The sequence below is a fragment of the Paroedura picta genome, unplaced genomic scaffold, assembly GCF_049243985.1.
Source record: "Paroedura picta isolate Pp20150507F unplaced genomic scaffold, Ppicta_v3.0 Ppicta_v3_sca21, whole genome shotgun sequence".
Classification (NCBI taxonomy): Eukaryota; Metazoa; Chordata; class Lepidosauria; order Squamata; family Gekkonidae; genus Paroedura; species Paroedura picta.
The window spans coordinates 2,962,850-3,095,660 of record NW_027518618.1 but is presented as its reverse complement, the minus strand read 5'-3'; the positions used below and the strand labels follow the sequence as shown (position 1 = coordinate 3,095,660).

The following is a 132,811-nucleotide window of genomic DNA, read 5'->3' as shown; positions in this document are numbered from 1 at the left end:
CATTTCTTACTAGCCTGAGCTCATACTAAGCGCTAGCTTTTCTAGCACTCTCCCTACAAGCCTTGGTTATTTGTTTATATTCCTCCTTGGTCATAAGGGCCTCCTTCCATTTCCTAAATGAGTCTTTTTTATTATTCAGTTCTTTTGTAAGCTGTTTATGGAGCCCCCCTGGTTTCTTTAGGTCCCTCCCAGTTTTCATCTCAAGGGAATTGTCTGCCATTGTGTTCTTTGGACTCAGGAAGAAAACTACCTTATCTATAGACTGTATCGCTTAGCTCTACATAGCATGACTCAGACTGTGGAAATGAGTTGCTGCTATAAAATATTTTTACAGAATCTTTGATTTTTGCTACTTGGGAAAAAAAATTGTTACTGCATCTTTACCGTGAACACAACCAGGTCGAAGCCGTCTGGCTGCATTAGCTTTAACTTAAAGAGTTTGTAAGGAAAGGCAACTACCAGGAGGTGCAAGAAACCATTAGCAGCCTAAACTGGTTAGCCTTGGTAAGTTTTTGGTTGGGCCTGCTATTTAGTTTAATAAGACAAGAGAATTATTAATGTTATTCTCTTTGGAACCAACTTTGAACCTTTGCAGCCTGTGTGAGCTCTGGTGTCAGGATTGTAGAATCTCTGTCATAAATTAGCCTGAGTTCCTCCATGTCAGTTATATTGTTTAATTGGACCTGGCGCCTGCTAGCCCCGGCCTTGTAGTTTGTAAGCAATAAAATAGAATAGTGATGTTATTTTAACCTTATCTTGTTATGGGCTCACAGGGTTGTTGTCACTTCTCTCAAGGATGGGAGTTTGGAATCCTGTTGTTGTTTCACATATGTCTTTCCTCACTAACCCCCCTCCTTGGGAACTGTCAAGTTTTGGGCGGGAGAAATGTATTGATAAGCTGAGGCAAATCTGGCTTCGAGTCAGATTTGACTTTCAGTCCAATGCGTATAGTGCTAATCAATAAAACTATTTCCTTTTGAATAAGTTTTGTTGTGAGTTTCCTGTGCGTCTGACATCAAGTCAAATCTCACAACTCCTTTCACCTGCAAAATGCAGGGCGAGGGACATACTTTTTCTGAGCAGGGAGAGGGCCTGGATTGGGACCTCTCCCAGGGCGACGGCGCGGGTGCCGGCCCGCACAGCTCGGGCATGATGCGGGCAATCTCGGGGACAACCCCGGGGCCCGAGGAATTTTTGGAACGACACGTCACCCAGCGCAGGCGATTGTCTAGATACGACCGCCCTACTGGGGATGAGAGGTGGCCGGAGCACCTGGGACTGCCTAGCTACGCGCTGGAGCCTGTGGGTGAGACACAGGACTTGCAGTACAAGCTGGACAGGGTGACTAACTGGCTGCAGGATCTTTCGGGTCGGCTGGATCCGGAGGAGAAGCGCCGAACGCAACGCCTGCTGAAGGAAGTGCTTGGTGGTGGTGCGCACGATACCAGCCTGCGAAGAGCGAGTGGTGGGCTTGCACTGCGGGAACACGGCATGGCGGACACGCAAGCAGCAGCGGATGCTGAGGCGTTGGCCAGGGCCAGGGCGCAGCTGGAAATCGAGGCGGAGGCAGAGGCTCGAGCGAGAGCGCAGAGGGAACGAGAAGGCGAGGACGAGGAGCGAGAGGACGAAGGCGGCGCGGGCGGCGATGGAGCCGGAGGGGACGGCGCGGACGGAGGCGAGGATGCAGCAGCGGCGGCGGCCGCGGCGGCGGCGGACGTTGCGGGAGCCGCGGCGGCGGCAGCAGCAGCGCGCGAAGCGGCGCGAGCGGCAGCGCGAGCAGCAGAGGCGGCACGGGCAGCGGAACGAGCAAGAGTGGCGGCGGGGAGAGGACGAGGCATCGGCCGTGGTGCAAGACCCCTAGTACCGGCCCCGGCACCGGCGGATTGGGGCCCAGGGCGCCTACCTGCCCACCTCCGTGGTGTGGAGATGCGGAGCACCTATAAATTCAAGGCTAAGTTTTCCGGGGACCCCTCCGATTTTCCTACGTTTCTGGTGCACCTCCAGGCCTACATGATGGAAATGGGGTTCACTTTCCAGGACGACGCTGAGAAAGTGCGTTTCGTGGGTCAAGCCCTAGAAGGTAAAGCAGCCAAATGGTTCGTGGACTTGTACCGTTATCACCCCCAAGCCATCCGTGACTACAACCATTTTATGAGAGCCCTGCGCCAGATGTACGTGGAACCGTTCGAACGAGAGACTGCGGAGAAAAAACTCAGGGCTCACCGGCAAGGGAAGTTGTCAGTGGTCGAGTACGCCCGGGAGTTTAAAGAGCTGGCTTCCTCGGTGCCGGACTGGACGGAACCCCAACGCGTGCTGTCGTTTGTGGGGGGCCTCAATCCTACCCTGGCTGACAAATGCCTCCTCCTGGAAGACCCGCTTACAGTTGAAGGGTGGGTCCAATTGGCTGGGGAGATGGAGAATCGATTGGAGCGAGCTTCGATGGTGCAGGTCCTGGCAGGCAAAACCGTGGCGAAAACTTCCACCCCGGCGAAAGTCAAGCCCCGAGCCAAGTTGGAGCCGTCTGAGCGCACCCGGCGCATGGAAAAGGGGCTGTGCTTGGGTTGCGGCCAAGCGGGGCACTTTCTCGCACACTGCCCGACAAAAGCAACAGCGGCCCCGAGGGCCGTGAGCAACGCCCCACCGAAAGCCCAGCCCGCCAAGAAAACCACTCCAAAGAAAAGTGCCAAGTCTCTCCTGGTGCCAGTGGCTGCCGTGCCAGCAGTGGACGACTCGGAGGAGGGAAGCGGGCTGGAGGACGAGGATCAAGCCGAGGAGCAGTCGGGAAACGAGGACGGTCTGCTGTAAAGGCGCCCCGCCAGCAGGCCGCCAACAGGGGCAAACGCGTGGTGAGTGATTCCCCCTTGCTACTCCTACCTGCCAAGCTCTCCAACCCCAAGTCGGGGAAAACAGTGGGAGTCCGGTGTATCGTGGACTCGGGGTGCACCCAATCCCTAGTGAGCCCGGCACTGGCCGAGACTTTGGGGGTGGGAAAGGTGCCGCTGAGGGAACCCTTGCCAATCACCCAATTAGATGGGAAATGTGCTCCCGGAGGGGAGGCCACGGCGAAAACGCGCCCAATGGACTTGGACATAAAAAAACATTGGGAGCAAGTCCAGCCTTTGGTAGCCCCTCATTCTGCCTTCCCTTGTGTGTTGGGGTTGGATTGGCTGAAGGAACATGACCCCCTAGTGAAGTGGAAAGAAGGGACTGTGGACTTTACCTCTCCCGCCTGCGAGCAGCACGCTCGACCGCGGGATCCCCCACGCACGGGGATTGTGGCCGCTTTGGGATCGGGGGGGGCAGCGCTCCCTCCTGAGTATCGGGACTTTCGGGATGTGTTCGCGGAGGTGGAGTGCAACCAACTTCCTCCCCACCGTAAAACTGACTGTGCCATTGAATTGAAGAAAGGGGAACCACTCCCCAAAGCCAAACTTTATTCCATGAGCCCCCGGGAAATGGCGGAGCTTAGGGAGTTTTTGGATAAGAACCTGGCGAGGGGTTTTATTAGACCGGCCACATCTTCATTGGCGGCCCCGGTCCTTTTTGTGAAAAAGAAGGACGGTTCGCTACGTTTGTGTACTGACTACCGTGGGTTGAACGCGGTCTCCACCTGCAATGCCTACCCGCTCCCCCTGATAAAAGACTTGTTGGGCCACTTGGGGAAGGCACGAATTTTTACGAAATTGGATTTGAGGGAAGCCTATTACCGAGTTCGGATCAAGAAGGGGCACGAATATCTAACGGCTTTTAATACCCCCCTGGGGCAGTTTGAGTACACTGTAATGCCGTTCGGCCTCGCCGGCGCTCCGGGCGTGTTCATGAATATGATTAATGAAATTATGCATGATTTATTGTACCAGGGGGTGTTGGTTTACATTGATGATATTCTTGTGTATTCAGAGAATGTTGAGAGTCATGCTGATCTGGTACGCGAAGTGCTCAACCGCTTGCGGAAGCACCAATTGTTTGCTAAACTGTCTAAATGTGAGTTCCACCGCGATGCGGTGGAGTTTTTGGGGTTCCGTGTCTCCCAGGCTGGGATTGAGATGGACCCTGGCAAGGTGCGCGACTTGCTGGCTTGGGAACCTCCCCGCACCAGGAGGCAACTGCAAAGTTTCTTAGGATTCGCTAATTTTTACAGGACTTTCATTCCCAATTTTGCCAAAGTGGCGTTGCCCCTCACTGACTTGTTGAAAACCAAACAAGGGGGAAAAACGGCGGGCCGCCCGGGGACGCCCCTTCTGTGGACTCCCCCCTGTCAAGACGCATTTGACAAACTAAAGTTGTTGTTTACGTCCGAACCAGTACTGGCCCATGCTGACCCTTCTAAGCAATTTACTGTACAAGTAGACTCCTCGGACGTAGCAATGGGGGCCGTGATCCTCCAAGAGGGGGAGGACGGGAAATTACACCCGCTGGCCTATCTGTCAAAGAAATTCTCGGGGGCAGAGCGAAATTGGGCGATTTGGGAAAAGGAGGCGGCCGCAGTAAAATTGGCCCTTTCCACCTGGAGGCATTGGCTAGAGGGGTCCGCGATCCCATTTGTAGTCTGGACGGATCATAAAAACCTTCAGGCACTCAAGCAGCCCCGATCGCTTTCCGCCAAGCAAATGCGATGGGCGGAGTTTTTCGCCCGTTTCAACTTCTCCCTGAAGCATCTGCCGGGTAAAATGAACTTTTTGGCAGATGCATTATCACGCCTGCCCCAGTACAACAGCAAACGAGACCCATTGGTGGACACCGTTTTCACCCCCACCCAACTAGGGATGGCCGCCGTGACGCGCAGCCACGTAAAGACTGTTACGCCCATCCCAGGGGGCTGGGTCCAGAAGGAGATGTCACAAGATCCGGAGTTTGGCTCCCTCCGCCCTGATCTGACTGAGAAGGGGGGGCTCTTTTTTAAGGGCGAGAGACTCTTTGTTCCTGTTGCGGCCAGGGGAAAAGTTTTGAAACTTTGCCACGACGCAAAAACTGCTGGACACTTTGGTTTCGTGAAAACTCTGCACCTAGTCAGGAGACAGTATTGGTGGCCGTCCCTGCGCAAAGATGTGGAGAAATATGTGCAGGGATGCCCTATTTGTATTGCCTCAAAACCGGTTGGGGGCAAGAAAAAGGGGCTATTGCAACCACAGCCCACCCCCTCTCGTCCATGGACAGATGTCACTATGGACTTTATTACGGACCTCCCTCCCAGCCACGGGAACACCGTCATATGGGTGGTAGTGGATGCTTTTTCTAAACAGGCTCACTTCATTCCCTGCACGGGAGTGCCTTCAGCACCAAAATTGGCTTCTCTTTTCATTGAACACGTGGTACGTCTGCACGGGATCCCGACACGTGTCCTGACGGATCGGGGCCCCCAGTTCGTTTCCAAGTTTTGGAGGGAACTCCTGAGACTATTGGGGGTGGAGCAAGCCCTCACTTCGGGCTATCACCCTGAATCAAATGGCCAGACCGAAAGGGTAAACCAAATCCTGGAACAGTACTTGCGTTGTTTCATCAATCACCAGCAGGACAATTGGGTCTCTTTATTACCGCTGGCCGAATTTGCCTACAACAATGGGGTTCATGCCTCAACGGGGGTATCACCCTTCAAAGTAGTGTATGGGACTGATTTGGCAACAGCTCCCACCTGGGAACTCAGCTCCACTGAGACTCCTGACATAAATAAATGGGCATCGACCATCAGTTCAGGTTGGCCAGAAATTGTTGCTAGCCTCAAGGAGGCAAAGCAAGCCTATAAAGCCCAAGCAGATAAGAAAAGAGTACCTGCACCTGATTGGAAAGTGGGAGACCTGGCCTATTTGTCTACTAAGAACCTGAGGTGCCAGCAGAAATCAAAGAAACTTGGCCCTAAATACGTAGGGCCATTTAAGGTGGTAAAACTGATTAATACTGTGACTGTTGAGCTAGCTTTACCAAAGACTTATAGGAATGTGCATCCGGTTTTTCATTCCAGCCTGCTGCGAAGAGCTCCGGTCCCAGACGAGTGGCACCCTCCTCCAGACCAGCCTGTGCCAATTTACATCGACAAAGACACCCACTATGAAGTCAACCAAATTTTAGACTCTCGTTTGCACAAGGGTCGCCTTCAATATCTGGTCGATTGGAAAGATTTCCCCTCGGGGGACAAAGAGTGGGTGGAGGCAGGGTATGTGAAGGCACCCCGCCTTCTCCGAGCTTTCCATCGAGCATTTCCTGATTGTCCTCGCCCGGTAGATGCCGGCTAGGTGGGGGAGTGAAGTTAGTTTTAATGCGGAGGGATGTCAGGATTGTAGAATCTCTGTCATAAATTAGCCTGAGTTCCTCCATGTCAGTTATATTGTTTAATTGGACCTGGCGCCTGCTAGCCCCGGCCTTGTAGTTTGTAAGCAATAAAATAGAATAGTGATGTTATTTTAACCTTATCTTGTTATGGGCTCACAGGGTTGTTGTCACTTCTCTCAAGGATGGGAGTTTGGAATCCTGTTGTTGTTTCACATATGTCTTTCCTCACTAACCCCCCTCCTTGGGAACTGTCAAGTTTTGGGCGGGAGAAATGTATTGATAAGCTGAGGCAAATCTGGCTTCGAGTCAGATTTGACTTTCAGTCCAATGCGTATAGTGCTAATCAATAAAACTATTTCCTTTTGAATAAGTTTTGTTGTGAGTTTCCTGTGCGTCTGACATCTGGTCTGTTTTGGTCTCGGGTGTGCCTGGCCTCGACCAGGGCCAGGGCCTTCTTGGTCCTGGCCCCAACCTGGTGGAATGAGCTCCCAGAAGCGCCAAGAGTCCAGACAGAGCTGGTGCAGTTCTGCAGGGCCTGCAAGATGGAGCTCTTCCACCAGGCATTTGGTTCAGGCCAGGCGTGGAAGATCTGGGGTCCCTCCTCAGGACGCCAGTACATCTAGGGCAGGAAGTGCCCCTCCATCCCAAGGCCAGCTTGGCATGGAATGCAGGAAACGGCCCCTCTCTGGGCCTCAGTGCTCCCTTCCCACATCCATGTACCGGGTACTGGCCAACCTCACAGGGCAGTTGTGACTAGGGATGCTCCAGCCGCATCAAACTTTGCATAAAACATAGTGTGGTTGACCCTGGCAAGAAGTCATCAGCTGATGCCTGGGACAACTTGATCCCACGCCAAACCGGTCTCCGTGTCCCACCTGCCTAATCTGTGCACATGCAGAATTGCTGCTGATCCAAACTGACAGCCGTCCATTAACAGCACTCAGGAGTACTTAGCATTTACCCGAGCACGCAGCATTCATTTATGACGGGCCGCTACAAATTGTGATTGATAAAACTGTTCGTTTGAATGGAAGATCTGGAGAGGTTTGCTTGCACACGAAAGATGAGACCTTGATTAAAACTGGTTTGGTCTAAACACTTGGTTGGACTCAAACTTGGTTCTCTGGCTTCAGACTAACACAGCTGCCCCTCTGAAGCCCTCTGTTTAAAGGGTTGCCTTCCACGGGTGCAGGGATAGTGGGGAAGAAGAACTCCCATCGAGCTAGATCAAGACGGGTGGCCAGGTTAGTCTGTCTGTAGCAGTAGGAAAGAGCCAACGCCCAGGAGCACCTTCAAAATGAACAAAATTGGTGGCAGGGGAGGAGCTTTTGGGAGTCCTGGCTCCCTTCTTCGGATAGATCAAGACGGGTGGCCAAGTTAGTCTGTCCGTAGCAGGAGCACCCAGCAGCACCCAAAAGACCAACAAAAATTGTGACTGGCGGGGAGCTTTTGTGAGTTGCTGAAGAAGAGTGTGAGCTGCAGTGTCCCTCTAATTTTTCCCCTACTGAGTGGAGCAGATTGCGTCCTGAGCAGAATATATCTGCTACAATCTTCAAATGTACCATGAGCAGTGTTAGAAAGATACAGAAGGAAGGGACCTGTCAGGCAGCTGTAAACCGGTGGCTAAACTGTGCATCACAAAACCGGCTTCCTGAAGGTGACCGGCGGAAAGAAGGCGGGCTGAACCAGCTGGTCCCCAAACATTCCCTGCCATCGGGACAACCTCTTCCAGCTCACTGAGTGCTAGAAACATGGCTACTGAAACAACAAATCCTTTGTAACCTTTTCTTTCTCCAGGGGCACCAGGGCACGTCCCCGAACTAGAACTGAGCTCCAAACTCCAGAGGTCAGTTCTCCTGGGGGGGGGGGGGGAGGACAGCTGCTTTGGAGGATGGGGTCCTTGCTGTGGGGTCCTTCCCCTTACCCAATTTCAACCTCTTCCCCTGCAATCCCCATGAAATTCACAGCCTGGAGTTGGCAACTCCTATGTAGGAGGTAGGAGCGGCAACAAGCACAAAAGCAGTGGAGAACAGCCCTTGTTTGTTCAGTGGACTCGCCGTCTTCTCTCCCCCGGCCGGCCCGGCCTGCTAATTGAAGAGTGCTTTCGTGTGCCAGGTTGCGATGAAAGGGATGATGCATCTCTATTTAAATGGAAACAACAGCGGCAGCGGCAGGAGTAAAGCCGGAGAGAAGAATTGCAGGAGGCTGATATTGTGCAGCTCTCTGGGCAAGGGGAGGGAGGGGGAAGAGGGCCAGAGCGGACAGGGGAAGGCTCTAGGACCCAGGGATGCCTGCGTGTCCTGCTGCCGATTCACCTGCTCAGAAAGAAGCTCTTCCAGAGAGGGAGAGAGGGAGAGCGGACCAGAGAGTCGGGCTGGGAAGAACTTCTGGTGCGTCTTCACCCTCCGGGCTTCCAGCTCAGCAGGTGGCTAAGGGGGATTCTCTCTTCCTGGCAGAGGACCCACTTCCACGGGTGAGCAGACGTGGCTTGCAGAGTGGAGGAGGCAAGGGGGCACCGGCCAGCTGGGGGTGGCGTGGCACTTTGGTTCTGATGGAAGAACTCAAGGACTGTCTCGGGGAGTTTGCTCGCTTGCTCGCTTGCTCGCTTGCTTCATGGGCATCTTGCCTTTGGCCCGGTGGGAATGCATAGCCGCATCCACCGTTCTCCTCTCCTCTGTTGCATGCCTCACCACGGCCCTGCGAGGTAGGTCAGGCTGAGTGAGGGTGGCAGCCTCAAGGTCACCCAGCGAGCTTCTGCCGCACAAGTCAGCATTTGAACCTGGATCCTGGTCACACCAGGCTGAGTATCAGGCTGCCAAAGGCATAGAGAAAGGGGCCAAGGAAGCTGCCATGGAAGCTCCGATTGGGGCTGAAGGGGAGCTAAGCAGCCGGCTTGCTGAAGCTTCCTGAAGCCAGGCAGGGCTGGGGATGTGCGGGATCTGGGTGCGAGCCTGGGAGCCAGGAGCAAAACGGAGTCTTCAAAAGAGCCCTCGCAGGCCGTCCCCCAGGAAGGCTTGCTGCCTGTTGTGGCACAGGCAAGCAGGAGACGCGTGGCCCCCCTCCAAGGCAACCCCCTCCCAGCATGTTGGCTTGAGGACTAGAGCCTTAGTCTAGCATGTGGCAGCGTCTGCCAGGAGACCATTAGGTTCCTCCAAACTGGTGTTGTGTTTAAGACAACCAGCATGGTGTGGCCGTTAAAGAGCATACTGACAGGGGCTCATGGGAATTGTAGTCGATGGGCATCTGGAGAGCCACACTTTGCCCCCCCCTAGAGCAGGGGTAGTCAAACTGCGGCCCTCCAGATGTCCATGGACTACAATTCCCATGAGCCCCTGCCAGCATTCGCTGGCAGGGGCTCATGGGAATTGTAGTCCATGGACATCTGGAGGGCCGCAGTTTGACTACCCCTGCCCCTAGAGTGTCCCTCCCTGTCTCTGGAGAAAGTTCTCCTTGCCACACCTTCTGTTTGCCTTAACAGGGACCTGATCCTTTTAACTGCAATGCTGTTAGCTCTCCAGGCCCCACCTGGAGGTTGGCACCCTGGGGAGGAGGATCCCTATGAGACACCATGAGCGCCTTCACGGAGCAGCAACTGCTACAATTGGAGGGGGCAGCCCCCCCTTTCTCAGTCCCCCAAATGCCATGCAGCCTGTCTTGAGCTTCGGTTCCAACTTTGCTGGCTGCACAGTGGATTCCACATGCTCTAGGCAAGGGCTGCGCCATTCCTGCATCAATGCGATGCGGGAGACTCTTGTTTGCTCTTTGCACGCCGGCAGGCTTCGGGGAGCGGGAAATGCCTGCCAGGGCCAGGAAGCACAAGGAGACGGGCGTCAGGTGGTGCTGGGAAGGGCACCGCACTGCGTTTCCAAAGCAAGAGCTGTCCCGGGGGGTCTGGCCATTGAGCTGCCTTGGGAGCCTTCCTTCCAAAGGCCAGCCAGGGCGGGCCCAGCCTAGCTTCCAAAAGCCGGTGAGGTCGGGTCAGCCTGGGCCACCCAAATCAGGATCTTGGCCAGCTGGGGACAGGATTTCTCCAACCCAAGTGGTTGCATAGAAAGAAACTGCACCTTCCACGGCTGGGTCTGCAGAGATCGGCCGAAGCAAAGGGCCTCTCGGGTGGCTTTTCTCACAACTCTGCATTTGTCACAGTTCAGTCTTTGACCCCCTGCGATGGTGTTTTCCAACTAGCCTTGGCTTTCTCCTCTTTCAAAAGCGATGATTTGCCGCTGCTGAGTGTGTGCCGTTAGATCAGGGGTGGGCAAACTGTGGCCCTCCAGATGTCCATGGACTACAATTCCCATGAGCCCCTGCCAGCGAATGCTGGCAGGGGATCATGGGAATTGTAGTCCATGGACATCTGGAGGGCCACAGTTTGCCCACCCCTGAGTTAGATACTGGCCTGCCTGTGAATCAAAGGAAAGATGTGTTAAGTAAAAGCAGGAAGCCCTGGTTTAGCAAAACAAACCGTGGTTAGACATTTGGCTTGAAAATGGGCAGCTCCATTGTTGAGGTCTTCTCAAACCCAGAGCACAACCCAGAACACAAAGCAGGCAGTTGATTTATGCACATTGACTGTATTATTGGGCTGCATATTGCTTTCTTAAAGCGTTTTGGTTCTTGATTCAATTTGGCCTGGAGGGGTTAAGTTTTTCTTTTCTTTTTTTAGTTGATTTGTGTACCACAGTTACACGGTTACAGAGTTGTAGAGATACCGGCCTCCTGAGCATCCACAGAAGAATTTTCGCTCTCAATAAGTTCACGGACAATGATAATACAATCATAGAAACAGAGCTGGAAGGGACCTCCAGGGTCATCTAGTCCAACCTCCCACAGAAAGCAGGAAATTTACCACTACATGATTAGGTTCTGAGGAAGAATCATTTTTGAAAACAGCATACACCAGACGCTGTTTGACAACTCACTATAGCTGTTAAATAACAAATTAGTTATTTGTGTCTCTTGGGAAGACATACCCATGAGAATAATTATTTCTGTTCACTATCGAATTTCATATATTTTTGGAAGAGCAGTGACATCTCTACAACTGAGATTCTACCAGTTGTTTGAAACCATGCTGCTCATCTATGTGGAAATAAGATTATTATTTGAAATAATATTCAGCTATTTTTGCCTTTTGTGGTTGATAATAGTTTTCTACGCATACCGTGTGGCCCGTTCCTTTTGGGCCTCCAGGTAGGACCTGGGATCTGAGATGGCCCAAGCACCACAAAACCAGCCGCTACCTTTCACGCAATGTACAGTGGGACGAAGAGGAAAAGAGCAGGCCTGCATTGCACATTTGCCTACATCTGTTTGTCGGTTTGCTTATTTACTTATATTTCAATTTCGACACCACCACTCCCAAAAGGCTGATTTAAGCATGAAAAATGGCTGCCTTGGGGGGTGGGCTCTACGCTGTTATACCCCATTGCAGTCCCGCCCACCCTCCCTGGATATTAAATGTTGGTAGACTTGGGGTAAAAATATCCTGAAAGTTAGCAGAGGGCCTGATATGGCTGGTCAGGGCAGCGTGTTCTCCAAGGGTGTACTTAACTAATATAGTAACTATGTATTAGAGAACGTAATTCGACATACTTAGGGGTGAAGAGAAGGTTCCTATTCTAATCTAAATAGCTGGATGGCGGGAGATGCTTGGGAAATCTCCGCTCCATGGTGGTGCAGGCTTGAGGAATGGAGGAGAAGGAAGGGCGAAGACTCAGGGAATAGGAAATTACCTTCTAGGGAAGGAGTAATCAAACTGCGGCCCTCCCAATGTCCATGGACTACAATTCCCATGAGCCCCTGCCAGCAAATGCTGGCAGGGACTCATGGGAATTGTAGTCCATGGACATCGGGAGGGCTGCAGTTTGACTACCCCTGCTCTAAGGACTGGTCAGTGAGTGGTCAGTGTTCCTGTCCACTAACTCTATGGTGAAGAGAGTTCCTGTTTAGAGTCTCACGTCAGGAGACATGGCACAGAGAGCTTTTTCCAACACTCCCCAGGCTCCACCCCCCCCAGATTTCCAGGAATTTTCAGAGCTGGTATCCTTAAGAATGGGGCACCTCTCTTTCCCACCTCTGTAAGATGTAAGCGGGATGCTGGAGGGACAATTCCCACCCCAAATGACTAATGTCTTCCACCTGTTTTTAGCTGGCGAGGCAGGAGAGAAAGGCCACGAGCACCCAGCCTAAGGAAAGACATGGGATGCGCCGTCTCAGGCCCGAACGTCAATCCAGATTCGGCCATCACCGAAGAGAAGAGGAGTCCGTCTCTGGAAGGCGCGCCGGATTTGAAAACAGATCTGGGGTGCGGGGGCAGCGAGGAGCCCCAAGAACCGCTCCTGCTCTCTGAGGCGCAGAAGGAGCTGATCCGGGCCTCCTGGGTGATCCTGCACAAAGACATTGCCCGCGTCGGAGTGATCGTCTTCATCAGGTGAGGAAAGGGTTCCCACCCAGGGAGCTGGAGGCTGGACTCCCGCGGCTTTGTAAGGGCCAACAGGCATGCAGCTGTCTCAGGCATGCAACTTGAAAACCTTTCTCACCCCAGAAATTAGGGTTGACAACCTCCAGGTGGGGTCTGGAGATCTCCCGGCGTTATAACCGACCCCTAGGCAATAGAGATCAGTTCCTCGGAAGAAAATGGCTGCTCCGGAGGGTGGACTCCCCCCAGAGAGACCCTACTCTCCTATGGCTCCATCCTGGTCCCAGAGCTGGGGACAGAGGGAGGCGTGAACACCACACCTTATGTAGGGGGTTGGAGTAGATCAGGGGCAGGCAAACTGTGGCCCTCCAGAAGTCCATGGACTACAATTCCCATGAGCCCCTGCCAGCGTTCGCTGGCAGGGGCTCATGGGAATTGTAGACCATGGACATCTGGAGGGCCACAGCTTGCCTACCCCTGGACTAGATGAACCTTGAGGTCCCTTCTAGCTGTGCTTCCCTACCTCAGCCTGGCAGAGAGAGGGGCACGTGGCCACATGGGCAGACGTACAGAGCTGATCTGATGGCAGCTTTCCGCAGGCCCCGCCACCATCGGCCAGCGTAAGCTGCTCTGTCCACAGACAGAACTGTTGGTAGAGTTTAAATACGCAAAGATGTGCCGCACTGTTAGAAAATCAAACAGATGTACTGAGAAGAGAAACAGCTTTATAAGTGAGAGGGGAGAGAGTATGTCCTAACTGTCTAACGGACTAATTGTTGTGGAGGGAATGCAGAGAGGAAGTATGCTCAAAGGAGCAAGAAGTCTCCCATGGAGTCAATCTTCACATGCTCTTGAATTAGGCACATGGCAGATCTTGCGTTTTCCAGCGATAACCAGCTTATAGCTGGAGACCCCCAGTTTCTGGGAAGGAGGAAGGGCCCTTTTTGGCCAACAGCCGTCAAGGCCTCAATTTTCATGCTCCTCAGCATCCCTAATCCCTTTTTTGGCTCCGTCCTTCGAAAGATCGATCCCGGCAGAGGCAGGCTTTGGCGGCTGTCTCTCAGGAAGGCCAGCTATTGATTCCCGGGCTCTGGGGTGCCTCCGGGTCGGCCAGGAAAGCCGGGAGCCTGCTGGTCTCCCCACCAAAGCCACAAGACGTCTGAAAGCAAAAGAAGAAGCGAGTGAGCGAGCGGTGGCTGAAGGGGCTTTGCCATTTGCTCGGCATCCTGCAGAGGCGAAATCCTTGCATGCTGTCCTGGGTTAGCCGTCTAAGGGGGGACCATCCGCCAGCTGAATCACTCGAGCCACGCCGGCCACCAGAGAAGGGATAGTCGACCCCTGAACTTTTTCCCGGAGGGCGCACGCCGCGGCATGGCTACCTTGGGACAGATTGAGCCATTCGACTCCAGCCGCCCGACCCGGTGGCAAGGCTAGGAGAGACGCTTCCGCCATTTCCTCACGGCCAACAGCATCACCGATGCAGCGAGGAGACGGGCGGTGTTCCGGAGCTCCTGTGGGGCTGTCACCTGCGACCTGGCCCAAGACCTCTTTGTGCCCGACGACGTGGACGCTGGGGACCTGGAGGAAATACTTTTTGACAGACCCTGCAAGGAGAATTTATTTCTTGCAGGGCTGGCCGAAGTGTGGCTCTCCAGATGTCCATGGACTACAACTCCCATGAGCCCCTGCCAGCGGCACGCTGGCAGGGGCTCATGGGAATTGTAGTCCATGGACATCTGGAGAGCCACACTTTGGCCAGCCCTGTAGGCGCGGGCCGTTCGGAGGTGGTTTGCCATTGGGTACCTCTGCCTGGTTTCTAAAACACCAGCTCCGTCATCATTGCGTTTAAATTCGTGCCTACATTGCGTTTAAATTCGTGGATAGAGCAGAGTTGCAAATCTACCGTATAGAATTCCCTCCCCTGGAAGGAAAGATCTGGGGGCTGGCTATTGTCCTTTTGGTTTGAACTGAGAATCACTCTTAACGATTATCGTGATATCGTGAGCTGCCTTGGAACGTGAGGAAAGGGGAGACAAGAATGTGGCCTTTCCCAATGCAAGAAATTCTTCCGAGTGGCTTCATGTGCAGAGGGAGGGGAAGGCTTCTTCGCTAGGGAAGCATTTCCGCTGACGGAACAGATGGGTGCAATCTGAACCACAGCTCTGAACGCCAGGTCTTCCCCCTTGAGATTTCCATTTCAGGCACCCAGGAAAAGCTCCACGTTTTACGGAACAGGAGCTGCGTGGCCCTTAAACTCTCCCGGCCTGCTGGCTTGAACTGCGCTTGCACATGGAAGCTTATGCTAGAGCAAAACTTTGTTGGTCTTCAGGGTGCCCCTGGACTCAGATTTTGTTCTGCTTAAGCCAGAAATCCATTCCTGCACCCCTAATGGACAATCCCTGGCAACCTGCCACTTTCCTGTGGTTTCCCTTGCGTCCTCCTGTGGGTTTTGTATGTGATCTGTGGTGATTTTTGTTTGAAACGTAATTGTAGCGACAGGCTTTGGTGGAAGTTTTTGTGACTTCAAGTGTCCTTTCTACTCTCGGCTTGGTTTCTTCCTTCCTCTCTAGCCTCTGCTGCATACATGAAGCCTCAGCTCTCCTTCTGCTTAATGGCAGACAGACTGGCTGTCACAGGATCCACCTTAAAGATCTCAGACAGCTTTGAGAGAGTAAGTGGCAGGACTGGGACCCAGGGCTCCCAGCTCTCTTCTGAGCGGGGCTACCCCATACCCATGCTTCATTTCTCTCTGCAAACGGCACCGGTTTCAAATTTGGAACAAAGAATGTGTTAGCGCACTCCCTGACCTGTTATCGAGAGCCATTGCTTGGGAACGGGTGTAGTGCAATGCGGCAGCCTCTCATCTGGTGAGCCGGGTTTGATTCCCCACTCCTCCTCCACGTGCAGCCAGCTGGGTGACCTTGAACCAGCCAGTCCTGATAGAGCAGTTCTCTCAGAGTTCTATCAGCCCCACCTCCCTCCCAGGGTCTCTGTGGTGGGGAGAGGAAGGGAAAGGGAACGTAAGCCGCTTTGAGACTCCTTCGGGTAGTGAAAAGTGGGTATGCAAACTCACTTCCTTCAAGCCTCTTAGGCAGGGGTAGTCAAACTGCGGCCCTCCAGATGTCCATGGACTAAAATTCCCATGAGCCCCTGCCAGCGAATGCTGGCAGGGGCTCATGGGAATTGTAGTCCATGGACATCTGGAGGGCCGCAGTTTGACTACCTCTGCTTAGGCATGGGAGGGACAAGCAGGGGTGAAGGAAATGCTCATGGGCACAGCTTGAGGCGTGTTTTCTTACTCAAGTTCCGTTTGGCAAAGGGAGTCTGGAGACTTTTCGGCCAGCGAGTTGCTCTCCTGGCCGGCGGCTTGAATCACCCCATGCAGCGCGCATCACGTTACTGTGGGGGTCTGGTTTGTGTCTGGCTCTTCCCCGGTGGCCTTGAGGAAGAAGGAGGAGGAGGAGGAGGGCAGCAGCTGCAGCCTGAGCAGCGCTAGGGAGGCCGGTCCTCTTCTGGAACGCAAGCAGGCCTCTCTTGGAGGGGGCGGGCAGAGTCATCCCAGTCCATGGCTGGAGAAGGCTTGTTTATTTGCACAGGGGGAAACCAACAGCAGGGCGCTCTAAGAAATCCTTACGCAAGCCAGAGACTCTGGTGAGCAGCTTTCTTCTGCGCTGAGACACCAGCAGGGCTCAGCACTGAATGCAAAAGGGGTTAGCAGCCCCACCCTCCAGCTGGTCCAGCATCAGGCCTTCTGTGGCACCTCCGGCCACCCTGGCCCCCTGCTCCCCTCCAGTGGCCGGCAGGGGAATGACATCCTTAACTGCAGGGTGGGAGACCACCAGGGGCAGCAGGGAATAAATTGTTAGGAACCAAACTTTGTTAAGCTTCTGTGTGCGTTCGCCTGGGGAGCAATCATTGTGTGCCACACATGACTACAGCCCCCCACGCCCACCCACACGTCCCAAAACAGACCAGAGAACCAGCATATAGATAAGCAATTCAATTGCTAGTACGTGGGAACTGGAAGTTTGATCTCTTCTTTCCTTGCACGGGAATTTGAGGGAGCAGGGAGGGAGAGATGAGAATTTTGTTTTTTTTTGTTTTGGTGTTTTTTTTTTGTTGCTGCAATCCATTGTTACAAAAGCCAGGCTTCTTATGGAGCGGGAGAGAACGAAATTTTTAGGAGCAAGCTCATGGCCCGTTTCGAAGTAACAAAAGCCAGGCGTCTTTGGGTGGGTGGTTGGCTGGAAGAATTGCTCCCAAATGGAGCATAACCGTGGAAGAAGGAGTGGGTGACGGATGAGCCCTATGAATCTGCTCTGAAACGTCCAGGAAGCATTTCCCAGCCCAGTCACAGGGCTAGGAATGTCCTTCTGCATTTTCTTCTGAAAACGAAGCCACAATGTTTGGGCTGACGGATCTCGACATCCATTATGGGGGACCAACCCCAAGTGCAGGAAAGAAAGCAAAAAGAAATATTTTTTTGGGGGGGGGTAGAAATGTCAGGGGTGACTCTCTTCTGCCCCCTGCTGTTACTCCCTCCAAGCCACAGGGGGGCACCTGTGCAGCTTGCTTGATGCCCTTAGCAGTTTCCGGGGTGTCCAGAATCGTTTGCATCCTCGGCTAATGAATATTTGCGGCTGCAGGAAGTTCTAGGGAGGCACAGGTGGCATTTGAGAATTTGCTCCAGGGTTTCCCAGGGACACAGCTGTGTCCTTTAACTGGCCCTTCTATATCCCGCTTTGCTCAGACTTCTCCCCTTCCCCATCAAGCTCTTTTGCACTCTGGGGAATAATCAACAAAAGCAACTGCAGAGATTCACACCCTCTTGCCCATCTTTGATTGCGCATTATGCCATGACGGATCAGCAGTGCCCTTTCACCCTCTCCATTGGACAGCCAGGTCTTTCGGCAAAGGATGAACGGACATAAGTCTGACATTAGGAGCCACAGAAAGAAATTTGGAGGAACATTTTAACCTTCCAGGACAGTCAGTGGCCAGTCTAAAAGACCGACAGAGCAGTTCTCTTACAAAGGAACTTCAAAGGGAGATTAGAAAGAGAGACTGCCAAATTAAGGCAGAGTACAAGGGCATCTTGAAGACCAACAAAGTTTTATTCAGGGTAGAAGCTTTTGTGTGCATACATGCTTCATAAGGATGTACGATGCATCCTCCTGGACTGAATCAAGACCTAGGTTTCCTGTCTCATTACCGATCCTGACTTCTCCACACCTGCGACCCCTCTGCATATCACGCCCAATCCAATAATGCCATCCATTGCCACTGACGTCCTCTTGTCTTACAACAGCTAATGTCATTCGGCATCTGAAATCGCTCCGCTCTCCAAGATAGAAGGACAGATGAACCCACATTCTAGTAGTATCTGATGAAGGGAGCGTGACTCAGGAAAGCTTATCTCCTGCCACAAATTTTGTTAGTCTGGATCAGGGGTAGTCAAACTGCGGCCCTCCAGATGTCCATGGACTACAATTCCCACGAGCCCCCTGCCAGCATTCGCTGGCAGGGGGCTCCTGGGAATTGTAGTCCATGGACATCTGGAGGGCCGCAGTTTGACTACCCCTGGTCTGGATTCTCCTGGATTCTGCTGCAGAGGTCTGTAGAAAGAGTTCTGCAAATCAATCCAGATGTGAGCTCCGATGCGCCCTCTGGTGGACAGCCGGGGGATTGCCAGGCTGCATTTCCGGGGGGGGGGGACCGCTTGGCCCAGGCAAAATTATTGTTCATTTCAGAACAGGAGGCGGAAAATCCAGAGGGCACAAAATGCGTTAAAATCTGACTAGGTTGCCCGATGCCTTCACCCTCCTGCCAAAGCAGCCATGTTCTCTGGAGAAAACGAGGTCTGTCAAGAAGGAGATCAGCTGTCATTCCAGGAGATGCCCAGGCGACCCCTGGAGGGTGGCAACCCCAGTCCAGTCAGGTTCACCATGGTAGGCAGAGAGGGGGACAACCCAGTTTCGGCTCTGAAACTCCTGGAGGTTACCAAAGGGGCCCAAAGTGGGGGTTTTGCTTGTGTTTAATTGAGGTGGGTTTGGGGAGGTTAAAGGTCGTGCAGGGAGAAATCTGCTGCTCCGGGGCAGCTCCTAAATAAAATTGGTTTCCAAAAGTGAGCAGAAGTCAGGGAGATGCCCGTGTTTCTAGTGCTGGGGATTGTCACGGTCCAAATTGCCTGAAGCCCCTTCCAGGTGGGGTAGCCTAATCGCTCATCAAAAACTGCACCACTTGTACCACAGACTGAGGGATGCCAGCCTCCAGGTGGGCCCTGGGGATCCCCCGGAATTCCAGCTCTCTCCAGACTATAGAGATCTGTTCCCCAGGAGAAAATGGGTGCTTGAGTGGGGTGGACTCCGAGGCCTTGTTCTCCCCTGTGGACCCTGCCCTCTCCTGGCTCCATCCCCAAATCTCGAGGGGCTTCCCAACCTGGATGTGGCAACCGTGCCCTCCCTTCGCCTGCCAGTGGACAGGAAAGACCGAGCAAGCCTGTGCTGGCCGCACGTGCCCCCCCCCCCGTTGGTTGACCTGCGGATCAGGGCCAGTTGGCCACTGGCAGGCGATGGAAGGGTAAGGCTGGGGATGCACCTCCACTTGGGACCAACAAAATTGGAAGCCTCTTTGTTCTTATTTAGTTTGCTGGATGCTATTATTCCAATGGCAATTGTTGTTATTGTTTTAGTGTTTTTTGTATTGTATTTTTAACAATGTGGTTAGCCACCCTGAGATGCAAGCGAGGGGAAAGATATAAATTTAATAACAAATAAAATTTTGGGATGGAGCCTGGGGAGGACAGGGGTCACGTTGGGTGCAATGCCCCTAGAGCCCCCCCCACAAAGCAGCCTTATACCCCGGGAAGGGGGGGGGTGACTGATCTCTGCGGTCTGGAGAGGAACTGTCATGCCAGGGGATCCCCAGGCCCCACCTGGAGGCTGGCATCCCTGAACCTCCATGGGGCACAAGGCAACAGAGTCTCCCCCCCCCCCAAGCATCCCTTTTCTCCAAGGGGGGTGGATGGGCAGACTGATCTCTGTAGTCTGGAGAGGAGCTGCAATTCTGCAGGATCCCCAGGTTCCACCTGGAGGCTGGCACCCTTGCTGTTTTGGGAAACCCCACCCAGAAGTGGGGCAATCATGCAGAATAGGGTTAGGAAGCAGAGGTGCGGACACGCCCACACGAGGCCCCTCCCCTCCCCACCTTCTCCAGGCCCATCCTTGGCCAGCTGGGGAGGTCAACATGACCAGATATGGTCATACCACCCAATAAATGTTTAGCAAATTTAAAATATATGTCTAAAAGATGAACTATCACCCAAGGTTCTCAAGGAACTGCAGATTTTCACGAGAACCTGGCCAAGAAAGCTTGCTCTAGCTATACTGATCAACTGATAATGATGATGATGATGATGATGATGATGATTTATTAAATTTCTAGCCCTCCACTCCCAAAAGGCTCGTGGCAGGTTACAAAACGTGCATGAAAACCCCAATAAAATTACCCCCTAAAACAATCCCATGATCTATAAAGTGTACAGCAGTCCATATACAAAGAGTCCAAGATATAATGGAGCAAAAAACCATAACCAGATCCCCCCACATTATCACCCCAGGGGTGGACAGGGATTGCTGATCTTAATCCGCCAATAGAGTAACCCGGGGGGGGGGGTGTCTAGATCTTCTTCCGTGTGCCAGTCTCAACCATAGACCTGGCGGAAGAGCTCCATTTTGCAGGCCCTGTGGAAGGCCACCAGGCAGGGGCCAGGACCAAGAAGGCCCTGGCCCTGGTCGAGGCCAGACATGCTTCCCGGGGGCCAGGGATGACCAACAAATTTGCACCCGCAGAGCGTAAAACCCTGCGGGGGGCATAGGGCGGAAGGCGGTCCCTTAAGTATGTGGGTCCCAGACCATGCAGGGCCTTAAAGGTAAGTACCAAAACCTTGAACCGAATCCAGGCAGCAACCTTTAACCAGTAATGAACAGCTAACTTGCAGAGGAAGATAATTCTATTTCTCATCCAGGGGCGAAGTTCTATTATATGGCCGGCAGAGGGTGGAAATCCATGGCTTGTTGTTAGTTTAATGTCACTGTACTTTTACCTGATGCTGATCAGTCACCGTAAATAAATAAACCAAAGAATGCTGGGAGCGTGTCAATGCATGGGCAACTCCAAGAGTGGTTCATCAGCAACACCCCCCCCCCCCAAGAAGCCCCCGGCCTAAGCAGCTACCCCACATAATAGGATGCTGGTGGAGAACCGTGCCTGGAGCCTTCTTTTCTCCCCTTTCAGGCTCTTTGAGACGCACCCGGAATGCAAGGACGCCTTCTTCCTCTTCCGCGACATCGACGACCTCCAGCAACTGAAGATGAGCAAAGAGCTGCAGGCTCACGGACTCCGGTAGGCGCAGGTTTCCAAAGCAGGAGTTGGGATGCCAACCTCCAGGCGGGGCCCGGGGACTCCCCAGAATTCCAGCTCCTCTCCAGATGGCAGAGACCAGTTCCCCGGGAGAAAAAGGATGCTGTGGAGGGGGAGGGAGCTCTACGGCACTGCACCCCCATTGAGGCCCCTGTCCTCTGTGGGCTTCATTCCCAACTATCCAGGAATTTCTCACCCCCAATTACTAGCCAGAGGTAGGGATGCCAGTCTGCAGGTGGGACCTGGAAATCCACTGGAATTACTGCTCCGCTGAAGGCTGAAGAGATCAGTTCCCCAGGAGAAAATGGCCACTTTGGAGGGGGGGGCTCCCCGTAGCATTGTACTCCACTGTGGCCCCTCCCTGACCCAAATCCCACCCACTCCCGGCTCCACCCTCCAAGTCTCCAGGGATTTCCCACTGGTCTGCATTCTCCCTGCTCCATAGGGAATGCAGTACCAGGGTGCGAACACAACTAGGGAGTTTGGATCTGGGCCCATAGCAGAGACAGGCAGTTGGATGGTCTTGGGCAGGGATAGTCAAACTGCGGCCCTCCAGATGTCCATGGGCTAAAATATAAGTATAAATATGAGTATAAAAACCAACTCTTCATTTTCTGAAGCCTCCCTCTTACCCCAAGAGACAAATTTCCTGAAAACAGCGTGAACTGATAGCTACTCAGAGCTTATTTGGAAGGATTTGTCAGTCTGAAAACAGTTGAAGTATTTCTGGAATACTTGGGTCAAATTAAACCTTCTCACAATTGGCATGTTTTCCCTTCCTTTGTCTCTTGCGGGGTGTCCTCAGGCCTCACCACCACATGGCCAATCTAGTTCCCCTTGTAATGTTTAACAATTGTTCTCCAGATGAGGAAAATGGCTGCCTTGCTGGGTGGGGTAGTCAACCTGTGGTCCTCCAGATGTCCATGGACTACAATTCCCATGAGCTCCTGCCAGCACGCTGGCAGGGGCTCATGGGAATTGTAGTCCATGGACATCTGGAGGGACGCAGTTTGACTACCCCTGGTCTTAGGTGACTTTGGGTCGTAAGAGTTCTTTGTCCCTGTTCAGCCAACCTGGCCAAAATAGGACTGAGGCATCAGGCTTTCTGGAAACTGGTGATGAAGCCTGTTGAAAGTACTGTGTTGGAAGGTTTGGAAATTCCTGGAGACCTGAGGCTGGACTGGCCGAATATAATTCCATAGAGACTCCTTCCTCCCAAGCAGCCATTTCCTCCAGGAGAACAGGGCTGGATCTGCACTGGGCTTCTTATCCCCAGTGACCTTGTATTAAAAAAGCTCTGCACCTTATTCAGTTTTCATTCTCATATTCAGCACTTTACATTTTCCCTCTGCAACATCTGTGATTGATCTGTGGTGATACTACCTTTCCCCTGCAATAGTCAGGAGCGGATATAACTCGATACATTTGAGAAAAACGCTCCAAAAGCTCCAGTATTAAGTGTAGATCTCTGCATTTTGCCGGATTAAATTCCTCCCTTCCTCCACACCTCCAGTGATGATGTAACGTGGTAGTCTGTCACTGATTGGTCAGGGTATCCATTCAAAGACTTCCTGGTTCCCAGTTGCCCTTCACTCATAAGACTTTATTTTTGCCTTCATTTCTAAAGTGGTTGTGCTCCAAGCCCACACTTATATGTGCTGAGATTTGCCTTTTGGATTGTCTTTTCCCCACTTGCTCTCCCCCACCTCGCTCACTCAAGAAAAGAAAAATAAACAAGCAACCTTGTGCTTCATCCCCCAAACCTCCCTTGCTTTGGCTGTAGAACGGCAGGAAATAAACTCCTCTCCAGCCTTGTGCTCCTTCATGACCACTGCTCCCCTCCCCCCTCTTAGCTTCCCCAATCAAGCGGGAAGGAGACAGCAGCCACAAAATTAAGTGTAGATGGCAACGTCTGTTTTAATTCGGGAAAAACAAAGGCGGAAGACCCAGGTTCAGATTGTTCTGAATTCAGCAAGATCAACAATGGGGGGGTGGGGGGTGGGAGTGAGTGCAGAACCAGCCCTGGTCTCTGTAGTCTGGAGAAGAGCTGTAATTCTGGGGAATTCCCAGGCTCCACCCGAAGGCATGAGAAAATCCCCAGCGAGGCAAGCAAAGAACGTAGACCGAAATGAGGTTTAATCTGAACCCAGAGTCTTTCCAGAAAGAAGCATGTTCAGACTAGCAAATCCCTCCCCAAAAAGCTTTGAGTAGCTACTGATTAAAGCTACTTTCAGGAAGTATTGCTTTCTTCAAAAAACATTTCATCACACCAGAAGAGTTGAAATAGAGACAAGATGCCTCTCTTCCCTCATGGCACAATTAAATGTCGCGTTTGGGTGACTTGTTTGGACAACCAGCCCTGGCTGGCCGACCCCCTGCCCTACCTCATGCTGCACTGAGTACCGGAAGAGGTTTGTTGTGCATGTGTGTTGTAGAAAGGGGCGGGGGGTTATCTACGGATGCCGCTGGGTACCGGCATAAGTCTCCCCAGAGAGAGCCCGCGGGTCACCTGACAGTCACTGAAGTCTGTTTAGTGGAAATTTCATAGCAAGATAAACATGTCTCGGGCAGGGAGGGAAGTAGACACAAGAGAAGACCCCTAACCTTGATGGATCAAGGGCCTGGTGATTCAGTCTAAGGGGGAGAAGCCGTGGCTCAGTGGCAGAGCCTCTGCTTAGCATGCAAAAGGTTCCAGGTTCAATCCCTGGCATCTCCAGTTAAAAAGGACCAGGCAGGGCAGGAGGGGATGGGAGAGACGTCAGCCTGAGACCCTGGAGAGCGGCTGCCAGCCTGAGCAGGCAATACTGCCCTTGACAGACAGACGGTTCAGTTCAGCAGACAGCACTCCCATGCATCAAATAACAGGGAGATCACATTATCCCTTCTATTATTTATTATTATATTTATTTCCCGCCTCTCCCAACAGGCTCAAGGCGGGTCACAGCAACTAACCCCATTAAAACATCAAACTATCTACATGACAGCTAAAAAATCCCGTCCCTCCCTAGTGTGAACAAAACCACTGGTTCTTTTGCCAAATAGTTCATACGGACAATAAATAACAGCCCGCTTTTTTCTGTTTTGAATAAAGATTGCTCTGCAACAAAAATGTAACAGTCAAATTTCCAAATTTGTTTGCTGAGAACCTCTCAAACTGATGGGGACCATTACTGGGGGTGGGATGACTGCTGCTACGGGACCCTTCCCGTAAAAATTCGGGAACACCAGCTGTGCACTGAAAGGACATCAAGTCTCTACATGAGAATTGTTTTCCTGGCTTGGTTTGAAACATTTCCGGGGATCAGACCTGGACACCTGAATCAGCCGTTTGATTGTCCTCTTCACTAAAAGTTAAACATTCCAGCCTTCCTTCTTTGCTGATCATGCCAAACAGGCTTGCCAACTTGCCTGTGGGGCCTGGAGACATCCCAGAATGGCGAGGGAACGCCAGACTACAGAGATCTGTTTCCATGCAGGAAATAGCAGGGGGGGGGGCTCTATATCCTGCCAAGTGCTTTCCTTCCCCAAATCCCTCCCTCCCTCCCAGTTCCCCGGAATTCCCAAATCCAGATTTGGCAGCCTTGATTCCAGAGTTCATGTTGCTCTTGAAATGGCTGCCCCCCCCCTCCTTAAGAGCAGTAAATAATTATGCTGAGATTTACCTTGTTGATATTTCCTTCCTGAATTCTGCTTCATGGGATGTGGTTACATTTTGGAAGAGGGAGGAAATAAGTCCACTTAACCTCCCGAACGTACAGAAGCCCGGAGGTTCACTTGGCCCCCTGCCCCGGCAAATCCGGAAGCTAATATTTCAAAAGCACCCTGCCTTACTAATCTTCTAAACTGGTATTAAGCATTTCTTTGATGCGATTCCAGTGGAGTCTTCTGCCGGCCATCTCAGTTTCTCCCTCGTTTATTGGTTTGGTGCTTTTAACAATTCTGCCCTCCCTCCAGGGAGTTCAAGCTGGCCTACAAGATTCCTCTTTTATCCTCACGACGACTCTGGATTCGAACTTGGGTCTCCCAGGCCCTAGCCTAACTGCGATGCTACACCACATCAGCTGGCTGTCAGTTGTTTTGCCCCTGCTGTCCATGGCATATGCCAATGAAGCAAAAAGTTCACGGTGAACAGAGACAAGAAACAGCTAAAATGACAGCAAAAGACGTAGTCAAATGCCAGGGAGGATCAGCTTTAGAGGCCTGATGAAGACTTTCTGAGCAGCTTAACTGGGTCAGGGTTCCCCAACGTGGTGCCCATGGCCATCTGCCAACACCTCTCTTGGCACCCACTGAGCTTTTTGGAAAGTGGGTGGGGCCAGCGTGAGGCAGGGCTTGTTAGTGGTGGCCCACATTCAAAATAAAGGGTTCTTTAAGGACAGCCATGTGTTTGCCTTGGGTGCTTCTACTTCAGGCTCTCCTGTTCCCAGGAGGTCTGGGCTTTTGGGGTGGGGGGACTTCACTTGTCTCCCCCTCCTATGGAAGCCATTTTGGGGGTGATTCTCCCCACTCAGCTTTCACAATGCCAAATGCTGTTGAGCTGAAGTCAGACCAGCAGGGCCTGAAAATGACCTTGTCCACATGAGAAGCAGCTGCCTTCAGACCCCCCCAATCACCTGCCAAGTGAAGTTCTTTTTAATAGGGGCTGGTTCTGCACTCACATTACCCCCCCCCTCCCCAGTGTTGATCCTGCTGAATTCAGTTTGATCTGAACCCGGATCTTCTGCCTTCAATTTTCCCGAACTGAAATAGACTGCATTCTACACTTACTTGTGTGGTTGCTCTCTCCTTCCGGCTTGATTGGGGAAGCTCAGAGGGGGGAGGGGAGCAGTGGTCATGATGCTCCAGCCAGCACTGAAGGAGCACAAGGCTGGAGAGGGTTTTATTTCCTGCCATTCTACAGCCAAAGCATGCAGGGGGGGGGGAGGAATGGAGCAGGATACTGCTTGTTTATTTTTATTTTTCTGAGCAAGTGAGGGGGGGAGAGCGAGTGGGGGGAAAGGCAATATCAAAAGGCAAATATCGACACACAGAAGTGTGGGCTTGGAGCACAGTCACTTTAGAAATGAGGGTAAAAATAAGTCTTGGAGGGAATGGCGACCAGGAACCAGGAAGTCTTTGAACTGATGCGCTGACCAATCAGTGACAGACTATCGTGCTACGTCAGCGTTGAAGGCGTGGGGGAGGGAGATAAACTGGCAAAACGCAGAGATCTACACTTAATACTGGGGATTTAGGAGCATTTTTCTCAAATGTAGCAATGGAGATTTTGCGGGTCTGGAATTGGGGGAGGGCGGGATTTGGTAACGCCATAGACTCCACCTTCCAAAGTGGCCATCTTCTCAGGGGAACTGATTTCTGTTGTCTGGAGATCCGCTGTCATTCATGGAGACCTCTAGCCCCTCGTCCTCACTGAGACCCCTGCCCTGTCTAAATCTGGCCTTCCCCAGGCTTCTCCGAAAGCTCCAGGTATTTCCCCATCCAGAGCTCAACCTTAGAGGCATAGAGCTGAAAGCTACCTCGAAGGTCATCTAGTCCAACCCGCTGCACAACGTAGGAAATTCAAAACCATCTAGCCCCCTTCAGGATCCCACGGCCAATCCGGGCTGGAAGAAAAAGTAGCGATTGGCAAGTCCCTGGGCATATACGGGCCACAAGAGCCCCCCTTCATGGCCTCGTTTAGATATAAACTCCGCTGTCCAAGGCATCCATTTTCTCCAAGGGACCTGAACTCAGTTGCCTGGGGATTAGGGTGTCACTTCAGGGGCTCTCCAGGCCTGACCTGGAGGTTGGCAACCTTAGGGAGTCCTGACACCCAGTCTTATATATTCAAGAACTCCAGAGTTATGCTGAACACAACTTTACTAACAGGAACAAACAGGGCATTTCTGTACCCGTTAAAAATAGTGAAATGCTTACCTTTCGTTGTCGTTATATTCTGGCCCTTCTATACGACGTCACCGACGTGCAGCATCTGGGCAGTAAACGGCCGGCTACATCCTCCATTTTAAAGCACTAGCTGGAGAATCCCAAAAGGTGGACTCCACAACCTATGTAGCAGTATCTAATGGACAGCAACCAGCAACCGACCAACCAAAGAAAGGTATGGAGGTGAAGAAGCACTTTCTCCACCTCCAATGTCCTGCCCTCACACCCGCCTCCCTCTCTCTTCTCCCAGGGATGTTTTTTTTTTTTAAGAGAACTGGCTGGAGCAACGAATAGGTTTACAAGCATGCAGGCAAAGCCAAAAATAATTTTCTCCCAAAGTTGTAACACAAAGCATGCCTCTCTAAAGTTCCTCCCCCTCCGTGCAAAATCAGGAACAAAATTTTTTATCTTAAGTTTCAAGACTCGTAAATTCCATAATGGGTGGGATTCAAATAGCAGGTATATATTTCCCGCTCGGCCCAACACGCTATGGCCAGATCGGCCAACCAGTCCTGTAAGGCTGTGATTCATAGGAAGCAAGAACTGCCCAAGGTCTAAGGACTCAGCGTTCCCCTCTGGCTCCAACCTTCACCCGCTTCGAGGAATACGTGACGTGAAGATTTCCTGCTCCTTCTTCCCCAGCGGACTGCGTGCCCCGAGACACATGTTCACGGGAAACATTAGCGCTGAAATTTCCTGAGATTCGATGGCAGCAGGAAAAGATAACTGAGCATCCCTCCCTGTGGGCTTCAGAGAGTTTCTCAGAACCAGGCTGGGAAGATGGGTGTTGGACTTTGCTTTTCTTTTTTTGAGGCCCACCCTTTGGCGTTTGGCTCTGCTGTCCATGGAGAAGCAGGAGGGAAGAGCCAGAGTCCACGGAAACGCCTCACCGGCCACAAACGTGGTCAGTCCTTAAGTGCTCCTGGATTCTTTCTTGTTAATGTTCGTGCACTAGAGCAGGGGTAGTCAACCTGGGGTCCTCCAGATGTCCATGGACTACAATTCCCATGAGCCCCTGCCAGCGCGCTGGCAGGGGCTCATGGGAATTGTAGTCCATGGACATCTGGAGGACCCCAGGTTGACTACCCCTGCTCTAGAGCCCACCCTGCAAGGCGGCCATTTCCCTCGCCTGGAGAGCAATTGTGAAACGTTACAGGGGGAACTAGATTGGCCATGTGTTAGTGAGGCCTGAGGACACCCCATGAGAGACAAAAGAAGGGAAAGCATGCCAATTAAGGTTTAATTTGACCCAAGTATTCCAGAAATATTTCAAGTGTTTTCAGACTGGCAAATCCTTCCAAATCAGCTCTGAGTAGCTATCAATTCATGCTGTTTTCAGGAAATTTGTCTCTTGGGATAAGAGGAGACTTCAGAAGAAGAAGAGTTGGTTTTTATACCCCGCTTTTCTCTACCAGAAAAAGTCTCAAAGCGGCTTACAATCACATTCCCTTCCTTTCCCCACAACAGACACCCTGTGAGGCAGGTCGGGGCTGAGAGAGCTCTGATAGAACTGCTTGGGGCAAACAGCTCTCACAGGACTGTGACTAGCCCAGAGTCACCTAGCTGGCGGCATGCAAAGGAGCGGGGAATCGAACCCGGTTTCAGTTTAGAAGTCGATGCCCTTAACCAAGACACCAAGCTGGCTCTTGGTGGGTGGTTGGCATTGCTCCAAAATGTCTCCTGCCGTCCCTGGGGGGCTCCCTGAATATGCAAACTCCTCCCCCCAGGGCTGTTTGAGAGGCCCTTGTTCCCCCCCCCCCCCACAAGCAGCCCCACCCTCACGTTCCTTCCCCTTGCCTTGCTCTCCTTGCAGGGTGATGTCCTTCGTGGAGAAGAGCGTGGGGCGGCTGGACCAGACAGACAAGCTAGAACTGCTGGCCTTCAACCTGGGCAGGAGCCACTGCCGCTACCAGGCCCCCCCCAAGTACTACGAGGTGAGACGGGCCCGGGGGGGGGCACCGCCAGAGGGGAGGGCAGGGCAGGAGGTCCTAGAACCCCCCCCCCACCAAAGCAGCCGTTTTCTCCTGGGGGATGGATCTCAGCCCCCAGCTCTGGGTTGAGAAATCCCTGGAGACTTTGCGGGGTGAAGCTGGGGGGGGGGGAATGGGGCAGGGAGGGGCCCTAAGTGGAGTAGAATGCTATGGGGAGCCCACCCCCCCAAAGCCGCCATTTCCTCCTGGAGGAAGAGAGAGAGAGAGAGAGATGACCGGTAATGGCATACACAGTAATGCCATACACCGGTAATGGTGGTGTACACAAAAACCCGATACACAGTCTGCCATTTTTGCAAACACTAAAATTAAATTTTCTCATTGGCGACTTTAGACAGCAGAGCGCAATTCTTCTCACTGAGCAGGATTTGCCGTTCCTTCCTGGAGTTCGGCCCAAGTGTGACCGTGTGACTTTAGGATGCTTAGGGCTGATCCTGCGTAGAGCAGGGGGTTGGACTAGATGGCCTGCATGGCCCCTTCCCACTCTATGGTTCTATGATTCTGTGACTCTGGGTGTCCCACCTGGGGACGGGCAGCCCTTTGAGTCCTTCTTCTTAGGGCCTGGCGGGAGGGTGGCAGCGGGACCTTGCCTGCCTTGTTCTGGGGCAAATGACGGACTCCCTGCTTGGCTTGACCTTTCAGTACGTTGGAGCCCAGTTCATCCAGGCTGCCCAGCCTATCCTGAAAGAGGAATGGACCCCAGAGGTTGAGCAGGCCTGGGAGGTAAGGAAACCAAGAATGCCAGGACAATCCTGGAGACTGGGGTGGGCGGTGGAGTTGGGGGGTGGAGTTGGGGGGTGGGGGGGGGGAAGCAGCTCAGCTTGGTATCATGTCGTAGAGCCCAGAACGGTCCAGGGCTGAAGAGCCTCTGATCTGGAGAACAGGGTTTGATTCCCCACATGCAGCCAGCTGGGTGACCTTGGGCCAGTCCCAGTTCTCTTGGAGCTGTTCTCACCGAGCAATTCTCCCAGTGCTCCCTCAGCCTCCCCTTCCTCACAGGGTGTCTGTCGTAGGGAGAGGGAGGAAAAGGGGCTTGCCGGTCGCTTTGGGACTCCTTTGGAGAGCGAAAAGCTCTTCTTCGTCTCCAAAGCAGCCGCTTTCTGCAGGGGAACTGATCCCTGTCAGTTGAAAATCTATTATAATTCCTGTATATTCTAAGGCTGGAGATTGGCAACCCCAACAGGTGAGACTTTGGGCAAACTCCAGGTCCTTCCTGGAAATTGGCTTTCGCCTGGGAGCAGAGGAAAGGTCTTCTAGGGAAACAGAACTGTTTTTTTTAAATTCACTCTTGGGAGGGGGAAATACGCCATTCTAGACTTGCAACAACCCTGCAAGGTAGGTTAAATTCCCCCCCCCCCACACACACACACACGCACACACACTTTGTGATTCACACAGCCCAGGTGACCCAAGCGGTAAGAGCTTTCCTTTTTTTATTCCCGAAAGGCCCTGTTCAAATATGTCTCAGCAACAATGAGAAGAGGGTTTTCCACCGAAGCCGAGACGAACGCTGGGCTTGAATCCACTCGGAACAGGATCTGAGGTTGGCCATCTGCTTTCCAGACCCCTCTCCTCTGGCCACAAGGAACTGGGCCATAAATCTGTCTCTGCTGCCTACTGGGACTGGTCTATTCAACTCCGGGGATTAGGATTCCAAGACGTGGCCTGGAATAAGACCTTTCTCATATTTTACGTGAGCCTCTGTTTGGTGGACGGGATGCTATGGAAGCAAGGAACCAGTGACTAGAACACTGCCTGGACAGTTTGGGTTTTTAACTGAAGACCTAATTGGTCCCAGTAGAATCCACTATAGATTCTGCATCTTTTGCAGGCCTCCCAGCAGACAGGCCAAAGCAGCAGCGCCTCCTGGTGGTGATTCAGCATGCCAATGCTCTTCAGCGCACCAAAGTGCTGCGCAGTAAACTCCAAAGACTGAAACTTACAGGCAGCATAGAGGAGACTGAGGTGGAAGGCCCTTTTTCTACCCACATGACCTCCAGCCAAATCTAGGCATGCAAAATTCCATCATCCCAAAGAGCTTCCCCCTAAATTCTGACTCTTGGGGGGCTTCTGCTGGCTTGGACTGAAATCTGAGCTTCGGGAAAGACAGAGGAGAAAGACCCTGCTTTTATCTTTTATCTGTTGGCTGAATTTGAATACGCAGAGAGAGCAGAGCACTAGGCTGCTCAAAGGATAAAATTATTTTCACTCAGAAGAGAAACAAGATGAGGAAAGAGATCTAACTGTCAGGCTGGCTGTTGTCTGCAGTCATTCTTCTGTTGTTCAACTGCTGTTCTGGAGGCAAGCAGAGAGGAAGCATGCTCAAAAACAGGAAGTCTCTACCTGAGCCAATCAGGACGCTGGAGGAGATGATCTGAAAATCATCAGGAAGTCCCTAGTCTGGCCACCACCAGATATTCTTTATCTGCTGCTCAGCTATGCAAACCTTGCTCCCAGCTGCTGCCTTCCTGCCTCTATCCACTCCATTTCTGTGTCTTCTCTTGAGACGGGGTCTGCCTGCCCCTCACTGGGCCCTGCAATTCAGCATCTTTTGCTTGGCATTCCAGCTCGGATATCTTCTGGATTTCACGGCTTTCTTCTGCCTCCATGCAGCATGCAGTCACGTCCTTACAATTTGGGTTGGGTGCACTGCAGGACTGACGTCTCTAGACTGGGTTCATTTCATTTTGGGTTGGTTGTTTTTTTTGGGGGGGGGGGAGGTTGTTTACATTAGGGTTCTTTTTCGCCCGCAGAATCTAAACAAAGCTGAACACACGGAAGGGAAGAGGAGAGCTTTAGATGCTAGCTGGGAGGCAGCACTACCTGTGCGTCTCAGGAAAACATCGATAAGTCCACCTGATGTGCCGTGATTTGCAATGGGAAAAGGTGGGCCTGACTTGGCTCTTCTAGCTGGCTGTGCCTTTTACTGCCCCAGCAGGATTTTCCAACTCTCTGTCTGCATTTCTGCCCATTGGAACGTGCCTATCCTACATTTTACGTGTTTTATGTTTATAAACCGCCCCGTGCTTGTTTCCCTGGAGGGGCAGGAGCCAAAATTTCTCACTAGATAAACTAAATAGTCCTTGGTGGAGTCTTGAAGCTCGGACTCCCACCCCCAGGAACGGCTGGGTTTGTCCTCTAGCCTGCTGGGTCTAGGGCTGGGAAATCGCTGGAGAATTGGGGGGGAGGGGGGGAGTCTGTGGAGGGGGGAGTTTGGATAGCGGAGGGACTTCAGCGGGGCCTAATGCTGTAGCGGTAGCCAAGCTGCGGCTCTCCAGATTCCCATGGACTACAATGACCATGAGCCCCTGCCAGATGGCAGGGGCTCATGGTTATTGTAGTCCATGGGCATCTGGAGAGCCGCAGTTTGGCCAATCCTGCATAGAGTCCACCTTCCAAAGAAGCCGTTTTCGACAGGTGATCTCTGACACCTGGAGAGCTTTTGTGATCCCACAAGGGCTCCAGCCACCCCCTGGAGTTTGGCAACCTTAGCTTCAGGACAGATGTTCTCTGGGTTAGAATGGGGGTCACTGAAAATGCCTGATTCGGACAATACACAACAAGAGGCAGGCTGCTACCCTTGATGTCAAACCAACAAGCAAATATCCGTGCAAGCAGAAATCTAGCATGGCAGGACACACGTACACACCCATCTTCTCCTGGAGTACTGTTTGCCTGTTTAATTCACCAGGAAGTTTTCACATAGGGCGACATTACGAAATGTGACCTCCCATTTTTATTCTGACTCCATTTGATTTCCTGGGCTGGGATAGAGGTGGGGGGTTCAGGTTATCTGCTGCAGGTTGGGAAACTCAGAGATTTGGGGGAGGGGAGGGACCTCACTGGGGTGCAATGCCATAGAGCCCCCCCCCCTCCAAAGCATCCCTTTTCCCCAGGGGAACTGATCTCTGGAGCCTGGCGATGAGGGGTAAATCTGGGAGAGCCCCAGGCCCCACCTGCAGGTTGGGAACCCTATGGACAGAAGTGGTGAGTCCAGTTATCTTAAATAGCTAAATGACTGCCTCAGGTCTGTGAGGGTGATTTAGTTATTTATAGTTTCAGTTTTATATCAAAACTAGCCTTGAAAGGGTCCCCACCCCTGGCCCTCAGCCAGGCAGCTTAAGGTGGCCTTGGGCCGCTGCTCGCAGCCGGATCAAGTGGGGCAGGCGGGGGCTGGGCAGCTCATTAGTTAGCAGGGCCAGGACAGAGCTCCTTAGCAGGCAGTCAGCAGGCCCAGCCAAGTAGGCTAAGAGGCCCTCGTTAGCAGGCCCTCCACCAGCAGGCCCTCCTTTGCCCTGGGCCCTCTCCCCTTACCTGCTGCTGGCTCCAGGCACTGAGGCGTCTGAGAGCAAAGAGGCTAGAGTCCAGGGACAGAGGGCGGGAGCTGCAGGGGCAGGGCCAATCAGGGCAAAGCTGGCTGCACCCTGATTGGCCCTATTCCAACTTGGACAGGCGGACACGTCCCACCCCCTAGGCTGTTTCACAAATATATAGAGGAACAACAATAGATAAGGATAAACCAATTGATTTAGTTACCTACTTCATTTATACTATCTTTCTTTCTAGGGGGAGCAGCTTACTTCCTCTTCTCCACTTTATCTTCACAACAACCCTCCGAGGTTGGTTCGGTTGAGAGCATGTGACTGGCCCAAGGCCCCTCCCCCTGAAAGCTTCTGTGGCAGAGACAGGATTCGAACCTGGGTTTCCCAGATTCTAGGCTGAACTCCTAACCACAAGACCACTGGCTCTCTGCCTCAGGTGTGTGCCGCTTCACTGTTGCCTCATGTGTGAGGCAGGCCTTGTGAGGCAGGCTGCAGGTTCTAACACGGCCTCTTTCCCTCTTAAGATGTACTTTAGATTGTAAGATCTCCAGGGCAGAGACCTAACATCTTGTACTTGGCGCGGCACGTCAATAGAGCTGGACTGACAGTGGTCGCATTCCTCATCTTCGCATGATTCTCCCTCGCTGTCCCTTGAGAGCTGCATGTCCTGCTTTTTCGGGCGTCTGCCAAGCAGGGAACAAACAGTAGATGACTTCCAGGGCGCTGCTCCGAGTGCGGAATACCCTTCCGAATCCTTGGCTGGAGGCCATCCACCACTCTGTCCCTGTGGCTGCCAACCGAGGCCAATTAATTCACAAAAACTCTTGACGGATTGTTTCCTGCAAGCTATTGGTTTAATTCATTCCTGCTGTTTTGCAAATCAGTTGAGCCTGGCTTGGGCTGACTCTGCCGTTCTGCTCTTTCCTCCTTTTAATCTGCTGCTCTCGCTTTAAGACTGAAGGGTTACCTCTGAAAATCATCGGTAAGATGGGTACGTAGCCCAGAGACCACTTGAATAAAGTATGAATCGATGGTCGCTGGTCCTTTGCCTGAAACTCTCCATTCCCAAGTTATGCCCTGAGCAGAGCTCAGGCCAGCCTGACTGCATCAGATCTCTGAAGCTCAGTAGAGGTCAAAACTTACACAGAAGACCACCAAGCAAGTCCAGGTTGCTGTCCAGAGGCAACCAATAGATAACCACTACGAAACCTCTCTTTCCTGGGCTGATTCTGTACTCACTTTGTTTTTTCCATTGTGGATCCTGCTGAATTTTGAACTCGGGTCTTCCTCTATCCACCCCGACCAATTGAAACAGAAAGTTTTCTGCACTTGATTGGGGAAGCTCAGAGCAGGGGGTGAGGGGGGAAGCCAAGTGCAGCAGGAGTCCTTTTTTTTTCTTGAAGGTGGGGGGAGGGCAGATTGGAAATAGCAGAGGAGGGGGAATAAATCCAAGAGGCAAATCTCTGCTGAGAAAAGTTAGGACTTCTGGAGCGCCGCCGCTTTAAGACAAGCCTTGCAACCGGGAACCAGGAAGTCTTTGAACTGATGCCCTGGCCAATCAGGGAAGATTGCTTTGCTCCCAGGCACGGAGAAGGAAGTTAATTCGCAAAAAGCAGAAATATGAACACTTACTGATGGCAGTTTTTCAAATATTGAGGGTTATAGCCACTTCTGGATATCGTGGGGGAAAGGTAGGGTCACTCCAGATCAATCATGCATGTTGCAGAGGGAAAAATTTAAAGCACCCAAAATCAAAATGGAAATCGAATTCAAGGTAGATGGCAGGGATTTATTCGGACTGGGAATTTGGTAAAAGGCCCCTTGCAGGCTACACCCTTGAAAACCTTACAGAGCTGCTGTAGGTTCCCATTGCTGTTCTCCCAGCTGGCCCAGCCCCGAGCCTTAGAACAGCTCCCCCCACCCAAAAAAAAAAAACCTAAGCAGTTTTGGGGCTTTCCTGAAATCGGCCCAGGACTGCTGAAGTGATTTGGGGCCCTTAAGTGGAATGCCTCCCACACACGGGCAAATATGAGCTTCGATCTGCCAGCGAGAATCCACCTATGAGCCACAACTGAAATTACTGGAATTATTAAGCTACACAAGAGTGTGGTTGTGTATTGGGCCAACGATGCAGCAGGTCTGTCCGTCTTTCACTTTTTCAGGGATCCCCAAATCTGCCTCCTGAGACAGAGAGTTGGGAGGGTCCTCCAGGGTCATCTAGTCCAACCCCCTGCCCAATGCTGCCAAGCAGGGTTACCAAGCCCAGGTTGGATTATTTTTGGAGATTTGGGGGTGGAGCTTTGGGAGGAAAGGGTTTGGCATGGGAAGAGACTGTCGTTCTATACAATGCCGTAGCCACCCACCCTGCAAAGTAGGCTTTTTCTGCAGGAACTGATCTTTATAGTCAGGAGATCTGCTGTAATTCCAGGAGCTCTCCAGGCCCCACCTGCGGATTGGGAACCCTATAGTTACTCTCTCTCCCTTGGAGGGAGGCACCTGTCTAGACAACGCACAATTTTTCTTTGGTATCTCAGGGATGCATTTGGCTTGCTGTATCAGTCATCCCTAAATTGGAGGGGCGGAACATTTCGTATTACAGAGAAAGTTTTGATGCAATGAGATTTTGATGCATTGAGAGCCAGTTTGGTGTCGTGGTTGGGAGTGCGGACTTCTAATCTGGCATGCCGGGTTCGATTCTGCGCTCCCCCACATGCAACCAGCTGGGTGACCTTGGGCTCGCCACAGCACTGATAAAACTGTTCTGACCGGGCAGGAATATCAGGGCTCTCTCAGCCTCACCCACCCCACAGGGTGTCTGTTGTGGGGAGAGGAAAGGGGAGGCGACTGTAAGCCGCTTTGAGACTCCTTCGGGTAGGGAAAAGCGGCATATAAGAACCAACTCTTCTTCTTCAGTAATCTCAGGGCTCTCTCAGCCTCACCCACCTCACAGGGTGTCTGTTGTGGGGAGAGGAAAGGGAAGGCGACTGTAAGCCGCTTTGAGCCTCCTTCAGGTAGGGAAAAGCGGCATATAAGGACCAACTCTTCTTCTTCTTCTTCTAAACATTAACGTGTCGTCTTCTTGTTGCTGGAGCCAATCGCTTCTCGCATCTGTCTCGTCTCCGTGGTCAGCAGAGACAATGTGAACAGCCAGAGATGGGAAGTGGTTTCAAAAAAAAAGAAATTTAAAAATTATTTGTGGTCAAACCTTGTTCCGTTCGACAACTCAGGAAACGGGGCGGGATCAGTTCCCTTGAGAAATCTTGCCTCTGAACACGCACATGCCCCACTGCCTGTGGGTCGGAGGACATACCAGGGCATAAATACTTTTCTCGTCAAAAAAAAGCAGTCCGGAACGAACCCGTTTGCCATCAGTTGTTCACAAGGTAAGAAAGTGGAACAGAGCGGAAGGCGGAGAACGTAGATCTGCTTGAGTTAACTTCTAATCCAGGGGTTGTCAAACTGCGGCCCTCCAGATGTCCATGGACTACGATTCCCATGAGCCCCTGCCAGCATTCGCTGGCAGGGGCTCATGGGAATTGTAGTCCACGGACATCTGGAGGGCCGCAGTTTGACAACCCCTGTTCTAATCAATGATGGCCTTCCAAGGAGCTCTCACAAACTCCTGAAGGCAGAGCTGGTCTAGGAACAACCACTAGCCAAGATGGCCAAATAGAACCTCCATATTCAAGGGAAGTCTACCTCAGAATGGCAGCAGAAGCAGAGGCAGGCTGCGGCCTGCTTGTGGCCACCTGTGCTACATCCTTGTGAGAAGCGGGCTTTCACAAACACCTGCCACCTGAGGGAGGCCAGGGACTCAAAGAGGGTTGCAACGGCTGGGCTCAATCCCCCCCCCAGGCCATCTTATGGCATTGCCTCTCTAGCAAGGAACTTAGATTCTCAACTTCCCAACCAAAAAATGGGCAGAGGGGAGGGGGTGCATTTTAATTCTGGGACAGGCAAGGAGTCCAACCGGTGTAGCTCTCCACAGCATGGAGAAAGAGCTTTGGAGTAGTATTTCTGCCTGTCCTAAGTGGGGTGGTGGTCAGTGACTGCGGTAAGATGCCTGGACCGCTGGGAGGGGTGGGCATCTCAGGGGTGTCCTAGGCCTCAGAGCCCCCCCTCCCAAGCAGCCCTTTTCTCCAGCGGGACTGATCTCTGAGTCGTCTGGCGATGGGCTGTAATTCTGGGGGATCCCCAGGCCCCCCCTGCAGGCTTCAACAAGCAAGCAAAAACTGGGGTACAGAGGAAGTGGGACAATAGCAGAAAAAGGGGAGGTTCTGAAGCGACAGGAAACGTTGCCTCCAAAAGTGCAAAATAGTCCCTTGTAGGAAGCATCATGAACAGCAGTCGTGAGAAATAACCATACGAGAGCAGACGGATTTGTATACAATAATACAAGCGTGATTCAAAAAAATAGTTCAGGCCAAAGTCCGGCAGGTCAGTTTACAAACCGCCCCTGCAAAACGGGGGGGGGGGGGCTACCAATTCCTCCTTTGGACTTCATTTGGAACTAACCTACTGAACAATTTTTCATATGACGCTTGAATAATTGTCCACAAATGCACAGGACCGTATGGCTATTCCTCGCGATTGTCTTCGCAGAGTTAGGGAGAATGGCACCTCTATTTTCCGGGACGCCGAAGGGCGAGAAGACCTTTTCCTTCTGGGGATGCCTCTGGATGCCGTGTCCAACCCCACCGGATCCGCAGGCGGCTGGAAGGCACATCTGAGGACTGGGGGTGGGGGTGGGGGTGGCCAGCAGCCAGGCTTGGCAGCAGCCGGAGGTCCCAGGGCAGGCCAGCATCTCCCTGAAAGAGAGGCTTCCCCTCCTCTTGAGGACAACGTTGGTCTCGGAGATTAAGCTTTTCCTGCCATTCTGTTTCTTAAAACAAAAATGTGTTGTTGTTGTTGCTTGTTGGCAAGCTTCGGGGAGATCCTGGCAGCGGCTGCGGATGACCCAGTGGGACGGGGGAGGCAGCGTGCTCAGAGTCCTCCCTTCCTTCTCCTGTTCCACAGCCTTCTTCTGCTCCCGGAGCGGCAGGGTTGGGGCGAGACGCTGGGAGCACCCGGGGCCGCCGGAGAAGTCCTGGCCAGGGTGAGTCACGGGGATGGGAAGCAGGGGACCCTGTGAACGGGGGTCAGGTGCACGGGGGATGTGACTTCCCCCAGACGTGAGGGAGCTTTCCCTCCAAGCAGGGGATTGCACCCTTTCCGTGACCCACGATAGTCTAGTCTCCTCTGGCTGAGAAAACTGAGACTGGCCTGGGCAAATTGAGTGAGCCCGGAGAACCAGACAGGCAGAATTCTGGGTTGCCAAGTCCGTGTTGAGAAATTCCTGGAGATCTTGGGATGAAGCCGGGGGACAGGCCCTAGCAGGGTCCCTTGCCATAGACTCCACCTTCCAAAGCAGCCGGTTTTCTCCAGGAGAAATCTGCAGGTCGGTGATGTTTCCATGAGCTCTTTGGGGTCCACCTGGAGATTGGCAACTCTAGTGATAACATATCACTCTGTCTCCCTCCATGGTGAAGCTAGAAGCTAGAAGCACCCACCTGGTGACAGGTGCCCCCAGCCTCCTCCTCCCAGCTCTCCGCCAAAATCAGTTTGGTGAATTGTCAAAGTTTCTGTAGTCCCAGAGCATGTTTGGAGCGTCCTCCAGGTGGGGCCTGGAGACCTCCCCGAATTACAGCTGATCAGTTCCGCTAGAGGAAAGGGTAGACTCTAGGCCCCTGTTCCCCCCACCTGAGGTTCCTGCCCTCCCCGGGCTCCCTCCCCAGATCTCCAGGAGTTCTGCAACTGGGTGAGGGGACCTGGCAGCACCAAAAATGCAGATCTGCTCAAGGTGCCTCAGCCATCAAAGGCCCAGGCTCTGGCCTTCATTGTGAAACCTGCAGAAAAGGCAATTTCAGAGGTTTCCTAGGAACTTGGCTTAGGAAGAAAAGACAATGTAGAATTCAGGGGTAGTCAAATTGTGGCCCTCCAGATGCCCATGGACTACAATTCCCATGAGCCCCTGCCAGCATGCTGGCAGGGGCTCATGGGAATTGTAGTCCATGGGCATCTGGAGGGCCGCAGTTTGACTACCCCTGATAGATTAGGGAAGAGTGTTAGGCTCAGGGCCTCTGCTAGTGGCTACTCCCTTTCGTCTGAAACAGCTGAAATTCATGCGCTCGCTTTTTAAACCTGCTCTTCGGATTCCAGGTGCTTTTCCAAATCTGTTTATCTGGACGAAAGCTGGACAGGGATATAAACACAAGGACTAGAGAAAATGACATTCTGGTTTAAAGTTGTTGAAGTTCGTTCACCCGAGTTTCTTAATCACATAAGGGCTGCCCAAACATTTGTAAATAAGAAGAGCAAAAGCCCCAGCAAAATGCATCTGCTTGCCTGCCAGTTTCCATCTCATGCTGCTTATCCATTTAGCTAAGAGATGCTGGCTCGAAATATCTCACATAAATAATATCTCACATAAATTGGCATCATTTTGAATGTTCGGACAAGCAATTCCGTTCAGGAACGTTAGCCAGCCATAGATTTTTGATAACTGGTCGATTACAGGAAAAAACGGTACAATCAACAAGATTGAACCGGGCTGACGATGTACAGAAATCGGAAATACTCATGGAACCGGACTACAGTCATTTCGTAGATTCTAATGACTTGTAAACCAAAATCCAAGGCCTTTTTTCCTTCCATTTCGCTTCTGGCAACATGCGATATATTTTACAAGACACTGTCTTGCAGAACTTCCGGTTACGGCTTTGAATTCTGCCCTGTTTCCGAGCATTTCCGACTATTATGTTTATTGTATATCGCCAAAGCCCTTTACAAAACAAAAAGTCATCAATAAAAGCTTACGAGTAAAATACAGTATTTTTCAGCATAATATCTATTCTCCATTGGTTGAATTTTGAGGAAATTTCTTTTGAGAATGTTGGAAAAAATTGAAGTTTTCTTAAAATCCAAGTCTTTTTATATTAAGGTGACCAGATTTTAATATTGGTAAAGTGGGACACCCAAGACCATGGGTAGTCAAACTGCGGCCCTCCAGATGTCCATGGACTACAATTCCCAGAAGCCCCTGCCAGCATCTGCTGGCAGGGGCTTCTGGGAATTGTAGTCCATGGACATCTGGAGGACCGCAGTTTGACTACCCCTGCCCAAGACCAAGTCTTGATTAAAAATTTGGTCTATATGGAGCAACAAAATTTTTCATAGAACACATAGAATGCAAAAATAGTATTGTAATATATATATTTTTACCTGCAACATAAGTACAATTTGCCAGGTGCCCCCAGATGTCCCTCCAAAAGTGGCACAATCTGGTCACCTTATTTTATATGTCCAGAAGGATATCCAAAAGGGGACCAAAAGCCCAGCCTGAAGGATCAAGCTATGTTGAAGAAGGTTGAGCAAACTGGAAATTAGAATAAAAAGGTAAAGGTAAAGGTATCCCCTGTGCAAGCACCGAGTCATGTCTGACCCTTGGGGTGACGCCCTCCAGCGTTTTCATGGCAGACTCAATACGGGGTGGTTTGCCAGTGCCTTCCCCAGTCATTACCGTTTACCCCCCAGCAGCAAGCTGGGTCCTCATTTTACCGACCTCGGAAGGATGGAAGGCTGAGTCAACCTTGAGCCGGCTGCTGGGATTGAACTCCCAACCTCATGGGCAAAGCTTTCAGGCAGCTGCCTTACCACTCTGCGCCACAAGAGGCTCTTGGAAATTAGAATAAAATACAGTTATTTATGGTCTGGTGCACAGAAATAGGATTAAAAACGACAAATATTAAAACCATAAATTCTCAGTGTTGGTTCTCGTCACCTGTGGGGGTGACCTTCACTTTTGGCTAATAACACACACCAAGAATTTAATTTCGGAGTAGGACCAACTGGTGGTTCTTTTGACTGTAAGCTCTGTATTTTATGAGAATTGAATTATAAACATTATTTCGGGTGTCACTTTTTATTACTCGCACGCTGCCAGCCAGGCCTAAACAAGATATTGTACGCTGGAATAGATTCTCTGTGGTTGATATTAACCTGACCGCAGAAAGCCCTCTGGGCCAAAATGAACCCGGTCATAACATCTGCAACCCTAAATATTGTTCTTGAGAACTGTATGCGAAACATTTTATAGATTGCTGTCAATATGGATTTATGTTTCCAGCAGTATTTTTGTTTGTGGGTTTGAATCCTATTTATGCGCACTAGCCAATAAATAATTGCTTTTTGTTCTAATGTTCGGTTTACGCAACTTTCAGATGCCCTGCTTTTCTCTGTGGTTAGACTTTCAATTCTCATGTGCAGCTTTTACAGAGCTCTTTTAAGAGCCAGCGTGGTGACGTGGCTTCTAATCTGATTCTCCGCTCCTCTACATGCAGCCAGCAGGGTGACCTTGGCTGAGTCACAGCACTGATAGAGCTGTTCTGACCGAGCAGTCCTGCCAGAGCTCTCTTGGCCTCATCTACCTCCCCGAGTGTCTGTTGTGGGAACAGGAAGAGGAAGAGGTCGTAAGCCATTTTGAGACTCCTTCAGGTTGTGAAAAGTGGCATATAAAAGTCAACTCTCCTCCTCCTCCTCTAATTGGTGCTTCCCCAACAGGTTAGAGCAGGGGTGGGCAAACTGTGGCCCTCCAGATGTCCATGGACTACAATTCCCATGAATTGTACCAACTCTATGATTCTGTGATTCTAGAATAATGCTAGGAAAAGTCAAAGTGTGTTGACTGAATCCTAGATGCCACAGCCTCAATTGGCAAGACATGAGAATGGTGCTAGTTGTGGGGTGTTTGGGGGGACATTAATTCATAAGACCCCTGTAGGCAAACTGTGGCCCTCCAGATGCCCATGGACTACAATTCCCATGAGCCCCTGCCAGCGAATGAGCATTTTGACTAGGTTGAGTCTGGTGACACCTTGAAAACAAACAGAGATGACCTGCAGGTATAATCTTTTGTGTGCCTGCACACTCATAGAATCATAGAATCATAGAATCATAGAGTTGGAAGGGGCCACACAGGCCATCTAGTCCAACCCCCTGCTCAATGCAGGATCAGCCCAAAGCATCCTAAAGCATCCAAGAAAAGTGTGTATCCAGCCTTTGCTTGAAGACTGCCAGTGAGGGGGAGCTCACCACCTCCTTAGGCAGCCTATTTTCTAGTGACGTGTCTTCTCATGAGGTAACCAAAAATGTAACAGCTTCAGTTTAGTCATTTTACCTTCCAGGGAGAGTTCAAGATTGATTTGTTCTAGACCTGAGGCTGCCAGTTCTGGATTAGGAAATACATGGAGACTTGGAGGGTGGAGCTGGGGGTGGGCACGATTTGGGGTGAGGAGGACTGCCATGGGGCAGGGGTGGGCAAACTGTGGCTCTCCAGATGTCCCATAGACTACGATTCCCAGGAGTCCCTGCCTGCAATTGTAGCCCATGGACATCTGGAGAGCCACACTTTACTCCCCCCGCCCCACCAAAGCAGCCCATGTTCTCCAGAGGAACTGATTTCGTTGTCCTGATAGCCTCGCCCTGTAGGCCTCCAACAGAGCCCATTGCCTGGCGTGACAGCACACAAAGACACACCAGAATGGAAAACTGTTTTTATTTTTGTGGCAGCAAAAATAAGATAGTCACCAGGGACTCATGTCCACAAAAATCTGTGCAAAGAACAAAAGGTGACATAGAATGTCCTACTTCCACCTCATAGGTTTGGCTCAGAGACCAATGCAAAGATGCCACTCCTCCAGAGTCATCTGCAGGTCCACCCCCAAAGTCTCCAGGCCAGCCCTGGAGCCCTGGTCTCATCCTTCTGGCAGGGCAGGGTCACCCAGGCAGCCCTGATTCTTCAAACTTATGCTAAACAGATCGTCTTTCCTAAACAACCCCCTGTCTCAGGTGCCAGCTTGTGCTAAGCTGTTTGCAATAAAAGTTAAAGTGATCCTTAATTTTAGTCTAAACGTAATTCCTCAGGATGCCTGAAGAGCGCTCTATACCCCATTTCTCCTCTACTCCATTGTAGGTAAAATATCTCATAGCCAAGCAAGCAGCTTTTCTCTGTACAGCGAAGTAACAGGGAGCAGATCTTGATCTCCAGTATGGAGCTGAAGCAAATTTCCAATAACTGCATGATCTGTTGTTGTTGTTGTTGTTGTTGTTGTTGTTGTTAGGTGCGAAATCGTGTCCGACCCATCGCGACCCCATGGACATTGATCCTCCAGGCCTTCCTGTCCTCTACCATTCCCCGGAGTCCATTTAAGTTTGCACCGACTGCTTCAGTGACTCCATCCATCCACCTCATTCTCTGTCGTCCCCTTCTTCTTTTGCCCTCGATCGCTCCCAGCATTAGGCTCTTCTCCAGGGAGTCCTTCCTTCTCATGAGGTGGCCAAAGTATTTGAGTTTCATCTTCAGGATCTGGCCTTCTAAGGAGCAGTCAGGGCTGATCTCCTCTAGGACTGACCGGTTTGTTCGCCTTGCAGTCCAAGGGACTTGCAAGAGTCTTCTTCAGCACCAGAGTTCAAAAGCCTCAATTCTTTGACGCTCGGCCTTATGGTCCAACTTTCACAGCCATACATTGCAACTGGGGAGACCATAGCCTTGACTAAACGCACTTTTGTTGGCAGGGTGATGTCTCTGCTTTTTAGGATGCTGTCTAGATTTGCCATAGCTTTCCTCCCCAGGAGCAAGCGTCTTTTAATTTCTTTGCTGCAGTCCCCAATTGCAGTGATCTTGGAGCCTAGGAAAATAAAATCTGTCACTACTTCCATTTCTTCCCCATCTATTTGCCAGGAATTGAGAGGGCCGGATACCATGATCTTCGTTTCCTTGATGTTGAGTTTCAAGCCAACTTTTGCACTCTCCTCCTTCACCCGCATCAACAGGCTATTTAGTTCCTCTTCACTTTCTGCCATTAGAGTGGTATCATCTGCATATCTGAGGTTGTTGATATTTCTCCCTGCAATCTTGATCCCAATTTGTTATTCATCTAACCCCGCCTTTCTCATGATGTGCTCCGCATGAAAGTTAAATAGGCAAGGCAACAGTATACAGCCTTGCCAAACTCCTTTCTCAATTTTGAATCAATCAGTGATTCCATGCCCGGTTCTCACTGTTCCTTCTTGACCTGCATAGAGGTTTCTCAAGAGACAGATAAGATGCTCTGGCATTCAGCTCTTTATGAACTTGCCACAATTTGTTGTGCTCCACACAATCAAAGGCTTTAGCATAGTCAATGAAGCAGAAGTAGATGTTCTTCTGGAACTCCCTAGATTTCTCCATGATCCAGCGTATGTTGGCAATTTGATCTCTAGTTCCTCTGCCTCTTTGAAATCCTGCCTGTTCTTCTGGAAGTTCTCGGTCCACATATTGCTGGAGCCTAGCTTGTAGGATTTTGAGCATAACTTTGCTAGCATGAGAAATGAGTGCAATGGTGCGGTAGTTTGACTATTCTTTGGCATTGCCCTTCTTTGGGATTGGAATGTAAACTGACCTTTTCCAATCCTGTTGAGTTTTCCAAATTTGTTGGCATACTAAGTGTAGCACTTTTACTGAATCGTCTTTTAAGCTTTTGAATAGTTCAACTGGAATGCTGTCACCTCCACTAGCTTTATTGTTGCTCAGACTTCCTAAGGCCCATTTGACTTCACATTCCAGGATGTCTGGCTGTAGGTCAGTAACTACCCCATCGTGGTTATCAGGGATGTTAAGCTCGTATAGTTGTTCTGTATAATTTTGCCACCTTTTAAAAATCTCTTCTACTTCTGTTAGGTCCCTAGCATTTTGTTCCTTTCATACTCATCTTTGCATGAAAAGTTCGCTTTATATCTTCAATTTTTTTGAAGAGATCTCTGGGCCTATTGTTTTCTTCTATTTGTTTGCACTGTTCATTTAAGAAGGCATTCTTATCTCTTCTAGCTTTTCTCTGGAATTCTGCATTCAATTGGGTGTATCTTTCTCTTTCTCACTTGCCTTTCACTTCCCTTCTCTCCTTAGCTATTTGTAAAGCTTCTTCAGACAGCCATTTTGATTTCTTGCATTTCTTTTTCTTTGGGATGGTTTTAGTTGCTACCTCTTGTACAATGTTGTGAACCTCCGTCCATAGTTCTTCAGGCCCTCTGTCTGTCAGATCTAATTCCTTAAATCTATTTGTCACCTCTACTGTGTATTCGTCAGGGATATGATTTAGTTCATACCTGAGTGGCCTAGTGCTTTTCCCTACTTTCTTCAATTTAAGCCTAAATTTTGCAACAAGAAGCTGATGATCTGAACCACAATCAGCTCCTGGTTTTGTTTTTACTGACTGTACAGAACTTCTCCATCTTTGGCTGCAGAGCACATAGTCAATCTGATTTCTGTGCTGACGTCTGGTGATGTCCATGTGTAGAGTCGTCTCTTGGGTTGTTGGAAAAGAGTGTTTGCCATGACCATTGTATTCTCTTGACCAAATTCTACCAGCCTGTGCCCTGCTTCATTTTGTACTCCAAGGCCAAACTTGCTTGTTACCCCGGTTATCGTTTGGCTTCCTACTTTAGCATTCCAATCCCCCATGATGATAAGCACATCATTTTTTGGCGTTGCTTCTATAAGGTGTTGTAGGGCTTCATAGAACTGGTCAACTTCATCCTCTTCAGCAGCAGTGGTTGGGGCATAGACCTGGATCACTGTGATGTTGAAGCCAAGGGAGGCTTTGTAAGGGAAATCCTAAGGTACGTCTGTCTTTAAAAGGCAAATAATACACCTACCCAGTCCTGATTGATATTGGGGCCATGCAGGGAAGGGAGGGGCCGTTTATTTCTTTGGCTAATCACACAGGGCTTCCCTGTGAGGTTTTAGGAGAGCTTTTCCCTTCAAAACACAAATGCCGCACTCCTAACAGAGTTGTGTCATAGGCTGCCTGGGTTGGGCTGCAGCCGAAAATTTGGATTCGAATCCAGGAGCAACTTTGAGACGCACAACATGGGAGGCATGAACTCTCAGGAGCATATCCCCCCAAATCTCTAGAGAATTTACAGTCTAAAGTACATCCTAAGGGAGAGAGGCAGCATTAGAACCTGAGGCCTGCCTTACAAGGGTGCAGTCTGCACGGGGATTTTTACCCACTGCCAGCTCGAATAAATCCCTCCTGTCTACACTAAATTCCATTTCAATTTTTATTTTTGGCACTTTAAATCTTCCCTCTGCAACATGCATGATTGATTCGTGGTGAACCTACCTTTCCCCCACGATATCCTGGAGTGGATATAAGCCTTGATATTTCAAAAACCGCCATCAGTAAATGTGTAGATCTCTGCTCTTTGCGAATTAACTCACTGCTGTGCCTAGGAGCAAAGCAGTCTTCCCTGATTGGCCAGGGCGTCAGTTCAAAGACTTCCTGGTTCCCGGTTGCAAGCCTTCCCTTAAAGTGACTGTGCTCCAGAAGCCCTAACTTATTTCAGCAGAGATTTGCCTCTTGGATTTATTCCTCCTCCTCTGCTGTCTCCAATCTCCCCCCCCCCCACCCCATCCCATTCAAGAAAAGGAAGAAAGAGGCTCCTGCTGCGCTTGGCTCCCCTCCCCACTCTGAGCTTCCCTAATCATGTGCAGAACACGTTCTGTTTCAGTTGGGGGGGGGAAACAGAGGAAGACCTGAGTTCAAATCAATCTGAATTCAGCAGGATCCACAACGGAAAAAACAATGTAAGTGCAGATTCAGCCCTGGTTTCAGTTAGTGTTACAGGGGGCTGAAGGGTTAAACTCTGTGTGGCCTTATCCAAAATGCAGCTGTGCACTGAAATTTCATAGCACTCTGGGGTTTCTCACATCTGTGCCTTAACCCTGCGGCCCTGAGCAGAGTTAACACTCAGCCCATGGAGTTCTGTGGAGTTAGAATGGCAGCGCTCCACTCAGGATGGGCCGTTCATGCGTCTCCACGCCGGGCGTGTCCTTCTCGGAATGTCTCCTCTTTATTGGGTGTCCGTCGACCACAACAAAGCGGTGGAGGAATTCTCACGAAAGTTGTTCCCGTCAAGGGAAGGGTTTCTCCCTACCCCAAGTTCTTGCCTGGTTGGCTGTCCACTGTAGAGGAGGAGGCGTGTTAGTTCATGACGCAAGAAATAAAATGGAATCTTGTGACATTTTAAAGACCTTTTTCTCGCTGGAATTCACCGGATCTGCAGCGTGGGTGATTCAAAACTATAGCAAGGCTGTCCTACGGGGGCATAGGAGGAGATGCGTATTTAGCATAGTGTGTCTCACCCATTTATTTCGTTCACATTAAAGGTTTTAACGGGATACACTCATCCTGGTTTTTATTGGGACACACGGACTACTGGAATCTTATCAACTAACCTCCAGCCAAAAATAACAGCCCTGTCTTAGACCAGACAATATGATATGGACAGTCAACGGGCCAACCAGAGTGGGGAAGCCAGCCTCGCCCAACCCTGTCAGATGTTGGAAGCAAACCCTGGCTGACACTTAGAAGGGGGACCTCCAAGGAACGGCAGACTCAGGACTCAGCGGGAGGCAATGGCAAACCGCCTCCGAACGAGGGGAGTGTGCTTTGGGAATTTGGATGCCTCGGCGATCACCAAAGCCCGGGGCAGCCAGCACAACGGCGTGGAGAGGAGGGGCAGGAGCGGTGCACCATACACTGGCCACACGCAGGCACAGAGCTTTGTGCCCGCTGTCGGCCCTCCTCTCCACGCCGCAGTGCTCTCCTCCTATGCACTGCTTCGGACTTCAGTGATCACTGAGGCAGCCAAACTGAGCCGAATTGCACAATCCTACTCCGAACATCTCCTGCCTGGCAGCCGGACAATCCCAGGATCTCCATACGATCAATAGTCAAAGTACTATTAAGATAGATTCATGGGGGCAGCCATGTTGGTCTGAAGCAATAGAACAAAATTTGAAGAAGAGGAGTGTTTTTTTATACCTCACTTTATACCGCCCGAAGGAGTCTCAAAGCAGCTTCCTTCCCTTTCCTCTCCCCACAACAGACACCCTGTGAGGTAGGTGGGGCTAAGAGAGTTCTGAGCGGACCGTGCTTGGAGAACAGTGCTCTATCAAGGCTGTGACTAGCCCAAGGTCACCCAGCTGGCTGCAGGTGGAGGAGCAGGGAATGAAATTCACCCTGCCAGATTAGAAACTGCTGTTCTTAACCACTATACTAGTGATGCTTTTAAAACCTGTAAAGTTTAACTCACCAAATACCTCAGAGATCGTGTTACCTGAAGAAGTGGGTTGATCCTGCGTTGGGCTGATCCTGCATTGAGCAGGGGGTTGGACTAGATGACCTGTATGTGCCCTTCCAACTCTATGATTCTATGATTCTATGAGTGTGCAGGCACACAAAAGATTATACCTGCAGGTAATCTCTGTTGGTCTTCAAGGTGTCATCAGACTCAACGTAGTCAAAATGCAATCGAGATACAAGAGCCAACTCTTCTTCTTCAGTAATCTCAGGGCTCTCTCAGTCTCCCCTCCCTCACAGGGTGTCTGTTGTGGGGAGAGGAAAGGCGATTGGAAGCCACTTTGAGCCTCCTTCGGGTAGAGAAAAGCAGCATCTAAGAACCAACTCTTCTTCTTCTTCTTCAGAAATCTCAGGGCTCTCTCAGCCTCCCCTCCCTCACAGGGTGTCTGCTGTGGGGAGAGGAAGGGAAGGCGATTGGAACCGTTTGGAGACTCCTTCGGGTAGAGAAAAGTGGCATCTAAGAACCAACTCCTCTTGTTCTTCAGAGTTGCTCAAGGGCGAAAACACTCTCATGTATGTGGCCATTCTCCCCAGTATGCAAATGGCAGCTTGAAGGCCAACCCATCCCTATTTCACTAGACTTTAATAAAGGACCAATCCGGGGGCCCTGTGAAGGGCCAATCAGGCTCCTCCGTTAAGGGCCAATCAGAGCTCTTGGTGGCCTGCCTGAAATGTATATTAGTGCTGTCTCTGTTCCGTGCTTGGTGTTAATTGAATAAAGAGCTGTTGTCTTTCCAAGCACTTGGAGTCTGTGAGCCATTTTGCACGAGGGAATTTCGGCGAAATAATTACCAGATGCTGTCGCTTTAAAATCATGGGGCCATTCCACACGACTTACATGTAGCAGAAGTCTTACCTTTGGTAAACGCTACTAATTCAACGTCCCGCATGATGTCACACACAATCTGCAACACTCCTGCAAGACTCCTGCAGAAATCGCTCATTCAACTTTGCATTTCCTGGGGAAACTCAACCAGTCTGACGGGACAGGGGTGTCATCTGGTGGGGTCACAACTCAGAAGGCCCTTTCCCTCATGACTGCTAAGCAAATATGGAGCCAGGCCCCTGCACAAGGCCACTGGAGGAAGCATGAGGGATTGGAACAGGAGAGGCAATCCCATGTCGCAGAATTAAAGTAATACAAGCTAACCATAAGGTTCTGGTCAGTGACCTGGCAGCTTCATTCTGGACCCCCCGCAGTTTCCGAAGCGCTTTCAAGGGCAGTCCCATGCAGAGTGCATTGCAGTAGTCCAGCCTGGGGGTGACCGTTGGGTGGATTCATATGGTGAAGTCAGACTTGGACCAGCTGGTGAAAACACACCTGCTCTGTGACTGTGTCTATTCGTTCCAACAAGGACAGCACAGCATGCACCCAAGGCTCTATGCAGCGTCCACAGCTGTCAGCTGGACATAATCAAATCTCAAGAGTGGCCGACATTCCGGCCCTTCCCAGCCACATGACCTCTATCTCGGATGGGCTCCGCTTCAGCCAGCTCCCGGCAGCGGCCAACACCAAGCAAGTCCCCCTTGTGCGAGGAAGCCCTCGGTTCCCGGCACAAGAAAGACAGGGGTTTTATTGCCAGAGGATGAATTTGTGCTGGAAATGCTGGCCAGGCTACTGCCATGCCTGGTTTGGCGTAAACCTGCAATTTCGAGGATGGCTAGGAAGAACAGCGTTTGGACTCCAAGAGGAAGGGTGGAAAAACCTCTCTTCAGCCTATAAAACTGGGGATTAAACGAGAGGCACGAGGACAGCTTTGAAAGGGAAGAAGAGCGGCCATGGGCGTCCCCTGCTCAGGTTATTGTCAAATGTTATTTTCTGAATTACCTTGGAGACAACTGGAGGTGTCCGCATGCCAAGAGAAATTTCCCCCAGGAAATCCCGTCCTAACCTGGCAGGATTTGGATTAGATCCAGACTATTCCTCTTGCTCATGCCTGTTTTCTCATAGTCGTGAGCTCCTATCTGGTTCATCTGTGGGTCAGATCTGATTGCATAAGGAGGGGGTTGGGGGACTTTTTATCTTTGGCCATCAAAACAGTTTGGAAATATTCGCTGTTTGGCTTTTGAGTCCTGATTCAGAGTTAAATTTGGCCTTCGTAAGATCGCTTGAGACGGATCCTGAGCACTCCTCAGAGGTATTTTTAGAGGCACCTCTTTGATTGTCTCGCCAGTGGCTAAGAGCCAATGGCTTATCGAGGCCATGATTATACCCTTAACTTGGAAAGATTTGGCATAAGATGAGACTGCGTTTTTCTGTATAAATGCCCTGATGCGACCAGGGAGTCGGATTCCTCTGGCTGGAACTCTCCAAAGCGAAGGTGAGATTCTTGTGTGGGTGTGAGAGCCTTGAGCTTGCAGAGAAACCCCTAAACTGTTGTTTAAAAGAACAATCCAAAATCTGGCTTGCTTGAAATTCTGCTTACTCCGACATGCTTGGGAAACGCTGGGAGATTTGACATTTTTTTGGCACTGGTGTTTGCAGTTCTTATAGCATCAATGTCTGCGTGCTTGTGTTTTCTACTGTTTTGTGTCATACAGAGGACTGTTTTCTTCTTGCAATAAGAGAAAGAAACTCTCGGCAAGCTTTCTGCTTGGTTTGCTTTGGAGAGTTCAAAGAACAGAGTTTGCTGTCCGCTGTTTGGTCCTGCCAGGCGTGAAGGAGGCAAGGCAGCCTCCTCCGATCCATCGCAGCAATACCTGGGGCGAAGCAGTTTGAACGATTGATTCTTAGAAACCAGATTCCCTGTTTGGATGTGTGTTGGATCTTTTTACACTGAGAACAGTCTCGACTGCTGAGGGTTGTTGGCCAGAATTTGTGGTTTGGTGGATGTGGACCAGAGTGTGTGTGAAGCCCGGCCAAATTGTACCCTGTTCCGAAAGCCCCCACCCCACCCCACCCCCATTCCTTCTGCTGCACACAGTTTTAAATTCTAGGGCCAGGGTCCCGTCCCCCCCAAAAAAAAGCCAGGCCCCATTGGCTTTCTAACATCGTGGCAGTTGGCGCAGTCGCAAGATGGCTGCCGCAGGAGGAGGAGCCAACCGCAAAATGGCTGCCACGGTTTACCGTCGGTCATTTACCATTGGTTTACCATCCATGTGCTGCAGTGTCAGGGGCTGCCAAAGCAAGCCTTAAAACGTTTGTACACCCCCATCAGCTCTCTAGCGGCCAATCAGAAGCTCTGCTAGGCATAAGGCCCGCCTCACCACGCTATGCCCGGTCTTAAAACAACCCACGGGCCCCAGGAAAGCTGTTGGCGTGGACAAGAGTTGGATGCAGACTGCATATTTTTTGCACCTTAACTTTTCAGGGTGGACCATCTAACGCAGGGGTAATCAAACAGCAGACCTCCAGATGTCCATGGACTACAATTCCCATGAGCCCCTGCCAGCGAACGCTGGCAGGGGCTCATGGGAATTGTAGTCCATGGACATCTGGAGGGCCGCAGTTTGACTATCCCTGAAGAAACAGCTCCACTGTTTTGCATGTTACTTCTGGGAGGGATCGTTGTGTCTGGGTCCTGAGGTTTCTCTCCCCCAACACTACTGTCCCTATAATTCTTTACCTAGGGCTATGTCATGTTAAACCAGTTTAAATGCATCGTGAAAGCACGCACTTTCAGCAAGACAGAAGAATCTGTATTTTGGGGGGGGGGGAGCACCAAAACAACATTTTCTGGGGGCAGCATGGACAATGGCCTAGCCCGTCACTGGGAAGGAGGGACTACCAACGGACGGGGAATTTACCCACCGGGAGCCAGAGTTCTGGGGCTGGCCGGCTATAAATTAAACAAGCAAGGAAATATTTGGGAGGGGTGAGAAAGCTGTTCCAGGAACTCCTCCTTGATTTAGGATCTGTCCCTCCCCAGAAGCATCTGGATGTAAATGCAGCTCTCCACGGGCCGAGGACGATGCCCTGGACCGGAGATGTCTGACCCGAAAGCCTTCCTGGCCGTTCTCCTGGCCACCCTGCTTATGGCTCTCGTCACCAGCGGGCAGCACCCCTGCCAGCAGGAATCAATGAAGATACTGACCCGCCTCATCCAGGAGCACTTGGTGAGCACTCAAGGAAGGAGGGTTGGGAGGGTCACGGGGAAGAGACCGATGCAGGGACCCGGCTGAGGCGTTTTCCTTTCTTTATTCTCTTCCTTTGCACCCCACCCATCTCCCCCAATGGGGACCCCAAGGTGGACTACATCCTATATTTATCGAGAGCCAGCTTGGGGTTGTGATTAAGAGCAGCGGCCTCTAATCTGGAGAACCGGGGTGGTGGTGGTGATTCCCCACTCCCCCCCCCCATGCAGCCAGCTGGGTGACCTTGGGCCAGTCCCAGTTCTCTCAGAGCTCTCTCAGCCCCACCTACCTCGCAGGGTGTCTGTGATCGGAACAGAAAGGGAAAGAGGTTGGTAAGCTGCTTTGAGATGCCTTTGTGTAGTAAAAACCGGGGAACAAATACCCAGCTCCTTCTTCTTAGAGCTGAAAGGAACATCTAGGCCACCCCCCCCCCCCTGCTCAATACAGGATCAGCCTAAAGTATCCAGGATAAGTACTTCTTACTCCTTCTCTTAACAGAGCAGAGTTTTGCCCAGACAGAGAAACATGGTAGAGGGCGAGTGCAGTACCCAAGAATTGCAAGAAGTAAATTGCCCAAAAGGCAGATCTCTATTGATTCAAGTAGAGCCAGTTTGCAGAGGAAAGGGGGGGGGCTAATCGAAGGGGATCTTTTCCTCTCTCAAAGGGCCAGCTTGTCTGGTGTCCTGAGTGTGGGAGGATGAGGGCTGGAGAGACTGCCGTGGGTCTCCATGGACAGCCATGGGAAGAGAGGGAGAGGACAAAGCGAGGGAGGGCAGTTCCCAGGTTAAGAGAGGCATCGTATTCAAGGAGATAATGCAGGGGTAGTCAAACTGCGGCCCTCCAGATGTCCATGGACTACAATTCCCAGGAGCCCCCTGCCAGCGAATGCTGGCAGGGGGCTCGTGGGAATTGTAGTCCATGGACATCTGGAGGGCTGCAGTTTGACTACCCCTGAGATAATGTCTGGGAGGGACCTTTGTGCCTATGGGACCGCTTCTTCTCTGACACCCCCCAAAGTGCACTAAGTTCCAGTGACCCGTACTTGCTCAGGATCCCTGGCCCCAAAGACATAAGATGGGCCTCAGGCAAAGTCAGCAGGGCCTTTTCGGTCCTGGCCCCAGCCGGGTGGGATACTCCCCCTGATGAGGACCTTCAACTCTTCCGGAGACCTGCAAGACAGAGCTGTTCTGACGGGCCTCTGGCTGAGGCCAGGACGTGGGCCCAGATAACACCTCAAAAAACACCCCCTCCTCAAGCTAACTGTCCAGCAGAAATGAAACTACACCCCCCCCCACAAAACCCTAATACAGGCAGTCTAATAAGTCGATGATATTTAACATAATTTAATTTAGAAAGTTGAATTGTTACCAACTGTTCTTAAGGTAGCTTTACAGCATGTAGGCGTTACCCACCCTGAGCCAACTGGGAAGGGCAGGCTATAAGATGTATTATTATTGTTACTACTACTACTACTCCAACACCTATGCACCTTTAGAGAGATGCAGTGCCCCCCAATGTCCAGGCCAGGCATGCTGAGTATTCTCCTCTCTCTTATCCTCACATCAGCCCTGCGAGGTAGGCTAGGCCCAGGCAGGGGATTCAGCCCTGGGGCATCCAGGTGCTCTGACCCTCACACCACGAGGGCTCTCAGGTTGAAGAGGCTGTTTTTCTTTCTGGCCAGAACACGTTTTGTTCCCTCCCTGTAAAAGGAGCATGGTTTAGTTCTTCCTGACGTCCCTCCCCCCCCCCCCAAAAAAAACCCCAATTTGTCCCAACTAAGTCTTAAGACCATGGGCTGTTTGAACAGAAAGAGACAGCAATATCTTTAAAAAGTATTCCTGTTCGATATTCATGGGAAACAATGGCGTTTCGTTGCGGCCACTCTGTGTTTGAAGACATCCAGCATGACCTTAAAATCCAGGTCCGCGAACAGAGTCATTAATTGACTGACAGAGGAATGAGCAGGCTTCTAATTCAGACGAGACATTTTCCCGTGCAGAAGAAAGAAGCAGCGCTCAATAGATTCCCCTGGAGCCCTCTGACAGATGCCAAGCCTACAGCCCCTTTCTTAGCCAGGAAATTATCCGTGGAAAACAACAAGTGGGAGCAAATTCCTTCTTGCAAGGCGAAAAAATCTCTGGAAAAAAGCCCCGAGTTGCTAATCAAAGCCTCATGTAAAGACGATCCCAGGAAATCTTCTCTTTGCTGTGCTGTGCTGCTGGCTTTCTAGTTGCAGGGAGGTTTCCAAATGAAAAAGCTGGGGTTTGCCAACTCTGAGTTGGAAGCTGGAGATTTGGGGGGGGGGGAAGGGAGGAGTTGGGGAGGTGAGGTACTAAAGCAGGGCGCAGTGCCACAAATCCACTCTCCAAAGCACCCAATTTCCCCGTGGGGGGGGGGAACTGTTCCTGGTCTAGTTATCACCTCCAGGGGGTGGCTGGATGGATGCCAGACTCCAGGGGGGACCTGGGGATCCCTGGGAATTACAGCTCATCTCCAGACTATAGAGATTAGGATCCCTGGAGAAAAGGGTTGCTTGGCGGGGGGTGAATTCTCCTTCCTGAACCCCCCTTCCCTAAACCCCGCTCTCCCCGGCTCCATCCCCATATTCTCCAGGAGATTCTCCACTCAGTTGGCAACCCTGTCTTGGTTGCCTAGAAATCCATTGTAATAGCAAAAGTGTTCCAGGTGCCATCTGGAGGTTGGCAACGCAGAACAGAGGAATTTCCAAAGCGTGACTCTCCGCAGGCAAGCCGAAGAGGGACAACCTTGTCTACTGCCTCTCTCCTCTGCCCCCCTCCCATGTTTAAACTGGGCTTGAATCCCTGCTTCTACTGCCAAGTGACCCACGGCCCACTGAAAGCGCTTGCTGTGGCCTACCTCGTAGGATTGTTGTGAGAAACTGGAGGAGGGGAGAAGGTCATGGGTGGGCTATAAACAAATAATCTAAATTCTAAACCTCTGGCTATTTTCAGTGTGACAAAGGGAGTATCTTGAGCAGGACTTGGAAAACGAATTTCAATGGCTTTCTCTTTGAGTCCAATGGCACCTTTAAGACTCAAACATAGTTCTAGAGCACATTTACAGAGCAAAGTTTGAGTCCAGTGGGCACCTTTAAGGCCAGCGAAGTTTCATTCTGAGTAGAGGTTTTCGTGCGGATGCAGTTACAGAAAGATATAGAATGACGCTTGAGCCCATGGCACCTTTTACTTAACAGTTAAACCAGTTGAAGACCAACAAAGTTTCATTCTGAGTAGCAGCTTTTGCGTGGGAGGCCCACTTCATCAGATAACTGCACGATCATGCACATTTATACCTCAAATTAAACTTTGTTGGTCTTAAAGATGCCCCTGGACTCAACTTTGTTCTCCTGCTTCAGGACCCACCAGGATCTCTCTTTGTCAGCCACTTATAAAGCTCATATTAACCCCCCCCCCAAAAAAAAATCACGTTGGACTCTCATGGTGCTCCTAGACTTGAATCCAGCTCTTCTACTGCAGATCGGCACGACTGCCCTCTGAGATTGTTTCTCTGTATCGAAATCTTTCCTTAGGGCAACTCCAGCGATGCGAAACTATACACACCAGAGGATTTCACAGTGCGTATCTTCGACCGATGTGAGAAGGGAGTGGTCAGCAAAACGCTCTCCCCAGCCGGCCTCCCTACTTAGGGCAGGTCTGACTCACCAAGTAATTTTCTGCTTTGGGGCCAGCAGCAGCCTCTAATCTGGAGAGCCAAATTTGATTCCAAACTCCTCCTCCACCTGCAGCCAGCTGGGTGACCTTGGGCCATCTCAGTTCTCCCTGAGCTCTCTCAGCCCCACTGACCTCACAGGGTGCCTGTTGGGGGGGAGAGGCAGGGAAGGCAATTGGGAGCCACTTGGAGACTCTTTCAAGTAGTGAAAAGAGTGGGGTATAAAAGCCAGCTCTTCTTCTTCCCTTGGGGAAGATGTCTCCAGCATCAGGCCATTCACCTTGACGTCTGGACTACAGAAAAGGAAAGACACTGAAGAAGGTGCTCATAACCAGGGCAGCACCCCCACTTAGTTTCATGCAATTATTGGAGGGATGTTTTTAAAGCCGGATGTTCTTTTACTCAGATGTCCCAATATAAGGAAACTAAACCCGAGTGAAAGAAAAGAATCCAGTTGTTTTAAAGAAGGAACTGTACAGCTAAATCTAGAGAAAGAATTCATAGACAGTCTCAGCACAGGATTGTTCAAAAACAAATATCAAAATGCTCATGGAGCAAAAGGGTTCTAAGACAAGGTTCCCAACCTCCCGGTGGGACCTGGATATCTCATAGAATCCTAGAGCTTGAAGGGGCACTAGAGGTCCTCTAGTCCAACCCCCCTGCTCAATGCAGGATCAGACCATGTTGAGGCCCTTCCTGTCCCCAAATCCCGCCTCCTGTGCCCAAACCTCCAGGAATTCCCAAACCCAGATCTGGCAACCATATAATGGAAGCACATTCTAAAGCCCCAAAGCAAAGTGTAGATATTCCCCCAAAAGGTCACTGACAGGGTTCGATCCTGCAGGTTTGGTCTGCTTGCAGTAGGGATGCCAACTCAGGGTTGGGAGATTCCTGGAGATCTGGGGGTGGAGTCCATGGAGGGACCTCAGTGGGGTACAATGCCCCAGGGTCCGTCTTCGAAAGCAGCCATGTTCTCTGTCACCTGGAGCTCAGCTGTCATCCCAGGCAATCTCCAGCCACCACCTGGAGGGTGGCAACCATAGAACCAACCCAAAAAACACAGGAAATCTTCTGAACTTTTTCTGTTGGGTGGCCTCACTGATCATCCGGCTCTCCAGATGTCCATGGACATCTGGAGAGTCACAGTTTGGCCACCCCTGAACAGCTAGGACTGCCCCCTTCCAGAACCTCCTGCCTCCTCCTGACATCCAGCCCCCAACAGGTATACTGCCTCTGAGCATGGAGGTTCCATTCAGCTATCCCGGCTGCTCGCTCACTGACTAACCAATCTAAGCCGAGGTCGCCTTCATCCCATGCTGTGTTTTTTTTTGGGGGGGGAGGGAGGGGAACGGGTCGTTTTAACACGCAGAGAGCTGGGTTTCTTTGTCTTCAGGAGGCCTGCTATGACAAGGACCTGGCTTGCTTCCGGCTGGAGCTGCGGGTGATCGAGAAGGAGGAGGAGGAGGAGCAGCTGAGGAAGAACCTCTCCAGGCTGATCAGCCGCCTGGACAAGCTGCAACCCCAAGAGAACTGCACTGGCCCCCAGCCCCTGTGCCTGCCCTGCGAATGCCACCCGGAGGTGCCCGTGCCCTCCTTCCTACGCAAGCTCCGGCAGATGCTTCAGTGGAGTTGCAGGACGCAACCCGTGCCATGTGCAGCCAAGCAGAGGAGAACCTGCTGACTGCTGCCCGGGCGCATGGCGGCCCCCATTCGGGGAAGAACGGCTGGAGGGTCTTCTTGAGGTGCCCGATCTCCCCAGAGGTTTGCTCGGAGGCTCTGAGGACTTCCTTTGTGGGATCTGACCTATCGGAGCCTGGGCAATCCCGGGTCCAAGAAGAAAACAACCTGTGGGCACCACTGGAATTGTGGGACGAGGTTGAAGGCGCAACATGGCCTCTGAAAAAGGCGGAGCCACACGCAAGGGACGCCCAACAGCAGAAGGCAAGGTGACCCAGAGGGATGCACCAGAACCAATGGGTTGGATTTAGTTTAAAAGGAGTTTCGGCTAAAGATCCAGAAGTTCCTGACAGAGCGATTCCTTGTGGAACAGGCTTCCTCGGACGGTGGTAAGTTCTTCTTCGGAAGTTTTTAAGCAAAGGCTAGAGAGCCATCTGACACAAATGCTCGTGTAGCCGGTTGTGGTGGTTAGGAGCGCAGACTTCTAATCTGGGGATCCAGGTTTGATTCCCCGCTCCTCCTCCACATACAGCTAGCTTGGTGCCCTTCGGCTCGCCACAGCACTGAGAAAGCTGTTCTGACCTGGCAGTAATCTCAGGGCTCCCTCAGCCTCACCCACCCCACAGGGTGTCTGTTGTGGGGAGAGAAAAGGGAAGGCGAACGTAAGCCGCTTTGAGACTCCTTCGGGTAGAGAAAAGCAGCATATAAGAACCAACTATTGTTCTTCCTCTGTAATATCAGCCTTCCTCAGCCTCACCTCCCTCACGGGGTGTTTGTTGTGGGGAGAGGAAAGGGAAGGCAACTGTAAGCCACTCTGAGCATCCTTTGGGTAGAGAAAAGCGGTATATGAGAACCAATTCTTCTTCTTCAGTAATCTCAGGGCTCTCTCAGCTTCACCTCCCTCACAGGAGGTCTGTTGTGGGGAGAGGAAAGGGAAGGCGACTGTAAGCCACTTTGAGCCTCCTTCGGGTAGAGAAAAGCAGCATCTAAGAACCAACCCTTCTTCTTTAGGGACTTAGGCAGATGGTGAGTGGGTGGGCAGGAAGGGATGTGTTGTGCTTGGCGCTTGTGGCCCTTTCTTGCATGGCCAGGGAAATGCCCATCGCCAAACCAACTTTCTATAAACCCCTGTGGGTGCCAGGAAAGGCGTCCAGGGGCACCAGTTTGGGGAGCCTGTGGTAGAGCGGTTGTATGGAGGATGAGCAGCACAATGAGGTCCAGGCAACGCTGGCAATCCGCCTGTTTTGGCACAGGGATGCCCGTTGTACTGCTTGGGGCATGCCACCGGATGCTGAACAAGCCACAGAGGCAGGTGCAGTCGACTCCCTCACAGCTGATCTCTCTCTGTGTGTGTCTCTCTCTCTGTCCAAAGGACCCATGCTGCAGCTGGAATGAGCCGTGCCCAGTTCACCTGCAAGGGAGGAAGAAGGAGAGTGGCCACCCCCAGCTCCTCTCAGCCCTGAATGATGCTCTGAATATTCCGAGTCTGGTAGATCGGTAAGCAGCACGTGCCCAAGGCCTTAGATCTGGCGTCTCTGTCTTGCTCTTGGAGATTCTTCCCACGCTATTGCATATATCGGCATATAAAATGAATAATGAAGTGAGATGGAATGCTTATAAAGGGAAAGTGATTCATACCCTTGTATGAGTCATCCCTGCAGTTTTCTAGCCCCTTGCAAAAAGGCCACCGCGGCTATTCCAGAGAAAGGAACCCTTAAAAGGAATCGGACAGTTTACCAAGAGGGGGCTGAAATATTTCCTCTTTGTAAAGGGAGCAAGAGGGACACGTGGAGATCGTTTCAGTCGGCTTTACTAGGCAATGGCTTTCCAAATACGGAACTGTTGTAGGCCGCCTTTCTGCCATGGAGGTGCTCAAGAGGGCTTAGAATAGAAAATAGAGAATTGTTTTCAGTGGTTTCATCAGGACAGCTGGTGTATATCGGGCGCTCATCTCTCTGCAGAGCTCAACTCAGGTTTTCCCTTCTTATTATCTTTTCTGTTTTGTTTTGTATCCAAGGATTGCTTAACTAATTAACTTCAGGGAGTCATTTGTCTTTTTCTGTGCTGGGAAAGCAGGTTGTACAGCCTCCTTGGGCAGCATCTCTGGCATAGAAGAACACCAATTTTATAGGCCCAATAATATGCTGCCGTTTGCTGTCTGAGCAGTAAATTCAGGAAAGTGGCCACAGTTTCTGCCACCGAAAAGGGTCCGTCCCCCGTGCTCACCAGAAGGGATTCCTGGGAAGGTGGGACAATCAGAAAGGCCCCTTCCTGACATCTTGTAGAATCACTGACTCATAGAGTTGGAAGGGACCTCCAGGGTCATCTAGTCTAGTGACCCCAAGTGATCTCCCCCCATCAGAAATCTCCAGAATCCAGCCTGGCCTGGAGGGAATGCACCTGCCATTCCACAGTGGTCATTAGCAATTACCTGGGCGTGCAAGGAAGGGCCCCAAGAGACAGGCATCTCTTCCTGCCCCCCCCCCCCCACAATCATAAAATCTTCATGCTTGGTCAGGAACATCTAGGAGAAGCACAATTCCCCCAATACCAGAATAAAGCAGAATTAGAACTGTTCTTCCCTCAGCACAAATGCAGCAGTCTGTTCCCATTAGAACTCAGCCATGCCCTTCCCAGCATCCAAGGCAAGACCAGAATGGGTAGCTGACTCCTATGGACCAGCCTCCCTCCCTCCCTCCCTCCCCACTCTTAGCAGTAGATGAGCACAGGGGTATTCTCCGGGATAGGATTATGAACTTCAGAATTCAGATGTCAGAATTCCAGCATTTTGCAAGACCTATTATGTGCATTGTCCGAGCACAGAAACACCCTTGAGAAAACTGTAAAAAAAATGTCTTTTTCCTCTCTGACAAATGTGAAAAAGGGAAACATTCAGGTGAGAGGCCTTGTCGTCCATTTGGAGAGGGGGCATGACTCAGTGGCAGAGCGTGGAATTGGCATGCAGAACGTCCCAGGTTCAATCCCTACTACCTCCAGTTAAAACGGACCAATCAGGAGGGGGTGGGAAAGACCTTTGTGTGACACCCTGGGAAGTCATGGGGAGGGTCGTGGCTCAGTGGGAGAGTCTCTGCTGTGCATGCAGAAGGTCCCAGGTTCAATCCCCGGCATCTCCAGTTAAAAGGACCAGGCAGGAGGGGATGAGATAGACCTTTGTGGGAGACTTGTAGAGCCATGAAGAGGGGCCATGGCTTGGTGGGAGAGCCTGTGCTTGGCAGGCAGAAGGTCTCAGGTTCAATCCCCGGCATCTCCGGTGAAAAGGACCAGAAAGGTCTCTTGGAGACCTTGGAGAGACGCTGCCATAGTAGGCAATACTGATCTTGATGGGCCAAATGGGTCAGATTCAGTATGAAGCTGCTTCATGTATATGTTGACTTCAGACCCCTTCAGGTCAATTCTTAAAGTGGTCAGTGGTCTTAAAGTGAACTAGTGCTCTTGCACTGTTGTCAGCTGACAGAATGGCATCAAATGTTAAGATGTTTCCACATCTACAAGCAAGAGAAAAACAAAAGTTCATCCTGCTAGCAAAACCAGCCCTCTCATCAAACTATTCCCAGTTGCATTTTCTCTTTGAAATCCCACCATTTGGAAATAAATGGATGAGGCTGCCTTGGGAGACATGTTCAAATAGCAGCACATTTTTTGGGGGTGGGGGGGTCCAGACACCCTGCCAGATATGTCAATAGCGCTTTTGCCCAGTCGCAAGGGCCAGGCTAGACTAGCAACTCCATTCTAAGCCAAAGTATCATCTTGAACCAGTTCTAAGAGGAAAGTGGAAGGCCAGCAGGGAAAACAGCATAGACTGCAAGGCAGGAACATTGCCTAGATGCTCTGTGATAACTTTGGGGAAAGGATATCAATTCCAAGCCCAGAGCCATGTGTGGGAGGAGGATGCATCTCTTCCCCCCCCCTTCATTCTTGCAACAGCCTCTCACCCATCTGATTTTTTGATTACTTCCATTCCTTTTTTTATTTTTTTTTGGAAAAAAATACAGTAAGCAATTGCAAACAGGATTGGCCCATTTAAATGCCTGCATTTTTTTGTTTTTTTAAGAAATCCATTTAGGGCTGTTGTTAGTATTTCCCATAAAAATTATAGTCCATGGACATCTGGAGGGCCGCAGTTTGACCACCTCTGAGTCCAGGGAATGTACAGCAGATTTGCTGGCAGGGGCTCATGGGAACTGTAGTCCATGGGCATCTGGAGGGCTGCAGTTTGACTACCCCAGATTCAAAGTGAGCGATGGTGTCGTGGTTAAGAGCAGCAAAACTCCTAATCTGGCCACCCAGGTTTGATCCCCTGCGCCTCCACATGCAGCCAGCTGGGTGACCTAGGGCTAGTCACAGCCCTGTCAGAGCTGTTCTCACACAGCAGTCCTCCTGCCTCACAGGGAATCTGCTGTGGGAGAGGAAGGGAGAAGCAACTGGAAGCCAATTTCAGACTTCTTCAGGCAGTGATATGCAGGGTATAAACCCAACTCTTCTTTTTCAAAGTGAGTTCAAACTTGGGGGGGGGGTAAATCCATCTCTTTGCGGGAGACGTGGGCCTGAGAAAGGAATGCTCCATGATTAAGTCGTGGCACCTACCACAAGATATGGTTCCAGTTAAATGGATATTTCTGCAAAACCCACCATAGCTCACAAGAGCCTCCGTTGTTGTTCTGAATCCCTGATTCGGGAGAAAAACAGGGAGCGGCCCTCCCCTGCTCCGTTCTGTTCACAAGCTTGGCTCAGAAACAGAGAGCCCGGCCGACACGTTTGCTGCCTTGATCCAGCCAGTGGAGCTTGTCCGCTAAGCAAGCCTTGACTCCGAGCCAACCGTCTTTGTAAACTCACAGTTTTGTGGCGGAGTGAAGGAGCTCGGAAAGACATCAAGGGGAGACTTGAGTGTCATTAAAACTTTTAAGACAGGGGTAGTCAAACTGTGGCCCTCCAGATGTCCATGGACTACAAATCCCATGAGCCCCTGCCAGCAAAGGCTGGCTGCTCCAGAGGAGGGGTAGTCAAACTGCGGCCCTCCAGATGTCCGTGGACTACAAGTACCATGAGCCCCTGCCAGCATTCGCTGGCAGGGGCTCCTGGGAATTGTAGTCCATGGACATCTGCAGGGCCGCAGTTTGACTACCCCTGCTTTAAGATGTCAGAAGATTCTCGCTCTTTCCTCCCCACCCCCGCCCCTCCACACCAGCTGGTTTCAATGCACATGCTGCTTGGGCCATTTTTCTTTTGGGCAGCGCTCCTCTCCCCTTCCCCTTGGGAGGGATGCGCAGTTGTTGGTTTGGAGCCGGCCAACCAGTTTCCCAGCAAATAATGATGCTTTTTTGACCTTGGCTCCAGGCTTTTGCTTCCTGGCTGCCCCTTGTGTTTCTCCATCCCGCCTTCCCTTCCCGTTTTGACGTGCCGGTGATGGCCACTTGGGGGGAGAGAACATGGGAGAGCAGGGCCCCTTCATTAGGAGGCCTCGAGGGACACCTTGGGCCTGGGCCACCACCCCTCTCTCCATGGGTGGCTTATTGTCTTTCACCCATGGGCTCCCGCTGAGCTCATGAGAAGCCAGAGTTCAGTGTCTGCCAGGACTGATGCACAAGGAGGAATCACAAGCCAGAGTTCTGACACACAAACACCCCCCCTCCCACATAATACTTTAGCAGAGCAAAAGGTCAAAGCATTTGGATTCTCCTCGATCCAGTGTCTTGCTTAAAAAAAAAAACCAAGACACCTTGCTTCAGGTGTCTTGCTTAAAAAAAAAAAAAATCCCCCCTCCCCCAAGAACTTTGTTCTCCAAATAGCAACCAGTTGGTGTCCCCAAAGAGGTATGTTTGTCCCCAACCAGGACTGTGGCATTTTCTGTGCCGGCCCCTATCTTGGGGGAATGAGCTCCTGGAACACATCTGGGCCCCACTGCAACTAGCGCAGTTCTGCAGGGCTTGTAAAACGGAGCTCTTCCACCAGGTTTTTCCAGACTGAGAGGGGGAAAGGTCTTGGGGAGGAAGCGGACGGCAGCAATGAAAATGCCAGCCAGGGCGCTGCAGTGGGGGCGGAGGCAGACTCCTTGTTGGGGTTTTTGAGGGAAGGGACGACGTTGTCCGCCCCCCTGCGGGCATTTATTGCAAGGCCCCTTTTGGAAGACTGTGCCAATCTGGAGAAAGTGCACACACCCTGTGAGGGAGGGGAGGCTGAGAGAGCCCTGAGATTACTGAAGTAGAGGAGTCAATGTGGTTGGAGCCCCTTCCCTAAGAGGAAAGCTGGAAGAGCATGGGACTTTTGAGTTTAGAGTGCCGATGAGCATGGGGGAGACATCTCCCAAAATACTGGAGGAGGCAACATCAGGGGAGGCCTTGCCTTCTAGGCCCTGTTGCTGGACATCCAGAGGAACTGGTTGGCCAATAAGATGGTCAAGGTCATTCGCGCAGAGGCGCCCGTCTCCACCCTCACCCCCACGAGGCAAACTGGCCTGGGGTCTTTGTGCTTTGACCCCTCAGAGAAATTCCACCTGCCTGGAGACTCTGCTTCCCAAGGCAGAGAGTCGCTTTTCTTGCCCCTGTCTGCAGTTTCCTCTGCTTTTGTCTCACCAGGTAAAAGAAGACCCAGCAGAGCGGAGGAAAAAAGACAAAGGGTAGACAAGCGAATGCTGGCAGGGGCTCCTGGGAATTGTAGTCCATGGACATCTGGAAGGCCGCAGTTTGACTACCCCTGCTCCAGGGTCTCAGGTAGGAGAAAGCCCACCCACCCCCTACAAACGGACCCTTTTAACTGGAGGGTCTGGGGACCGACCCGGGCGTATTCGGTGTGCCGAGCAGAGCCTTCCCCTCTGAGCTGAAATCCCTCAAGGTTACGTGAGCAGAGAAGTGGGTCTTGGCCCCTGCCTGGCGGGACGAGCTCCCGGAAGAGCAGTTCTGCAGGGCCAGCGAGGTGGAGCTCTTCCACCAGGCATTTGGTTGAGGCCTGGACAAGGAAGATCTACTGGGGCCCTCCTCTGAGCACCCCAAGGCCTTGGGCCAAAGGGATCCACTGACTCAATCGGGTTGAGGGGTTTTATGGGTTCTGTTGAGGTTTAAAGTCATGTTTTTAACCCATTGTAAAGTGCCACAAGCTGGCCGGACCGAGAGCGACGGACAGACGGATAGCCAAATGAATTTCCCTGAAAGATCAGCCCTTGTCACCAGCTCCACAGCCAACGCCCTGACAAAACTCCCTCCCTCCAGCGTGCAAGCCACAAACCGGTTCTCTCTTTTCATCTTTTTAGCTGGACAGTTTCGTCTTCCCCAAACCCTGATGCGACCTGCATTCGAAAGCTGCGGAGAGACTTCCTAGCTGTCGAGACGCATGTAAAAAATCCCTCAGACGACTGAAGAAGGGACGCCAAGAGGAGCAGTGCGACATCTGATGTAACTGGGACCACCTTTTCCCCGCAAGAACCTACCGGGCCCTTGCTTTAGAGCTGGGGTAGTCAAACTGCGGCCCTCCAGATGCCCATGGACTACAATTCCCATGAGCCCCTGCCAGCGAATGCTGGCAGGGGGCTCCTGGGAATTGTAGTCCATGGGCATCTGGAGGGCCGCAGTTTGACTACCCCTGCTTTAGAGCCTTCACATGAGTGGCACTGAAACTTTGGACCACCCCCTGGGAGAATTGTGTGTCTCCGTTAAATGTCATCTGCCAGCAGTTGAAAACATCTGTTTTGTGACTGTTACCAGCGCTCCTCCCTTATTGTGTTGTCAGTTGGGGTTTTTTTTTAATGAATAGCTTTATATATACTTTATGCTGTTCTAATAATGTTGAAATGTTTTCATGTTTGCTGCCTCAGGCACCCTTAACCAGTGTGGAAATGCAGCACAGAAAAGCTTCAATTAAAGAAGTAATTCTCCCCGAAGAGATCAGATTCATGTCTTCCGCTTTATTTCTTTTAGAAGATAAAAGATGGGTCGTTCGGCCTTTCTCCCAACCCTGCTGGGACCCAAGCAAGTGGCATGATTTTGCCTTCTCTCTCAAAGCCCTAGCTACAGCTACAGTACCCAAAGCGGCTACTCAGAAGTAAGCCTCCAGTGCGTCAGTGGAGAGGAAGATGTGTTGGTCTGTAGCCCTAGAAGCAATCAAGAACCCAGGAGCACAAAATTAACAAAAAATTAATTAACATCTACCCCCTTAAAGGCTTTTTGCATTAAAAGGAAAAAGAGAACTGACAATTTGTGGTTTTGAGGATTAAGGGGGAAAAAGATTCAGAGAACAGAAAAAAAGAGAGCTTTTTATAATTGCAGAGTAAGTGTTAAGTTCATAATTCTGTTTATAGTTGTCAGAGGGAAAATCAGAAGTCCTCTCTCTATATATATATTTCAGTTTTCTTTTCTTGCTTTGCTATAATAGGCGATGAGTCCCAACTCCTCCCACCACCCCAGTCGGACTTTATTTATGTTACAGATAAAACTCTGTTGCTCTTGACTCCTGCACTCCAACATCACGCTGCTACAACACAGCCGCCCACCTGAATCTTACTGTAAGTACAGTGAGATTCGAGTCCAGTGGTAATTTAGGGACCAACAGGGCATTCAGGGCCCAGAGCCTTTGCATCAGTTAGGGAGCGGAGGGGTGTTACAGGAGATACAAAAGTACCTTTGAATGATAAGATTCACACTGTAGTCAGATGGATTACAGCAGCCTTCCTATTTTTACCACTGAGAAGCCCCTGAAACCGTCTTCAGGCTTCGAGGACCCCCGGAAGTGGCAGAAGGTCATCGGGAAGCAGAGCTTTGGACACGCCCACCTGAGGCCCCTCCCCTTCCCGCCCCCTCCACACTCACCATTGGCCATCGGAGGGTCAACAGGCCTTATCACATCAAAAATCACTCTATTGGGAAAATTTCTTACACCGATACTTTCCCGACATCTGGCTTATCACTGGAAGGCTGGACTGCAAGGGGGACACCTTTACTGGCACAGCGATGGGCCACTAGGCAAAGTCTGTAGTTCTGGGTCTCCCTACCGCAGGGGTAGTCAAACTGCGGCCCTCCAGATGTCCATGGACTACAATTCCCAGGAGCGTTGCTGGCAGGGGCTCCTGGGAATTGTAGTCCATGGACATCTGGAGGGCCGCAGTTTGACTACCCCTGCCCTACCGAAAAGGTTGGCAACTCCTGGGCCAGCCAACCTATCACTGCTAGATCTACGTCACATTAGCAAATGGTTGCTTTGGGTCGCAGTACTAATCCTTTCACTAATCCAGTCACCTCCCCAGCCCGCCCCGCAATTAACTAGTTGGCATTTGGAAAACCAGCTTAAGGCTGCTCCGAAAAAGCAATCTGTACTGAGACAGTATTCAGACCCCCCTGCAACCTCTTCCCTGCTTAGATTGCCGCCCTGAACAAATTCACGATTCACACTTGCCTTTTCGGAATAAGGATGGTCAGGCATGGCGTTGAGAGAACCCAAATCCAGTTCGGACAAGAAGCGCCAGTCCCCGGTGGCATATGATACGTAGAAGGCGAGACTTAAGGAAACCATTTTCATAGTTCCACGCTCAAGAACCTGCTGCGATTTATAGCCAAGGAATGTGGGGGGAGCTCCTGTGGTCCAAAGGTGCAGGCCCAAAACCACGCCATGGTGTAGTGGGGTCTAAGAGATCCAGGTTCTAATCCCCAGTCTGCCATGGAATCTTGCTAGGTGACCCTTGGGCCCTGGCGGATACTCCCAACCTAACCTACCTCACAGGAATGGCTGTCCAGCTCTTTCTGGTGGCTGGAGAGAATTCCAGCTGATCTCCAGGCAACAGAGACCAGTTCTCCCGGAGAAAGCAGCTGCTTTGGAGAGGGGGCTCCAGAGTGTTACATCCCGCTGAGGTCCCCTCCCCAGGCTCCATCCCCAGATCTCCAGGTCATTCCCAAAGGGCAGTTGGGAACCTGGCTTAAAGGCTCGTTGCGAGGATAAAGCAGAGGTTGGAATGATGGAAGCTCTGTCCTTGTTCCTCCTCCCCCAGAGGGTGGCGGTGGGGTATGAACAATGTAAAATAAATAACATCTCTGAAGCCTGACTGGCCTTCCATCTCACTCAGTGCAGCATGACCAAGAGGGTGGCCGTGTCAGTGTGTCCGCAGTGGCAGAAAAGAGACAGAATCCAGCAGCACCTTAATGATTAACAGAATTGGGAGCAGAGGAGGGGCTTTCGGGAGAATTTCTCCCATTGGCAGAAGGGCCCGGAAGGGAATTCCTTTATCCCAGGCAGACAGACTGAGCGCACAAGGTTTTGAGTGCAGCAAGCGACACACAAGTTGGAAAGGTCTCACAGGAGGACACAAAGCACTGTAAGCCGTCCGAACCCTTTGTGTCCTCTGCTGCTCCTGCGGAGGCCCCCGGGCTCACAATGCAAAAGAGGAAAGGTTGCTCCGTAACAGGGGGAGGGAGAGAAATGAAGGGGGATCTGGAGGGACACGGTGCGGTCAGGAGCCCGTCTGCACAGGGACAGGCTGCTTCCGTCTGGAGGGGATGCCCTGAACGATAAAACCTGCAAGACGCACGTGGGACGTTCTTCTTGGTCCCCTCTCTACACCTCCAGCAGGTTGCCGAGGAAACGGAGGTTGAGGATTTTGACCTGCTCCCCCATGTCCATGCGGACGATGCCGTCTTCCCCGTCGATGTTCAGCAGCTCGCCCGTGGCCTCGCGGTCCTCTCCCAAGATGACCTTCACCTGGAGGAAGAGGGAGAAGCTGAGTGATGGGTCAAATGAAAAAAGAAAAAAGGGGAGGGTCGCGATGACTACGAGAAGAAACAGCTTTCAAGGAGATTAGAAAGATTCGTGGAGGATAAGTCCTATCAATGGCTACAGTAGCTGAGGGGAACCTCCACATTCAGAGGCACTAAACCTCTGAATCCCACAGCCAAGAGGCAGCATCAGGGGAAGCCCTTGGCCTCTCTGCCCTGTTGCTGGAGCTGATGGGACACAGCGTGTGATGGGATGCCGGACTGGATAAACCACTGGTTTGATCCAGCAGGGTCCTTTTTAAGTTCATAAGGAAACTTTAAGGATCAATAGTTTTATTCAATCCCATGTCTAAGGTCTTTTCCAAATTCTAATTTTCTTCACATGTAAGTTCCTATCTGGGGTTTCTTTTCCTGTTCCTCTTCTGCTATGCTTCCTCTAGTGGATGATTCAATATCACACCAGGGTATGTCCAAGGCAGATCTAAACAGCAGGGTTTATGCTGGTCATAAGATGGTGCAATATCGAATCTACCACTAGAGGGAGCAGGAATGCAAGCAGAACTGGAAGAAACAGGAACTTACAAGACAGGGCAATGAGACAGAGGAAAAGATCATAGAAAGACATATTTCTGTTCTTAACAATCCCTTTCTCTATAAAAATTGTTTGGGAAGGGCAAAACTGGCTTTTTACTGGTGGCTTTCTGTCAGAGAAGGCACTATGGCCGATACTTCGATGCGTGCAGGGTTTCAAAACTTCAGAAAGCATTCTGCCAGCGTGTTAAAACCTGATTTGCCACACATTTGTGTATTTAGCTCAGTCTGAGAAATGTTAGATCTGATTTTTGTTGTATGCTTTTGCCCTCTGCAACTGTAGAATTAGCTAGCTTCTAAGATTAGCAGACTCAAAGAAGTTCTCTCTTCCGCTGACAAATTAGCTTGTTGTGCTGAACGAGTTAAGGCTCTCTCAGAGGGTGTGTCTTGGACGTATCCAACTGGGGTTCTCCAGATGTGTGAGCGGATGGGAGAAAACTCTCACAGGGCTGAGCAATACAGATTCTGAAGTGGGGTGCAAATTAGATCACTGGTGCCAGGCTCTCCCCAGCACGGCATCGGAATGCGGCCAAGACAGTCGGGAGCCTCTGGCCAGTTCGATCGACGTACCCTGCTGTTCTTGGTCGGTGTGACAGGCTCCAAGTGCTCGCTGGAGATGCTGACCACCTTCTCACTGTCCATCAGGTAGACCGAGCACATCCCTCCCTGGGGAGTGGAGAGGAGGAGACGTTGAAAAGGCCTACAAGGCTGGATCCGGAGGTGAAGAATTCCTCCTGGATCCTATTCACCTCCTCAAATGCTTGATTTGTGAAGGGACAGGAGACACAAGCTGCCAAGATGCCGAAAAGGCTACAGAAAGCAGTGGGGACAGATATGAGGCCGGATCCCAGTATATGTCCAGGAAAGCCCAACTGCGTTGGGGGGTCGGGGGGAGCACTGCTGTTGGTGGAATGGCTCAGTGGAATTCCACCCGCTGGCGGCAGAGATCCAGTCAGGCCCCTTGTTACACGCTCAGGCGGCACAAGAGCTTCCCGATGGGAGGGCCTCTGCTTTGCACACAGAAGGTTCCCGGTTCAATTCCCCAGCAGTTAAAAAGGACCAGGCAGAAGGGGATGGGGAAGGCCTCTGGTGGGGACCCCGGAGAGGTGCTGCCCGTCTGAGTCGAAGAGAGTGTGAATTGAGGGTCTCACTCAGTCAATGGATGCTTCATGTGCAAGCCTGACCTCCTCCCCCACATCGCCGAAGCGCCTGGACTTAAACTGTGGCTGTTCCCACTAGGTGAGACAAGCAGCAATAGCGACCTCAGCCGGGAACAGAAAGAAACGAATCCTTCCGCTCTCAGGTGCGGCTGAGAGGGGGGCCGAGCGGATGAGCCACTCTCCTCCCAAGAAGAGGCCCACCCATAAAGGCAGCATCGGAAGGCCTGAGTCAGCGGGAAAGAAACCAAGCCCAGTTGGATCAGGGAGGCCCAACCTGATGGGATCCCCTCCAAGAGAGGCAGGCCCCGCCCTTACAGGCTCTCACCGCTGCCAATCGGATCTTCCAGCCCCTCCTTCCAGCCAACCCGCATCGGCCGGCGGGGCCCTGGGCCTACTCACGGTCACGCTGCGGATGACGCCCGTCTGCCCCACGACCTGGCTGTCCAGGTAAGTGTCCCGGACGATGACCTGGATGTCGGTGGTGACCCAGTCGCTGGAGCTCTGCTCGATCCCGGAGCCGGGGGTGTGAGGATTGCAGCCGCCCGGAGAGGGGGCCCCGGGGGTCATGGGGCTGTAGCCCACGGGGCTGGGGCTGGGGCTAGCCTGGAGCAGGGGGAGAAGGGGGGAGAGAGTGAGAGGGGAAGAAGCGGCGGGAGAGCGGGGCTGCAAGGGGGCCGGCAAGGGAAAGGCTTAGCCCAGACCGGGGCAACGGGAGAAGCTGCCGGATGAGCCGCTTCCTTGTGGCAATTCAAAGGAGCCCCGGAATGCCCTGATCTTGGGCCTGTCATCTCTGCGTCTCAAAGGTCTGAGGAGAGCTGGCCTCACCCACTGGAAAGCCAGGCAGGGAGGGGAAATGTGGGATTCACGGCCAGAGGATGCAGTGAGGGCCACAGCCACAGACAGCTTTCCAAGGAGAAAGACTCCTGGAGGATACGTCCATCGGTGGCTCCCAGCCATGGGGACTGAAGGGAGCCTCCTGGAGGCAGCGGCAGGGGAAGGCCTGGGCCCCTCTGCCCTGTGGCTGCCCCTCCAGAGGAACCGGCTGGCCTCTGTTGGAGTCTAGATGCTGGACGGGACGGGTCTGATCCAGCAGGGTTCTCCTGCGGTCCCCTGTTGAGAGCAACCTTCTCCCCCCACCCACCACTCCCTTAGTGGCTCTCAGGACCAGGCAGCTGAAGGGTGGAAGCTCTTACTTTAGTTGGGTCTTGAGAATCTGGGTTTGGTTTCACTGAGAGTAAGAGAAGATCAGAACAGCCCCCACCCACCCCGACTGCTACTCTGGACCCTTCCCTTCGGTTACTGCCGCAGCTGCAGCTGAAACCTTTGTGGTGCCTATGCAGGGGGAATTGTGACCTTGCGTTTCCTGACAGGGCTCCTCTGGCTCCCACCTCCAGGCCCCCAGGTGCCCACGTTGCTGAGTCTTTAAATGGCCCCGGAAGGACCTTGGAGTCCCTCATGAGCAGTGCAGGGTCTCCTGCTTCCGGGCTGCAAAAGACCCTCCGTGCAGCAGGTTTTTCAGAGGTACCTGGTAGGCCATGGGCGATGGTGTCGGGTGGTAACTGGCTGGCGAGTGGGTGCTCTGGTAGCCGACGGGGCTGGGTGCCACTTGATGGAAGCTCTGTGGGCTGGGGCTGGGCTGGTAGGAGCCCTGAGGGGACGGGACGGCATAGGGGGAAAACTGGTCTGTGTTGTACCTGCAGCGGCGGACAGAGAGAGAGAGAGAGAGAAGCACAACCACTCAGCAGAGCCAGGATTGGGGCAGATTCGGTCGTAGGAATCTGAAAGGCCGTTTCTCCTAAAAAATAGCAGTTTAGATCCATGAAGTTAGAATCAAGTGGGTTGCCATGTTGGTCTGAAGCAACAGAACAAAGTTTGAGTCCAGGGGCAGCTTGAAGAAGAAGAAAAAGAGTTGGTTCTTATATGCCGCTTTTCTCTACCCGAAGGAGTCTCAAAGCGGCTTCCAATCACCTTCCCTTCCTCTCCCCTCAACAGACATCCTGTGAGGGAGGGGAGGCTGAGAGAGCCCTGATATTCCTGTTCAGTGCTGTTGCAAGTCCAAGGTCACCCAGCTGGCTGCATATGGGGGAGCGTGAAATCAAACCAGGCTTGCCAGGTTAGAAGTCCCGCCCTCCTAACCACTACACTAAGTCCAATAAGCTTAATTCTGGGGATAAAATTTCATTATTGAGTCTTTTAGACTGTGTAAACCACCCTGAGACAGGTAACCAAGAGCTGAAGTACACAAAATAAGAAATATAAATAAAATAAACTGGCTTTTCTACTCCTGGAGCGAGAGCCCAGCAGCACCTTAAGGAGTAACGAGATTTGTGGCAGGGTATGTGCTTTTGCAATTCACTGCTCCTTCTCCAGACAGGTGACGTAGGCTGGAATGAGGGTGTGACTGTCCCCAAGGTCACCCAGCAAGCTTCCATGGGACAAGTGGGGACTTGAACCCGGGTCTTCCAGAGCACTAGTATAACACTCCCAACCGGCCCAACAGAAGGGCACTCCTAATCGGCACCTGGGGACACTCACATGGCCGGGGTGCTGGCCGTCTGCGGGTTGTACGGCGGATTGACCTGCGGGGAGGACGGATCAGGATAGCCCGGAGTCTGCGGGTTGGGCGTTCCTCCGTATCCTTGCGGAGAAGGGGTGGGCTCGTCGTCAAAGCCGTAGTCAAACTCCTCGTCGGCTCTGTGGAAGAGACGGGATGAGACGGGACCAAGCAACTCAGGCCGTCGGCAGGCACCTCTCCTGGCCTTTGACCCGCCCCTCCTCCCCCGAGCGGCACCAACCTGGAGGGGGTGTTCGGGTTATTGGGGTCCCAAGCCCCGCTCTGCGCGGGGGTCCGGCTGCCGTCGTGTAAGGGTGTCTGAGAGCCGTAGTGGGGAGTCCGGTTTCCTGGAAAATGGGCCCGTCGTCAATACCCCTTGAGCCCTTGAAACGCAGGTTTGTGCTAGCGGACCTTGCGACCCTTTTGCTCACTTTTATTGAAGAGCAGTGTGAAAATACAACCATTGGGGAAAAAAATAACAAAGAGCTTCTAGGGACTTATGGATCCGATGAAGGTGAACAGCTCTTGGCAGCATGGTTATTTATTTATCATAATGCAGAGCTACACACAGGAAGCAGGGGCTGCCAAACTGTGGCTCTCCAGATGTCTGTGGACTACCATTCCCATGAGCCCCTGCCAGCACATGCTGGCAGGGGCTCATGGGAATGGTAGACCACAGACATCTGGAGAGCTCATGGGAGTTGTAGTCCACGGACATCTGGAGAACCACAATTTGGCCATTCCTATAGACTAATATATATATATATATATATATATATATATATATATATATATATATATATATATATATATATATATATATATATATATATATATATATATATATATATATATATATATATATATATATATATATATATATATATATAAAATATAAAAGGCATAAATATAAAAGGCATAACCAAGCAGGTACAAGGGTCATGCAGACCGATTGGGCAATCCCCCTAAATCCCAATATCTAAGTTTTGAATCTGTTCAACCGCACCTGGGGAAAGTACAAAAAGCTCCATCACATCTCCTCGGAAACTACGATGCTCAACATTCCTGTGACAGATGGGAAACAGTTTGGCTGGTTGCACCATAATCTCATGGAGGACCTGGTGTTTTACGCCATTTAAACAGCAGGCCTGCCCTTCTGCCAAAGTCTGTTCGTGTTCTATTCCCTTTTACCTCTCTACCAAATGCAACAAGGCCATCCGGTTCTTTGGGTGCAATAAGGAATTCTAAAGCAAGAGTCTCTATAGTGGGAAACGAAACAGAAGGCCAGGAAGCAGCATAAGACATCTCATCTCCGCACAATACAGAGCAGTGCTTTGACAGGGGTGACATGAAGGGGGGGGGGAGAGAACATCACAAAAGAGCCAAACCATACAGGGTTTTTTTGGCAGGAGGGTGAGGGAAGCTCCTGATTGTTCCCCTTCTATCTACAGCGGTGCAAACTGCACTTTCTTTAGCACGGATATGCTCGATTGACCAAATTTGTTCCAGGTGTTCCACTCAGCCCCCTCCTCACCAGAATGACTCTTTTCCTCCCGAGGCTGCCACAGGATTGCCAGAAGCTGAGCTCTCGGGGGCGGGAAACAATTAAGGGCTTTCTCACATCCAAAAGGATGTGGACGGAACAAAGTGGGTGCAGGAGGGAGCGCCAAGGGAGAAGCCCCTCCAGGAGAGGCCGAGGGACTTGGGAACAGCCAAGCCTGAAGGACAGGAGGGCTCCCTGAAAGCATCTGAAAGGCTGACCCTGAGAGGGAGTCATTCCTGTTGGCCGAAGGGGAGAGGACAGGCAGCAATGGCTTTGCACTAAGGCCGGATATTAGGAAGCCGTCTTTTGCAGCCTGAGGAGCCCTGCAGTGGAATTGGTTGCGCAGGGAGGTGGTGAGCTTCCCCCCCCGCCCCCCCCATGGCTGGAGGAACACTCACCGTCGTGCAACGGAGTCTGTGAGCCGTACATGGGCGTGCGGGACCCTGAGCTGTACATGGGGGTCTGGGAGCCGTACATGGGGGTGCGCCCGTGGGTCGAGGCCGGGCCGCTCGGCCTCTTTGAGCCCCTGTTGGAAGAGAAAGGAGCCCCTGGGTTAGCGCCGGCATTCCCTCCCCTGAAGGCTGAGTGGACGTCAGGCTACCCTGTAGAAAGGCCCACAGGCAGAGAGACGGAAAGCAGCCTGCAAGGCGGATCTCTAAGCCCAGCCCCGCAAACAGCCCCCCGGCCGGCTCTTACACGGTGGTGAGGCGCTGCCGGTCCACAGAAATCGTCTGGCAGGTGGAGTGGAGTTCCACGCGGGCGGTGAACTCCGTGGCATCCTTGACCACACCGATGTAGCCTGGAAGAGATGAGCGCGTGGGTCAGCCAGTGGGACGCCAGAGATGGGAGAAAGCGGACAGGCCCCGCAAACAGCTTGGTGTGGTGGTTAGGAGTGTGGACTTCTAATTAGGTTTAATGCCCCGCTCCTTCCCCACATGCAGCCAGCTGGGAGACCCTGGGCTCACCACAGAACTGATAAAGCTGTTCTGATTGAACAGTAACCTCAGGGCTCTCTCAGCCTCACCACTGTGGGGAGAGGACAGGGAAAGGGATCGGAAGCCTCTGCTCAGCTCTTGCCATGAAAGGTCAGCTGCACCCTGACAGCACTTTTCAGCAAGAGGGGTGGGATACGCTTACAGGTTGCTTGCCCACCCCTAAAGGTCACCAGACGTTTAAGCCTCAGATGCAGACCCCACTCCCTCAACTCCTCCTATTAATGCCACCGGGGGGGGGGGCTTTCCCCTAAGAGGGGGGTTGTGGCTCAGTGATGAAGCCAGAAGATCCCAGCTAGGATCCCCCGCCAAGAAGGCCGGAAAGCCCCTTGACCTGAGACTCCAGAGAGGGGCTGCTCTTCAGAAGCTATCCAAATCGAAGAGCCGTCAGCTGAGCAAACCAGAGATAAACAACAGGCTGGCACAGGCTGATCGGTGTGGTCTTTATTACAATCAACGTACAATCAACGCTCCCCTGGTTCCTGAGTGCTGATCAGCCGGAGGGGGGGGGGAGGGTCCCTTTGGTGGAAGTGATGGACACAGAGAGCAAGGGAGCAAGCTGAGCTGCCAAGTGTGGGTTTGGAAAGATCTGGAGAGCTTTGGGTGGGAGCGTGGGGTGGGGTGGGGTGGGTGGGGCGGCGTGGGAAAGGACCTCAGCAGAGTGCGAGAGGGACATCAAGCCACCCCCTGGATGTTGGCCACCCTATGGGAAATGCTGCGAGTCATAATCCACACCGTCTGGAAAGCGTTATTCCATTTCTCCTCCAAAGAGTTCGGGGCAGTGTTGGGGCTCTCCCCATCCACTTGTTTTATTTGTACGACACCACTGCAACGTAGGCCGGTCTGAGAGAGAACGACTGTCCCAAGGTCACCCAGAGAGCTGCTTCCCGCTGCCTTAGGGCCCAGCACTCTTGCTGCTGCCCCGCCCTGGAGGTTGGAAAGCCTTTGGCCAACACCCCCCTCCTCCTCTCCCCCCAAAGGAGGCGAAGAAGAAGAAGAAGAAGAGTTGGTTCTTAGATGCCGCTTTTTCCTACCCGAAGGAGGCTCAAAGCGGCTTACATTCGCCTTCCATTTCCTCTCCCCACAACAGGCCATCTAGTCCAACCCCCTGCTCAACGCAGGATCAGCCCAAAGCATCCTTACCTTTGTAGGGCCCTTGCGAAATCCGCACGGTCTGCCCAATGAGCTCGTTGTCTCTGCGCCCGCGACCCCGGCCCATCCCGCCTCCTCCGAAGCCGCCACGTTGACCTGGAAGGGCAAAGAAAAAGGGGTCAGAAAATAAGACTGGATCTGGGCCCAGCTGCTCCCTCCCAAAGGAGCTCCTGAGCATGTACTGAAGGCCCGAAACATCATCTCAACAGAATGCCTGTTTGCAGTTTCCCAAGAACCACTTCCAAAAAGACGTGGACAAATTTGAGAGGCTTCAGAGGGGAGTGATTAGAATGATCCGGAGCACGGGGACCAAGCCCCATGAGGAAAGGATGAGGGATATGAGAATGTTAAGCTTGGAGAAAAGGAGGCTGAGAGGGGACAGGATGGCACTCTTGAAGTATCTGAAAAGGTTGCCTCTTGGAGGAGGGCAGGGAGAGGTTCTTGTTGGCAGCAAAGGAGAGGACCCGTAGTAATGGGTTAAACCTAGGTGTAGAATGGTATCCCCACCCAACACTCATGACCATGTCCTAGGCCCTCTCATCTGAGCACGTGAGCTGAGCAGAGCTAGCTGGCCTCAGAGGAGAAAGAGTAAAACTGCCACCCTGGCAGCTATCCAAGCATAATTGAGCAAAATATAAAGGGTGTCCTATAGGGGGCATATGAATATTTAGCATAGATAGGAGGGGAACTTCCTGAGGATTTCAAAACTCTCTCCTCCAGTCTCAACATTTTGAGTACACTCCCCCCCTGCTTGCATCCAGAACAGTTGTTGAACAGAAGAATGACTGCAGATGGCAGCTAGATAGTTAGGTCTCTTCTCTCTTCCTTTTTATACAAACTTCTTTCTCTTCAAAAGAAAACTATTTGATAGTTTGAAGCAACCTGGTGCTTCGATTCTCTTGCATACTAAAACTCTGTCAAAAGGGTTATGGGCCCAGCACACATCTGCTGCTTGCTGAAACTCTGCCAACAATCCCGACCCACCTCCTGCGCTGGGGTGCATGGGACTGTTGATCCGAGGGCTCATGGGTGCGAACCCGCCAATGCTGAGGCTCATGATGTCGCGGGGCTGTGAAAGACAGAGAGGAAAGCAGATTATTTCAGAAGGGAAAAGGACGGCAAGTGCTTGAACCCCCTTCTGTACAGGTCTCCTCACTCCGCCCTCAGACGCATCCTACCTTTGAGCCTCCAGCCAGAACCAAACAGCGTGCCCTGCAGACAAATATTCCTCCATTTTCCACCAGCTTCTTACAATGCAGAAAAGCATAGCCCCGGAAGAGGTGACGGATCTCCCCCTCGCGTCCCTGCAAGGAGAAGGAGCGCATCATGAGAACATGCCAAGCGTTTTCCTACCTTTTCCTACTTAGATGATGTGCTGTGGCTCAACGGGAGATCCTTTGCTTGGCATGCAGAAGGTCCCAGGTTCAACTCCTGGCATCTCCAGTTAAAAAGTTCAGTTCAGAGGTGATGTGAAAGATCCTGGAGAGCTGCTGCCAGTCTGAGCAGGCCATGGAATTAGCTGTTCCTGGCAACTAAACCACCACCACCTTCTCTCTACCGATATGTTAATGGTTAAGGAAATCCTGTTCCAAACTTTGTTTTCCTTCTCTGCCCAAAATGCAGCCCGAGGTGTGGGAGAAGCCGGGGCAGGAGCTGGTCTTCACCTCTCTGTGGGACAAGCTGCGGACGCCAGCAAGGAACTATCCTGCCTCGAGCATGTGCAAAGTGCCATCAAGTCCCAGCAGACTCACGGTGACCCCAGCAAGAGCCTTTCCGAGGCAAATGATTTATGCCACGGTGGGGTGCCCGGGGCCTCCTCCGCAGAGTCGCCTTTTGTGGCTGCCCATCCAAGTACAGACCCTGGTTAGCTTTTCAGGCCTGACAAGTTTGGCTTATCCCAGGCTGCCTTCCTTGCCTTACGCGGGATCAAAATTACAGCCCCGAAGTTGAGTGGAAACAATGAGAGCCACGGTGGCCCCAGCTGGGCTGTCGGAGGCATGCCCTGAGAAGTGGCGGCCCTAGCGCTACAGCGACACCCCAGCAGGGTAGGCTACCTCCACTGCGCGGCGCAAGCGAGGCTCAGAGCCCTCAGAGGCCAGCTTGCTCAGCCTCTCCTCACCGAGTGTGGCCCGTCTATTACTTTCACGATGTCCTTCACGTGGATGTTGTTCTGCTCGGAGTCCAAAGCCACGGCGAACCGGTTGTCCTTCTTCCGGTTCACTGCCTGGTGTCTGACCGTCACCACCTTGCCGTACATGTTGAGGACCTGGGGGAGGAGGAAGAGGAGAGGCTCGGAGCAAAGGGCGGGGAAGGGGGGTGGAGAAATAAACCCGATCCCTGGGCCCCAGCAAGACTCCAACAAGTGGCTCAACTCTCCCTTGGCAGGGTGAAGGCCCCAGGGATGGGGAAAAACCTGGCTCAGCCCTGGAGAGTTGCTGCCCATCAAAGCCAATAAGACTGAGCTAGATCAGCGGTTCCCAACATGGTGCCAGTGAATTAATTTAAAATTTGTATTATGGAACATATAAGTCCTGCATAAGAAATGACATTAGGGACGCCCCTTTGGTGAGTCAAGCAAGAAGGTCATGCAGGAAATGATTTTAACTCCGTAGCACTGCCTTATTTCAATCCTCAAAACTATGATGAATAGTTTTTTGTTTTTTTTTACAAGAAGCCCATTTAATATTTTGTCTTAACTCGTTTTGCCCTAATGGTTTAAACCAAAATTTAGATCTAGCCAGTTATTTACAGGTAGTAATTTTTGGATGGCAAAATGGTTTTGATGTTTGTTCCACTATTATGCCGCTCGCCTTTCCTGTCGTTATTATGTATGTTAGCATGATGTGATTTCTCTTTAAGAATTTTGTCTGTGAGTCTCTAAGCTATTCTTCGTACAATGATCTGTTCCACATGATATATTTCTGGTAAGGCCTTGGAGGAGGAGCTGGTCTCACACGCTTAACATCCATCCAGGATGGCTGTCAGGCCCCTGAGTGCCTCCTCCTCCAACCGGCTTGCCTGTCTGTCAAGAGGCCAGCCTATCGCCTACTGTCCCCCACCCCCTCCTCCTTTCACTTCCCTCCGAGGCTCGGAGGCTGAAAATCCCTGATGTGTGAGAGCTGTCCCTGCCGGTGAGTTCCCTGCCCAGAGGCCTCCAGCCTGCAGCCTTTCCAGGTCCGGGGGGGGGGGGGGAGAGAGGCCATCCACAGAGTTCTTCCACCCCAGTCTCCCAATCTAGCACCCGTTGTATTCCTGAATGCAGTGGGCTTTGCCCCTAGTTTATTCATAAGGGATGGAATGATGGAATTAAATAGCATTAATGGTAATATTACACTGTGATTTTTAATTAGACAAGAGTGAATCTAGTTATGTTTGCACGTGAGTAGAAATGGTTAGTCTGTGGCTTTTTGAAATGTAAGATTCTTCAGTATCCATACTAAGACAATTGACGGGAGGGGTTTTGAGAACTTGTTATTTATGTAATTATGCACAGTTTAGAATATGGTTTAGCATTAGTGGAAATCTCCTCATGTTATGTTTGAGTACTGTTTTGCCTAAAGGGATTCTGATGGCTGATTAACTGAAGTATTTACATCTGACTGTGGTGGACAAACCTTAAGATTGAACAGCATGCTTTACGCTATTCTTAAAGTCCAGAAAAGAAGCCCTATAGCAGGGGTAGACAACCTGTGGTCCTCCAGATGTTCATGGGCTACAATTCCCATGAGCCTCTGCCAGCAAACGCTGGCAGAGGCTCATGGGAATTGTAGTCCATGGACATCTGGAGGACCACAGGTTGACTACCCCTGCCCTATAGGGCTCAAGGAGGGAAGAACAAAGAAAAGGTCCACTGTAGTGGCTGAACAAGGAACAATCTAAATTTCAAAGGCTCCTTCATTCTTTATGGTGTGAATAAATGATCAAACAGCAGAAGCCAACCACCAAAAGGAGGTTCCGGACTGAACTCTTGTTTTCAATGTTAGCATCTTCTTTGGCGGCTGTCCTCAAAATTAGCCATGTGAATTGTCTATCCGGTTTCCAGTAATAGAATATGTCATCTCAAAAATTCCTCACAGTGTCAATTTGGCCTCTGGCTCATAATTGCCACGGACACCCAACGTGAAGACCTTGCCCTCAGAAAATAATCTTAGGCAAAGCCATGGTCTGCTAGACTTAAGTATTGTCTTCTCCGTCTTCCTACTCTGTTAAATGTTTCTGCAACACTTTTTAATGATGGTGTTATTATTTTTCAATGATGATAGGAAGACAAGAAGACGTATTCTAACTGACCCTGGATGAAGAAATATGAAACAGAAAAACATAACCGAGATTTCTGCTGGGTCCTTTGTTTAGTCAATGTCAAAACTCTTATCTTTGTGGCATGTTTGTTCCAGCCAAAATTTGCATTGTGACTCCCTGGACACTCTCCACCAGGAAGGGGAAAAGAGAAAGCTGCATTGCGTGAATCCGGTGAAGGCTTTTCCTGTAGTCAGTGGACCTACTTGTGAGTCAATGGACTTTGGGCGTTTGATGGCTGTGAGTGTGATTTATCCTTATGATGACTCAGTATGTTTATTAATATATGCTACACGTGCTGTAGATGAGACTCTCCACTTTGTGTTAGCTATTCACAGTATTTTGCCTTTTTTTTAAATTGCTGCTCTCCTCCACAAGTGCAACCAGGGTGACTGCTAGAGTGTTGCACACCCACCTGGAAGGTCTCCCGCTCCAGACGGACAATGACCCCAACCGTCTGTGGGTCCAGCTGCACCAGCTCCCCCCACTCATGCTGGCCACCCACGTCCACGCCAGAGGCCGTCTCCGAGCAGAGCTGCAGGTCCCGGGGGAGGACTTTGAGCTGCAAGAGGGGCAGAGGCAGTTTGGAAAAGATCCTCCCTGTCTCGAACTGCAGGCCCCTGCTGGAGACCGGGCAGCGGAGGGGCCAGGGGTGTACATGGTCCACAACGGCTAACCATAACAACACAGAGTGCGTAATCAGCTGCTGCTGCTGCTTTTACTGCAGTGGTTGTTTAAAGAAGTCCACATAAGCAGCCCTCTGGGAAGGAGTCGTTTCTGCCCTTTAGAACGCCGGTGCTTTCCTCACTGGGACAGTCCAGGGCAAAGCAACCTCGTAAAAAAGAGGCAGAGTGGAGCACTGGCTGGCTGGGATGCGGAAGGGGCATGACGCCAGGCAAACGCTGCCAGAGGCGCAGAGTAACAACCCAACCAATGAAGCGATTAAAGGAAACAAAACAAAGTGCAGCATAATAAACAGTAAACTTAGTAGGCTAAATGCAAAAACAAATGCCATTTTAAACTTTTTGCTGAAAGCAACCAAAGTGGCAAAGCCCAGCCTGCAAGCTTTCAAGTTTCCCAAAACACAGAATTAGAATTCCTTGCTTTTTAAACATCCATCGAGACGGAAGAGCTCAGGAGAAGTCAAAGGCCTGCACTCTGTCACGGGCTATTTTGCATAGGCCTAACCTATGGTGGTCATTAATCATTATTAGCATTATTATTAATGACACTAATGAAAGATATTCTATGGCTTGCTTCTGGATACACAGGAGCACAATGCAGGATTCAGCAGCTTACAAAAAGAACAAGTTTCCAGACACGGGAGCTGTGCCTGCTGATTAGAAACTACAGGGGAGCTAACCAAGAAACATGACCAACAGTTTCTTGGGGGAACGGGGTGGGGACTGTTCCCCCCCCCCCACAAGGAGAGGACAGAAGACCCCAACCGGAGAAAAATGTTAACTTGCCAATTTATCTAGGTGAAAGAGCTGACAGCACCAAGCCGCGATATTATATTCTACGTCACCCAGAGAGAGAGATTCAGGTCAACAGGAAGTGTGAGTCCAGGGGCACCTTGAAGACCCATAAAGTTTAATTCTGGCCATCAATATTTATGAGCCGGCACACAAAGGTTTATGTCCAGAATTAAACTGGTTGGTCTTAAAGGTGCCCATCATTCTACACCAGCAGAAGGCCCTGACGAGCAAGCCCCAGATTCCTGTAGGTGCTCTCTCCCGCCTCCAACAGAGCCCCACTGCCCTCCCCACTTTCCCTTCCCCCGGGCTGCCCTCACCTCGTGCATCGTGAGATCTGAGAAGAGGATGACGAAGTTCTCCTCCACGCGCACAATCAGCCCCGTGTCGCCCTCGAAGCGGCCGGCGATCACCTTCACGTGGTCCCCCATCTTGAAGTATTTGCGCAGCTCCTGAGCCGGGAACTCCAACATGTCCTGGAGACAGAAGGAAGGGAGGAGGCAGGGAGGGAGGAGGAAGAACCATCACCCGGAAGGGCTGAACGTCTCAGACTTCACTAATGAGCCATTTGCGCTTATAAGGAGACCCTCGCTGGTCTCACCCATGGCAAGTCAGAACAGAGCTCAACTGCTCAGAGCCCAGAAAGCCCGCAGCTCACCTTGAGGTCTTCGTGTTTCGGCATGATGGTGATCTTGTTCCCGTCCACGCTCAGGATCCTGCCCTGCAGGTTGATCAGCTCCCCTTCGCACACCTCCACGTTGTCTCCTGGCTGGAAGTTGTGCTCCCGCTCCTTGCCTGCAGCCACGGGGAGAGAAGGGAAGCAGTGCGACTGGGACAACATCCCCAGCACAGCCCTCCCTGCAGAGGAGGGGGCAAGGCAGACGGGCGACCCTGCAAAGAGGTGGGGCTCCCGGAGGCCCGGCTGACGGGCAGGGTTCTGCCACCATCTCCTGATTGCATGCGGGAAGCACAATCCCACGACGGGGGGGGGGGGGAGACGGCAGAGGGGGCCGCGGGGCATTCAGCGCAGCCCACCTGTGCTTTCCATGACCACCTCCAAGTCAATGCCTTCCGGCTGGTCCTCGAACTTCTCCAGCTCAGACAGGGTGGGCTTCACTCCTTCCGTGATCTGAGGCCAGGAAGCAAGGCACGAGAAAGGGAAGGGACACAGATACAGTCGCCAGCTCTGGGCTGGGAAATACCTGGAGACTTTGGGGGAGTAGAATGCTACGGAGCCACGTTTCCTCCAGGGGAAGGGATCTCTTTAGTCTGGAGATGGGCTAGAATTCCAGGGGATCCCCAAGGCCCACCTGGGGACTGGCATTGTGACTGGCACACAGGAGACTGAGGGGTTCAGAACCAGAGATGGATGGGGGCCACTCACGGACGTGAGGCCTGGGGGGGTGGGGGGGTCCAAAGGCCTTCTCAAGTTTCAGGCTCTCTTTGCCTTGCGGGGTCAAGGTCAGGATCAGGGCTTCCCTCCCAGTTTGTACATTTTAACACAAAGGAGATGCCTGGGAGACCTTTGAATGGGCACAACAACAGGGCTGTAAAGTCTGTTTTCCTGGGAGGCTGAAATGCGCTCAGGAAAATCTTCTAAAGCTCAGAAAGCCCTTGGTAGCCTGTTTATCTCCCCTGGAGCCCAAGTCACATTCTCTTCCCGCCCAGGTCTGCAAGAGCCCCTCCTCCCAGGGCCCTTCCCCCGGGTCCTGTCCTCACCACAGCAGACATGGCAAAGCTCTTGAAGAGGAAGCCCTTCCGGCTGTAGCGATTCCCCTCGAAGATGAGGAAATCCCCGTCAGAGGCGACGTCTCCGCCCAGAGACCTGGAACCAACACAGGAAGCTGCCTCAGGTGCAGCCAGACCCCCCGTCCATCAGGAGCAGGATTGCGGACTCAGGCTGGCAGCCTCTCTCCCCGGTCGCAGGCAGAGGCCTTTCCCCTCCGCTCCTGTCCAGACCTTTTACCTGGAGATGCCAGGGATTGAACCTGAGACCTTCTGCCTGCCAAGCACAGGCTCTCCCACCAAGCCATGGCCTCTCTTCGTGGCTCTACAGGTCTCCCACAAAGGTTTTCCCCTCCCCTCCTGTCCGGCCCTTTTACCTGGAGATGCTGGGGGTTGTACCTGAGACCTTCTGCCTGCCAAGCACAGGCTCTCCCACCAAGCCATGGCCCCTCTTCATGGCTCTACAGGTCTCCCACAAAGGTCTTTCCCCTCCCCTCCTGTCCGGCCCTTTTACCTGGAGATGCCGGGGGTTGAACCGGGGACCTTCTGTGTGCCGAGCAGAGGCTCAGCCCCTGAGCCACAGCCTGTCCCCAAACAGGCACCCACGTGAAATTGCCTTAGAGAGGGAATTAGACCCTCAGTCCATCCAGGGCGGTCTTGTCTACCCTGACTGGGATTCGCTCTCCAAGATCTTGGGCAGAAATCCCTGCTTCTTTTCTTAACCTGGAGATGCTGAGGATTGAGCCGGGCTCCTCTGTATGACGGGCAGGGGCTGGGCCACTGAGCCACAGACACTCCCCCAACCCTAAGAGGACACATCTGCAGGCAGGGGGATGGCCAGGGAGAGACCCAGCCGCATTTGCACCCGAAGTTCAGGTCAGCCAGGGCCGGCTCAGAGGACTGAAGTGGAACGGGGAAGGCCGGCATGCCACGTGGCAGCCTTTGCCTTGATTAACGCCGTCCCTCCCCCGCAGCCCTCCGTGGTCCTCAGGTCAGCCCCGCCCTTCCCCCCCCCCCCAGCGGCTCACCGGATCTTCTCGGCATCAAAGAGACGCTGTGGGGGGCGCTTGAACTTCTTTTGTTTTATACGCCACTCTTTCTGTAGGGGAAGAGAAGAGGCGGGGCTAGTTCCAGAACTGGGAAGTGCCCCCCACCCCCCATGCCTTGGCAGCATCCTATAAAAAAATTACTCCGGAAGGGCTGATTGAGGGAGAAGTCACCAAGAAACCTCCCCCTTCCCATGGAATTCCACCGGACCCCTAGTGAGGCTGCCAGGAAGCAGAGCCAAGCCCTGGGAACGCCTGACGGAGTGGGAGGTCCTCCTTTTTCACGGGGAGGAGGACAGCCAACTTACCACACTCTCGCGGGCTTCGATGCGTTTGAAATCAATGCGTGGGATCATCTTCAGTGAGATTTGATTCTGACTTGGCTCTACATAATCCACCTAAAATGGGGAGGGGGGAAAGGAGATAAACACAGAACAGCATTAAAAAAAAAAACAACTGTTTGGCATCCTTGACAAGAGAAGGGCCACAGACATCTCCTGTTCCATTCCGCCCTGCTCAGGTGAGAGCGTCTCACCTGCGCAATGTCATCCTTGAAGACGCCCCTCTTGAGCCGGACCCAGGATTTGGGCTTGAGGTTGGTCACCTCCTTCACCACCTTCAGCACGTCCGTCATCTCCTTGATGGGCACCATCTGCTGGTTCCAGTAGCCCATGCGCAGGTTGCCCACCCCCTCAATGGCCTGCTTCACGTGCGTCTGCTTGTAGGCCTCCACGTAGATGTAGCCTTTCATGTGCTCGGGAGCAATGACCGACTTGATCTGCAGGGGCTGCCAGGCAAAAGGGCCGCGGAGGGCATGACGCCGGGGGCAGGCGGGGGGCAGGGGGGCTCCCCAACCCAACCCTGCCCCCAAAAGCCAGTGAGTAGAAGAAATGAACCTAAAGTCCTGCCTAGAACTTCAGCACTGCTGTCTGCAAGGAACACACATGAAGCGGCCGCCTACTGAATCCAACTCTTGGCTCATTGCTTTATCTGGCCTTCTGCTCCACAGGGCTGACTGAGGCCCACAGTACATGATATCAGGAGCTAGCTCTGAATATAACAGTCGCTGTAATTCCTGTATTTTCTGTATGCTGCTTTTATTTATTTACTGCCTCACCAGTTTGACAGTAACGCCAAAACGCGTCAGGTCAGTGGTATGCATGCATGCTCTGATTTTATTGAGGCTATGACATAAGCCTTGTGTTTTAACTTTAATAAAATTTAGTTGTTGTTGTTGTTAGGTGCGAAGTCGTGCCCGACCCATCGCGACCCCATGGACAGTGATCCTCCAGGCCTTCCTGTCCTCTACCGTTCCCCGGAGTCCATTTAAGTTTGCTTCAGTGACTCCATCCAGCCACCTCGTTCTCTGTCGTCCCCTTCTTCTTTTGCCCTTAGCCTTTGAGTGGCTAACCTTACATGTCACTGTCCAAAGTACTTTGTTGGTGTTCTGCCCTACAGAGGCTTGAGTTCATTTCTCCTTGTTTTGACCAGTTTGGGATCTTGACCTTGATTGGGTCAGGATATTTTCTCCATTTTGGTTTGGACAGTTTCACTCCAGAGCACCTGCCCCATAGGACTTTGTGCAGGCACAAGGGCCTGAGGTTCCGTGTCTAGAAGACGCAAGACCAAACCACAGAGCCTGGCCCTGTAAGGGAACCACGAACATTTCCTGACTCACTTCACAGGTTCTTGCTGCCCATTTTAGCCATTCAGCATAAACGTTTCCCAGACCCCTTTACGCTCCACAGCAGTCCTGGGGTCCAGCTATCAAGAAGCCAATTCTGCTGGGTGGCTGTGGGCTGCAGCTGGGTGTCTCCCGTGACAGGCAGCCCTCCCACACTAAAATGAAAAAACTCTCTCTCGCCATAGGGATCTTGGGATGGCTATGAAGGAAAGCCTGTTCATTCCCTGTGTGCTATCAGGAAGCAACCCTGCAGGTCCTCTGTGCAGAGCTCCCCAAACCGCTTGGGAAGCATTTCACAATTTTGGTGTAGTGGTTAGGAGCGCAGACTTCTAATCTGGCCTGCCAGGTTCGATCCTGCGCTCCCCCCCACACGCAGCCACCTTGGGCTCTCCACAGCACTGATAAAACTGTTCTGACCGAGCAGTGATATCAGGGCTCTCTCAGCCTCACCCACCCCACAGGGTGTCTGTTGTGGGGAGAGTAAGGGAAGGCGATTGGAAGCCGCTTGGAGAGAAAAGCGGCATAGAAGAACCAACTCTTCTTCTGCCCTGCCCTCCTCAGGGGGATCCGACAAACACGGTTTTCATCGGCTCCATGAGAAATAGAAGCGCAGCACAAAAGAGAACTGGGGCTTCTGTCATCCACTTTCTCCACTTACTGTGTCTGTAAACTGGTAGGCAATGAACTTTCGCATCAAGGCGATGACCGTGGGCCGTTCCTCTCCGAACTGGGAAGGGGAAAAAGCCAGAAGCGTGTTAGAAAGAAAATCACATTTGGTGGCCAGGCAGTCATGACCCAAAGGCTCAGGTGACCCAGCAAAGCAGAGGCCAGAGGAGGAAACAGCAGCCTCACCCTGTGAGTGGCTTACCTTGCATTTCACTGTCCAAAGATTGGGATCCCTGAACGGCAGGAGAAGAAAGCACAGGTCAGCAGGTCGCACCCCAAATCCGCACTGCCCGTCCCTTGCCATGGACCAGAGGGCCACTCGGCGACCCTGCCTGGAACTCCTGCCCCCTGCCATTCACCCCGCCCACCAACACCCCCTGCTTGTAAAGCCCCACCCACCACCCAAGGTCCTTACTTGACACCGGGAAGCAGCTGCTGCTGAGTGATGTCATCGGAGAGCTCATCAGAGCCGCCGTACACCCTGGAAGGGGCAGAGAGGAGAGCACTGCGCTAGCTTCCTGGGGTGCAGATGGGGACACTGCGGGGAAGGCCCCGATGCCCTGGGCCTGCAGGGCTGGTCACAAGCCCCATACTCACGTCTCACCCACAGCAGACTTGGCGTATTTCTTCATGTAGTACTCCCCCAGCTCCTCCTCCCGTTGGTCCCTGAGGGGGGAGTCAAAGTAGAATGGTTAGACAAGGGGGGGGGGGCATCAGCCACTCCCCCTCTGGTGGTTGAGAGCAGAGAGGAAGTCCCAGACTGGAAACTCACCTGGGTCCTGCACTCACTGAGTGGCCCTAGACAAGAAGTGGGCAGCCGAGACCCCCTCCCTCCAGCCCATGGGAGCCAAGACACCTACATGAAACCCCAACGCTAAAGAAGCATTCCACAGGAGAAAGAGCAGAGAGATCGGGCCCCAGCTGTCCCTGCCCCGAACCTGGCCACTTGTTCCTTTTTGACCAATTACCTCCACAAGTTCTGCAGTCTCCGTGCCCCAGAATGATCCTCGTCCAGAACCACATTGTCAATGTTGGATGCTGGGAGAAGAGACAGGTGTGTGAGGGGCAGAAGACAAAACGAAAGGGGGGGGGGGGACTAAAGCCATGGGGTCATGTGGACAAGCCACTGCCGGTGAAGGAGGGGTGGTCAGAATCGCACACTGTTTGCAACGCTGAAGCCCATTTCCTTCTGTGGCAATTTCAATGTGTTTGCCCACTGAGATGGAGGAAAGAAAAGAAAAGAAAAGAAAAGAAAAGAAAAGAAAAGAAAAGAAAGAAAGAAAGAAAGAAAGAAAGAAAGAAAGAAAGAAAGAAAGAAAGAAAGAAAGAAAGAAAGAAGCAGAAAGGAAAGGTGCATCTAGGAGCCTGAGGCAGCCCCTGATGAATATTATTATTATTTTCCCGATTTATTCCCTGCCACTCCCTGGCCGGCTTGTGGTGGGTTACAGCGTCTTATAAAAACCCCATTAAAACCCCCATTAAAAGACATAAAACCCCCCAACATGGCGGAAAACCCATTCCCAACCCCCATTACTAGCAGGGTGGAGAAGGAGGTCTGATGATGTCCTACTCAAACCCCGTTGGGGGAGGGTGTCGGTCTACCTTGCCAGCCCCAGCCTCAACCATAGACCTGGTGGAAGAGCTCCGTCTTACAGGCCCTGCGGAACAACACTGAAAGATCCCGCAGGGCCCACAGCCATGAAAGCATCCCTGCTTGGCCCATGCTGCTTCTAGAGGGCAAGCCCCATTGCATAAGGCCTCCTGGTTCTGCATAAGACCGTCGATCCATCCAAGTCAGGCTGGCAGCAGCTCCGCAGGGTCTCGGGCAGAGGTCTTTCCCGCCCCCTACAGCCTCATTCTTCTTAACTGGAGGGGCTGGGGACTGAGCCCGGGACCGTCCCTCTCCCCCCGCACCATGGCCCTCTGGGATGTTTCAGTGGTCTCCTGATGACAGCACACAAGGAAGAGGGACAGCACACCTCCTCAGGGGTTCCCAAAGGCATCTAGCTAGCCACTGTGGAAACACAACGCTGGACTGGACGGGCCTTTGGTGTGATGCAGCAGGGCTCTGCGGATGTTCTCCAAGGGTAAAAGGCAGCACAGGGAAGCTCTGCTGAGGCTGACTCATCTCAGGCCTCACGCCCTGTCCTACGTCCTGCCATCAACAAAGCCCCTCCCCTGGCCCTGCCCTTCCGTCAACAAACCCAAGTGGTTGCATGTGCTCTCCTCCCCTCGCCCTGCCCTTCCGCGCATACGCTACTCAGGAGATCCCACCGGACGGGAAGGACGCGGAGAAGCCAGGCAGCAGCTGGTGAAGAGGAAAGGAGCTGGAATGAGAGGAGGAAGCCAAAGGCCTTTTCTTACCTTCGATCTCTTCTGCTCATGAAGAGGAGGAGGAGGTGGTGGTGGTGGTGGTGGTGGTGGGAGGGCGGACAGTATGAGCCAAATAATACCATCAAAAGCAACCACGGGGTGGGGGTGGGGGAATGAGCAACAGAAAAGCAGAAGGAACAAAATTAAGATGTGGCATGGACCGAGCGGAAGCGAATGAAAGGCACGTAACCCCAGCGAGGAGCCACTCTGCCGGGCAGCGCCAGCCGGGGGGGGGGTGGAACTGGGCAGGGTGGGCTCCTGAGCCATTTGCCCTTCGTCCTCGACAGCTACCAGGGGTGCCAGCAACTCCCCATCGCTAACAAGGCCCTACACATGGCCCCGGCCATAAATCTTGCGGCTTTCTTTTAGTCTGACAAAGGGGCAGGGCAGCTCTGTTGTGGCCTGGGGAATGCCAGGTTCCCACTGATTGGGGAGAAGAATAAGCCTGTTCAGGAAGGACAAAGACTTTAAATTTCTGGACTTTAACCTGCTTCACCTGACTGTATCTCTGGCCTGGACAGCCCGCCTAGCCTGACTGTGGAAGCTAAGCAGGGGGAGACTGGCTAGTCCTTGCACTGAGCAGAGACGTCCAGGGTTGCTACGCAGAGACCGGCAATGACAACCCTCCTCTGAACGTCTCTTGCTTCCAAAACCCCACGAGACCCCCTGAAGTCAGCTCGGCCTTGGCGGTGGGGAGGGGAGAAAAGGCCCAAGCCATGGGTGCCTGCATAGGGGGGCTCGTGCCCAGCCAGAATCTGCCCACCCCATCCTCGGGAGAGGCGGCCAGGAGGACGCTGGGGGTCTCAGAGGGCTGCGTACTTGTGCCCCTCACTGCCCGACCTTTGGGGTCAAAGTGACGGCCTGCACCGAGCCTGCCAGGCACCCAGACTGATTCCAGACGCTGGCCACACGAGGAGAGCTGGCCTTACCTTTCTCCAAGATGTCCTCTGCACCGTCCTCCCACTGGTCTTCATCTTCGTACTCATCGTCCACGTCTGGTGGGAGAAAGAGAGGCCTGCTTAGATCCGTGGCAGCCCAAACCGGGAACCGAGGGGAGCCTTTCTCCAAAGGATCTCTGGGAGGGCTGGCCCCGTGCAGCGGGGCCAGGCGGTGGGAAGAAAGCCTGTTTACCCGCTTCGTCCAAAATAAAGCCTCCGTGGCGGGGTTTCTTTGCGGGCCGGTCGTCGTCTTCCTCCTCCTCCTCTTCATCGTACTCATCTTCCTCCTCCTCCTCCTCCTCCGCTTCTTCCTTCTCGCTGCCTACAGCACTGACGCGTTCTTCCGCCTGCAGGGGGATGGGGAAGAACCTTCACCTTCCGTTTCCACAGGGCAGCCTGCTGCTTTCCACACCGTCCGCTCCCCAAAGCAGAGAGGCCTGGCCCCGGATTTCCAAGGCAGCTCTTGGGACTTCAGGAGGTTGGCACCTTCTGACAATGACCCGCAGAGAGCCCGCCAAGTCCAGGGGAGAAGCCGACAACGAATCACCCCCAAGAAGGACAAGAGAGCATCGCCTCAGAGGCACCTCGAGAGCCTGGCCTGGTGGTTCTGGAACAGATTAAGACTGCGACTCCTCTCAAAGCAGATCAGGGAGCCTTTTGGGCGGGAAGAAAGCTTTCCTTTCAATGTTTCCACTGGGGAAATGGGAAATCTGGGAGCAAAACTCCCCAGAGATAGTTCCTCTTTTTTTAGACAACTGCTACTGACTTGCTATGTGCATTATGTGACAGTCTACAGCATTAGCTAATGGCATTCCTTGTGTGGACTGCAGATGTATACCAAATATATTCTAGGACTCATTGTTCAAATGTGATTAATATTGTCCCAAATTAGAACCACAGAGTTGGAAGGGATATCGGTGGTCATCTAGTCCAACCCCCTACACAATGCAGGAAAACACAACTACCTGCCCACCCACAGTGACCCCTATTTCATGCCCACCAAGAATCTCCAGAATCGAGCCTGGCCTGGACTACTATGTTCCTATCTGTATGATGGAGAATTCCACGTTTTAAATGCCACGTTTGAACTTGTACCGAAATATGCTACTAATCCCACTCTGACTGCGTGACCATCTTTGTTCAAATATTTGAATTTGATGATTTGATGAAGGGTTGAAAGCTTCCACAGCAGAACTCCACTGATTGTTGAGGGTTTTCTGGACAGTGTGGCCATTTTTATATATTTATTTGATATTTGATGATTTATACCGTCCTCCCAGCAAACCAGCTCAGGGCGGCAAGCAACAATACACGCTATTTATTTACTTCTCCTGGGGGGGGGAGGTTTCTAATGTGGCTACGTAAAGGTAAAGGTATCCCCTGTGCAAGCACCGAGTCATGTCTGACCCTTGGGGTGACGCCCTCCAGCGTTTTCATGGCAGACTCAATACGGGGTGGTTTGCCAGTGCCTTCCCCAGTCATGACCGTTTACCCCCCAGCAAGCTGGGTCCTCATTTCACCGACCTCGGAAGGATGAAAGGCTGAGTCAACCTTGAGCTGGCTGCTGGGACTGAACTCCCAGCCTCATGGGCAAAGCTTTCAGACAGCTGCCTTACCACTCTGCGCCACAAGAGGCTCTTAGCATAATGTGGCTACCAGCCCTAAAAACACTGAAATAAAAAAAAAAACTTGGGACTCTAAAAACACTGCACAACAATTCATCACATAACACAGGCAAGAACTTTCCAATGAACTCCACCCAGACAGTTGAGCAGTGGAATCTGTGGCCTCAGGAGGAGGTGAGCTCCCCCTCACTTCAAGCAATGGCTGGCAAGCACTTCTCAGGCTGCTTTATCTGAATTGGCGTTGATTGGGGGTTGGACTAAGTGGCCTCTATGGCCCCTTCCAACTCAAGGACTCTATCAAGACATCAGCAGCTTAACTATTTCAGTAAGCTGGCATCCAGCTTTTCGGAGGGTGGGGTTCAAAAGTTCTCCTGACTACAACCTGAAACAGCACTCTTTTCTGCTTCGTCAAGCACAAGGCAGCCACAGTACCAGCAACCTCTTCCTGTTACCCTCTTCCTGCCAACGACACCTGCTTCCGTTTTCTCCTTCAAGCCTGTCTTTCAGGTTTGCCTCTTTTGAGCTCCCTTGTCCAACCCCCGCAGATGAACAGGTCCGAGGGCCCAGGGCCCCCCGTATGTTTTCCTGGGGAGTCCCAACACGGTGGTGTTTCCATGCGTGGGCTTCCTTCCTTCCTTCCTTCCACCCCCTCGGCCTCACCTCGTTCTCCTCGACCTCTTCTGCTTCGCTGCTTCGATCGCTCTCATCTTCAGAGATGTTGCTGTCCTCGCTATCGGACATTTTGGCAAAGCTCTCCTAAATCCTGAAGAGGAAAAAAACAGCAATACTCAAACACATTGTGGCATGAATAACCCTTGCCCTAGAACAGGGGTGGTCAAACTGCGGCCCTCCAGATGTCCATGGACTACAATTCCCAGGGGCTCCTGGGAATTGTAGTCCATGGACATCTGGAGGGCCGCAGTTCGACTACCCCTGCCCTAGAAGGATAAATTCAAGAGGGCAGCAGTGTTGGTCTGAAGTAGCACAACAGAAATTGTAGTATGAACAGCCCCTGCCCTACAATGCAGCAATGAGACTTCTTTGGGGAGTGAAAAGCAGGGTGTAAAAACCAGCTCTTCTTCCTCCATGCAGAGACGGAGCCATTTTTCCCAGCTCCCCCTACCTGGTGCCCACGGGCCTCTCTCCATTGCCCTTAGAAAGATGGCAAAGTGAGTTTTATTCCTTGTATAATATATAATAATAATAATAATAAAGTGTGAGCGAGGGCGAGTGGGATGTAAGCGGGGGAAGGCTTTTAAAGCCTGAAGGAGGACCATGAAAGCGACGGCTAGACTCTGACGCCGCGCCGGCCTACCTGTCAGGGGCGTTGTGAAGTTGCGCGGCGTTTCCAGCCGGGCTGCGGGCGGGGACTCGTTGCCACCAACTTCCTTCGCTTCCTGACCCCTCCCGGGCGGGAGAAACACGCCGGACCCCGACCCGGCGCAGAACTCCCGCGTCCTCCGCGCTTCCGGCCAAGCCTCGCGAGACCCGGGCGCGAGAGAGACTCCGAGAGGCGGGGCTAACTGAGCGGCAGGGGATTGGTCGGCTCCGGGGTGGGAGGGGCGCAGTGAGGGCTGGCCCACCTTGCAGGGCTGTTTTCAGGAAAACTCACATGGACGCTCTGCATTTGTTGCTGTCCCACTTTTCTCCACGCCAAGGGCTTAGCACAGGGGTAGTCAAACTGCGGCTCTGCAGATGTCCATGGACTACAATTCCCATGAGCCCCTGCCCCTGGCTTAGCAGGAGTGCGCAGACTCTCCAGATCTACGTGCACTGCAATTCTCACATGCGGGCAAGGGATCATGGGAATCGTAGTCCGTGCGCCTCTGGAGAGGTACCGCCTTTGAGCCGCAGCCGCATGGGGAAAAGGCAGAGCGAACGGAGCGGGTTGGCCGCCTCTGACGCGCACGCGCACCACCACCGCCGGAGGCCGACCGATCCTCCTGCTGCCCTTCTCCCTCACGTGACTTCCGGCGGCCGCTTGCCCCCGCGTCCATCCGAACTTTCGTCCCGCGGCCCCGCCTCTCCTCTCGCGGACGTCACGCCCGCGCTGGAGGTCTCGCGAGGCTTGGCCGGGAGCGCTGAAGGAGTGCGAATTCGGGTCCGTGTCGCTGTTTGGCGTCTTTCTCCCGCCCGGGAGGGGTCGGGAGGGAGGCGGAGGGGGGTGACGCGTCGCCGCCCGTCTGGAAAGGCCACAACGGCCCTGCCAGGTAGGCCGTCGCGGCGGTAGGGGGGGCCTGAGGCGCCCGCGGAGCATCAGAGCAGCCGTTTCCCCTGGAGGTTGGCAACCTCCCATGCAGCTGAGCCCCTCCCCAGCGCCCCCACCCTCCAGGGGTCCCCCGGCCCAGAGATCGCAACCCCAAGACCTCGGCAGGCAGGGCCTTCTCGGTGGGGGGGGGTGCCTGTTTTCCACTGCCCCAAAATTAGATCTAAAGAGCTTTCGTGGGAAGCATATTTCACTTATTTATTTATTGTATGTATAGAGCAGGGGTGGGCAAACTGCGGCCCTCCAGACGTCCATGGACTACAATTCCCATGAGCCCCTGCCAGTCCATGTACTACAATTCCCATGAGCCCCTGCCAGCATTTGCTGGCAGGGGCTCATGGGAATTGTAGTCCATGGACGTCTGGAGGGCTGCAGTTTGCCCACCCCTGGTATAGAGATTATGCAGAGATAGGTTTGTATAGTGCCCCTCTCAGGCTGGCCATCTCGGTACGGTGAACAGCAGTCCAAATATACAGCAGTAGCAACATGTTATTTTTAACTTAATTAATTTGATGTAATTGATGTGTTAGGTTAAATGAATCAGTAGATGTTTATTTTTTATTTAGATTTCTATACCGCCCATTTCTTTGCAGCTCTGGGCAGCTTACATTGAACATTATATAATACAAATTTAGATTTGTATGACTTCCCCTCCTGGACCCTGGCTGGCTTTACAACAGAGAGATTTGACGATTAGGACATTAGTAATGAGAACAAGCAGTTAAAACAGTTCACAGTTGAAAATATAAGGTGCTTTGGGTTCCGTAACCACTGGTTTCGGCTTACTAGCGGATGAATAGTGAAATGTGTGTTGTAAACAGGAAAACAAATTAAAAGATGGAACAACATCCGTAAATGTTAAAGCAGTGAATTAAACCGCTTTCAGCACCTGTCGTTAATGACAGTCGTGACTCAGGTGGTAAGTTTGCTGGCAGAGATGTCACGAGGAGGCAGGACTCGGAGGGGCGGGAGATGAGGCCCGAATTGTTGATGCAAGGTGACTGTTCAACTGGCCTTAGCCTTTAGCCAAATTTATACATAGGTCATGCAGAAGAATCATTAATGTTCAGCATGGTCAGCGGCAAAAGGAAACGTAGTCGCCGAAGGATCCGCTGGTTCGACACGATCAAAGCCGACACAGGGATGACCATGAACCAACCAAAAGAAGTAGTCAGAGACAGGGACGCATGGCAGAGACTTTCCTATAGAATCGCCGAGGGTTGGACATGACCGAATGGATGACATCATCATCATCATGCAGACCGATTGGGCAACCCCCCAAATACTAACATCCAAGTTTTCAGTCCACCCTGGGACAACTGGTGAGAGTGCAATCAGTTGTGTCACATCTCCACAGAAAGCACAACACTGTCAGGAATCAAGCTGAGCCCAGCTAGCAGAGTCCGTGATAAAAGACACATCCGAGATCCAACAGGTAGTTGAAAATCCATGGAAGAACTTTATTAAACAGAGTCTACATACAGCTAAAGGAGGCCAAGATCTCCTAAGCAAAAATCTTGACAGTAACAGAGAACAATAGTCATTTCAGAACGGATATAGGGTTCTCTCAATAAGGGAGGGGTACAAAGGCATTTAGGCGGGAGAGCAGGAGGGCACCAAAGGTGCTAAGGTTCACAGGCTTGCCAGATGGCCGGAATCTAATCTCTACGAGCATAGTTTTGCTGTCTATGCAAGGTCGCAGAAAGAGATTGATAAAGCACAAAGGAAGAAGACTCCTGCTGGGAAAGTAGGGAAGGAGCCTGAAGAGAGAGTTACAGGTTTACAGCCCCGACCTTACCAGAGCCCCCGCTGAGAAGGCAAAGGGAGTCTTGGAGCCAAAGGACCGATTTACAGGTTTATGGCGGCTGGCCTTGCCAGAGCCCAGGAAATGAAAAAGTATGAATCGGGGTTCATGACAAACACATTCATGTGAGAGATGGGAAATAGTTTGGTGGGCTGCACCATAAGCATATTCAGGACCCAGCATTTTACCCAGCAACTGCTGAGACTTGTTTGTATTCTGTTTGCCATTTCCCATACTTTATGTGGCAAGTCAGATCCTTGACAGAGCAGTTCCTCTGTGGAATGGGCTTCCTTGGGAGGTGGTGGGCCTCCTTTGGAGGTTTTTAAGCAGAAACTAGGTGGCCATCTGACCACCTGATTCTGTGAATTTTGGCTGGTCATGGGAGAAAGTGTTGACTCAGGGCTGAAGATTGGCTCAGGGATGTTGGAGGACTTTGGCTTTCCTTTGAGTGTGGAGAACCGGTCATTTGGGAAGTGGGGAGGAGGTAGTGGTGAATTTCCTGGATTCTGCAGAGGTGGACTCGATGATCTTTGAGGGCCCTTTCAGCTCTCTGTTTCCATGGAAGGGAAATCTTGCAGAGGCACTGCCTGTTTAGCAAGACAGCACTGCTCAGTAGGGTGGAGGGAACGGGAGTGTGAATCTAAGGGATCTATTGGGCTTGTTTTGGAAACCTAGAATTGGATTCACAACAGTGGCCCCTTCCCAGTGAACCAAGGGGAGCAGGTCAGTAAAAAGAAGAAGGGTTCAGAATAACCAGAGGGCTCCCAATTCTAATACCAGCTGTACAGTAGGGGCCCCCAGGCTTTTGAGCCTCTAAGCACCTTTGAAGTTCAGACATACAGTGGTGGACACAGCCACCAAAGAACTGCCGACACCAGGACAAGAAACGGGACCCCGCCAGGAAGGAGCAGCAGGAACCTCCCAGAGCCATGGAGACATTAAAGATCTTCTCTGTACATTTTAATGGATTCGATGCAGCTGGTAAATGCTCCAGAATTTTTAACAAACTTAGAAAGTTCAGAGCAGATATAATCTGCCTCCAAGAAACGCATGTCAGCAGAAAACACCAACATCTTCTAACCGTTGAAAAGTTAGGAAAGGAATTTGTGGCCTCAGAACCGGTGAAAAAAAGAGTTGTGACGTGTGGTGAACCCAAACATAAAAGCAGAAGTCTTAATACAAGATCCTGAAGGTCACTTTCTTTCATTAGTAATTATCTTTCCGGATGGGCAGAAGTACAAGCTTGTAAATAGCTACGCGCCAAATAATACAAAAGAAAAATTTTACGACAAATTTTTTTCAGCACTTGGAGGTGATTGATGATGAAATCATTTTGGGAGATTTTAATGTGACTTTGAATTCATCCTTGACAAATCTTATTTAAAAAAAAAACTGGTTCACGATTCCCCAAATCTGCGTTAATGAACTTTCAACAGTTACACTTTTGCTGATCACAATCCCTTATTGGTTCAACTGCCGTACGGCAGAGTAGGCATGAGAAGATGGAGAAGGAATGATTATATTCTTGAAGATTCAAGAAGGCTTCAAGATTCTGAGGCTGGCCTTTGAGAATTTCTGCAATTTTCGCATTATCTGGGATGCAAGCAAGACCTATATGAGAGGAATTGATTCAGATTCGAACAGTTAGAAAAAACGGTATCAGAACTGTCAGTCTAAGAAACTGGCCAAGCAAATCAAGTTATTGAGGATTCAAAGAGACAGCATCGAGACGGAAGAGATGAGGGGAAAGCTTTTTAAAACAGAAAAACTTTGAGTGGGCAGATAAGCCAGGAAAATGGATGGCTTATAAGCTCCAGGACAACTCTCAAAAACAAGCCATTAGCAAACTGAAACAAGATGGAAAGGTTTATGTTACAGAACTTGATATTCAAAATTGCGTCACCAGTTTTTTTCAAAATATTTATCAGGCTGATGAGAAACACTCCATGGATTGTTCTTTTTTTTTTGTAAAAAAAACATTCCTATAAATAAGTTTTCAGAACAATATCGTAAAATCCTCAATCAAAGAGATACTACACAAGAAATAAAAGACGCTATAGCAGCCATGAAACTTCCAAAGGCACCTGGACCTGATGGGCTTCCCTTGTCGTATTACAAGAAGTTAGCCCATGTCATCGCACCCCTGCTGCTCCAAATCATAAATGATGTGATAGATTACCCTGAGAAGAAACTCCCGGATTCCTGGCAGCAGGCCTCAATAACTCTTATTCCCAAAGACGGCCGTGAGTTATCATCACCACATTCTTACAGACCTATTTCGTTGCTAAATGCGGGTTACAAAATCTTTAGCAAAGAATAGGGTTGTGAGTGTCCTGCATAGTGCAGCGGGTTGGACTAGATGACCCATGAGGTCCCTTCCAACTCTATGATTCTAGGATTCTATGCTAAGATTTTATCTGAAAGTTTGAAAAGATGTATTGGCAACATCCAGATCAGACTAGTTTTATGCAGATCAAACTAGTTTTAGTACATCCAGATCAAACTAGTTTTATGCCAAAGAGGTATGTGAGAAATAACACGTTTTGTTTTGAATGCTATGGATTTTGCTCGAATCTGGTGGCTACAGACAGCAATTCTTTTTCTGGATGCCGAGAAAGCCTTTGACCGTGTTCGATGGAGCTGTTCTTTGTGTGACTTTAGTTTCCTTGGGCTGTGAAGAGGCCTTTTTGAGTATGATCGAGCGTATATACTTTGCCCAAGAGGCTAGAATTTCGATAAATGATATGTTGATTAAAGATATCGTTTAAATTAAAAATGGCACCAGACAAGGATGTCCACATTCACCATGGTTATTTAATCTGGTACTGGAAATGCTCGCGGTTACGATACGGGCCAAAGATAAGCTCACTGGTTTAAAAGTTGAAGGGGAAGAATTTAAATTAAAATGTTACACTGACAATGTCGTTTGTGTTCTGACGAATCCATTGACATCTAATACAACAGTGGTTCTCCACCTTCCTAATGCCGTGACCCTTCAATACAGTTCCTCGTGTTGTGGTGACCCCCAACCATAAAATTATGCAAGGGTTCTTTCACAGAAATTAAACCAAAACTGGCCAATGGCATGAAGATCCATGGTTCATGATGATTGTATATAAACTGGGTTTTTTCTGGGGTTTCTCAGTTCAGTTCTGCCTCTTGTCCCACCCTGCCGATCTCGCTCTTTTCCGCTGCTCCAGACAGATAAACGCTTTGTCTCAATCTACCCCGCAAGGCTGTTGTGTGGTTGACGCCCCCCCGGCTAAGCTTCTTGCCCTGCTGCGACCCTATGAAAGAGGTTCGACATTCAAAGAGGGACTTGACCCCCAGGTTGAGAACCACTGTACTACCGTTTTATTTGACAGGATGATGATGATGATGAAGGACTTTGGTCTATACTCAAGCTATAAGGTTAATAGAGCAAAGACTAAAATTATTCTGATTGGGACACCAGATTTTGATGCACATTGTATTAGAAGTAGTTCTGGCTGTGAAGTTAATCCAGAAATGATAAAACCTCTTGGAGTATACTTAGGAAATGGCCCTTCAGATTCGCTGGCAAAAAATTACAGAAAGTTGTTGTTGTTGCTGTTATCATTATTATATTTATTCCCCGCCACTCCCTTGCGGCTCGTGGCAGGTTACAGCATCCTAAAATCCCCGTTAAAACCCCATTAAAACAATAATAACATTCCCAGCATTACCAACATGGCAAGAAGAAGAAGAAGAAGAGTTGGTTCTTATATGCCGCTTTTCCCTACCCGAAGGAGGCTCAAAGCAGCTCACAGTCGCCTTCCCATTCCTCTCCCCACAACAGACACCCTGTGGGGTGGGTGAGGCTGAGAGAGCCCTGATATTCCTGCTCGGTCAGAACAGTTTTATCAGTGTCGTGGCGAGCCCAAGGTCACCCAGCTGGCTGCATGTGGGGGAGTGCAGAATCGAACCCGGCATGCCAGATTAGAAGTCCTCACTCCTAACCACTACACCAAACTGGCTCTCTTCACTTCTTATTTCAAGTATTACCTCTATCAGTCAAGGATAAGATGTTATACAAAGGGCTGTCGGAGCTAAATAAGTTTATTTGGGACTATAAGAGACCAAGGATTGCTTTTAAGATTCTACAAGACACAAAGAAGAGAGGCGGCCGAGCCGTACCCAGTTTACAGCTTTATCTACATGCCGCCAAACTCGTGGCTCTGACCAGTGGCTAGAGACTTAATTTTGGAGAAGGCAGGGATGGGGGAAGGACTTCATAATATTCTTTACCCCCTGCCGAAGCAGAAGGTGAAGAAAAAATTTAATCTCAATTTACGGACATCTGGCCTGATGAATATACCAAAACAGACTTTCCCCTTCACCTTCATTGATGAAATTTTGGGTTGTAGCCTACTTTTCAAGATCTCAACAGAAGATCTAAAATATATTATCTAAAATATATTGCCTAAAATATATTATCTAAGAGAGGAGAACCCAAAGACATTCAAACTCTAAAAAGAAAGAAGCCGTGGAAATACAGTGGTTAGAATTTAATCAATTGCTCTCTAGATTTAATTAAGAGTTTTCTAGGTAGGTGAAGCTGGGGGATCCGCTCCTGGATTTTGAGAACATTTTAATGCAAGCTAAACCACACCTGCAAGGCCAGATATATACCCCTTGGCTTATACATGGGTAATTGATTAACAGCCTGCCCCCAGCCAGCCAATCGCAGCATTGCATGTGCAACCTAAGCTCTTTGCAAGTGAGCTAGTGGCCTCCAGTTAACCTTTGCCGTCTACCAAGATCTTAAAAACTAAGCTTTTTGCAAGTGAGCTAATTGCTTCCAGCTAACCATTGCCTTCTGCAAATATCTTGAAAGCTTACTCTGGCAGCTTGTAGGACATCAGTGGTTTGACTGAGGGATTCTGATATTTTTTCCCCTTCTTTTCCTAATAACTTCTTCGAAACTATTCTTTTGGTTTCTGTGGGTCAGGTGAGGTGGGTTTTGGGGGGTGCTTTGGGATTTACTGTTTTTTCATTGTTTCTTTTATCTGAGGGGCAGCATTGTTTGCCTTTTCTTCTTGGGGTTGTGTTTCTTTTAAAAGTTTATTTTTATAGTTTTTTCAGTTTTACAGTTCTTTATTTCAGTGTTATGTTCTGGGGGGCACTGTAGCCCCCAGTTTGGTAGCTGTTGTACTTGTTGTAGTAGGTTGCAAAGTTTGGGTACTATTGTTCTGCTCTGGGTTGCCGGCCCTGGGGGGCACTGGTTCTCCTGCCAGAGCTGTTCTCACAGAGCAGTTCTGCCAGTGCTCTCTCAGGGTGTCTGGCATCAAGAGAGGAAGGGAAGGCAATTGTAAGCCGCTTTGAGACTCCTTTGATTAGTAAAAAGCGGGGTACAAAAACCAGCAGATATTCGTCCTCTTGACTTTTCTGTATTTGTTGGGAGGGAGGCTGGATGGGAAAGCCTGTGATGACTGAGCATGGAGTAAGTGCTTAGGCCACCCTGTAAATTTACCAGTAGCCTGCTGTATTTCCCACCCTCGGTTTATATGCGAGTCAATAAGTTTGCCCAGATTTTGTGGTAAAATTAAGTGCCTCGGCTTATATGCGAGTATATACAGTAATTTGCCGCAATTTGTTTTGCCTTATATTTCTACACTTATGATGGTTGTTCATTGAGGCTGAGGAAGAGTGTCTGCACTCGAAAGCTCACGCCTTGAATAATTCTTTGTTGGTCTTAAAGGTGCCTAATTGGACTCAATTTTTGTTGTGCTACTTCAGACCAACACTGCTACCCTCTTGAATTTATCCTTCTAGGGCAGGGGTAGTCAAACTGCGGCCCTCCAGATGTCCATGGACTACAATTCCCATGAGCCCCTGCCAGCGTTCGCTGGCAGGGGCTCCTGGGAATTGTAGTCCATGGACATCTGGAGGGCCGCAGTTTGACCACCCCTGTTCTAGGGCAAGGGTTATTCATGCCACAATGTGTTTGAGTATTGCTGTTTTTTCCTCTTCAGGATTTAGGAGAGCTTTGCCAAAATGTCTGATAGCGAGGACAGCAACATCTCTGAAGATGAGAGCGATCGAAGCAGCGAAGCAGAAGAGGTCGAGGAGAACGAGGTGAGGACGAGGGGGTGGAAGGAAGGAAGGAAGGAAGGAAGGAAGGAAGGAAGGAAGGAAGGAAGGAAGGAAGGAAGGAAGGAAGGAAGCCCACTCCTGGAAACACCACCGTGTTGGGACTCCCCAGGAAAACATACGGGGGGCCCTGGGCCCTCGGACCTGTTCATCTGCGGGGGTTGGACAAAAAGGTGCTTGGCAAGAGAGCTCAAAAGAGGCAAACCTGAAAGACGAAGGAGAAAATGGAAGCAGGTGTCATTGGCAGCAAGAGGGTAACAAGGTACTGGGGTAGCCTTGTCCTTGACAAATAATGCTGCCTGTAATGGAAAGGAGGGCTATTTCGGGTTGTAGTCACAAAATGGAAGCAGGAGAACTTTAGGATGCTTTGGGATGCTTTGGGCTGATCCTGTGTAGAGCAGGGGGTTGGACTAGATGGCCTGTATGGCCCCTTCCAACTCTATGATTCTATGATTCTCACTATTGAACCCCTCCCTCAGAAAAGCTGGATTGCAGTTTACTGGAATAGTTAAGCTGCTGATGTCTTGATAGAATCCTAGAGTTGGAAGGGGCCATAGAGCCCACCTAGTCTGGGTGGAGTTCATTAGGAAGGGGTGGCCTGTCATGAGGTGAAACGTTGTGAAGTATTTTTAGAGTTCCACTTTTTTAATTTGTGTTTTTTGGGGGGCTGTTAGCCAAATTAAGCACTCCCCCCCCTGCTGGGAGAAGTAAATAAAGTGTCCACCAAGTGTCTCCACACTCTGCACTTGGGCAAGGGGAGATTCCCAGCCTGCCATGTCCTCCCTCTGAAGATGCCAGCCACAGTCACTGGGGAAAGTTAGTTACGGAAGGTGTTTTAAACGGTTTCCTAATGTCTGTTAATTCTTAACTTAGATCAGGGGTAGTCAAACGGTGGCCCTTCAGATGTCCATGGACTGCAATTCCCAGGAGCCCCTGCCAGCGAATGCTGGATTACCCCTGGATTAGAGCATAGTAGTCCAGGCCAGGCTGGATTCTAGAGATTCTTGGTGGGGGGATTCCCTGGGCATGAAATTGGGGGCACCATGGGTGGGCAGGTAGTTGTTTTTTCCTGCATTGTGTAGGGCAGGGGTAGTCAACCTGTGGTCCTCCAGATGTCCATGGACTACAATTCCCATGAGCCCCTGCCAGCAATTGCTAGCAGGGGCTCATGGGAATTGTAGTCCATGGACAGCTAGAGGACTACATGTTGACTATCCCTGTCCTAGGGGGTTCAACTAGATGACCTTGGAGGTCCCTTGACATTCTGTGATTCTGTGGACAATATTAATCACATCTGAACGATGAATCCTAAAATATATTAGGTATACATCTACAGTCCACACAAGGAATGCCATTAGCTAATGCTGTAGTCTGCCACATAATGCAGTGGTCTCCAACCTTTTTATCACCGGGGTCCGGTCAATGCTTGACAATTTTACTGAGGCCCGGGGGGGGGCGGGGTAGTCTTTTGCCGAGGGACGTCTGCTTGCTTTCCCACCGGTGCCCCTGACTTCCCGCTGCCCACTGGGGGGCGCTGCCAGCTGCAGTTGTACAGTGCCATGCCTAGGGGGAGCCCCAGCCATGACAGCCGCTGGAGAGCCCCAAAGGTAAGCTGGCGGCAGAGTGGCAGGGCAGCCCCCAAGGCTGCAGCCGGGCAGGAGAACGAGCCGTGGCCCAGTACCGACTGATCCACAGACCGGGGGTTAGGACCACTGACATAATGCACATAGCAAGTCAGTAACAGAGGAACTATCTCTGGGGAGTTTTGCTCCCAAATTTCCCATTTCCCCACTGGAAACATTGAAAGGAAAGCTTTCTTCCCGCCCAAATGGCTCCCTGAGCTGCTTTGAGAGGAGTCGCAGTCTTAATCTGTTCCAGAAGCTCTAGGCCAGGCTCTCGAGGTGCCTCTGAGGCGCTGCTCTCTTGTCCTTCTTGGGAGTGATTCGTTGTCGGGGCACGAGAGGCTTCTCCCCCAGACTTGGCAGGCTCTCTGCGGGTCTTTGTCAGAAGGTGCCAACCTCCTGAAGTCCCAAGAGCTGCCTTGGAAATCCGGGGCCAGGCCTCTCTGCTTTGGGGAGCGGACGGAGTGGAAAGCAGCAGGCTGCCCTGTGGAAACGGAAGGTGAAGGTTCTTCCCCATCCCCCTGCAGGCGGAAGAACGGGTCAGTGCTGTAGGCAGCGAGAAGGAAGAAGCGGAGGAGGAGGAGGAGGAGGAAGATGAGTACGATGAAGAGGAGGAGGAGGAAGACGACGACCGGCCCGCAAAGAAACCCCGCCACGGAGGCTTTATTTTGGACGAAGCGGGTAAGCAGGCTTTCTTCCCACCACCTGGCACCGCTGCACTGGGCCAGCCCTCCCAGAGACCCTTTGGAGAAAGGCTCTCCTCAGATCCCGGTTTGGGCTGCCACGGATCTAAGAAGGCCTCTCTGTCTCCCACCAGACGTGGACGATGAGTACGAAGATGAAGACCAGTGGGAGGACGGTGCAGAGGACATCCTGGAAAAAGGTAAGGCCAGCTCTCCTCGTGTGGCCAGCGTCTGGAATCAGTCTGGGTGCCTGGCAGGCTCAGTGCAGGCCGTCAAAGGTTGACCCCAAAGGTCGGGCAGTGAGAGGCACAAGTGCGCAGCCCTCTGAGACCCCCAGCGTCCTCCTGGCCGCCTCTCCCGAGGATGGGGTGGGCAGATTCTGGCTGGGCATGAGCTCCCGTATGCCGGCACCCATGACTTGGGCCTTTTCTCCCCTCCCCACCACCAAGGCCAAGCTGACGTCAGGGGATCCCGTGGGGTTTTGGAAGCAAGAGACGTTCAGAGGAGGGTCGTCATTGCCGGCCTCTGCGTAGCAACCCTGGACATCTCTGCTTAGTGCAAGGACTAGCCGGGCTCCCCCTGCTTAGCTTCCACGGTCAGGCTAGGGGGGCCGTCCAGGCCAGGGACACAGTCAGGTGAAGCAGGTTAAAGTCCAGTAACTTAAAGTCTTTGTCCTTCCCAAACAGGCTTATTCTTCTCCCCAATCAGTGGGAACCTGGCATTCCCCAGGCCACAACAGAGCTGCCCTGCCCCTTTGTCAGACTAAAAGAAAGGCGCAGGATTTATGGCCGGGGCCATGCGTAGGGCCTTGATAGTGATGGGGAGGTGCTGGCACCCCTGGTAGCTGTCGAGGACGAAGGGCAAATGGCTCAGGAGCCCACCCTGCCCAGTTCCACCCCCCCCCCCCCCGGCTGGCGCTGCCCGGCAGAGAGGTTCCTCGCTGGGGTTACGTGCCTTTCATTCGCTTCCGCTCGGTCCATGCCACATCTTAATTTTGTTCCTTCTGCTTTTCTGTTGCTCATTCCCCCACCCCCACCCCGTGGTTGCTTTTGATGGTATTATTTGGCTCATACTGTCCGCCCTCCCACCACCACCACCACCACCTCCTCCTCTTCATGAGCAGAAGAGATCGAAGGTAAGAAAAGGCCTTTGGCTTCCTCCTCTCATTCCAGCTCCTTTCCTCTTCACCAGCTGCTGCCTGGCTTCTCCGCGCCCTTCCCGTCCGGTGGGATCTCTTGAGTAGCGTATGCGCGGAAGGGCAGGGCGAGGGGAGGGGCTTTGTTGAGGGCAGGATGTAGAACAAGGTGTGAGGCAGAGACGCTGTTATCGTGAGACCACTGAAGCATCCAAGAGGACCATGGCGCAGGGAGAGAGGGAAGGGCCTGGGCTCAATCCCCAGCATCTCCAGTTTAAAAGATAGAGGCTGTAGGGCAGGCATAGCCAAACTGCGGCCCTCCAGGTGTCTGTGGACTACAATTACCATGAGCCCCTGCCAGCAAATGCTGGCAGGGGCTCATGGGAATTGTAGTCCACAGACACCTGGAGGGCCGCAGTTTGACTATCCCTGCTGTAGGGGGCGGGAAAAACCTCAGCCGAGCTGCTGCCAATCTAACTTGGATGGACCGACGGTCTGATGCAGAAGCAGGAGGCCTTGTGCAATGGGGTTTGCCCTCTAGTAGCAGCATAAGGCAAGCAGGGATGCTTTTGGGTGGCTCCTGTTCAGCAGGGGCTGGCTCAGGCTCTCCTAGATGCACCTTTCCTTTCTGCTTTTCTTTTTCTTTCTTTTTCTTTCTTTCCTCTGTCTCAGTGGGCAAACACATCAGAATTGCCAGAGAAGGAAAAGGGCTTCAGCGTTGCAAACAGTTCAGTCTGGAACCGTGTGCGATTCTGACCACCCCCTCCTTCACCGGCAGTGGCTTGTCCACATGACCCCATGGCTTTAGTCCCCCCCCCTTTTGTTCTGTCTTCTGCCCCTCACACACCTGTCTCTTCTCCCAGCATCCAACATTGACAATGTGGTTCTGGACGAGGATCGCTCTGGGGCACGGAGACTGCAGAACTTGTGGAGGTAATGGGTTAAAAAGGAACAAGTGTCCAGGTTCGGGGACAGGGACAGCTGGGGCCCGGTCTCTCTGCTCTTTCTCCTGTGGAATGCTTCTTCTTTAGCATTGGGGTTTCTTGTAGGTGTCTTGGCTCCCATGGGCTGGAGGGAGGGGGTCTCAACTGCCCACTTTTTGTCTAGGGCCACTCAGTGAGTGCAGGACCCAGGTGAGTTTCCAGTCTGGGACTTCCTCTCTGCTCTCAACCACCAGAGGGGGAGTGGCTGATGCCCCCCCCTTGTCTAACCATTCTACTTTGACTCCCCCCTCAGGGACCAACGGGAGGAGGAGCTGGGGGAGTACTACATGAAGAAATACGCCAAGTCTGCTGTGGGAGAGACGTGAGTATGGGGCTTCTGACCAGCCCTGCAGGCCCAGGGCATGGGGGCCTTCCCCGCAGCGTCCCCATCTGCACCCCAGGAAGCTAGCTCAGTGCTCTCCTCTCTGCCTCTTCCAGGGTGTACGGCGGCTCCGATGAGCTCTCCGATGACATCACTCAGCAGCAGCTGCTTCCCGGTGTCAAGTAAGGACCTTGGGTGGTGGGTGGGGCTTTACAAACAGGGGGTGTTGGTGGGCGGCGGGGTGAATGGCAGGGGGCAGGAGTTCCAGGCAGGGTCGCCGAGTGGCCCTCTGGTCCATGGCAAGGGACGGGCAGTGCGGATTTGGGGTGCGGCCTGCTGACCTGTGCTTTCTTCTCCTGCCGTTCAGGGATCCCAATCTTTGGACAGTGAAATGCAAGGTAAGCCACTCACAGGCTGAGGCTGCTGTTTCCTCCTCTGCCCTCTGCTTTGCTGGGTCACCTGAGCCTTTGGGTCAGGACTGCCTGGCCACCAAATGTGATTTTCTTTCTAACACGCTTCTGGCTTTCTCCCGTCCCCAGATCGGAGAGGAACGGCCCACGGTCATCGCCTTGATGCGAAAGTTCATTGCCTACCAGTTTACAAACACGGTAAGTGGAGAAAGGAAGGCAGATGACAGAAGCCCCAGTTCTCTTTTGTGCTGCGCTTCTATTTCTCACGGAGCCGATGAAAACCGTGTTTGTCGGATCCCCCTGAGGAGGGCAGGGCAGAAGAAGAGTTGGTTCTTCTATGCCGCTTTTCTCTACCCGAAGGAGTCTCCAAGCGGCTTACAGTCACCTTCCCTTTCCTCTCCCCACGACAGACACCCTGTGGGGTTGGTGAGGTTGAGAGAGCCCTGATATCACTGCTCCGTCAGAACAGTTTTATCAGTGATGTGGCGAGCCCAAGGTGGCTGCGTGTGGGGGGAGCGCAGGATCGAACCTGGCAGGCCAGATTAGAAGTCCGCGCTCCTAACCACTACACCAAAATTGTTAAATGCTTCCCAAGTGGTTTGGGGAGCTCTGCACAGAGGACCTCCAGGGTTGCTTCCTGATAGCACACAGGGAATGAATAGCATTCCGTCACGCCCATTCCAAGATCCCTGTGGCGAAAGAGAGTTTTTTCATTTTAGTGTGGGAGGGCTGCCTGTCACGGGAGGCACCCAACTGCAGCCCACAGTCACGGAGCCCAGCAGAATTGGCTTCTTGGTAGCTGGACCCCAGAACTGCTGTGGAACGTAAAGGGGTCCGGGAAACATTTATGCTGAATGGTTAAAATGGGCAGCAAGAACCTGTGAAGTGAGTCAGGAAATGTTTGTGGTTCCCTTACAGGGCCAGGCTCTGTGGTTTGGTCTTGCGTCTTCTACACAGGGAACCTCAGGCCCTTGTGCCTGCACAAAGTCCTATGGGGCAGGTGCTCTGGAGTGAAACTGTCCAAAACAAAATGGAAAAGATATCCTGACCCAATGAAGGTCAAGATCCCAAACTGGTCAAAACAAGGAGAAATGAACTCAAGCCTCTGTAGGGTAGAACACCACTTTAAAACTAATATTTATTAAAATTAAAACACAAGGCCTAGCTCATATAGCCTCAATAAAATCAGTGCATGCATGCATACCACTGACCAGATGCGTTTCGGTGTTACCGCTTTTATCAGTGGTCAGGCATGAAACAAATAAAAGCAGCATACAGAAAATACAAGAATTACAAAGACTGTTATATTCAGAGTTAGCTCCTATACTTAGAATGATATCATATATTGTGGACCTCAGTCAATCCTGTGGACCAGAAGGCCAGATAAAAGAATTTGATTTTTTTTTTTAATGTTGCACACCAACAAACAGAAAAAACAATTCATGGAACATTAACAAGATACCCCCCAACAAGAAATAAACCAACCAGCAAAGAAAACCAACCAAAGACAAAAAACAATTAGAAAAGACCTTCAGCCATCTACATCTCAGGGTCTTTGGTTTTCTAATACCACATGCGCAAAAAGCATTATTAGAAATCACAATTTCATAATTATATCTTTCAATGGCCATTCTTAATATGTATCTTTAATTTAAAATAATATAATAACAAATTACATAATTACGTCTATTAACTTTTCCCTTTACATTTTACTCTCTTCTTTCTGATAAAGATATACTCCATACTTGTTGTAACTAATGTATTCAGCATAACCTTATTAATTTTAAGATAATTTACAAATGGCCCCCAGTTTATTATAAAACTGTCTAATATTTGACCTCTCGTTAATATTGTTAGCTTATCTAATTCTGCATACTCCTTAACTTTCTCTAGCCATTCATTTCCTCTTGGTATTTTTTCATTTTTCCAATATTCAGCGTACACAGGGCGTTTACAAAATATGATGGCAAGTATGAACATTGGCTCCTAAATGACCCTCACTGGACACTGAAGGTGTTCCCCTCGACCAGGGCCTGCTTCTGAAACATTAGAGGCCTCCCTTTGTTTTATCTGGCCTTCTGGTCCACAGCGTTGACTGAGGTCCTGAGTATATAATATCATTTTATGTATAGGAGCTAACTCTGCATATATCAATCCTTGTAATTCTTGTACTTTCGGAATGCTGTTTTTATTTATTTCATGCCTGACCATTCATAAAGGCGGTAACGCTGAGACAGTGGAGGCATTGGGATGCATGCATGCATTGATTTTATTGAGGCTATGTGTCTTTAATTTTATTAAATATTAGTACTTAGTTTCACAGTGGTGCTTGAGTCCATGCCCCTTGCTTTGACCTTTTGAGGTGCTCTGGAGCCACATTGGAAATTGGATGTGGAGGAGACGTGCAGCACAAAATGGGACCCAGTGGTCACAAGGCTTCATCAGCAGGAGTTGGAATTAGTGGGAGGACAGAACCAGCCGAGGCCCATTTAGCTGGGTTGGAGGTTGCATGCAGAAGGCCTCAGATTCAATCCTTGGCATCTAGGGGTGTGCATTCATCTAGTCAAAGCTGGAAAAATTTCAGCCAGAGTGGGTTTTCTAATTTTCATCTGTTCAAAATGGCGGAGCCCAAAAATTCCTGAAACTATTTGGGATCTTTTGGGGGACTCCAGGTTGGCCAGAGTTGAAGTGGATTTAAAGGGTTCCCAGTCCCTTTAAAGGCCTTCACCATGAGCTCTCAGCTTGGAGAAGACATTTAAAGGGTCTGCAAGCCCTTGGGAGTTCACTTGCACTGCTGCCTTGGCTGGCAGAAAGCATTTACATTTTAAAGGGATTCTATTCTTTTTAAAGTTTAAAAGCCTTTTTCTCCAGAAACGATGGAGGACGTGGGCACGTTTGGGGGGGTCCTTAGAACTGGATCCCTTGGTCCAATGTTTTTCAAATTTGGGAGGTTTTCTTAGAAGCATCAGCAGTTACACTTATCTTTGGTACCTGTACCTCAAAACATACCCTCCCCTTGAAGCCCAGATACCACTGGATTAATTTTCAATTATTTACGGAATTGGAATACCAAACCTTTATTGGAAGGCAAGAATATAGGGAAACTAGCTTCAAAGCCCATTCCTAAGAACGGGCCTTGAAAGAGTCCCCTCCCCTGACCCCCAGCCGGAGCAGCTCGCAGCCGAATCAGGTGGGGCAGGCGGGGGCTGGCCAGCTCGTTAGCAGGCAGTCAGCAGGCCAGGGGGCCCTCGTTAGCAGGCCCAGCCTAGCAGGACGAGAGGCCCTCCACTACCATTGGACCTACCATTACCATTCTTTGCCCAGGGCCTTTCCCCTTACCTGCTGCTGGCTCCAGGCACGGAGGTGCGTCTGAGAGCAAAGAGGCTAGAGTCCAGGGACGGAGGGCGGGAGCTGCAGGGGCAGGGCCAATCAGGGTGCAGCCAGCTTTTCTGTATTCCAACTTGGACAGCCGGACACATTCCACCCCCTGGGCTGTTTCACAAATATATAGAGGAACCATGGATGGATGGATAAGGATGCATTTTGTTTTGTTTTTTTGTTTGTTTTGTTCCGTATACCTGAATATGAAGTATACCGGTGTTTTGGGGCTTTTTTTACACACCAGTACTGGCATTCCTATTTGAAAAGGACCAGATAATGTGAAAGATCTCTGCCTGCAACCATGGAGAAGGAACTGTGGCTCAGTGGCAGAGCCTCTGCTTGGCATGCAGAAGGGCCCAGGGTGAATCCCCAACATCTCCAGTTAAAATGAACCAGGCAGGAGGTGATGGGGAAGACCTTGTGTGGGACTCTGGAGAGCCATGCAGTGTGGCCATCAATCAGTGGCAGAGCCTCTAGTAGACGTGCAGAAGGTCCCAGGTTCAGTTCCTGGCATCTCCAGTTAAAATGAACTGTGACAGCAGGTGATGTGAAAAATCTCTGCCTGAAACTGTGGAGAGCAGCTGCCAATCTGAGCCGACAATGCTAAATCTGATGAGCCAAGAGTTGGATTCAGTAGGCGGCCACTTCATGTGTGTTCCTTGCAGACAGCAGTGCTGAAGTTCTAGGCAGGACTTTAGGTTCATTTCTTCTACCCGCTGGCTTTTGGGGGCAGGGTTGGGTTGGGGAGCCGCCCTGCCCCCCACCTGCCCCCGACGTCATGCCCTCCTTTTGCCTGGCAGCCCCTGCAGATCAAGTCGGTCATTGCTCCCGAGCACATGAAAGGCTACATCTACGTGGAGGCCTACAAGCAGACGCACGTGAAGCAGGCCATCGAGGGGGTGGGCAACCTGCGCATGGGCTACTGGAACCAGCAGATGGTGCCCATCAAGGAGATGACGGACGTGCTGAAGGTGGTGAAGGAGGTGACCAACCTCAAGCCCAAATCCTGGGTCCGGCTCAAGAGGGGCGTCTTCAAGGATGACATTGCGCAGGTGAGCCTCTCTCTCCTGGACTGCCTTCCCAGAGTGCTGGAGATCAAAGGATGCAACTCTTCTGGAAGGGAAAAGAGGGGAACTTGGGCGGATTGTGAGTGGGTGGGCAGAAGGGATTGCGTTGGTGCTTGGCTCTTGTAGCCTTTTCTTGCATGGCCAAGTTAATGATGATCACCACTTTGGGGTCGGGAGGCGAATTTCCTCCGGGCCAGTTTGACCAGGGATTCTGTTTTTTCTTCTTTTTTTGTGGGGGGATCATCTGGGCATGAAATTGGGGTCAGTGGGGTGGGAAGGTAGTTGTGAGTTTCCTGCATTCTGCAGGGGGTTGGATTAGATCACCTTGGAAGTGCCTTCCAACTCTTTGATTCTAAGGTTCGTGTATGAGGCGGGGAGTAATGAGGATAAAGGAGTTTCTAATCAGGTAATTCAGAATCCTTTAACTCTTCTTCTTTTTCACTTTTCTTAATCCTTTTAAAGGTTTTGTGTTATTTAGTTATTTTCAGGGCTGTTTTCCCCTCTGTTTGAGTGGTTATTGCAGCCTTTCTCAGCTGTTTGGCCATTGAGAAACCCCAGATTTTGCTGGTCTTAAAGGTGCCCCTGGCCTTGAACTTTGGACTTGGGAATGGTCAGTCTGGAAAAGAGAAGGTTGAGGGGGGACATGAGGGCTCCCTTGAAGTTATTGGAAGGCTGCCTCTAAGAGGGGAGATCCTGTTAGCAGCAGAGGGCAGAATTCACAAGAATGGGTGTAAATTAAGAGTGCAAAACCAAAAAGGGAACGGGAACCCAACCTTAACAAAGTCAGGAACTCAAAAGTTGAGCTGTAAAACAATATTAAGAAATTATAATGAATACATTTATTTAAGTGCACCAATATAATGTTAAAAACAAAGTAAAAACTGTACACTGCACATGAACAAACGCATTTCAGCCCTCATGGGACTTCCTCCGTGGTCAATATTATTGTACAAGGCACTCCTATCTGAAACCAGTTCTGAAGTTTAGCTGGGTGGTCAAGGGAAATCCTGGAAAAATGAATGTAAAAAACATATTAGAATGAGCAAATATTTAAAAAAGGAAAGTCTAACATATTTTGTATGTTCAAAAACGTGTGATTTAAATGAAGAGTGGCAAGGCACCAGCGATATTTTAGCAAAAATAGTTTTTTACAGTCAGAGAAGTTCAGCCATGGAATGGGCGGCCTCTGGAGATGGCGAGCCCCCCCTCCCTGGCAGTATTCAAAGTGCGGCTGAATGAACACTTGTCGGGGGTGGGCAAATTGTGGCCTTTCAGGGGCTCGTGGGAATTGTAGTCCATGGACAACTGGAGGGCCACAATTTGCCCACCCCTTTTTTAGGTTGATCCTGCATTGAGCAAGGGGAGAATGGATCAGATGGTCTCTGTGGAACCTTCCAGCTCTTTCAAATGATGTTTTTTAAATGCTGTTCTGTGTTTCTCTTCTCCCCCCCCCACCCCCCCGGTCTTAAGGTGGATTATGTGGAGCCAAGTCAGAATCAAATCTCCTTGAAGATGATCCCCCGCATTGATTTCAAGCGCATTGAAGCCCACGAGAGTGTGGTACGTTGGCTGTCCTCCCCCGCTTGGATAGAAGACGGCATCTCGCTCTGTCAGGCGTCTGTGTCTGCCTGGCTATCCTAATAAGGGACCAGTGGAATTCCACTGGAAGGGGGCAGGTTCTTCCGTACATCTTTGAGTTGCTTTTGGAGTGTGTGACCAAAGCGGAGGGAGGGCGCTTCCCAGTTCTGGAACTAGCCCCGCCTCTTCTCTTCCCCTACAGAAAGAGTGGCGTATAAAACAAAAGAAGTTCAAGCGCCCCCCACAGCGTCTCTTTGATGCCGAGAAGATCCGGTGAGCCGCTGGGGGGGGGGGAAGGGCGGGGCTGACCAGAGGACCACGGAGGGCTGCGGGGTGGGGACGGCGTTAATCAAGGCAAAGGCTGCCACGTGGCATGCCGGCCTTCCCCGTTCCACTTCAGTCCTCTGAGCCGGCCCTGGCTGACCTGAACTTCGGGTGCAAATGCGGCTGGGTCTCTCCCTGGCCACCCCCCTGCCTGCAGATGTGTCCTCTTAGGGTTGGGGGAGTGTCTGTGGCTCAGTGGCCCAGCCCCTGCCCGTCATGCAGAGGAGCCCGGCTCAATCCTCAGCATCTCCCAGTTAAGAAAAGAAGCAGGGATTTCTGCCCGCGATCTTGGAGAGCGAATCCCAGTCATGGTAGACAAGACCGCCCTGGATGGACTGAGGGTCTAATTCCCTCTCGAAGGCAATTTCACGTGGGTGCCTGTTTGGGGACAGGCTGTGGCTGAAAGGCTGAGCCTCTGCTCAGCACACAGAAGGTCCCCGGTTCAACCCCCGGCATCTCCAGGTAAAAGGGCCAGACAGGAGGGGAGGGGAAAGACCTTTGTGGGAGACCTGTAGAGCCATGAAGAGGGGCCATGGCTTGGTGGGAGAGCCTGTGCTTGGCAGGCAGAAGGTCTCAGGTTCAATCCCCGGCATCTCCAGGTAAAAGGGCCAGACAGGAGGGGAGGGGAAAGACCTTTGTGGGAGACCTGTAGAGCCATGAAGAGGGGCCATGACTTGGTGGGAGAGCCTGTGCTTGGCAGGCAGAAGGTCTCAGGTTCAATCCCCGGCATCTCCAGGTAAAGGCCGGACAGGAGGGGATGAGATAGACCTTTGTGGGAGACCTGTAGAGCCATGAAGAGGGGCCATGGCTTGGTGGGAGAGCCTGCGCTTGGCAGGCAGAAGGTCTCAGGTTCAATCCCCGGCATCTCCAGGTAAAAGGGCCGGACAGGAGGGGAGGGGAAAGACCTTTGTGGGAGACCTGTAGAGCCATGAAGAGGGGCCATGGCTTGGTGGGAGAGCCTGTGCTTGGCAGGCAGAAGGTCTCAGGTTCAATCCCCGGCATCTCCAGGTAAAAGGGCCGGACAGGAGGGGAGGGGAAAGACCTTTGTGGGAGACCTGTAGAGCCATGAAGAGGGGCCATGGCTTGGTGGGAGAGCCTGTGCTTGGCAGGCAGAAGGTCTCAGGTTCAATCCCCGGCATCTCCAGGTAAAAGGGCCGGACAGGAGGGGATGGGGAAGACCTGCCTGCGACCGGGGAGAGCGGCTGCCAGCCTGAGTCCGCAATTCTGCTCCTGATGGACGGAGGGTCTGGCTGCACCTGAGGCAGCTTCCTGTGTTGGTTCCAGGTCTCTGGGCGGAGACGTCGCCTCTGACGGGGATTTCCTCATCTTCGAGGGGAATCGCTACAGCCGGAAGGGCTTCCTCTTCAAGAGCTTTGCCATGTCTGCTGTGGTGAGGCCAGGGCCCGGGGGAAGGCCGTGGGAGGAGGGGCTCTTGCAGACCTGGGCGTGAAGAGACTCTGACTTGGGCTCCAGGGGAGATAAACAGGCTACCAAGGGCTTTCTGAGCTTTAGAAGATTTTCCTGAGCCCTTTTCAGCCTCTACTCCCAGGAAAGCGTAGACTTTACAGCCCTGTTGTTGTGCCTGAACATAGCCATCCCCCCCTCGCCTCGTGTAAAAGAAACCCATTCAGAGGTCTCCCAGGCATCTCCTTTGTGTTAAAATGTACAAACTGGGAGGGAAGCCCTGATCCTGACCTTGACCCCGCAAGGCAAAGAGAGCCTGAAACTTGAGAAGGCCTTTGAACCCCCACCCCCCCAGGCCTCACGTCCGTGAGTGGGCCCCATCCATCTCTGGTTCTGAACCCCTCAGTCTCCTGTGTGCCAGTCACAATGCCAGTCCCCAGGTGGGCCTTGGGGATCCCCTGGAATTCTAGCCCATCTCCAGACTAAAGAGATCCCTTCCCCTGGAGGAAACGTGGCTCCGTAGCATTCTACTCCCCCAAAGTCTCCAGGTATTTCCCAGCCCAGAGCGGGCGACTGTATCTGTGTCCCTTCCCTTTCTCGTGCCTTGCTTCCTGGCCTCAGATCACGGAAGGAGTGAAGCCCACCCTGTCTGAGCTGGAGAAGTTCGAGGACCAGCCGGAAGGCATCGACTTGGAGGTGGTCATGGAAAGCACAGGTGGGCTGCGCTGAATGCCCCGCGGCCCCCTCTGCCCTCTCCCCCCCCCCCCCCGTCGTGGGATCGTGCTTCCCGCATGCAATCAGGAGATGGTGGCAGAACCCTGCCCGTCAGCCGGGCCTCCGGGAGCCCCACCTCTTTGCAGGGTCCGCCCGTCTGCCTTGCCCCGTCCTCTGCAGGGAGGGCTGTGCTGGGCATGTTGTCCCGGTCGCACCACTTCCCTTCTCTCCCCGTGGCTGCAGGCAAGGAGCGGGAGCACAACTTCCAGCCAGGAGACAACGTGGAGGTGTGCGAAGGGGAGCTGATCAACCTGCAGGGCAGGATCCTGAGCGTGGACGGGAACAAGATCACCATCATGCCGAAACACGAAGACCTCAAGGTGAGCTGCGGGCTTTCTGGGCTCTCAGCGGCTGAGCTCTGTTCTGACTTGCCATGGGTGAGACCAAGCGAGGGTCTCCTTATGAGCGCAAATGGCTCATTAGTGAAGTCTGAGACGTTCAGCCTTTACGGGTGATGGTTCTTCCTTCTCCTCCCTCCTTTCTGTCTCCAGGACATGTTGGAGTTCCCGGCTCAGGAGCTGCGTAAATACTTCAAGATGGGGGACCACGTGAAGGTGATCGCCGGCCGCTTCGAGGGTGACACGGGGCTGATCGTGCGCGTGGAGGAGAACTTCGTCATCCTCTTCTCGGATCTCACGATGCACGAGGTGAGGGCAGCCCGGGAGAAGGGAGAGTGGGGAGGGCAGTGGGGCTCTGTTGGAGGCGGGAGAGGAATCTGGGGCTTGCTCTTCAGAGCCTTCTGCTGGTGGAGAATGATGGGCACCTTTAAGACCAACCAGTTTAATTCTGGACATAAACTTTTCTGTGCCGGCTCATAAATGCCAATGGCCAGAACTAAACTTTATGGGTCTTCAAGGTGCCCCTGGACTCACACTTCCTGTTGACCTGAATCTCTCTCTCTGGGTGACGTAGAATATAATATCGCAGCTTGGTGCTGTCAGCTCTTTCACCTAGATAAATTGGCAAGTTAACATTTTTCTCCGGTTGGGGTCTTCTGTCCTCTCCTTGTGGGGGGGGGGGGACATTCACCACCCCCTTCCCCCAAGAAACTGTTGGTCATGTTTCTTGGTTAGCTCCCCTGTAGTTTCTAATCAGCAGGCACAGCTCCCGTGTCTGGAAACTTGCTCTTTTTGTAAGCTGCTGAATCCTGCATTGTGCTCCTTAGTATCCAGAAGCAAGCCATAGAATATCTTTCATTAGTGTCATTAATAATAATGCTAATAATGATTAATGACCACCATAGGTTAGGCCTATGCAAAATAGCCCGTGACAGAGTGCAGGCCTTTGACTTCTCCTGAGCTCTTCCGTCTCGATGGATGTTTAAAAAGCAAGGAATTCTAATTCTGTGTTTTGGGAAACTTGAAAGCTTGCAGGCTGGGCTGTGCCACTTTGGTTGCTTTCAGCAAAAAGTTTTAAATGGCTTTTGTTTTTGCATTTAGCCTACTAAGTTTACTGTTTATTATGCTGCACTTTGTTTTGTTTCCTTTAATCGCTTCATTGGTTGGGTTGTTACTCTGCGCCTCTGGCAGCGTTTGCCTGGCGTCATGCCCCTTCCGCATCCCAGCCAGCCAGTGCTCCACTCTGCCTCTTTTTTACGAGGTTGCTTTGCCCTGGACTGTCCCAGTGAGGAAAGCACCGGCGTTCTAAAGGGCAGAAACGACTCATTCCCAGAGGGCTGCTTATGTGGACTTCTTTAAACAACCCCTGCAGTAAAATCAGCAGCAGCAGCTGATTACGCACTCTGTGTTGTTATGGTTAGCCGTTGTGGACCATGTACACCCCTGGCTGCCCGGTCTCCAGCAGGGGCCTGCGTTCCCAGACAGGAAGGATCTTTTCCAAACTGCCTCTGCTCCTCTTGCAGCTCAAAGTCCTCCCCCGGGACCTGCAGCTCTGCTCGGAGACGGCCTCTGGCGTGGACGTGGGTGGCCAGCATGAGTGGGGGGAGCTGGTGCAGCTGGACCCCCAGACGGTTGGGGTCATCATCCGTCTGGAGCGGGAGACCTTCCAGGTGGGTGTGTGTCCCACGCAAAGCTCTAGCGGCCCCCCCATTTTTCAGGGGACAGTCGCACGAGCACAGCCACTTGCCCCACGGAGTTGTCTCTTTTGTGGACAGAAGAGGGTGCAGGACAATAAAACAGAACTCCCAAATTACTGTTTAGCCCTCAGGGATTGTTCTTTAGGATGAAGGATTTATTTGTTTTATTTATCTATTATCACATTTATGGACTGCCCCATCAGACCTGCCATCTCCGGGCGATTTACAGCGTTCAGTAAATGCCACAAATAGTTAAAATCCACAAAATCATTGAACAATTAAAATCAACTAAACAATGCTGACATTCGCATTGTAGTTCTTTTCATTAAAGGAAGGCAGATGGGAGAGAGCTGTCTGGATTGCAGCGGGGGGGGGGGGGCTTTAATATCAGTATGCGGGCTTGTCCGAACTGGCCTGAACCATAAGCCTGCCGGAAGAGGCTTACAGGCCCTATGGAACTGCGCTATTTCCATGAGGACCCTGATGTTTTCAGGGAGCTCCTTCCATTAGACAGGGGCCAGGACTGAGAAAGCCCTGCCCCTGGTGGAGGCCGAGGGGACTTATTTGGGGCCAGGGACTACCAGATAATTTTCAGTCCCCTCTGAGGGACATATTCAGAGAGGCAGTCCCTTAAATATGTGAGGCCCTGAACTCATATGGCCTTGAAGGGTAAAACCAAAATCTTGAAGCTTCACTGGGTCCTGCTCACGTTCTGAAAACATTTTGTGGGCGCCACATTGAGGGCCCTGATCTAGGGCAGTATTATTGGCTTGGACTGGCAGCAGCTCTCCAGGGCCTGGGGCTCCCCCCATCCCTGAGGCCTCCAGCCTGCCAAGCAAGAGTTTGAGCCACAGCCCCTTTGCTGGAGTCTTGCTTGGGCCTGGTGGCGGGCCCAGGCATCGGGTTTATTTCTCCCCCCGCCCTTTGCTCCGAGCCTCTCCTCTTCCTCCTCCCCCAGGTCCTCAACATGTACGGCAAGGTGGTGACGGTCAGACACCAGGCAGTGAACCGGAAGAAGGACAACCGGTTCGCCGTGGCTTTGGACTCCGAGCAGAACAACATCCACGTGAAGGACATCGTGAAAGTAATAGACGGGCCACACTCGGTGAGGAGAGGCTGAGCAAGCTGGCCTCTGAGGGCTCTGAGCCTCGCTTGCGCCGCGCAGTGGAGGTAGCCTACCCTGCTGGGGTGTCGCTGTAGCGCTAGGGCCGCCACTTCTCAGGGCATGCCTCCGACAGCCCAGCTGGGGCCACCATGGCTCTCATTGTTTCCACTCAACTTCGGGGCTGTTATTTGGCTCCCACATAAGGGAAGGAAGGCAGCCTGGTAGCTTAACTGTGGCTCTCCAGATGTTTCTGGACTACAATTCCCATGAGCCCCTGCTAGCACTTGCTGGCAATGGTTCATGAGATTTGTAGTCCATGGACATCTAGATAGGATAGGAACTTCCTGATGACATGTGTTTTATGCCACAAAGACAGTCTTGAACATAGCAGGCTGCCTGAGACAGAATCAGACCCTTGGTTCCTCATGGTCAGTGTTGCCTGCACAGACTGGCAGCAGCTCTTCAGGGTTTCAGGCAGAAAAGGATCTTTCCCATCCTCACCTGCCGGGTTCTTTTGACTAGAGATGCCGGGGGTTGAACCTGGGCCCTTCTGCATGCCAACTAAAGGCTCCACCACTGAGCTACAGCCACTCCTTTAAGTAAGAAAAGGTAGAAAAGCCTGGCATGTTCTCATGATGCGCTCCTTCTCCTTGCAGGGACGCGAAGGGGAGATCCGTCACCTCTTCCGGGGCTATGCTTTTCTGCATTGTAAGAAGCTGGTGGAAAATGGAGGAATATTTGTCTGCAGGGCACGCCGCTTGATTCTGGCCGGAGGCTCAAAGGTAGGATGCGTCTGAGGGCGGAGTGAGGAGACCTGTACAGAAGGGGGTTCAAGCACTTGCCGTCCTTTTCCCTTTTGAAATAATCTGCTTTCCTCTCTGTCTTTCACAGCCCCGTGACATCATGAACTTCAGCATTGGCGGGTTCGCACCCATGAGCCCTCGGATCAACAGTCCCATGCACCCCAGCGCAGGAGGTGGGTCGGGATTGTTGGCAGAGTTTCAGCAAGCAGCAGATGTGTGCTGGGCCCATAACCCTGTTGGCAGAGTTTCAGCAGATGTGTGCTGGGCCCATAACCCTGTTGGCAGAGTCTCAGCAGATGTGTGCTGGACCCATAACCCTGTTGGCAGAGTTTCGTTAAGAGAAGTGAAGCACCAGTCAAAAAATCAAATAGTTTTTAGAAGAGAAAGAACATTGTTTAGAAAGGAGGAGAGAGGAATCCAACCATTCAGCTAGCTGCCATCTGCAGTCATTCTTCTGTTCAACAACTGTCCTGGAGGCAAGCAGGGGGAGTGGACTCAAAAAGCAGGAAGTCTCCTGTTGAGCCAATCAGGACAGTGTTGTTAGCCGCCCTGAGACCCAAGGAGACCCAGATTATTAAACAAATAAATACACATTGAAAGGGATAATTTGGAAATCATCAGGAAGTTCCTATCCTATCTATGCTAAATGTACATCTCTGATGCACCCTTTATTGTTGTTATTTGCGAAGCCATGTCCGACCCATCGCGATCCTATGGACAATGATCCTCCAGGTCTTCGTCCTCTACCATTCCCTGGAGTCCATTTAAGTTCACACCCACTGCTTCAGCGACTCCATCCAGCCACCTCATTCTCTGTCGTCCCCTTCTTCTTTTGCCCTCAATCGCCCCCTTTATATTCCTCTTAATTATGCACGCTGCAGATTTTGCATAGTCCAACAAGGATATGATTATATGTGTTGTGTGGTAGCATGTGTGTTCTCAGCCTCAGTTCAGTTTAGGTGAGGAGATCTTTTGCAAGTGCATGCCATTCTTCTGAATTAATAGTCCTTTCTGGGAGATGATGCAGGTTTTTTGCCCTGGAAATTAAAGACACTGCAATCCAATTTCATGTCATCCCCCCCCCCCAAAAAAAAAGAAAGAAAGAAACCAAAGGGGACACAACTCAACTGCTACCTGAGAAGGAATATTCCCTAGTTCCAGGCTCCCCAGGGCTTTCTGGGGGAAATGCAGACAGGTGTTCTGTTTAGATGACGTTTCAGGCCTTCAGGAGGCCCTTTGGAAGGGAGGGAGTGGCTGGGCCCAGATGCATTCTTATTTTCTTCCCTCTTTTGCGTTGCCCTCCCCTATCCCTCAGGTCAAGGTGGCGGCTTCGGAGGAGGCGGGATGGGCCGGGGTCGTGGGCGTAGAGACAACGAGCTCATTGGGCAGACCGTGCGGATATCGCAAGGGCCCTACAAAGGTAAGGTCGCCTCCTTTGTAGGGATAAGGGGGGGGGAGTTGGTGGAAGCCTTGCCAACCTCCAGGGCCGCACAGCAGCGAGAGTGCTCGGCCCTAAGGCCAGGGAGACCTGTGAACAAATTGCTGCAGGGGGAAGACCTTGGGACAGCCTACATTGCAGTGGCGTCAAACAAAACAGGTGTCCTGAACTCTTTGTGGAGTTCTGGGTTTGGCTTAGAGTTGTCAACCTCCAAGGGGTGAAGAAACAAAGAAAAGGCAATACAGAATAGTCTGTAATTTGTGAAAACCGTATGAAGCTAGATAAAGTTATTAAAAAAAAACAGATTGTGTCTCTTGATTTTTTAATAGTTGTGCAAAGAGTAACGGTCATCCGGCTCCTTTTTCAATGAATCTTCATCAGTACTGATATCCAATGTTTATGTCTAGAACAATACACAAAACATTAAATCAGGACAGTGCCAAATCGGACAGGAATTATCTATAGAAGCCGAACATACTTTAAAAGGTGGAAAAAAATAACAAATGACCAACAATCCTATCTGCACCCAAATAGCTTTTTTCAAAGTCAATGCCTTCCGTGAAGCTAAGGATGTTATCTCAGCACAAGGACAGCTTTGTTATATGTTTCGTGGCAAACACAACCAATTAAAAAACTAGTGGGTGTTTTAGTTGTATCTTCTTGCAAAGCCCAGAAGGGCTACATAACACGGGTATAAATGACGGAAAACAAGATAAATTAACTATTCATTATTTAAATGGAATGGAGTCTGCCTCTCTCTGCAAGACAGGTTTAAGGAGATCCGGATCCATAGGAAATCTTGTGACACACACAGATTGTTTGTTGTATGAATCAGATCAACCAAAGAGGCAGGGTCACTTTAAATGTTGAATGTTGTATAATTTGCAAATTTGTTTGAGAGACAAAACGTGTTCACATACTTCAAGGATGGTTTGATCAGTAGCTTAAATTGTACTCAAATTCTAATACCAAAAAATTGTATTTGCCTATGTATTTATGTTTGTGACTTGAAATACGTAGGGAAGTCAAGGATATCTGTTAAGATGCAAATAGTTCCCAAATAAGAAATCAATTCAATAAAGCCCCCTAGTTATTCATTATTTAGAGAAGGGTCATACACCTGATATTTTTCAGTTTGTGGGTTTGGAGATTATTTCTCCTGAAGTATTTGAAAGGACAGACGCTGTCTGCCTTATATTGCATAGAGAGGAAGCTTTGATATACCATTTGAAAACAATTACTCCATTCAGTTTAAATAATTAAAATCTTATCTTGCTTTCTATAATTTATACTTGAATTGTACTGACCAGGTCAGGCTAGCCTGGTGCACCCAGGCCAGGCCCAGCTACCTGAGCGGAATGTTGTTGTTTGTGACCAAGTTCTCTTTCAATAGCCTCCCTGAAAACAGCCCTGGCAGCTTGAGTTTTTGCAAGTGATCTCAGTATTTGGGAGTTCTCTCCCACTTACGAAATTCAAGGGAGCAAGGTGCATATCCAACCTGGCTTTCATTTCACAGTGTTGACCTGCTCTGAGGTGTCCTTCTCGGTGCTTTAGGGATTTGGTTTCCTGACAATCTGGCGGAAAGGCTGCTGTTTGCGGGGCCTTTCCACCTTCTCCCATCTCTGGCGTCCCACTGGCTGACCCACGCACTCATCTCTTCCAGGCTACATCGGTGTGGTCAAGGATGCCACAGAGTTCACCGCCCGCGTGGAACTCCACTCCACCTGCCAGACGATTTCTGTGGACCGGCAGCGTCTCACCACGGTGTAAGAGCCGGCCGGGGGGCTGTTTGCGGGGCTGGGGTTAGAGATCCGCCTTGCAGGCTGTGCCTGCATGTTGCTTTCCGTCTTTCTGCCTGTGGGCCTTTCTACAGGGTAGCCTGAAGTCCACTCAGCCTTCAGGGGAGGGAATACCGGCGCTAACCCAGGGGCTCCTTTCTCTTCCAACAGGGGCTCAAAGAGGCCGAGCGGCCCGGCCTCGACCCACGGGCGCACCCCCATGTACGGCTCTCAGACCCCCATGTACAGCTCAGGGTCCCGCACGCCCATGTACGGCTCACAGACTCCGTTGCACGACGGTGAGTGTTCCTCCAGCCATGGGGGGGGGAGGGAGGGAGCTCTCCACCTCCCTGCGCAACCAATTCCACTGCAGGTCTCCTCAGGCTGCAAAAGACGGTCTCCTAATATCCGGCCTGAATGCAAAGCCATTGCTGAGAGTCCTCTCCCCTTTGGCCAACAGGAATGACTCCCTCTCAGGGTCAGCCTTTCAAGTGCTTTAAGGGAGCCCTCCTGTCCTTCAGGCTTGGCCGTTCCCAAGTCCCTCGGCCTCTCCTGGTGGGGCTTCTTGGCCTCCAGGCCCCTCATCTCCCCTGTCGCTCCCTCCTGCACCCGCTTCGTTCCGTCCCTTTTTGAAGTGAGAAAGCCCTTGATGGAAAGCTCCTGATTTGTAGGCCCATAGAAGGTCTTTGTTAGTTTTTCCCAATGGTTGTATTTTCACACTGCTCTTCAATAAAAGTGAACAAAAGGGCCGAAAGGTCTGCTAGCACAAACCTGCGTTTCAAGGGCTCAAGGGGTATTGACGACGGGCCTATTTTCCAGGAAACCGGACTCCCCACTACGGCTCTCAGACACCCTTACACGACGGCAGCCGGACCCCCGCGCAGAGCGGGGCTTGGGACCCCAATAACCCGAACACCCCCTCCAGGTTGGTGCCGCTCGGGGGAGGAGGGGCGGGGCAAAGGCCAGGAGAGGTGCCTGCAGACGGCCTGAGTTGCTTGGTCCCGTCTCATCCCGTCTCTTCCACAGAGCCGACGAGGAGTTTGACTACGGCTTTGACGACGAGCCCACCCCTTCTCCGCAAGGATACGGAGGAACGCCCAACCCGCAGACTCCGGGTTATCCTGATCCGTCTTCCCCGCAGGTCAATCCGCCGTACAACCCGCAGACGCCCAGCACCCCGGCCATGTGAGTGTGCCCTAGCTGGGAGGGATTGGGGAGGAATAGTGACAGTGCCATTCTGTTGTACCGGTTGGGAGTGTTGTGCTCGTGCTCTGGAAGACCCAGGTTCAAGTCCCCACTCGTCCCATGGAAGCTTGCTGGGTGACCTTGGGGACAGTCACTCTCTCAGCCCAACACACCTCACCTCTCTGGAGAAGGAGCAGTGACTCACGAAAGCTGATACCCTGCCCCAAATCTCATTACTCCTTAAGATGCGAGTGGAGTTTGGCTTTTTTCTGCTGCCCTACAGATCTATAGGGATTATTGTCTTTAGAAGACTCCAGAACCATTGACTATTAAGATACCTTCTGTCGTTTTGCTAGCGACGTTGTTTGATTATCTTTACACAGCTCCGCGGGAGCGGCATAAATAAAGCATTAAGGGGGGTTGGGTGGGCCCAGTCCAGGATAAGGAAAGGAGCCCATTGCCCCTTGGGCCAAGGGGCCAGTTACGCAGCTACTGATTGGCCCCCTGAGTCCCGGACTGCCCACCCAGCCCACTAACTCGTCCGCCTGCCGCCATTACAACACCCCACTTCCCTGGGACCTTGGCTCCGACAAGGTAGGGGCGGCAGGGCACGGACGAGCGAGCCTTCCCACCGGGGAAAGGGGCAGGGATGCCGCTTCAGAGACGCAGTGGTCCTGCTCCTTTCCCAGCCGGGAAGCCAGGCCCTGGGGTGGGAGAGGGGTGAGAAACGAGGCTGCCTGGCTGGGAAAGGGGCAGGGACCCTGCTCCTTTCCCCCGCCGGAGTCCCGGGCGAGGGTCGGGGCGGCGGAGGCCACCCAGGAACTATCCTAGCACCCGCTGCATTTAGCATACAGCGGGCTTGATTTCTAGTAAGTAAATAATTGATGAGTCAACTGACCAACTCTGTCATGATTTAAATCTGCCAAAAACCCAATCTTGGGGCGAGTTTGTAAAGCTCACTGAGTAGAAAGCCCAGTTCAGTTTTTAGTAGACTTTGCTGTCCAGTGGTGAGAAGTGTGGGATTTCTCTCAGTTACCAACATCATGGATTTAAACTACACAACGTTTGAGTCGTCTCTTGCTCCAGACCGACATGGCGACCTATCTTAATGTAGTGCAGTCATTCCCAGGAGGGGCCTTAAGATTCCTGGGGGCCCTGGCACATTTAAAGGGGGGCTCAGATTGAAAAATGGGAGAAGGGGAGCCCCAAGAATTTATGGGGCCCTGCTAACAGAAGCAATGCAATGCCCATTTTGTCATACACGATGTCATTAATTCCTAGGAAGTTTATACTTTGTCAAGGGAAAAAACAAAAGAAACCATGTAATCCATTCCTTTACGTGTGTTTGAATTAATGCATTGAAGAGCAAAAATTAACACACATGCTTGTCTAGGGCAGATGTTCTCAAAATTTGTCTCCTGTGACTATAGGGTGCTCTTAACATAGGCCTCTATTTACTAGGCTTATTACACAGGCAGGCAGCCTTCTGCAGGGGCCCCTGGAACCTGGGCGGTGGGCTAGAAAGACTGAGAATGGGTTGGTCTAGTGGTCAAACAACTGTTCTGGAGGCAAGCAGGGGGAGTGGACTCAAAAAGCAGCAAGTCTCCTGTTGAGCCAGTCAGGACAGTGTTGTTAGCTGCCCTGAGACCCAAGGATACAAATTATTAAACAAATAAATACACATTGAAGGGGATAATTTGGAGATCATCAGGAAGTTCCTATCCTATCTGTGCCGTGTTGGGTTGTTCTGAAGCAACAGAACAAAGTCCAGGGGGACCTTTGAGACCAACAAATATGCCCGAAATCTTATCCCCAGAATTAAACTTATTGGACTTAAAGCTGCCCCTGGACTCAAACTTTGTTCCGTTGCTTCAGACCATTTGCTGGGAATTGTAGCCCATGGACATCTGGAGGGCCACAGTTTGTCCACCCCTGCTTCAGATCAACACAGAAACCCACTTGCTTCTAGCTTAAGTTTAGAATCTAAACTGCTATTTTTTTAGAAGAAATGGTCTTTCAGATTCCTACGACCGAATCTGCCCCAATCCTGGCTCTGCTGAGTGGTTGTGCTTCTCTCTCTCTCTGTCCGCCGCTGCAGGTACAACACAGACCAGTTTTCCCCCTATGCCGTCCCGTCCCCTCAGGGCTCCTACCAGCCCAGCCCCAGCCCACAGAGCTTCCATCAAGTGGCACCCAGCCCCGTCGGCTACCAGAGCACCCACTCGCCAGCCAGTTACCACCCGACACCATCGCCCATGGCCTACCAGGTACCTCTGAAAAACCTGTTGCACGGAGGGCCTTTTGCAGCCCGGAAGCAGGAGACCCTGCACTGCTTGTGGGGGACTCCAAGGTCCTTCCGGGGCCATTTAAAGACTCAGCAACGTGGGCACCTGGGGGCCTGGAGGTGGGAGCCAGAGGAGCCCTGTCAGGAAACGCAAGGTCACAATCCCCCCTGCGTAGGCACCACAAAAGTTTCAGCTGCAGCTGCGGCAGTAACCGAAGGGAAGGGTCCAGAGTAGCAGTCGGGGTGGGTGGGGGCTGTTCTGATCTTCTCTTACTCTCAGTGAAACCAAACCCAGATTCTCAAGACCCAACTAAAGTAAGAGCTTCCACCCTTCAGCTGCCTGGTCCTGAGAGCCACTAAGGGAGTGGTGGGTGGGGGGAGAAGGTTGCTCTCAACAGGGGACCTCAGGAGAGCCCTGCTGGGTCAGACCCGTCCAGTCCAGCATCTAGATTCCAACAGAGGCCAGCCGGTTCCTCTGGAGGGTCAGCCACAGAGCAGAGGGGCCCAGGCCTTCCCCTGCCGCTGCCTCCAGGAGGCTCCCTTCAGTCCCCATGGCTAGGAGCCACCGATGGACGTATCCTCCAGGGGTCTTTCTCCTTGTAAAGCTGTCTGTGGCTGTGGCCCTCACTGCATCCTCTGGCCATGAATCCCACATTTCCCCTCCCTGCCTGGCTCCAGTCGGTGAGCCCAGCTCTCCTCAGACCTTTGAGGCGCAGAGATGCCAGGCCCGAGATCAGGGCATTCCGGGGCTCCTTTGAATTGCCACAAGGAAGCAGCTCATCCAGCAGTTTCTCCCGTTGCCCCGGTCTGGGCTAAGCCTTTCCCTTGCAGGCCCCCTTGCAGCCCCGCTCTCCCGCCGCTTCTTCCCCTCTCACTCTCTCCCCCCTTCTCCCCTTGCTCCAGGCTAGCCCCAGCCCCAGCCCCGTGGGCTACAGCCCCATGACCCCCGGGGCCCCCTCTCCGGGCGGCTGCAATCCTCACACCCCCGGCTCCGGGATCGAGCAGAGCTCCAGCGACTGGGTCACCACCGACATCCAGGTCATCGTCCGGGACACTTACCTGGACAGCCAGGTCGTGGGGCAGACGGGCGTCATCCGCAGCGTGACCGTGAGTAGGCCCAGGGCCCCGCCGGCCGATGCGGGTTGGCTGGAAGGAGGGGCGGGAAGATCCGATTGGCAGCGGTGAGTAGGGTTGTGCGATTCGGCTGGTTCGGCGGCCGTTCCCTCCGGGCGCAGCCAGCGCCACTCCGCGCGGGGGGGAGGGCGGTGCCGGCAGCGGCGTGACAGCGGGCGCAACCACACAGGCACGCCTGCGTGGTTGCGCCCGCTGTCACGCCGCTGCCGGCACCGCCCTCCCCCCCTGCGGTGCGGCGCTGGCTGCGCCCGGAGGGAACGGCCGCCGAACCAGCCGAATCGCACAACCCTAGCGGTGAGAGCCTGTAAGGGCGGGGCCTGCCTCTCTTGGAGGGGATCCCATCAGGTTGGGCCCCCCTGATCCAACTGGGCTTGGTTTCTTTCCCCTGACTCAGGCCTTCCGATGCTGCCTTTGTGGGTGGGCCTCTTCTTGGGAGGGGAGTGGCTCATCCACTCGGCCCCACCCCCCTCAGCCCGCACCTGAGAGCGGAAGGATTCGTTTCTTTCTGCTCTCGGCTGAGGTCACTAGTGGTGCTTGTCTCACCCAGTGGGAACAGAGGCTTCTCCTGGGACCTCACCTAAGTAATTCCATCTCCTCCCCTCCACTCCCCAGGGTGGGATGTGCTCGGTCTACCTGATGGAAAGTGAGAAGGTGGTCAGCATCTCGAGTGAGCACCTGGAGCCTGTCACACCGACCAAGGATAGCCGGGTACGTCGAAAGAACTGGCCAGAGGCTTCAGCTGTCTTGACGACATTCTGCTGCAGTGCTTGGGAGACCCTGCACTTGGTATCATTACCACTGGAGAGACATGGCATTATCTTCCATGCCCGGGACTGGGCATGGAAGTTTCAGGAGAGCCCTGCTGGATCAGACCAGGGAAGGTCCCGTCCAACATCCTGACATGCACCAGGGCCAGCCAGTTCCTCTGGAGGGCCAGCAACTGGGCAGAGAGGCCAGGGCCTTCATAAATACCCTTTTAAAGCCCTGCTGGATTAGACTAGTGGTCCATCCAGAAGGCATCCTGTCTCACGTAGTGGCCAACCAGTTCCTCGGAATGGCCAACAACAGGGCAGAGAGTCCAAGGCCTTCCCCTGATGTTGCCTCCTGGAACTGGATTCAGAGCTTCGGTGCCTCTGAATGTGGAGCTTCCCCTCAACCACTTATCCTCCAGGAACATTTTTATCCTGCCTTGAAAGCTGTTTCTTCCTGCGGCCATCACTACATCCTTGCTGCCCATATTTGCGAGTGAATGCCCCCCCCCTTCTTTTTTTGAACCAGTCACACAACTTTTCCCTCTTCCTCCAGGTGAAGGTCATCTTGGGAGAGGACCGAGAAGCCACAGGCAAACTCCTGAGCATCGATGGAGAGGACGGCATCGTCCGCATGGACTTGGAATTGGAAGAACAGCTCAAGCTCAAAATCCTCAACCTCCGTTTCCTCGGCAAGCTGGTGGAGGCGTAGAGAGCGGGCAGAGAATAACGTTGGGCGTGCATCTTGCGGGTTTTGTTTTCGTTAGTGCATCCCCTCCAGACTGATGCAATCTGTTCTCGTGCAGACAGGCTCCTGACCGCACTGTGTCCCTCCAAATCCCCCTTCATTTCTCAACCCTCCCCGTTACAGCAAAATTGTGGGTTTCAGGGAACCGGAACAACTTTTCCTCTTTTGCATTGCGAGCCCAGGGGCTTCCGCAGCAGCGATGGAGTACAGAGAGGGTTCAGAGGGCTTTGCTCTTTTCTTACAGTGCTTTGTGTCCTCCTGTGAGACCGTACCCAACTAGTTTGTCGTTGCAATAAAAATCTTCTCATGCACTCAGTGTGTCTACCTCTGGGCCCTTCACAAGTGTTGTCGTGCTGGAAAAGCGAACGCTCGTATCCCTTGCCACCAATTTTGTTTGTCATTAAGGTGCTGCTGCTGTTAGGGTTGTGCGTGGTGGCATCCGAATTGGCCATTCCAGGCCAACACAGACAGCGCCATGCTGGCTGCATCGGCCTGGAACGGCCGATTCGGACACCGCCAGAGGGTGGTAAGAACACCAGTCTGTCTTCAGAGATGTTATTTATTTTATTTTTCATACCCTCCCTCCCCTCCCCTGAAGGTGGGGTGGAACAAAGTAGCTTCCATCATTCCAGCCTGTTTTATCCTCACAACAACCCTGTGAGCAGGGCTGGCAACTGCCCCGTAGGAAACAGCCTGGGGATTCAAAGCTGGAAATCTTCGGTCTTAGACCAGGGGTAGTCAAACTGCGGCCCTCCAGATGTCCATGGACTACATTTCCCAGGAGCCCCTGCCAGCGAATGCTGGCAGGGGCTCCTGGGAATTGTAGTCCATGGACATCTGGAGGGCTGTAGTTTGACTACCCCTGTCTTAGACCCACTCCCTGACCACACCTCCATGGGATGGCTTCACACCTGCACTTTGGTCCACAGGAGGTTTCTCCCCCATCTGTATTTCAGCTGGTTTTTTTAGCTCAGTTCTGTGAAAACTGTGTCCTTAAGTCTCCCTTTCTATATATCATACACCACCGGTGATTGGCGCCTCTTGTCTGAACTGGATTTTGGCCCCATGGATTTCTGTATCCAGACATCAGATGAAGCCCTTTAAACTCTGACTAAATGTTTTGCTTAATTTTTTCTTGCAAGGAAAGGAAGAAAAAAGTGGAATCCATAAATATCCTGCTTGACTGTCCTTATTCTGAAAAGGCAAGTCTGAACTGAAAGTGTGTTTAGAGCAGTAATGTTAAGTAGGGGTGTCTGAAAGCTGTCTCAATGCAGACTGCATTCGGGGTGGAATTATGCTGTTTTGCAAAATGTCAACTGTAGTTAATTGAAGGGGGGGGCTGGATTAGTAAAGGATTACTGCAGTCCAAATTAATTATCTGGCAGTGACCATGCAGGTTGGCTGGACCAGTGGTTTGGGTATGGTGACCCACAAGTACATATTTACTGGGTACGGTCACCCAAGATTTTTTGGCAGCCAGGGCCAACCATGACGGAAAGGCAGACGCTGAGAAGTTTCAAAGAAATTATCATAGTGGAACTCAGTATTTGAGACCGAGTGTTCATTTAACCATTCAGCATTTCAGGTGCATTGCCGTGTTGGCCTGCCCTGGAAGAGCCAGATCCAACAAGATTTCCAGTAAGAAAGACTTTTAAGAACTAAAGCTCTTGCAAGACAAATGTCCTCTGGCTTGGATCAGCATACAGAGAGATAGTCGACAGAACTCCCGTCCCTTGATGGAGCCCAGCTAACACTGGTGCCTTCTGTCAGGAGCCTGGGCATGATTCTAGGTGCCTCCTTTTCCATTTCAATGGAGGCCCAGATCATGGCATTCTTCCATCTGTGCCAGGCATGACAACTTATCTCTCAGCATCAGACCTGGCCAAGGTGTTCCGTACAGCAGTCACCCCTGGACTAAACTAGACTCACTCTATGCAGGTCTTGCCTTAGGACTGCTCCAGAAACTCCAACTGGTTCAAAATGCAGTAGTTGAGGTAATACGAGGACCCAGTAGAGACCACAGTGATCTCCCAGTTGCATTGGAGACGGGGTCACATTAAAGATTTTGGAATTAAAAAAAATATATTTTTTATTTGTTGAACTTGTATCCCGCCGCTCCTAGCCAGCCGGCTTGCAGCGGCTCACAACCTTTAAAGCCCTAAAACAGGGATTCGTGGGTGTTCCGGGGGGGGGGGGTCCGTGACCTCACCCCTCCTGCCTTAATGGTCTCAGCCACAAGCTAGGGAACAGGCCACGTCCGTTGCTCCCCACTTTCAGGGCTCCTTGAAGCATGAACAAGTATTTCAGGGGCTCCTCCATGGTTAGCGGCTTGAAAAAGGCTGCCCTAAACGGTCTGGGACTGGCATACCTACAGGGCCGTCTCTTCCACCATGCCCTGCTCCCCAAGAGCACTGAGGTAATCTGACCAAAACCTGCTTAAAATTCCCAGCCTGGAATAGGTGAGATCGGCCTTGACCAGTGCCAGGACTTTCTCTGCCCTGATCTGGTGAGATGCTTTGCTGAAAGAGATCAGGGACCTGCAGGACTCTATAAATTTCTTAGTTCTGGAAGACAGAGTTGTTCCACCGGGCCTATGGCTGAGGACAGGTAGAACATCAGGAAATAATGGCCTCACTACTGAAGCAGAGGAAAGATCTGCTGCTCCAAAGACCTTGAATTCTCCTCCCCCCCCACCCCAAGTTCAACTGAAATGTGGGTTGATGTAATGTACAAATATGTTTTACTGACGACCAGATTTTTATGTGACTGTTTTAGCCTATGTTGTTGCCCACCATGAGCTATCCAGGGAGGGCAGGCCATGAAAATAAAGTTTGTTTGTTTATTATTATTATTATTATTATTATTATTATTATTATTATTATTATTATTATTACGCTCTCCAACAAAAAGGAGCTTTGACTGAATGATTTCAGCCTGGAAAATCCAGTTGGTCTTTGACATGCTCTCTTGCTCTTCACTACTTATATATATATATATATATATATATATATATATATATATATATATATATATATATATATATATATATATATATATATATATATATATATATATATATATATATATATATATATATATATATATATATATATATATATATATATATATATATATATATATATATATATATAT

The 132,811-nt window shown here is 51.6% G+C and overlaps 4 protein-coding genes across 14 annotated transcripts; 3 read left to right on the top strand and 1 right to left on the bottom strand.

Annotated features, from left to right (window-relative positions):
• Nucleotides 1–8,588: 8,588 nt before the first annotated feature.
• On the top strand, nt 8,589–34,594 carry LOC143828270 (neuroglobin-like). Of its 2 annotated transcripts, XR_013227573.1 has the most exons (7): nt 8,589–8,740; nt 12,416–12,697; nt 20,981–21,088; nt 28,845–28,965; nt 29,665–29,745; nt 30,469–31,908; nt 33,589–34,594. XR_013227573.1 is itself a non-coding variant. In XM_077318566.1 (6 exons), the coding sequence occupies exons 2-6, from the start codon at nt 12,465–12,467 to the stop codon at nt 30,562–30,564; spliced, it is 639 nt and encodes a 212-aa protein (XP_077174681.1). In that variant the 5' UTR covers nt 8,589–8,740; nt 12,416–12,464; the 3' UTR covers nt 30,565–32,188. The 2 variants fall into 2 exon arrangements, 1 of the variants encoding a protein (XP_077174681.1); XM_077318566.1 differs by lacking the exon at nt 33,589–34,594 and having other exon boundaries at nt 30,469–32,188.
• Nucleotides 34,595–38,310: 3,716 nt separating this feature from the next.
• LOC143828274 (uncharacterized) lies at nt 38,311–65,517 on the top strand. Of its 7 annotated transcripts, none has more exons than XM_077318572.1 (7): nt 38,311–38,439; nt 52,435–52,621; nt 56,190–56,234; nt 57,723–58,395; nt 59,379–59,503; nt 64,600–64,734; nt 65,271–65,511. In XM_077318572.1, the coding sequence occupies exons 2-4, from the start codon at nt 52,451–52,453 to the stop codon at nt 58,008–58,010; spliced, it is 504 nt and encodes a 167-aa protein (XP_077174687.1). In that variant the 5' UTR covers nt 38,311–38,439; nt 52,435–52,450; the 3' UTR covers nt 58,011–58,395; nt 59,379–59,503; nt 64,600–64,734; nt 65,271–65,511. The 7 variants fall into 7 exon arrangements, with proteins under 7 accessions (XP_077174687.1, XP_077174692.1, XP_077174693.1 ...); XM_077318575.1 differs by having other exon boundaries at nt 38,381–38,439; nt 52,438–52,621; XM_077318576.1 differs by lacking the exon at nt 38,311–38,439 and adding an exon at nt 50,074–50,363 and having other exon boundaries at nt 52,438–52,621.
• A 384-nt stretch (nt 65,518–65,901) lies between these two features.
• On the bottom strand, nt 65,902–94,037 carry LOC143828273 (transcription elongation factor SPT5). 2 transcript variants are annotated; one of them, XM_077318570.1, is made up of 29 exons: nt 93,851–94,037; nt 93,196–93,298; nt 91,104–91,257; nt 90,902–90,967; nt 88,568–88,637; nt 88,197–88,265; nt 88,015–88,080; nt 87,802–87,832; nt 87,592–87,660; nt 85,785–86,036; nt 85,558–85,647; nt 85,232–85,302; nt 84,198–84,303; nt 83,514–83,607; nt 83,137–83,273; nt 82,799–82,954; nt 81,419–81,565; nt 78,827–78,973; nt 77,886–78,011; nt 77,692–77,776; nt 76,699–76,803; nt 75,260–75,362; nt 74,962–75,089; nt 73,262–73,367; nt 73,002–73,160; nt 71,992–72,160; nt 70,866–71,069; nt 69,877–69,972; nt 65,902–68,701 (listed from the first exon to the last, which is right to left on the bottom strand). In XM_077318570.1, the coding sequence occupies exons 2-29, from the start codon at nt 93,274–93,276 to the stop codon at nt 68,558–68,560; spliced, it is 3,231 nt and encodes a 1,076-aa protein (XP_077174685.1). In that variant the 5' UTR covers nt 93,277–93,298; nt 93,851–94,037; the 3' UTR covers nt 65,902–68,557. The 2 variants fall into 2 exon arrangements, with proteins under 2 accessions (XP_077174685.1, XP_077174686.1); XM_077318571.1 differs by lacking the exons at nt 90,902–90,967; nt 91,104–91,257; nt 93,196–93,298; nt 93,851–94,037 and adding an exon at nt 89,964–90,867.
• Nucleotides 94,038–94,567: 530 nt separating this feature from the next.
• LOC143828271 (transcription elongation factor SPT5-like) lies at nt 94,568–132,506 on the top strand. 3 transcript variants are annotated; one of them, XM_077318568.1, is made up of 30 exons: nt 94,568–94,636; nt 102,599–102,701; nt 104,866–105,019; nt 105,156–105,221; nt 106,145–106,156; nt 107,020–107,089; nt 107,393–107,461; nt 107,578–107,643; nt 107,829–107,859; nt 108,001–108,069; nt 112,053–112,304; nt 113,790–113,879; nt 114,100–114,170; nt 115,506–115,611; nt 116,247–116,340; nt 116,583–116,719; nt 116,891–117,046; nt 118,261–118,407; nt 119,393–119,539; nt 120,196–120,321; nt 120,431–120,515; nt 121,658–121,762; nt 123,444–123,546; nt 123,730–123,857; nt 124,378–124,483; nt 124,585–124,743; nt 126,842–127,010; nt 127,931–128,134; nt 128,774–128,869; nt 129,467–132,506. In XM_077318568.1, exons 2-30 carry the CDS (start codon nt 102,621–102,623, stop codon nt 129,620–129,622), a joined length of 3,255 nt encoding a protein of 1,084 aa, XP_077174683.1. In that variant the 5' UTR covers nt 94,568–94,636; nt 102,599–102,620; the 3' UTR covers nt 129,623–132,506. The 3 variants fall into 3 exon arrangements, with proteins under 3 accessions (XP_077174683.1, XP_077174682.1, XP_077174684.1); XM_077318567.1 differs by having other exon boundaries at nt 94,578–94,745; XM_077318569.1 differs by lacking the exon at nt 106,145–106,156 and having other exon boundaries at nt 94,578–94,745.
• Nucleotides 132,507–132,811: the final 305 nt, after the last annotated feature.

Excerpts from the sequence above, each read along its gene's own strand:
- LOC143828270 (XM_077318566.1), top strand. The coding sequence starts at position 12,465 with ATGGGATGCGCCGTCTCAGGCCCGAACGTCAATCCAGATTCGGCCATC. Across the intron at positions 21,089-28,844 it reads CTGCAGGCTCACGGACTCCG|GGTGATGTCCTTCGTGGAGA; the intron begins GTAGGCGCAGGT and ends CTCTCCTTGCAG. Across the intron at positions 28,966-29,664 it reads CCCCCCCCAAGTACTACGAG|TACGTTGGAGCCCAGTTCAT; the intron begins GTGAGACGGGCC and ends TTGACCTTTCAG.
- LOC143828274 (XM_077318577.1), top strand. The coding sequence starts at position 52,451 with ATGCAGCTCTCCACGGGCCGAGGACGATGCCCTGGACCGGAGATGTCT. Across the intron at positions 52,622-56,189 it reads GCCTCATCCAGGAGCACTTG|GGCAACTCCAGCGATGCGAA; the intron begins GTGAGCACTCAA and ends ATCTTTCCTTAG. Across the intron at positions 56,235-57,722 it reads ACACACCAGAGGATTTCACA|GAGGCCTGCTATGACAAGGA; the intron begins GTGCGTATCTTC and ends CTTTGTCTTCAG.
- LOC143828273 (XM_077318570.1), bottom strand. The coding sequence starts at position 93,276 with ATGTCCGATAGCGAGGACAGCAACATCTCTGAAGATGAGAGCGATCGA. Across the intron at positions 76,804-77,691 it reads CATGCACCCCAGCGCAGGAG|GTCAACGTGGCGGCTTCGGA; the intron begins GTGGGTCGGGAT and ends TTGCCCTTCCAG. Across the intron at positions 73,368-74,961 it reads ACAGACTCCGTTGCACGACG|GAAACCGGACTCCCCACTAC; the intron begins GTGAGTGTTCCT and ends CCCATTTTCCAG.
- LOC143828271 (XM_077318568.1), top strand. The coding sequence starts at position 102,621 with ATGTCTGATAGCGAGGACAGCAACATCTCTGAAGATGAGAGCGATCGA. Across the intron at positions 107,462-107,577 it reads AAGTCTGCTGTGGGAGAGAC|GGTGTACGGCGGCTCCGATG; the intron begins GTGAGTATGGGG and ends TGCCTCTTCCAG. Across the intron at positions 120,516-121,657 it reads CATGCACCCCAGCGCAGGAG|GTCAAGGTGGCGGCTTCGGA; the intron begins GTGGGTCGGGAT and ends CCTATCCCTCAG.